Source organism: Pithys albifrons, chromosome 2 (assembly GCF_047495875.1).
Source record: "Pithys albifrons albifrons isolate INPA30051 chromosome 2, PitAlb_v1, whole genome shotgun sequence".
Lineage (NCBI taxonomy): Eukaryota > Metazoa > Chordata > Aves > Passeriformes > Thamnophilidae > Pithys > Pithys albifrons.
The window spans coordinates 110,875,778-111,017,639 of NC_092459.1; the positions used below are offsets into that span (position 1 = coordinate 110,875,778).

Genomic DNA, 141,862 nt, shown 5'->3' on the forward strand with positions numbered 1-141,862 from the left:
CAAGGGAAGGAATAGCAAGGAAAGGCAGGAGGGATGTGATTTCCAGTAGCTGGGGAGAGGTCAGTGAAATCTCTTCTTCGGGGCTGCCCCTCCACCATGAACTGGTTCCCCACCTGGTCCCAACCTCTGCTTTGCCACGCTGCAGCACGGTTTGGGAATAGAGGGCTGGAAGGGCTTCTTCCGCCAGGGAAAACCGCGGGGAAGGAGGGAGAAAAGGAGCCGGGCTTGAAAAATCTCCCGGAGAAGGTGGGGAGGGAGAGGGAAGGAAGCGGCTCCCAAACGTGGCGTCCCTCCAGGAGGAGCGCCGGGAACAGCTGGCCGGGGACGCAGAAACGGGGCCACCAAAGCAAAAGGGCGGGCAGCGAGAAATCACGGAAACCTCGCGCTGTCAGCCTGCCAGGAAAAAACATTAAACCTCTAAAAATAAAGCAGAGGAGAGGCAGGACAGGGCAGGGCCGAGGGAGCCGCCCCGGGCAGGGCGGCCGCACTTACGTGGCCTGGACAGTGCCGGGCCGGAGGGACACCTCGATCTTGTACTTGGCCCCGGTCAGCAGCTTGATGGTGCGGTTCTGGCCGAAGCGCTGCCCGTCCACCTTGAAATACACGGCCCCGTCGTTAGGCTGGATTTTGAGGGAGACGCTGATTTTCACGAGGCCGGGGATGTCGCCCATCGCTTGCGGCCGGGGGGGGCTGCGGGCTCTGCGCGCGTCTCGCCCCCTCCGCGGAAAGGCGGCTGGCCGGGAGCGGGGGAGAGGAAGAGGAGGAGGGAGGAGGAAGAGGAGGGGCTGCCAGATCCCAGCCAGCCCAGCCCTTCCCAAAAGCAGCGGATGAGATACTTGATTTTTTTTCCCCGTCCACTAATCGCTGCGCAGCATCTGGGCAGTGGATGCCTACCCCTCCCCTCCGTCCTCCGCCCCATGTCCCGCTTTGGGGGACATTTGCAGCTGCTCAGATTGCAGCCGGTTTCCAGGGAGTTAATCCGGTCCCGATTACCGCTGCCTTAATCCCGGAGGGAACAGGAGGGCCTGGGCGCCGCCGTTCAGCACCATGGGCGCGGACAGCGGCGAGGAAGGGGAGCGCCCCGAGGGCTCCTCCCAGGGGAGCCCTCCCGGAGCATCCTGCAATGCCCTCAGCCGGGTGGGCACCCCCGAACCACCCAGGGGAACGGCTCCCGAGGCTCAGCGAGCCCTCTGGGGTGGGCTGAAGCATCTGCGTAGCGACACGCAGGAGTCGGAGCAGCCCGAGAAGGAGGGGAGGACGGAGAGCAGAGAGACTCTTCCCTCCGTCTGTGCGGCAAAAGGTTTTGTTGAGTCACCGTGCCCGGACTAAGGGTCGCTTTCTTGGCTGTCGGAGTTACCACGCCCGGGCTCAGGTTCACTTTCTTGCTCGCTGAGGTCAGCAATCAACATCAGCATGTCAGGGCTTCTGCTGGGAATTTTTTAATCACTTCATTTCAATCTTCTTATTCAAATAGAAATTAAAAAATAGAAAAATCCTGCTCTGTGTCAGATCAGAATGTCTTATCTTTAATACCACTCTTTGCTTATGGCTGGCGCCGTTTGTTCAAGGACAAAGATCTCTGAAGCTGAAAGTCTCTGCCTGTCTCATTCCCATTTAACACTTAGACAATGTTTTTAACCCAGGAGCAGGTTTGGGCATCTTTTCTATTCTTTCACATTTATTCTTGTTTACTGTTAAAACTGCAGCATCCTCATGGCTGCCACAATGTCCCAGCAAAATTTACATTCGTGGCCCCAAGTCCTGTGTAAGAGCTAATGATTTTGTGAGGAGAATTTCACAGCTACGTGTTACACTGTACTTGGCCTGTTCTTTATTTTTCCAAGGCTGGGATGTACACATGGTGATGAAATATATTGCTAAGCCAAATGGTAGATATAGCATTGCCCAGTTCCATTCCCTTGTGCATGCAAGTTACTTCATGAACTAATTTTATTAGGAATGTTAACCAAAATAATACATTCTGTTGAAAACCTCTGGAAAAAAAATTCTACTGCATTTGCCTTGTTTAGGTATTTAGCTAAACATAATATGTTCAGCCAGACAGGTTTCCACACAAATCCTCTCCACACAATGCCTCTCAGAACTGTATATCATCACAAAAAAACCCCAAACCAACCAAACAAAAGCCTGAGAAAACACCCCACATGTACATTTCTCCTTATCCCATGAGAATTCTCATTTTTTGTTTCTTTCTGTGGAAACTACTGCACTTTGGAGCTTCTTGGAAGTTATGCTTGCAGCAATTCCAGCTTCTGTAAGTTTAAGTGTAATTCAGTACAAAATCACAGGGGCTTCACGTGTGGGGAATCTGATAGTACCACTGGAACTGGTGTGTGAAGGGTAATGGCCATTGCCAGGGATCAGTTTTACTCCCTTCATGGGCCAGACGTATCATGTTGTAGTAAATTGTGTGTAGCTGAAAACATTGATTGCAATTAGTTTCCCAAGTACATGAGAGGTCAGATCTATACTCAGGGGTTTTTGTCCTTATTATTTCTGCCTGAATGATCATCTCTCTATGGACACAGCTCAGGCTGTGACTTTATTCCGGACCACTACTGGGAAAAAGTGGCAAACATGAGGGAGAACTGAAAAAGCACCATATTATAGATTGTGTATGCATAGACTGAGTAACTGTTCTAACATGTGAAACATGGTGAGAGAACATTTATGAAGAAGGAAATTTAAATTTACGCAACGCCTTTCTTTTTATCAATCTAATAACTTCACATGTGTTACTGTATTTATTTATCTGATTCTACCAGATGCTCCAAGTCAGTGTAATTTTTTTCCAGGAACAAAGAAATAAATTTGTGTCTGTTCCTCTACTCTCTGTAGCTGCATTTGAGGAGTGGGGTTTGGACTATTAATGTCTGTAAACTGCAAAACTGTTTTTTCTGCTTTGTTGGCAGATTTTTTGCTTGTTTTGTTGTTGGTCTTTTTTTTTTTTTTTTTGTGGGGAGTTTTTTGTTTGGTTTTTTCAGTCCTTCAAATCTACTTTTTGTTTCCCTGGCACCTGAGGTTTTCCAGCCTCTTGTGTGGTGTCAGCAAGGTACATTAAGCTCAATCCACAAAAAGGGCTGCAAGCAGGACCCTGGCAACTACAGGCCTGTCAGCCTGACCTCCGTGCCTGGCAGGGTTATGGAGCAGTTCATCCTGAGTGCAATCACAGAGCACCTTCAGGGTGGACAAGGGGTTAGACCAAGCCAGCATGGGTTTAGGAGGGGCAGGTCCTGTCAGACCAACCTGATCTCTTTTTACGATCAGGTGACCCACCTGGTGGATGAGGGGAAGGCTGTAGATGTGGTCTATCTGGACTTCAGCAAGGCCTTTGACACTGTCTCCCATAATATACTCCTGGAAAAGCTGGTAGCCCATGGATTGGACAAGTGTACCCTCTCCTGGATTAGGAGCTGGCTGGAGGGCTGGGCCCAGAGAGTGCTGGTGAATGGAGCTGCATCCAGCTGGTGGCCAGTCACCAGTGGTGTTCCCCAGGGGTCAGTGTTGGGTCCAGTCCTGTTTAACATCTTTATTGATGATTTAGATGAGGGGATTGAGTCCATCATCACCAAATTTGCTGATGACACCAAGTTGGGAGGGAGTGTCGACCTGCTGGAGGGCAGGAGGGCTCTGCAGAGGGATCTGGATAGACTTGAGAGATTTGCTGATTCCAATGGGATGAAGTTCAATAAGGCCAAGTGCCGGGTCCTGCACTTTGGCCACAACAACCCCATGCAGCGCTACAGGCTGGGCACAGAGTGGCTGGAGAGCAGCCAGACAGAAAGGGACCTTGGGGTACTAATTGACAGGAAGCTCAACATGAGCCAACAGTGTGCCCAGGTGGCCAAGAAGGCCAATGGCATCCTGCCCTGGATCAAAAATAGCATGGCCAGCAGGCCCAGGGCAGTGATCCTTCCCCTGTACTCTGCGTTGGTGAGGCCACACCTTGAGTACTGTGTTCAGTTCTGGGCCTCTCAGTTCAGAAAGAATATTGAGGGGCTGGAGCAGGTCCAGAGAAGAGCAACAAGGCTGGTGTAGGGACTGGAGCACAAGTGCTGTGGGGAGAGGCTGAGGGAGCTGGGGTTGTTTAGCCTGGAGAAGAGGAGGCTCAGAGGTGACCTCAGCACTGTCTAGAACTACCTGAAGGGAAGTTCTGGCCAGGTGGGGGTTGGTCTCTTCTCCCAGGCACTCAGCAATAGGACAAGGGGGCACGGGCTTATGCTCTGCCAGGGGAAATTTAAGTTGGATATCAGAAAAAAAATTCTTTGCAGAGAGAGTAATCAGGCATTGGAATGGCCTGCCCAGAGAGGTGGTGGATTCACCATCCCTAGAGGTTTTTAAACGCAGATTGGATGTGGCACTGAGTGCCATGATCTGGTAAAGGGACTGGAGTTGGACCAAGGGTTGGACTCGATGATCTCGGAGGTCTTTTCCAATCTAATTGATTCTATGATTCTATGATTCCTTTCCCTGGGGCAGGAAGATTGCAGCACTCACCTGTGCCCTGGCAAACCCCTGAGTGCTTTTGCAGGCAGTGCTGAGTGAGCTGCAGCCAGAAGTTCTCATGTCCCTTTGTCTTCCTAAAAATAGGATAACCTTCTAATGCTGCAGCTACATTCTCCAAGATCTCTTTCTTGTGCTTGCATCTTCCCTGCTGTGTTAAATACATAAAATGTGCCTTGAGGTCAGATGAAGATGGTTCATTTAAGACAGCCAAACCACAGCATTTAGGTTGTAAGGTGACATGGGCTATACCTTGAATAACCTTTTCATTCTTGCCCCGCCTTGATTCATTTGTTAACACAGCGCTAAATTTGGAAATGTTGCAGTTTGAGCTTTCTTTTCAAGAAGGGGATGCAAAGCCACAATATCTCATTCACTCAAAATAGCCATATGTGTGATTCCCTGTGGGGGGAATTGTGCTGACACTTCCACCTGCCAGATCTCCATTTAATACCACAATTCTTTAGAGTCCTCTGCCTCTCTGAAGAAGTGAGAAAGGGTTTTACTGGGCAGTCTTTATTTCCCTTGCAAATCACTTGTGTATATTATTTTTCCTGTACAGACAATAATTTTGAACACACAGCATTTTTTATAATTTTCTCTGGAAATGCAGCTTGATTTGCTCTATTGATGCATATTTGTGGAGAGCTCATGTGCTCTGTTACAGATGGAGTGGGCTTATGGCATTTACAGTACAGCAAACATGTTTGAACCAGCTCTGCAAGGTCTTGTGGAGAGAGCAGTGAGCCTGATGTAACAAACTGAAGGAACCACCTGTCTTCCTTGGAGCTGTCACATTTATTTGCAAGCATATGGTTCCCATGGTCTACATAAACACTCATTGGTCTCTCAGCTAGATCCCTTCCTCAGATAAATGTGTTTGATCACTTCTTTTCTAATGCTTGCAGGAGCTTGGATCCTAAAGTAGCAGAATAAAGCAGAATGTTCTGAAGAAATGCAGCAGCGAGATCTCCTGTACAAGAACAGACACCTCAGCAATAAACTGAGCTGAGATATTCAGCTCTGTTGCAGATTGTGCTTTTGTGACAAATGCTGCTCACACAACATCACACACCTTAACCTACCTCAGACAGAAATGGGGAGAGCAAGGTAAGGTACAGAAGGTTTTCACATTGCAGGTTACTTTGTCTTTCTGCCAGACAAAGCTCTTCCTCCCCTTTGTGGAGAGAGGGAAGAAATACAGCTCTTCCTTTCTCTTATGCCTGGTGCTGCTCTTTAGGAATGGCTGGACAAAGAAGATCTGCATCCGTCCTCCAGGCTGTCCCTTGTGCCTGCCACAGCCACTGTGTGGTTAAGCACCATTTTACCTCACAGGAATGATTTAGCCATCAGCATATTTCTGCCTGGGGAAGATGAAGTGCTGACTCCCCTGGGGTGATGTGTGACAAATGAAACCAAACCTCAGAGTCAAAGAAAAGGATTGTTCTGTAACATAGAAGGGCAAAAGGACAAAGCTTAACTTTGAAGATGAATAGAAACAATATAGAGAAAAAAAGTGTTATAAAAGTAGATGTTTTCAGCTAATATTGGATGGAGATGATTTTGAGCTTTGACACTGAGTTGTTTCAGTCATTTTTGATAAATTCTTGAGTTTTTGGCTTGGTGCTGCTGTTTAGAATTACATTTCACACCTCCAAGGGCTTTTCATGCAGGTAGATGAGAAACAGAGAGCTTTTGTGAAATTGTGGAGTCAGCAACCTTTTCTGTTTGCATTAAACTGCTTTTTAATATAAGGTCATATAGATGTTATATTGACGAAGATCTCTGGTCATTTCATATCATCAATTTATTGTGCAGGGACCTGTCATCCTGACTCAGCACAAACACTGAGTCAGCAGGAGCAAGTGAGCAGGAAAACCTGGGGAAAGGATGCCTGCAGGGATGAAAATTCCGGCAGATTCCTTTATCTTTGCTCCCCATAAGCCCTTCCAGCTGGGGCAGGGGTTTCCTTTTCTCAGGCCTAAGGGGGGAGAAGTGGAGACAGAAGGAAGAGTTAACTGTGATCCTGTTCTTGATCTCCAATCCTCATTCCAGGCTATGTAGCATTATGGCCTCAAGGCAGCTAATAAAGGGATAATTTGGCTTCCAACCACACAGTGAAAGGTATTTAATTTGAGTTGTTGTGACCTATATTTTTGGGTTATCTAATCCGAGAAAAAAAAAACCCAAACTTTTTCCCAAAGATGGAACCACTGGAATGAAAGGGAAGATGAAGGAAATAATTCACCTTCCTAAGCAAAATGAATTAGTGGCCTTATAGAAGAGGAGTCTACAATCTCCTCAGTCCATCAAACATCATTTTAAGGCTTGTGGGAAATGAAAGGAGCCTTCACATATAACTCAAAAATCCAGCTCGATCATCATCTCTCTGGGGATGCATCTTCAGTTCTTTCCAAGTTCTGGACCTGGTAGGCAAATTCTCTACTGTTAATGTGACACAAGTTTTTTGATCCTTTTTTTACTGGTAATTTTTTCTTTTAGTTCCAAAGAGCATGAAGCTTTTATTAGCTCTTCAAGAGTTTCTGTCTCTAATAATTTTAAAATCTGTTCATTGACTTCAAGTATACTTGACAGCCAGAGAACTGAAAAGCATATATGGAGTCTTTGATTTGCAAACTGCCTAATGGATGATTGGCTTGGTCAGGAACTAGGGCTGTCCTTACAGTAGCATGATTTACAGGAGCAAAGGAGCAATGTCCTGAGACCGCAGGCTTTAGAAATCCCAAACACTGTAGTTGTACATGAAATCATCACAAAAAGATGATGCACTCCAAAGTGTTTCATCTGAGATAGGTGGTTCTGCCTGCAGAGGGACTACAAGTGTCATTTGAGCAGCAACTAGTTGAGAAAGGTCTGGAAAGGAAAATCTCAATTCAGGCAGGGAGGAGAAACATTGAACAGTTGGGAAAGTGAAGCACTAATACAGATAATTAAAGAAGGAGTGGAGTCTCATCTGTGGGAGAAGCACTACACAGGCATCAGTGAGAAACGTCTAGAAAAAGTCTCTGCTAACCCTCTGATCCTCTATCACAGACCTTGTCAGACTTTTGTGTACTTCTGAGTAAAGGCAAATGGAAAGCAGGACTTTCTGTCTGAAAAAACTCCTATTTGGGGATGTTTACAGGTGGCAGAGGTGAGAGATGGAGTCACCCTGGGCTCAACCCTTACTTGAGTGGGCTTAGATGCAAAAGTGATTTGTAGTCTTGTGCTTGGGAGACCACAGCTCTTGACAATGGAGCAGCCTCCTTATTGACTCCTATATATCCCCAATTCCTTCTCTGTGGGGAAGAGGGGTTGTGACTCTGATATATATAAAAAAAAATATGGGTTTACCTTGTTTATTCCCAAATACAGCCAAACAAACTCTGCAGGCAAGTAAAATATGCCTGTAGAAAGTGACAATTTGCCGTCCGTGTTTTATGTAATGCACTGGTCTAATCCATTTATGCCTATTTGACAGCTGACCTCTTTGGGAGGCCTCAGCACTGAACTCCAAAACCTGATCAAGTATGATGAACAAATTTCCTGTGTCAGCAGAGGATGAATCCTCATTAACCAAGCAAGGACCCTCAACCTCGCTGTCAGACTACACATGCTCCCCTGCTGGGAATCAGATTTTGAAGAGAGCACAAAGTGAAAGCACTGGGGAGCTGGACACCTGTCTCTGAGATGCTTTTGGCATGCACTGAGCAGCAGCACAGTTCCCTGTTTGTTGTTGTATTTCCAGAGTGGGGCTGAGCACCACAGTGCTTATTTAATTGCCCAGGATTCTGTCATCAAGGCTGGCTGTAGTTGATACCATGGAGTGCTATGTGTGCTGTTAGGGGCAGGCTATAAATACACACGTGTTTCTGCATTTTCCTCTCTCTCTCATTCTGTAAGAGGAAATGGGCTTGTGATTAGCAGTCAGGAACTTGTGAAATGACACAGCTGTGCTGCAAAAGCACTGCCTCACAGACTTGGCTGCCAGAGGAACTTGAACTGCCAGTGCTGGCAGAGCAGAGAGAAGCAGTGCCCAAGACATGGAGCGAGAACCAAGGCGCATAAGGGAGGGCTACTTGGTTAAGAAGGTAAGTGGGTAGTTTTGGGCTGAGTGGAAGAGAAAACTAACTCTGAACAGGTTGGGGAGGTGTAGGCAAATGTACTGGGAAAGGTTGGCAAAACAAGTAACAGCTAGAAACAGCCACAGCTTACTCCAGTGCCCTTAAGTGAGTTAAACATCAAGGAAGAACAGTGAGATTAAAGAGGTCAGATCACCTTGGCCCCAGGCAGTGTGTGGCACATCCCTTCTTTAGAAAGGCAGTTGCTGCCCCATAGTAACCTCTGTCCTGGAGTTTTTTGTGGTACAGCCCATAGGATAAGGCTTTAACTTTTATTTAAATCTGCAGTGGCTTCCATTGGCAGAGCATGTTAAAGTCCAGTCATCAGGAAGTACTGGACTTGTCTATGAGCAGAAATATTGTAACAAACAATGGGAATTTGCAACAGTTCTTGTCTTATCATTTTCATTGATTTCATAGCAGAAAATCGACCCAGTGGGTAAATTTGGACATTTAAAAAATGGTAAATTTTTATTGCTTATTAAAAAAACCAGATGAGACTCATTTTTGTAGTTTGCCCCTTTAGCTGACTCTTGAGAGAACACCCAGAACAGCAACTTTCCTTTGAAAAGTAGCATTCACTTATGGGCCACCATCTTCTTCCAGTGAGGGCTGCAGAAGAAGGTCCAGGTCTTGCTCTTAATAAGATCTTGACTGATGGTTTTCCCTCCCTACCCTGTAATTGAATGTAAGGTCTGATTTGGAGTGCAAAAGCTTTTTCTTGGAGAAGGTAGGGCAGCAAAAAAGGATGTGACAGACAATAGGTTCTTTTGGAGAATAAATAAAAGACTTGGCATGTTTCTATCTTATTCCCTTCTGCAGAAATACAAAATGCAAATGTAAATAACTCTGCCAGATCTCAAGTTTAACAAATCACAACAAGCCATTTGCACAGCACAACAGTGCCTTGCTTGTACCTGCAGCTTTAGCACTGCTCAGACACCACAGTCTGAGAGGACAGGGATGATGTGAATGGAGATGTGGCAGGGGAGGATAAATTTAGGTCTCTCTTTGTAACAGAAAGAGGAAGGGAAGCTAATATTTCTGATGAACGACCTCTGATTTGGGGCCCACCAATGCTGGTTGTTCTTTGGTCACTATTCAGGGGAACTGTTGGTATTCAGCATATCTAAATGTTCATTTGGCTGAGCACTGAGTCACTTGGGTGTCTGGGATTGTGATCTCTGTTGAGGCTGCTTGCAGGCAGGACCAGAGAGTTCATGCAGCTGGAGCGCAAAAGTCATAGTAATTCTGGCAGTTAATTGTTTTTCTCAGAGTCTCTGAGAGTTTTGTTGTGAGTTTCACTATATGTGGAGTCCAACCCTGTATTTATCTCTGTGTTTCTTGCATTTAACAGCTGTGTTTCAGGAATAGGAAGCAAAAGCTTTAAAAGATGAAATGAAGTCCTTCAATTCCTCACCACAGCAGCTGGAGGTCTGCGTCTTCAGGCCCTTAAACTATTCATTACTCTCAGAGTTTGTTCTTATATGGCTAGAAATCCTCTGGGATGTGTGTTTTTTATCAGACAAGCCTGAAGCCTGACTGTGTTGTAGCATCAAGTCCTAAATACAGCCCAGGATACTGCAGTCCTAACGTGCCAGTCCACATTCAGAAATTTTGAGCATTATTCATAACATTGCCACTACATCCTCTTGAAGACAGTGTTTGGAGCTAATTGATACTCCTGAGAAACACCTCCTGTGGCAGGCAATGCAGTGTTTGCAAAACTCATGTCTAGGGTGACTGCAGGGGGAAATTAGTGGTGGTCAGAAGAATAACAACAATTATTAACTTCTTAGAAAGATGGGTGAGGCTGGGGTACCTTCCCCTTGAGATACTAACTGTGGTTACTTTAGCATCAGTCAGACACTCCCTGGAAGGGCATATCTTCATTGGATATCATGTGAAGAGTGATTCACTGGACATAACATGCACAGGGATTTATTTTTGCAGGGCAGCATGTTCAATACCTGGAAGCCAATGTGGGTCGTGCTTTTGGAAGATGGAATTGAATTCTACAAGAGGAAGGCTGACAGCAGTCCCAAAGGGATGATCCCACTAAAAGGGAGCTCTATAAACAGTCCATGCCAAGATTTTGGCAAAAGAATGGTAAGTAATTTTTTTATAGCAAGGTTTGACAGTATGCCTGTAATCCTGGAGGCACTGAGGGGGCAAAAGGCTGGTGGGTACAAATTCCTTGCACTCATCCTAGTGGTGACTCTCACTTGCCTTAGAAGGTCACAAGTAGGCTTAGCCTTTGTATTTGAATTCAGGATACTTCAAAAGGATTAATTAATGAAGTGGGTTTGTTTTGGTTTTCTTATTTATTTTGGCATTTTAAGGGGTTTTTTTAAGTCTCTGAGCCTGTCAGAGAGTGGAGCTGAATTTCATCAGTGTGAGGACACCTTGCAGCTGAAAGGCAACAACTCCTTTATTAAATATAAATCTAAGTGCCACAAAATGAAGCTATGGGAAACTAATTCATGACCAATGGAAGCATTTTGTTTTTGTCAAAGACCTTGCTCAGACAGGAAGGGATAAATGCTGTGCTGCATTATAGGCTTCCTGAAAAATAGTAGTCCAGATTTCTAGTATGACCAAAGAAACATATCTTTAACCAGTAATTTGTTATTTTGTCAACTTGTTTTCATCAAATAAGCATTATTATCCCCAGGAATCCCTCTGACAAAGGGATTCCCAAAAATCTGGAAGATTACCCAGTTTAAAGCAACTTACCATAGGGATGCCTGAACTTTTCTAAGAGTATTAGAAAATCAGAAAAAAAAGTGTGAGAGACTCCATGAGGCAGAAACGTTCACTTTCTTATATGGATAAAATGAGATATCTGTCTTTTGGTTTTGTAGTAAGTGGAGTCAGGGTCCCTCATGTTAGATTCGAATCTGCTGACTTTACTTTTTCCCCATTTTATTTCTTTTACTAATTAATTTTCTTCATGCAGAAAACAAAAAAACCCCTTCGTTCTTTCTGAGTTGTTTTAGACTTGTCTGTTAAGAGAAAGAGGCTCTATTTACAAGATCTCTTTGAGGCAGTAGAGAATAAAGATTGCTGTTAATCCTGTGCTAATTATCTAATTAACAAGCTTCAGCACAGCACTTCTAACTCTACACGAGGTATGATGCATGGGGAGAAGGGTGCTATGATCAAGAGTATCCCAGATCCTACATTATAATGGTAGAAAATGAGTTTTTCTCGCAAACCATTCCTTTCCAAACGGCACATTTTGAGATTATATTTCAAAATGGATTCACTGTTATTGATTTGATGTTTGATCATTGCTTAATGTAATGTTAATTCTGCTATGCTTCAGCTTTTTCTGTTTTCCCCGTGGCTTTTCTTTGGATAGAGTTATCCTGTATGGTCTAATTTTCTCAAAAGCACAAACAGGTATGTATCATCAGAGGGAGGTTTGGTCATTTCTAGGATTGGAGTGTCAACCTCTCCACCAATTTCACATGAGGTTTGGAAGCCTTGCTTTATAGAAGCTAAAGTTAAGAGAAAGGGCTTTCCCAGTCTCCTCAGTATATTGGAAATAAAAACTCTCTTCTAGCATTTCACTGTGCATTTTCTCTCAGGTTTTTGGAGAAGGCAGATTTTTTTCTTTTGGTAAAAAAGGTCTTAATGCTTTGGCATTTCATTTTGTTAATCTGCTGTGTTAGCACAACTTGGATATCGGGATTTAGAGGGATCTGTCTGTTTGCTTTTCTCATGCGCCGTATATTGATTTTCATTATGTTACTCTTTACTGCATAATAGAAAAGGTGGGTGTTGCTGGAAATCTGAGCAGTGACAGATAAAAAATGGTTACTTTTCTGTCTGAATTGGATTTTTGAGGACCCACTGTTTTGTAAGTTTGAAACCTCTCTTCCATGAAAGTCCATTTGATTTATGCACAGTTCCAGGGTGTCAGAATTTTTCCTGTTGGCCATAATCTGGATGGAAATTAGTTCAAACAGTGTGAAGTTTGTGGGGTGGGGTTTTTTCTGTTTGTTTGTTTTTTCAGGTTGGTGTTATTTTTTCTGTTCACAACTACCTATGAAAGATCATTTCTCATTTTTGGGAAATAGTCTTTTCATTGTTGCAGTGTGTTTAGACAGGTAGTGATCCTAAGGTCTAACCAAGGGTTGGGTGTATCATCTCCCTACAAAGCCCTTAAATGTCTTCTAGACTACAAATGTGTTCAGTTACTCTCGAGTGTGACTGTGACCTTTTCTCTCCTTGTGAGTCAGTAGCTGAGCAATATGATGGGGCGTGTTTTTCCTCCTTCAGACTGTTCACATGTCTCTAAACACTAAGACAAGTTTACACCCATTGTAAGTCTGCAGGGCCTGGGTGCTTCAACCTGTTAGCTGTGATGAACTTCCAGCAAAAATTAGGAGCAGCAGCTAGAGCAGTGCCACTCACCTTGGCTGTGGTGACAAGGTCAGGATCACTCACAGGGAAGTAACAAAAGGATTCAGTTCCCTGCAGTGCTTGTTCATATTTTCCTTCAGAGTTTTTGTAGATTAACTACCTGAAGGGAAGTTCTAGCCAAGTGGGGGTTGGTCTCTTCTCCCAGGCACTCAGCAATAGGACAAGGGGGCAGGGGCTTAAGCTCTGCCAGGGGAAATTGAAGTTGGAGATCAGAAAAAACTTCTTTCCATAGAGAGTAATCAGGTATTGGAATGGCCTGCCCAGAGAGGTGGTGGATTCCCCATCCCTGGAGGTTTTTCAACTGAGATTGGACGTGGCACTCAGTGCCATGATCTCGTAAATGGACTAGAGTTGGACCAAGGGTTGGATTTGATGATCTTGCAGGTCTTTTTCAACCCAATCAATTCTATGATTCTATGAGAACCGTGTCTCTAAAGCACTTCCCATAGTCCCTTAGGCACAGGCAGGCTGTGTTTTGTGGGGGTACTTGGTTAATCATGCACAACTGGCTACACCAAAGTAACTTTTTTTAAAGAAAACATAATTTATCATTTCAGTTTGTCTTCAAGCTCACTGCCACCAAGCAGCAGGAGCACTTCTTTCAAGCTGCCTACCTGGAGGAGAGAGATGCCTGGGTGAGGGATATCAAGAAAGCAATTCATTGCCTAGATGGAGGCCAAAGGTTTGCCCGAAAATCCACAAGGAAATCTATCAGACTGCCTGAAACAATCAACCTGAGGTTTGTTCTTGTAGCTCTGCTCTCCCATTTCCTTCCATCTGCAGGCAGTGTGTCAGACATGTAACCTTGCCCTGGGACAGCCATGTCTGTCCATGCTACCTCGTGGCCCAGAGTCTAAAGTGTTGCAGAAATGAGCTAAGAATCAAAACTGAGAAGCTAATTTTTAATATGTCATCCCTTACCAGTACATGCTTATTTATCAAAGAATTTTGCTGACAAGGAAATTTCTGGGTGCACTGCAGTGCAAGCACAGACCCCAGCCAAAGTGTCATTGTTCCAAAAGTGGAATTTTTATACAATATATAATTTATTGCAAAAATATTTTAGATCCTTTGTTTGCTCTCTGGAGAAATGCTGATGATAGCCTAGTTTTTGGATAGTAAGGGAAGAGGATGCCTGCCAGAGAACACGGAATTGTCAAAGGGAGAAGAGGAGAATAAAGGGCATGCACAGGAAGCTGTATGTTAGTACTTTAAAAAATGACAGACAAATTATTTTCTGCCTCTGAGAAGTAAACACTGAGATACAAATGAGCCTGCAGTGCTCCTTATAAGACAGTAAAATTGCACAGGGCCAGAATCCAACTAAATCTGCCTTCACAGGTTTTCTCAGAGGATCAGGTCAAAGGGCTTCACCTGTGACATTTAGTATTTTGTCCCGCTTGTAATTTCAGAGGTCTAAAGTTCATTGAGGTTACTTAGGGTCTCAGAGCATGCAAGTGTTGGGGACATCACAGTGACAGGTTTTCTTCTCAGCCCAGGACTTTTGGGGGAACTCAGAACAGCACAGCAGTGAATTGTGCTTGCACTAAGGCTGTGAACATGCCTCAGCAGTGGGTGTTTCTCTCTTCACGCTACAGTCACCACAAGTGGTTGCATTCTCAAAGCAGGGGGATGTGGTGAGCCATTTGTGCCCTCCACCCACTGCTCCTCCAGCTGCAACAGTGATGTAGTGAGACCTCCAGGCTTTTCAACTTGAATTTTTCAGGAGGTGAAACTAAGCCATTAGGGTCTCTGCAGAGAGCCATGTGCCAAGGAAACATAAAGACCCCATGAATGACAATGACATTTTTATTTCGTAACAGTCTGTGGTTCTTTCTACACACAGTGCTTTGTACATCTCAATGAAAGATCCTGAAACAGGAATAAAGGAGTTGAAGCTAGAAAAAGACAAAAAAGTGTTCAATCACTGCTTTACAGGTAAGGAGCTCTTGTCCCTTTTTTCCATACAATAAAGGGAGCACAGGGTTGAGAAGCTAAAAGACAGATAAAACAGCTCCAAGCTTTGTAGAGCACAGAGAAGTTTGAGAGGAAAATCTGGCAGGTATTTTCTTGACCAAGCCAGGAAGTGCTCAAAGGATGGATCTTGAAAAAGTTTTCAGTTATGACCATGGTAAGCAAGACAGGATGAAATTTAACCAGTTTCAGAAAGATTGAAGTAAATAATTTTTTTTTCTGCCTCTGAGAAGTGTGTAAAACACTAAACTCCAGAAGCATTATTCCATTCTGAAGTTTTCATCACCAAACAGTGTTGTGTTGTAATTCCTGTTCTGCTCCAAGTCACATCTGTGGGTGTTCAAAAAACCTGTAGAAGTAGCACTAAGGGACATGGCTTAGTGGTAGGAATAGCAGTGCTGGATTAGTGGTTGAGCTGATGATCTTGGAGGTCTTTTCCAACTTTAATGGTTCTATGAAAGTCTCCCTGTTTCAACAGCACTGTGTCAGTAACAGAGCAGCCTGGAAGGCTGTCTTTTCCAGGCTTGGCTGTCCTCCATGATTCCCCAGTCCCTGTCCATGAGGCTTCCCAGCCCAGCCCTGCATCCCCTCCCAGCTCCCTTCTCCCTCAGGCACAGTATTTCAGAGCGGATGGCCCGAAAGGCTGTACCTCATTCGATGACATCAGAACCTTTCCAGATTAGTTCCCTGTGGTTTTGCTAAGAACATCTTTCAGAAGATTGATGAACAGGTGGAGTGGGCTTGTTGCCTCTCTATTTTTAGAGTTCTTTCTGTCTGTCTTGGTTTTTGCCTGATATTTTGTTCCTTTCTAACCAGGCACCTGTGTGATTGACTGGTTGGTGTCCAGCAACTCCATCCGGAATCGCAGAGAAGGTCTCCTGCTTGCCTCTTCCCTCCTGAGTGAAGGCTATCTCCAGCCTGCTGGGGACACATCCAAGGCTGCTGCTGAGGGGCTCTCAGACACCCCCTTCTTAGATCTCAGTGATGCCTACTATTACTTTGTGAGCATTGTATTCTGGGGGCTTTCTTGTCTCAGACTTCTTAAATCCTGGAGGAAAGATTGGACAGAAATGGAGAGATCCATGTCAGTTGTGTTTCTCCCAGCCCAGAAGGAGCTGGCTCACTTTAATAGTTGTGACTAGGACTTTTTTTTTCTGACACCCTTCTAAGTGTGGATTGAGTCTTGAAACCAAGCTGGGTTCTTTTTAACTTAGACTTAGTTCCTGGTAATTGCACCCAGTGACCTGAATTTAACTATGGGTGTCTCTGATGATTCAGTGGAAGGGAAGAGTAATTTATTATCATGAGGCTTCACAGAGTGGCTCAAGCTGCAGATACATTTTTGTGCAGAGCCATCAAATCTGACTCAGTGTGAGTGTGCATACACACACACACAGTTTGTCTGCAAGTAAAGAAGTAAAAGGTTTTAATATTCCCCCACTAACACCTGTCCTGGGTATCCCACCCCATCTTTTCCACTTATTGCTTTATATTCTGTGGACTCATTTGAAGAAATTGCAATATCACAATCACAGTCAAATACCAATGTGGTGTGAGAAGGCCACAGCAGGTCAATGTCTGACTTGATATCATAGAAGTGCAGTCCTACTTCACACTGAAATGCTTCCATGGGGACTTGGAGAGCTCCTCAATTTCACCAGGAGATCTTTCCAGCAAAAGCATTGATTTTTATAGACATATATATAATTTTTTTTGGGGGGTGACAAAAACTTGAGTGAAGGGAAGCCAGAGAGAAGCCAGATTGGCACATGTACATAAGCACGCAGCAACTCTGTAACTTCTGAATTTTCTCTTGTGGTCTTACAGCCAGACAGTGGGTTTTTCTGTGAGGGATATTCCAGTGATGATGATGTGGTCCTGAAAGAGGAATTCAGAGGCACAATTGTCAAACAAGGTTGTTTGCTGAAACAGGTCAGTATTGCCCGCTCGGTCCCTCCTGCCTTTGCACAAAGAACATTTGCTGTAGCCTGGCAGCAGGACTCTTGCCCAACATTGCAAGGTTTATTGCTCTTACCACAAAATAAAACAGCTGATAGCTTTAATCAGGAAAGAGTGCTACTGCAGGAGATGTGACAAGTCCTTGGTACAATGCAAAATTGAACCCAGGTGGAAAGGATGCCACTCCTGTGTCCCTCTGGACACACAGCTGGATTCAGTTGCCAGTTTTCGCAGGCTTTTTCAGCATCCCTGAGCAAAGGAGTCCTTTCAGTCACTAATGTTTGATCTAAAAGACAGAAGATAACTATATACCTTCCTTTTTAGTAAAACTTTAAGCAATCAGTGAATGTCATGGTAAGTGCCTTGCTTCCCAAAGACAATGCAAGCAGATATGAGTGAAGGCAAAACCAGGATTCTTCAGTGAATAGAATAGTTCAGATGGAAGGGACCTACAACAATTATCTGACAGCTTCAGGACTGACCTGACTTGTTGCAGTGTTTGACCACCTACTCTCTAAAGAAATGTTTCCTAATATCAAGTCTGAACCTTTGCTGCTAAAATAGTCCTTGAGGACCTGTGAACTTTTTGGTGGTGTTCACGTGTATTTCTCTTGCTCAATCAGGTTACTCAAAAGCAATGGAAGAAATTAGATCCACGTCTTGCTGTTCTTTTACCCTTCCTAGTTAGTAAGAGCTTCCTTGCAAACAGTGTAGCTGATGGAGAAACTAGTATTTTGAAATGCTGAGAGGAAGTGATTCATGACAATCTTCCACCACTGTTAGTCTGCATTTTGTCACCCTCAGTGTGTTGTGGGTCACTGCTTGGGAGGCTCCCTGCTTCTGCCGAGGATAGTTTCAGCAGATCTAGACTTTCCACACCCATACTTTCAGTCTTGAAAACAGACAGTGAGGCTCCTACATCCATAGCAGAGGGTGGTGTTATTCTACTTGAGCTTCTCAGCCACGAGCCCTCCAGGGTGCTTAAGCTAGATAAGCATTTTTTGTTGTTATCTTTGCAGGGACAGAAGGACTTTCAGCTCATTCTTGCCAACAGTTCAAGGTACCTTCCTGCAAAGCACTTTGCAGATATTTTCAGGCAGGCATTTAAACCCAGTTCTCTTAGACCTCATGAGAATGTCAAAACTACCAGACTGCATGATGTGTTTAAGGGAATCTCCCATGTCGAAGCATTTCTGCTTTAAAAAAAAAAAAAAAAAGAGAGAGAGAGAGAAAACAATGTGATAGTCCCATTGTTGTGCAAAACAATGTAGAAAAGCCAGGTTCAAGTCCTACTCCAGTGAGTACTTTCCGTGCAAAATATTCAGCTTTTCTCCCCTTTGTATTTGCCTGTTCTCATGTGTGGGTAAGCTTTGCATGCAGGCAAAGCAGTTCATGACATTCCTGCTCTTGAATTTTCCTAGGGACATCGGAGGAAGAACTGGAAAGTGAGAAAGTTTGTTTTGAGAGATGATCCTGCATATCTTCACTACTATGATCCTGCTGGAGTAAGAGACATTTGGTTTATTTCCCTGATTGTTTTAAAGCCAGCACCTTGTAGAAATATCTGAATGTTGTATTGGAAATGGGAATGTGAGACAGGCAAGACCAGGCAGGACAAGTGGGACTGTTTGTGCTCACACAGCTTAGCCATCCTCTGGAAAAGCAGAGTGAAGGATGGTTTCTGGGGCTTCCAAATTCAGTGTGGCAAGGGCCACCCAGACCAAACAAGTAACATTGAACTGTACTCTCACCTCTTATTTGCAATTAATTAGAATTAATGTGTGCTCTCGCTTGATCAAAACAAAGTGCAAACGATCACAATATGGTATTTGTTCAGTTTATAATTTGAGTTATTTGCTCCATGATCCTAACAGGCCAAACCCTGCACTAAGAAAGGAAGGAGCTTTGCTGGCAAGGAGTGTCCCTCAAAAACTGGCATTTGGGTTGATTCAGCCCACAGGTTTTATCTCATCCTGCACTGCTGCAGCAGCAGTGCTGCTGTGGGTTATAAATGCTTTATGCTGTGATGTCCTCCTTGGCAGAGGCAGCCTAGACACTGGAGAATCAACACTGAGGAGTGTCTGACCTACCTGTTCCCTTGCAAAATACTCTGCAGATCCTGAATTCTAAATCCCAGAAGTGATTCCCTGTTTGTTTGCAAGTCTTCCCCCTACCACACCACTCACCCTTCACATCACACACAGACTGAGAATCTCGTTTTTCCCAGGCAACCTACTAATTAAAATGGTTTTGTTTCCATTCTGGAACTGTAGCCAGCTATTAACATGTGAACAGTTTCACAAGTGTTGCATTTCATTTTGATTTCAGGGAGAAGAACCACTGGGAGCAATTCACTTGAGAGGCTGTGTGGTGACTGCAGTGGAAGATATGCCAGACAGTAAGGAACCATATCATATGAGCTGTGTCATAAGTTTTTGGTACATTCTTACAATCTGCCTGAAATCATGAGTGTTTTTTTACTCAAAAGCAATATATGTACAATGACTTGGTAGTTCTAGTAACTGGTCTCTCTTCTGAGTTACTGGGGTAGGATATGGATATTATGTTAAAAGGAGCAACAGGGAATCCTGTGCTTTGTCGGTTCTTTAGGGAAGGCTGGTCAAAAAGAAGGCACTGATCAGGCTCAGCTGCAGAAAAGAAGGAGATCCCCTTACAATGTGTAAAGGAGGCAACTTTGTAAGTACAAGAACTTATTCTCTCATAGCTGACTTCTTGATTTCTTCCTTGTAGCCAAGAAGTATGATGTGGACAACATCCTCTTTGAAATCATCACAGCAAATGAAATCCACTATTACTTGCAAGCAGCCTCATCCACAGAGCGTACAGAGTGGATCAAAGCAATCCAGACAGTTGCTCGGACTGGAAAATAAAGATGATCTGCCAGGGAGAAGACAGAGAACTGAAATTAGTTACTCAGAACAGGAACTTCAGCATTTCACTGAGAGAAAGCAGTACCATCCAGAAAGGTGTCCTGAGGCTCATGGGTTAGGGTGAGGATGGGTAGGAATTTTGAATTCTATAGTGGGCACTAAAAAACTAACATTTTTACACTTGTGGTAATATTTTACTAAATTATAACATAGAACATGCCATATTAGTGTGTACTGCTTTGAGTAAACAGTCTATCTTCATGACTTTCTCTGCTGCCATAGCTGATACTGAGAATTTCACCATTAACAGGGACAGAGTCTTCACTGGCTGACTGTGAGGAGCTCAATCAGTCACCCTCCATTCAGCCTGTGTTGTGTTTCAGGATTTTCATATATTTCAGTCTTCCCCAGACAAGCTTTACACTTTCTTCCTTACCAGATCTTTTTATTGCTTGTTCATCTATACAAGTAATGCCATAGATTTAAGGAAAGAAATCAACTCGCTTGAACTCCTGATCCACTCCTTTATAATCTGTCAGCATTAAGGGAGGGAAGAATGCAGACAACTATGGAATCACCATGTGGAAAGCAAGTACAACTCTATGACAGTAGTATGAGGACAAAGTCTCTTCCCACAGTATGTCAAACATGAAACAATTTCACTTCAACTTTATAACCCAACTTTGAACTTACCTCAATTTCTCCACAAGAATCTGCACTAGGACCATTGCTTCCCTTTGTTTAGATCTCCAAATCAGTTGCTAAGGTGTCATATAGAGAACTGTATTTAAATTAAGAATCTTCCAGGAAAGGACCCATGGACTGGTTATGTAAACTACTGATTGAAATGGGTTTGATCAGGTTTTTGTTTTTTAACCTCCAGCAACATATTCAGCCCTTGATTCTGTGTCTTAGTAATATAAGAGAAACTTTGTGCTTGCTGTAACTGAAATAAATGTTATTATTCAATAGGATCAGTGTGCCTGATCAATCCTTGTATTTGTGTCTGACGTTATCAAACAAATTTCTACATCTTAAACTCGAGGCAGGAGTTGAAAGTCAAGTTAATGTCAGCTCTGCATGTAAACTGTTCCTGGTGCACATCAATGTTTCCAAGTGCTACTTCAAAACTTCTAAAACTCTGTTTGTAGACTAAGAAGGTACCTTATCCTTAAGAATTCTTATTCAGATCTCTTAGCCTAATAATAAACCTGGACCTAAAGCTTCTCTTCAATTCTGCTTAATTATACCTGTAACTCAGCTAATGAGCCTGAAGGTCTGTTGCCATGTGTTGTGTATCCCAAAGAAAACATAGCCTTGCAGGGACAGCTTGGAGACACTGGATCATCATGTCCATCTGAGGCTGTGGAAATCAGCTTCTGGCAGGCATTTCCTGTCTCTCCTGCACGCTGACAGTGTGGCTGAAGCCTGGTGTGTCATTCTGAGGAAGGAAGACTCATGGTAAAAAGATACACTGTTGGCCCAGCCTGCTTTCTTGATAATTGCTGCTTGTCACTGCTTACTTTTGCTTTCAGAGCCCACTAACCCAAAAATACCCAAGGGCACAGGAAAAGAGAAAAAATACCCTCCCCACACAAGCAAACACCAGAAACTTGTCCAGCTTCCCAAAGAAGGGATGTAACTGCCACTTTTTAATAAAACTAAAATGTTTTATCAGTCTATGGCCCTGTCATTTTAACTTGTGCCCTGTTAAGTGTATGGCTGCTCACCTATGAATGGTGTTTTCTCAGGCAGATGATGCTCATTTATGGAAGAGCTCTGTTATTTGTACCAGACTATATCAATAGGGTCTCTAACCTCATAGGCAGTGCTTCTGAACAAAGGTTTTCAGGTGTCTGCTTCTTGGCAGCAGTGGGAAGATCTTGGCCAAAGGAATTCAGTGTTGAAAAGCATCTGCAAGTCTGTCAGAGGTGATGAGGCCAGCCTAGTTATTGAGAAGGCAGGGAAGGACCTTCTGAATACCTGCATGAGAGAAGAGAGAGCAGGCCTAGTGCAAGGAGAAAAACAGAAAAGCAGACCCACATGTGTCATGCTTCCTTTAACTTTCACCCTCTAACTATTTAGATCACACTTTTATTGCACCCTCAGCCATTGCTACAACATCAGTTTCTTTTTTACTTATAACATGAATTTGGGGTTTTTTTCCCAGACTAAAGAACAGCAAAAGAAACTATTGTGGATAAGAACTATATTTATAATCTTCACTTATTGAAAGACTTGTGTGATGTAATCTACTATAAATATCTTCTTAAGTTGGTGTTTGACTTGCCACTTCTTGCACAGAGCTGCTTTCGCTTGCCTGGAACACCAGCAACAAGTTTCCTCCAGTCAGGCTCAGGTTTTTGGGAGCACTTATTAACCACACACCCATAAAAACACCCTCTAAGATAGAGTGTTGCTATTTCCATGGTTTGAAAGAAAACAGGACAAAGCAAACCCTGCATACACACACTGAAAAAACCCCACTGTGACAGCCCAACAACCTTTCAGCCCCTACAGGTGTTACTGTTTCTTATAATTCAACAAACACCACATATGGAGGTAGTTCTCCCTTAATATGTCTCTGGCAGAGCTTTCCAAGAGCTGTTTTCTTTCCTTGCCCTCCTGTTTTCTTCTGAAGGGTAAGGCTAAATATTTATTGATAAATAGAGTTACTTTGGTGCTGTTCTTTGCAGTGTCCTATCTTTGCTTTTTATTTGAAAGTTAAAGACCTTTAACAGAATGGTCTGCTAAAAATGTGGTTTAGTTATAGAACATTTTATTGAGTAATGTTTAATCAAAGTTTGTTCATAAAGAGGAAAAATCTAGTTAGGGCCTCCAAGGTATGATCTAATATTTCCTATCAAGCTTGTCTTTTAGACAAAGTTTTGGTTTCATTTCTTCTTGCAATATTGCAGATAACTCTTTAGTACAGTAGTGCTGCTTCTGTCTCTATGATAGAGATCACTTAATTACAAAGGTCAAACAGCAATTACTTCCTTTTTTCCCCCTAATTTGTTCTCAGATATTTGACAAGTTATTTTAACTTCAAACAACTTGTTCCACAGGGCTCTTGATAAGTGCTTTTCATTGTTTGCAATGTGCCTCCATTTGTACTGAGTTTGGGCTTGGGTAGCATTGTAAGATTACCTTACATAACCCTTTTGGTGGGGGCCAGAAAGGTTTTAGCAGGCTGTGAGTTTTTTGGGAGGGTGGTGCGGTGAGGATGAGCTAAGTTTTTTATTGTTGTTTTTCAGTTTGTAACTTTTAAAACTACAGGAGACAACAGGAGGAACAATAAGAAGGAAAATGAGTAGCTAACAGTCCTCTGTAGGTTGTTGGCATTTCTGGGGGTGCCTTCACTTTGTGTTTTGGAAAGTGCACATGTTTTTGCTTGTGAACTGTGGTCTTCTTGTTGCTGCATAGAGATTTTTCTGTGCTCAGTGTGAACTCTGACTGAAAACAAGGTTCTTCTTTTGTCGTTACTCATGAGACTTCTTGAAATAGAGCTTCTCGTTTGGCTTCAAAATAAGGTTGGGGTTTTTTTCTGGATTAGAACACAGGACTTCCTGCTTTGCATTTAGAACCCAAACTGTGGCTTTCCACTTTGTTTTTGGCTCTTTGTAGATTGCCTAATTTCTGCTTCTTCTCAGTTTGGTGAAAGGGAGAGTAAGACTGTATGAAAGTTGAGTAAAACGCTGCTTTTCTTATTTCATTGGATTCCTACTGTAAGTGTAACGAGCAGTAGTAAAATTCTTCAGTTCCCTGCATAGCCTCTGACTTTCTTTTAAGATGGCAATACATTTCCTTCTGTTTCTTCCACTGGTTAAAAGATGACTGAAGAGGAGGGAGGAAACGAAACAAAGGTAAATGCTGATAAAAACTGATGGAATTTTGCTTCCTGCAGTTGCAAGGGAGAGAGACTACGTTAGTATTTTTTAAAATTTGAATTCAGAGTGTCTGTCACCAAAATCTTGAATATTAATAAACCAGAGTGATCAAGGCAGAGGAGAAGAAACCAGGGATTTAATGGTTTAATTAAAAAACCCCAGACAACTAGACACACCAATCTCCCTATATCCTCAGGCTCAGACATCAAAAGGACATTGAAGAGTTTATAGAGTGTTGCCATTAGCCCCTTTCTTAAATATACTAGAACAACCTATTACAGATTAACAGTGCCAATTATATAAATCAATGTATAATCAGCCTTTTCATTTACCTGCTTCCACATAAGTAGTCTGAAAATCTTTTCTTAAGCATCAATGTATGTCAAAAGAAAACCAAGAAACCATCTTTGTCCTTCATTGCTTCTGCAATGTGTGTATGTAGGTGTCTTGCTTTTGAAGGCTTAAATTGCTGTATGTTTTCCAAGTATGTGAAAGTACAGTAAAAAAATCAACACGTGTGTAAGAGATATTTTGAATAATAGGAAGAGTTTTTTAAATCAAATTGTCAACACGCAGTTTTCTGACTAATAAAAGGAACTATTTAATCATTCTGGTATATAAGTGCTAAAGAAGGTTGGTTTGTGGGCTTGTTGTTTTTTTGGTTTTTTGGTTTTTTTTAATTAATATTTTTACCTTAAAGAAGGCTTTCATTCCCAAGTCACACCTTCCATTTCCCCTTTCTCCTCCTCCCCCACACCATATCTTCCTTCTTAAAACTATCTTGACCTAAACACCCTAACAGAGAGCTTATGTCTCTGCTTATCAGGCATAATAAAGCAGATCTCAGATAAGTAAACATAAATACCTAGTGATATTTTAGAATTGCTACAACGTGCCATGTGATCTTTAGTCACCCCCTTAAAACAGCAAAAACCTCATCTTCTCATTCTTACATGTGTGGTTGTTTTATGGGTATTGGGTGTTATAATTTCCCTGTTTGGGCAGTCCCCAGTTGTTATCTCTAAGTACATATGTTAATAAGTTGCATATTGGAAGGACTTTAAAGAGTAGTATAATTCAGTGATAAAATTGTCTACAGACCAGTGATGTTCAAAAATAAAGGTGCATTAGAAAAGCTGATTTAGTTTGGTCAGCCACGCTAAAGGACACTTGAGGCGCATTTCTGTTATTGGCTCTGCTATCAAAACCCAGGTGTTGGGATCTGCCAGGTCAATTTGTTCAGTGCTCTTGCTCTTTGGCACTGTGGTGAAAAAGCAGTGGAAGCTATAGAAAATATTCCCTCTGTTGAACAGAGGAGTAAAGTTCTCATGGGGTATTGTCATATCTCACTTATTGGATACTGCTGCAAAAAAAATATTTTGCCTTTCTCAACTTTTCTGTTTTTCTCCTATAAGGATTAAATGCTTAAGGTGGCTGGTTTGTTTGCTTTAAGTCTTCTCTCTGTTCCCAACTTGCTCAACCTGTATCTTCAATTCAGTCTTGGAGTTGAATCCTTCAATAGGCAGCTGACAGCATCTTATGGTCTTTTTTTCATTTCTGAGACCACCAAGATGTTTAAAAGCAGTATTTAGTGCTATGGCTGATACATTATCTCATGGCCACTGCTATTCTGTGGCATCTGGGGGGGCCTTTGTGTACAGCTTGGAGTGTCTGATGTCTCAGCCCCAAAACAGCCTGTGCAGTTACACTCCTGTATTGGCCCACAGCAGCTACTTTGCCTGTTACGGTGCTTAAGGATTGTGCATTAAAAATCAGCACATGCTGTTCTAACCACGTTTTTAAATGTGGGCCAAAAAGAGCTAATGTTGTATCCAATTTGCATGCTCTAGCAAGCTGGTTTTTATTCTCCTCTGGCTTTGTAAATCCTATGGTCGCTGGAAATGGATGGCAGCGCTGGGTAGGGTGATTCCAAGGAGTTAGGGGAGGCTGCAGCTCCATGTGGCCATACATGGAATTGTCCTCTTGGGTTTCATCCTGGCATCTCTGGGTTTGCTGACCATCACCTCTTTCCTTCCCTTTCTACCCACAGCTGTAGCTAGGGGTTTTTTGGTTTAGCAGTATAGCAGAAGTGGGTCTAGCCCTTAGCACTGAGGCCTGAACCCGCCTCTACCCCCAACCTTAGCGCTGATCAGAAGCTATTGCTGACTTGTGGTATTAAATGCCCCAGGTGATTTCTTCTGTGGTTTTGGAGACAGAATTTTCTGAACAAACAATACTGTGAAAAACGACTGCACAGTGTCAGCATGCTCTTGGGAATCTAACATGCCTCAAGCCAAATTCATTGGGAGAGAAAAATAAAACAAATCCATCACCACCCAAATCCTCCCAGCTGTGTGCTTTTATTGCCTTTCTGTGAGCTCTGGTGGGCTGAAGCAGCTGATCCCAGGCCTAAACCAAACTTCTCTGTCTTCAGTTGGGATAACTTTTTCACTTAGTACTGTACAAAGATGACCAGGATAGAGATGTGCCTATCTGCGTGTATCTGCCTATTGACAGAAACACTTGACAAAATTAGCCTTGAAATTTGAGTGGCCTAATGAAGAAAAGTCTGTGGTGATTAAATATCTCGTGCTTGCTTTTTCATTTAGTTTTTAATGGCAGTAGCCCAAAGCCACATCCTGGGCCCTGATGACATAAAGCCACACTGTCAGCTCGCTTCAGAAAGGGAGCACTGAAAACTGCTTAGTTGCAAGGCAGGTTTATAACATCACACGTGGTTTTGGAGATGCAGAAATAAAATACTGACCTCGTGTTGAACTTCAGTGTTGGTGTTTTTGATGTCCAGCTGTGTGCAGCCACTCAGGACATTTTGTACAGCAGGAAAACCTGCTTTCCCCACAGAAGCCTGATTGGTTTAAGCCTACATTGCATAGTTGGGGTGTGTGGGCAGAGGATATTTGTTATTTACTCTGCACCACGCAAGCTTCACATACTTTCACCAAAGTGTCTCTCTGTCCTAGGAAAGCTGGGTCAGCAGGAAAGAAAGGTGGCTAATGGGGGAAGCCTGGGCAGACCCACTGGTGCCAAGGAACGCTTGAAGCTTTGCACCAAGAGAAAAGGTGGCAGTCTTGAGCTCTCAGGTGCCAGTGATGCAGCACCATTAACACTCTAAAAGCAGCAATTCCTTTGTGTCCTGGCATCTTTTCCCTGGGAGGAATCTTCGTCCGGCTCAATTCTGGGCTGAAAAATGGCAATTTCCCAGACCCGCACGTACCAAGGAATGCTTGAGCTTTGCACCAAGATAAAAGGTGGCAGCCTTGGACTCTCAGGTGCCAATGATGTGCCTCCATTAACACTATAAAAGTAGCAATCCCTTTGTGTCCTGGCACCTTTTCCCTGGGAGGAATCTTCGTCTGTCTTCAATTCTTGTCTGAAAAATGGCAATTTCCCAGACTCACTGGTGCCAAGGAATGATTGAGCTTTGCGCTAAGACCAAAGGCGTCAGCCTTGGGCTCTCAGATGCCAATGATGCAGCACCATTAACACTATAAAAGCACTTTCCTGCAGCCAACAGCTTCTGAGTAGGAGGGTAGAAGTGGTGTGTGAATGCAGTGGGAAGGTCGTTGGGGTTTGCTAAAGTAGAACTTTCCACTTCCTCAAAAACTTACGTGTAAGAGGTGGGCACTGGAGTGGAAAAGGTGTTTCACCCAGCACCAAGGTGTGAGGGCAGCTGGAGCGTGCCCTGGAGGAGTAGGTGGGGTGAAGGTGCTCTCTAGGGAAGGATACTCACCTGTCAGTGCTAATTTAGGCACTGGTACAATCTTCCTGTTTGCTGGCATTTCAGTGGCTTGTGTTGGCAGGCAGAAGGGCAAAGAGATGAGACCAAGCCAGCTGGTGTAGGGAGTGCCACTGTCTGGAGCAATGGATGCTGCTGGAGTGTATTAAAAGGGAGGAGGATGCATCCATCCTGCAGCAGAGCAGAGGCTGAGTAGATGGTGTAGGGGCAAAGAGAAGTACAACAGAGAACCAGAATTGATATAATGACATTTCCAGGGGGAATTAAAAACCCTATAGTAGAGTCAGAGGGGAGGGAATCAAACTGTATTTTAGAACTTGAACTTAAATACTTGGGGTTTTTTTGCAGTAGTAGATTTTTCATAGGGAACTTACATCACTGTTACTCCAGGTGGAAACATCCAAGCCTTGTCCAGTCGCATAGCTGAGTGTTTAATTCCTTGTGTCTAAAGAGGCACAGCCAGCTGATTTGCACAGAGGTGGAGGCACAACAGATATTGGGGATTCCTACACTCGCATGAGAATGGGGAAAAGCTACAGCTGCTGAGTGCACAGTGGAGTAACTGTGTTAGGATTTAAACCAGAATAATTATTCCATTTAAAACCGGTGGCCTGGGGGATATATATGAGAAATGACAGCAGAGATGCATGAAAGGAGAAGGACCAAGGGATAAATGTCTGGAAGTGAGAGACTGGAGGAGCCTGGATGAGAAGGGTGAGGGACTAGATCCATTACTGTACACTTCCCTTATCCCATGATTAAAAAAAATGGGAACTTTTGAGATGGTGAAAATGCACTTTTTTCACTTCTAGCTTTCTTAAAGTCAGGGTAAAAAGTGCTGTGAGTAGGAAGCGAGGCAGCAGCTTTGGTGGAAAAACTGTTGTGCTTGGGTGTGGGTTTTGGTGTGTTGTTTTTTAATTTGAGCTAAGTATGTATGATCTTAGAGCCGGGTAGCTAATAATAGAGGAAGCAGTGCTTGCAATTGACTGAGCTTTGCACTACACCTACACTTAGCAATGGTCTTCACTCTGAGTTACACTGCAGTTCTGTTTGGTAGCAGGGAGAGTGGAAGCTTCAGTGAATTTTGGGTACTGCATCCATTTCAGCTAACGCAGCAATTGTCCCACAACAGCATCGACTCTTTTGGCAGTAAAGGGAGATATTTAAAGCTTGGTGCAGTGGGGTCTTGCTCCTAGAATTTACACTTATTTACAAAGAAAAAAATTGCTAAAGATTTGTTAAAAACATTATCCAGTCATTGCATCACGTCATGCAATGTTCTTGATGAGAAAGCTGTCTCAATTAGGTATGTTACTCATGATTCAGTTCTTATGGACTAAAACCCTGTTCTAATGGGGAACATGCAGGAGGCTGAGGGATGTGGATCAATTTTGAGGAAATCTGAACTAGAAGGATCAGGCAACATTCTGTTCTTGGAAGCATTTTAGATCTACCTGTTTCACCTGGCTGTTCTGTTTCTTCCCTGGTCTGTAAATATGGGCACCTACAAGAAAAAGCCTGTGAGCCCAGACACCTGTAATAAAGGGGAATAAAAAATATTAGCTATCTTCACCAGATATTCTGTAACAGTTACATAATTCTGAGAAAACGTGTACATTGGAAGCAAGTTTAAACTGTTTGTTTAAACACCAGCATCATTGAACAAAAAATGCTATTAGATTTTAGCCCAGAGAACCATAGTGTGCATTTTGGAGCCAAACTGCTCTACTGCTTCATCTAGTGTTACTGGACCCTGATAATGGAAAGGGCTGGACATAAATGGAGTAAACTCTGTATCTAGCAGAGTTTACTGATCCAGTGCCATTGAAGCTCATGCTCATGACAGGAGACTTCTGTCCTTAGATGGTCAGAATGTCCTTTGTCAAAGTTTGCAGTAGTTGTATGAAGTGATTTTAAATCTAACCAAGTTTCATAAGCATGGTAAAAGTCTCATTATGAAAATTGAAGCCAGATTAGTGACTGAATTTTGCAGGAATACCTTGAGCAACACAGACCTTTCTAGCATTTTCCTTACTTTACTCTTTAGTGCAAAGGCAGCAGGGAAAGATTCTGTGGTCACTTTTATGTTGAGTAAGTGATAGGCAACTCTTTTGCTAGTAGCAATTTTTCAAGTTAGTGCCAAAACCAAGGTGCAAGTTCACATATCCTTGTGAGGACTCTGTCCCTTAAGGTGGCACTGGGAATGTTCAGCTCATATTGAGGTGGCCACCTTGTCATCTTATTTTCTTTCCAGTGTCTGGATTTGTCCCTTCCCCAGACTTCTTCTGTGGGCTCTGATGTGCTGCTGGTATGATAGAATTCAAGTCAAACACACATTTTTGGTTGTTTTTTTTGTTTGTTTGTTTTTTTAAAATAAAGGTAATTTCTTCAAAAGTGCAAAATGAAAATACAATCAACATATTTTTGACAATACAGCAGAGCATTAATTTATAAATAGAAATTACAACTGAACATTTAGTCTTACTTAGAATTTTACATAAAATTAATGATAAAGTGCAAACAAAAAGAAGACACCCGTAACTTTTTTCAAGAAACTCTCATCATCAGTTCAAAATCAGTTACAAATCACTCAAAATCAGTTTGAAAACCACCAAACGTTCTGTTTGTTACTGAGTTGCAAGAATCACCACTGGTTTCTCATCTCTCAAGTTCTGCTTCCAAGATTTCTCCCCATGTGTCGACATCCATTGGATACATGCTTTTCTCTGGCAAGCTGTGCTGTGAAGGAATGTTGCTGTATTTCCCACTCAGCCATTCTTGCTTCACTTTGCTTTTCCAGTAGTTTCTCAACAATGTGATCTGGTGGAAAAACAGATAGCTCAGATCTTGGAAATGAAACAACTGAAGCTGAATTCAATACAAGTAAGTTTTGCATTGGAAGAGTAAGGGTAGAAAAAGGATTTGGAATGTCCCTTTGAATCTCTAGACACTAAACCCGGGAAGGTGCAGGGCTGTCAAGAGGCATACCTTGGTCTGCTTTCAACTTTTCTGTTCAAAGTTGGGTGGAAAATCACTTCCTGTCTCAGTTCTTTGGTGATTAAGATGAAAAACTTAAACCAGGAACTAATCTTGCACTTTAAAAGAAGCATCTTTCACTTTCTCTTGCTCTTTAGTTTATCAGTGACCTTTAACTCTTGTTGGGAGGCTGGATGGGTTTCTCTTCTGCCAGCCTTTCATTGCAAGAAAATGCTGACTTTGTGTGTTTGCTGCTTCTGTTTCAAATCCCATCCAGCTAAAACAATCAGTGCAGGGAGTTCTGGAAATTGCTGTGCAAGAGTATCAAAATCTGTACACAGAAAGGGCAATCACTGCCTCACGGTGAAGCAACTCTATTGAAATGTCAGAGCCCAGAACTGTGTTTTCTTTGGCTTCTTTTGCTGTTGCTTCTCTCTTTTCACCCCTTCACTGCCCCTTTGCTCTTAAACACACCAGCTCAGATGAGGGTGGGGGAATGACCTGGCCCAGAGCAATCTATGGAACCTGTCACCAGAAACTTTCCTGATCTACCTCTGCTTCCAGGCTGGATTCAACAGTGAGAGATCGTCCAGTGTGTTCTGGTGCTGAACTTGCTTCTAATTCTTTATACTGTGTTTGGGGAACTTGTCAAAACAGCTTTTAAAAGCTGATGCTTGTTTCCTTTTCTATACCCCAATTTTTTATCTCCTGGACCCGTGTCCCTCAAGGAGTGTTGAGTCAGAGCTATCCATGATGCTTTTCCAGGATGTCACTCCTAACCAGCATGCCTATTCCCATGAAATACAACCAGACAACATTCTCTAGCAGGGCTATGTTACCTTCTCCTTCCCAGCCTTGTCTACTGGGATGTTTGTGGGCTTTGTCCCATGGAAGGGCTTTGCTGGATGAAGGTCAGCAGGGAGGTGTGAGGAATAACTGGAATGTGCCGAGCCAGACACGTGTGGTCCTGGGCAGGGGAAAAAGGGCAGGGCAAAGGCCAGCCTTGCCTTCCCTCTCAGTGTATTTTAGCAGCGGGGGCGGTCCCGTGGTGTAAAGGAGAGCACTCTGGACTCCGAATCCCAAAGACCCGAGTTCGAGTCTCAGCGGGGACCGTCACCTGGCAGTTAAATGCCTCCCTGCCATCCGATCCCGTCAGATCTCGGATGCTCAGCAGGGTCAGACCTGGTTAGTACCGGGTGCTGTGACAGTCCCGAGGACTTCACTGTCATTGCCCAAGCTCGCTCGGCCGTGGGCAGATGGACCTTAGGACTTAAACGATGGGGCCAGTCATGCGCACGCTGTGCCTCACCTCAAAAATCCACTGCGCAGGCTGGAAGGGCACACCCACGTGGGGAGAGAGAACCCTGCCCAAATCTGCGTTCGCGAAGTTTGGCCATACATACATATGGGCACCACCGGGGCGCACCACCGAGCCGCGCTGTCCCCACAGCGCCTCGCCCATGACCCTGCGCTGGCTGAGACTGATGTCAGTCACTTCCTTGCCCGTTCCCCCGCCCATCCTGGGAGCAGGTCCCGGGTTTACCTTCCAGGAGTAGCCATTGCCGCGGTCGCAGTCGATCTCCCGCCGGCACACGGCCCGCACGGCCAGGCAGTGGTGCCGCCACAGCCGCTCGTTGCCCTCGATGGCGCGGTGCCAGCCCTTGCACGCCGCGGACGCGTGGCACAGGCTCTCCACATCCAAGCCGCTGAAAATCCGGGAGCTCACCTCGGGAGGGAGGGCGGACACCAAGTCGCCCTGTCTTTCTCCTCCTCCTCCTGCTGCGGCTCCAGCGCTGTCGCGGCCGTCCATCCCCGGGCCGGGGCGGCGTCACCGCGGCCGCTGACGCGGGGTGTGCGGGCGGGCAGCGCCCGGGGCTGGGCGTCCTCCTCCTGCCATGGCCCTGCCGCCGGCTGCGGGCACGCTGTTTTTGGGGCGAAACCCCGCAGTTTGGGGCCCGCGGAGGCGGCGCCTCTGGCGTCACGGGGTGGCCGCGCGTCATCAGGAGGCGGCGGCGGAGGCTCCTGCCGGGATCGGCCGTGGCCGTGGCCGTGTCTCTGTCCCTTTCCCGGCCGTGTCCCTGTCCCGGCAGAGGCCGGAGCGGCCCCTCAGGTAGCGACACCCCCGCCCGGGCACGGCGTGGGTCGTGTCCGCAGCCGCGGGGTTTGGAGGGACAGCACCGCCGGGGCCGTGGAGGGGGCAGCGAGGATGGTTGGGGATCTGGGGCATCTCCCTTCAGAGGAAAGGGTGAGGGAGCTGGGTCTGTTCGGCCTCGAGAAGAGACGGCTCAGAGGGCACCTCATTTTTGTGTATGAATATTTAAAGGGAGTCAGAGGATGGTCCAGGCTCTGCTCGGTGGTGCCGAGCAATAGGACAGCAGGGAACGGGCAGAAACTGATGCATGAGAAATTCCACCTGAATATGAGGAAGAACTTTATTGTGCGAGTGACTGCACAGTGGAACAGGTTGCTGAGAGAGGGTGTGGAGTCTCCAGCACCGGAGATACTCCAGGACTGTCTGGATACCATCCCGTGCGGTGTGCCCTGGGATGACCCTGCCTGAGCCAGGTGACCCGCTGTGATCCCTTCCAGCCTGAGACATTCTGTGGTTCTGTGGGCCCCTGGAGAGACAAAACCTCCCAAGCAAGACCTGGAGGGGCCTGTTTGGGGTAGAGCTTGGCCCCTCTGCTCTTGGCCTCTTACTCTTCCCTTCATGAGGCAATGAGGAGAAAACTCAGCGGGTCATCGTGTGCCTTCCCGAGAGTGCAGAGAGCTGTGGGAAGGGTGGCAGGGACTCTCCAAGGTGCAGGGAATACAGCAGCAGTTAGACTTGTTTTCTCTAATTCTTTGTGCTGATGAATGAGCAAAGCATTGAAGGAATAATAATTGTAGTTTGTTTGCACTTTCATGACTTAAAAAGCATCTTGGATGTGGTGGCTCTAAACTGGGCTTTTGAAACCAGCACCCGAGTAGCTGATGGCACCTCAGAGCTGCAGACCTGTAGCTTGTAGTGAGAACTTACCAGAAAGTGCTGAATTTGTCGAGCATCTGATCCTGAAAAGTGTACTTTATAATTGTTGTCTGACTCAGTATAGAATCATATTTTGGGGAATTGTGCACATTTGCAGTAAAGCAAATTCAAAGCTGTAATTTCAGCTTTCTCAAAGTTTTATCAAGGCAGTGACCAGAGTAAATTATGTACTTAAACTCTAAAACATGAGAGCAGTGGTCAGCAGTGATTAGAAAGTCTTTTGTTCAAAATACTTTAGGTGTGAGTTAAAAGAAAGATGTGTTTATTTCATCTGTAAGTTTATGTAAGAGGATGTTGATGGTCGGTTGCAAAGTGTATTTCATACTGACAAATATACTGATGGACTTTTTTGTTTGGGTTAAAAGTACATGTTTATATTTGTGATGTGTGAGTAGCTAAAATATATTTTGCTTTGTCAGAAAAAACCCAGGAAGCTGATGCAGAAGAAGCACAAACTGTTCATGCTGTTGAGATGTCCTGTGTTCCATTGTTCATGGAACCAGGACATTCAACCTCTGAGGTACAGGTTGCTGCAAAAATGAGAAATAACGATGCTGCCTCCAGACATTTGGTAGGTGCCTAATTTTTTAATGAAATTCAGTATTTGTGGGTGTTGAAATTAAGAAGGTGTCGTGCTTTCTATGCATTTTTTTCCCCTGAGAAGTAAATTACTGCAGTAAGAGTTGTGTGCTCAGAATTTCTTGCTTTATTGGTTGGGCCTGTGTGGCTGTGCAGGTACATAAATATGTTACAGCACCTGAGTTCAATACTGCAGAACAAAGTTCAGTTCTGTTCTGTGGTCCTTATCACTAACTGCCCCTTGGGTACCTGTGAAGGCCTGGGGGGGTGAATGACTGTTCCAACCAGCCCCAAAAGCCTCTGAAAATTATGTCTGAAGATCCTGGAAGTTGGTCTGTGGGTGTCTTGGGCTGGCTATAAGTAATATCTGTTTGTAGTGTCCTGACAGCCTGTTTGGTTGTCAGCTGGGATGGAGTTGTGTTGTCACGATCCATACAAACACATGGATAAAGAACTCCCAGTTTTTCCCTGGCAGCAGGATGCTGTCCAGTAAAATAGGGTTTTCAAAGTGAGCATCTTTTGCCTTTTTTAAAACATTGCCAAATCCAGTGGCTTTCAGACAACCTGATAGTGTGTGGAGCTGGTGGGATTTTTCTTAAACACATTCTGTTGTGTATCCAGTGCTAAAGCAGCACGTTGTTCAGTACTGTGGTACAGTAGGTAACAACTGCACACAACAAATGAAATGTCACCTTTTGCTGTAGCTGAGATCCCTGGGGTAGACACTTACCTGTCAGTAAGTGTAGATTCAAACTGGTAGTGCTTTCAGTAAATAATGAATGTGACTTTGGTGTATTTACATTGTTTTTGCAGACAAGATTTAGTCTGGTTACTTTTTGGAGAAAGAAATTGTGGGAATGCAGTTAGTATCCTACAATTCTTAGCAAGACTTTTGTGTTTGTGGGGGGTTTGTTTGTATTGTTTAGGGGTTTTTTGACAAAGAGGCATTTATTAAACACGCTCTTTCTTTTATGTCTGAGTGGAAACTCTAGAGCAAGCTAAAGAAACTCTAGAGTTGGTAAAGGTCTTTTATGAAAGTTTGTAGCCTTTTAGATACTTATTTCAAAAGTCCATGGAGTGGTGTTTTTTTTACTGCATGAGGGTTTCTATAGATTGTTGCAAACCACGACCTAGTGGACTGCGCACACCAATGTGATGTTCAAGCAAATCCCAAGTTTATTCAAAAACACAGGTAATATATGACCTCAAGTGACCCCGCCCCAGGTGCCGTGGTCTGACTCCAACTGGCTGAGGCTGGAAACATGTCCTTTTAAGGTGAAAACGAAACCTGTAAGGTGATCCTTCAGACCCACCTGAATCAGGGCTGCAACAATAGATGTTGTTTTTCTGAGTGAGTAGGAACTGTAAAACAAATAAAATAATTGAGACAGTGGTCCCCGTACAAAACCTTAAGTGGTCTCCCAGGCTGTATTTGAAGGACACAACTGTGTACAAACTGTGATCTACTTTCCTCCCCTCTTTTAAACTGGATAAAGGCACTAAACAGTAAATACTGTTTCAGGTTGCTCATTCTGACAATAACGAAAGTGAACAGTCAAAATCTATTCAAAGAAAGAGAGTGCTTCCATCTTGGATGCTGGAAGGAGATCCCCTGGTGCAGAGGGTGTCAGAGCCTGTAATGATAGCAGGTGGGTTTGCAGTGTGGTGCAATCATATTCCAATGTGCATTTCTGTGCTTTGATAAAATTTTCTTGCATTACAATGGTGGTGGTTGAAAGTATTAATTTGTTACTTGTCTTTCTATGCTCTGTACAGGGCAGCTGATGGAGACTGACTTCTGTTGTCTTTGTCATCAGTCCTATGGGTGTAATGGAACTCTTTCTCATCAGTTGGTTTTTCTTTCTGTTGGTTTTTTTTATGCCAGATAATAAGCTCTTTGGACAGCTAACCATCAGATGTTCTGGAGCTCTTTCTTATAAACTTGTCTTCTTTGTATGTAAATTCCAGGTAGTTTCCTCTAATTCCAAGCCTTAAGTCACTGATATTTTGCCCTTCTAAATTTAGATTATAATTTCACAGGTTTTTAAAGTAGGGGGGTTTTTTGAATGGTGCTGCATGTTAGTTTTTCAACCATGAATGAATTAAACTTGATCATTTAGTCCAAAGTTCCTTCCTAGGAAGAGCAGTTGTTCACAGTATTATAGTTTCTTACCAACATGAGGCTATAAAGGTGTTGCATTCCCTCCTGTCCTTTCAGGAAAAGGAAATTGCTGAACTGCTGCTGTGTTCAGTCACTGTCAGCAGGACAGACGATGATGCTATGTTGGCACAACCTCAAGAAAATTTTATAGCATGTCCAACTTTGGTCTTGTGAGCTTCTTAAACTGCCATTAGACAAACTTACTGCACGGCATTTATTGCCCTGATGAACTTTGTTGATGGAATTGGAGGACTAAAGAAGTGAGAGAAGAGGAAAATTACTTACTAATGTTCCCCTGGCATTTTGTTCTCTGTGCTGAAGGGGCAGCACACCCAACCCTGCTTGCCCTTCTGTCAGGTGGTGTGAGGTGGTTTGGGTGCAAACTACTGAGTTTCCTGTGTTAATCAGTCCAGATATGTGTACTGGGCTGGTGCGTGTCCACTCCTCTGCATGCAGCAGCTCTGCTTTAGTGCCTCTCTCCAGCTGCTGTGTCTGCTGAGATGCTGTGATGGATTTGACTCTTGATGTCCAGGAAGCCCCACTGGAGTATTTTGTGCAGCATCTGAGCAATGTTTTCTTTTCTCTAGTAAATTCAGGTGTCTGAGTGCATTGACCTGGGCAACTGTGGCTTCAAACACCTCAGTTACCTGCCTTTCACCACCCTGCCTATTCCTTTCTGCAAAAGCTAGTTTGGAGAAAATTGTAAGAAGCAGAAGAAAATTTATGTTTGGTGGGTTTTTTTCTTCCCCTTTTCAAGCCTAGACTGTTCCCTGCTGGCTTACTCCTTCAGATGTAAAAACTGAAGGTACCAGAGGCCGTCGGCTAGTTGAGTCCTGTACTGGTGTGATTGTTCTCTTATGTTTGTGCTTTTGTTTTGTATTTTTTGAGGAGTGGAGTTTGTTTGTTTATTTTTTCTCTACCCACAACATTTGTTATATGTGTGACTATGTCTGTTTCAAAGACTGGATACTTAGATTGTGTCAGTGTTGAGATTTGGAGCTCTGTGTGTGGGAGGTATCTGAAGGGCTGACCTTGAGCAAGCTGGAGGTACATATAACACTATTGGAGTTGTTTTAAAAGTCATTACTCAAGATCATTCCAGCTTAGAATGGAATTTTTACTAAATCTTACCCTAAATCTAAAATATTTCCTTAAAGCTGTGAAGTTGTTTACATCTTTTTAGTGTGGTGTTCAGGGGAAAGGTGGAAAGGTAGAGACAAAATCCAAAAAGCTGTACTTTTATGCTTTCTGTCTTCTTGCTGGAAAAGGTAACACTGATCTGGGGGTTTGAAATCAGACATTAAAATATGGGAAAATTCCTTGCTTCATACACATGACTCTGGCACATCAGTATATTTTGAAGTCTTTTAAAAGGGCATTAAGTATTTTCCTTCTGAGTGTATTTTGCAGCAGATCAAGCTGTAGCAAAACCAGGAGAGTGGCCCTGGCTCTGTCTCAGCTGTATATTCAAAAAATACTATTTCAGTACAGAGATCTTGAGGTTCCCTGAGATGTGAATGTTTTCAGAGAGACAGAACTTTTCACTGTCTTTTACTGTTGGTTACTGGCAAGCAAACACACTGATTTTTCCATGCCCTAATTGATATCTGCTTGTATAAACTGGTGGTCTGAAGGAACATTCACACCAAAGGTCTGTGGTAAATCATCCTTACACCTCGGTGGTGTAAATTGAACTATCACTCATATATTCAGTCCAGAATACCCTTTGCCATGTATTTATTGTTTTTCACCAAATTTCCCCTTCAAGTGTCTGTTTTATTCTCAAACATGCTTTTTACTCCTATAAACAGTAAGTGTAAAATGTGTTGTTGAAACAGCACAGGCACAACTGCTGCTGTTTCTTTTGCTGTTTACTCAGTGTCCTGCTTCAATGTGGCTGTAGATTTCTAATGTGGTCAGGATTTCACTGAAAAAGTTGCATTCCAAAAGTACCTTTTGATTGGTTTTGGTTTTTTTGAAGGTCGTAGAAAGAAAAAAGACCAAGGAAGGGGAGATAGTGACGTGGAGTCATTGGAATCAGAAGTAAATGTACAGCAGAAAAAAAGATTAGCTTCTGGAGAAACTATGGAGGATTTTGAAGGTGAAGAGCAAGATCAAGGGGAAAGGAGCTGCCTTTCCATGCATGTCCCTTCATCTCAGGTAAATTTTTGGCTTGGGGCAGAGCCATGGTATTGCAAAAAAAAAAGGAGAATGTAGTTGGCAATGTCATGTTGAAGGTTGGGTTTACAACATAACTATGTGTTCTGCTTGTGATTTGTTGCTTTGAAATACCAATCCATTGGGCAGTTCTGTAGAAAGGATCATGGAATCCCTCAGAAACTTGGTTTTCTGCATTTCTTCCTCAGAATCTGAGTCTTGGGCCCCAGCTGTTCCACAAAAATACCAGACTTTGAGCTTTGCAGCAGGAGGCAGGAAGACATGGGCCAAAGTACTGGCCAGAGGAGTGGTTTGGTGTTGTGTGTTTTCTTTTTCTGAGAACTTTTAGGGGATACATGATGGCATTGATGTAATGTGATGCTGGGCTTTGCCCAAGCTATTGCCATTGTAGTAGGTGAAGTTTTATGGTCAGGTAATGATGGTGTGTGGCTCAGCAGCTGCTGTGTTTCAGAGGAAGGGTAGCATGGAGTGTGCTCATGCCACCATCTCAAAATCTGAGTCAAAAAAGGAAGGGGGAGAAAAATAACCTGAAATCCCACGTGACTTGTGGCAATGAGTGTACAGATCCTGCAGTCCAGCTGGTCACTGTCTGTGTGACCTCACAGTAGTTTAGAGGCAGCAAAATCCTTACAACACTCTGCAAGTGAGAAAAAGAGAAGGATTACTGCCAAAATAAAACAAAACATATGCTGGTGAGAGCAAACTGAAGATTTCTCTGACTTTTCTAAGTGAACAACCTGGGGAGATGTTTTTAATGTCTAGCATTAGAATTGCCTGGGTCTGTTCCAGGATCTGATAAAATACTAAAAGTATTATTATTTGGTATGCTTTTAACACTGAAAAATATTGGGGGTTGGATTTTGTTTTTTAATTAAATCTTAAAGTTAATTGAAGTGAACGTCTCATGGAGAACAAACCCTTCAGAGCAGTTTTGGTGTAACATGGTGGTAAATCTGGAAAAGTGTTGCCAGTGGTGAGCTTGGCTATTCAGTAGGTGCATTAATAACAGCTGCTGTGCTTTTTGTCTTTGTCAGATCATAAGGTGAGTGACCACGTAATGAATTATTCCATTTTGCAATTTTTAAGTAGGAAGCCTTACTTATTTTCACCCAATAATTTCATAAATAATTTTAATCAGGACTTTGCAGGAAAAGGAATGGGTTAGGGCAAGCAAAAGTAATAATCACAGAGAGCTCTGAAAGACTGTAATTTTGACATCAAAGCCCAAATCACGGTCTTGCTGTCGTGTTTAAGGCTATTGAGAAAATGTTCTGTAGGGAAGGAAGCGAAAATAATCTGAGTTGCTGTAAGCGTGAGCAGCCGACAGAGAGCGCTGGCGGCCCGTCCGTGCTCTCCCGGCGCTGGAGTGCGGGTGGCTTGGGTTTCCCTGGATCGCAGCCTGGTGTGTAGCTGATCCTAATGAATGGGAGCGTTTAGTCTGGGAAAGTACAATACAGGCAATAGATTGGAGTATGTGGTAGAGAGTCACGAGTGGGAGCAGCCAATTAGACTGATTACGTCCTCCTTTTGCAAAGGAAGGCTGATTTCTTAAGCTGCAGTTGTTTGCTGAGCCTTATTTTGGGAGTTGTCTTTGTCCCCAGGTTGAATTACCAAATGTGCTGCTGTCAGGATCATCTGATATTAATGCTGACTTTGCCCTTTCTTAATCATGTTGCTGCTCCAATGTAACTGTCTCTGAGTTTGGAGAGCATTTTATGAGGCATCAAAATCAGATAGGAAACAACTGGCTGATTTTCAAGCTCTGCCAAACAGATCTGTGTAAACTAAGTATAAATGTACTGGAGGGGAGATGTAGATAATAACCTGTAGAGGGCAGAGACCTTGAAATAGTTCTGGGATGTATCATAGTAGCTCAGCCTTCAATGGATATGTGCTTCCAGGTAATGTCTCAGTTCTCAGGACAGTGTTCTTGTTTTGGTTGTGTATCTTGTATTCTTTTTCTAAACAACACATCCCTCATTTTAAATGTACAATTGTTCCAAACCTTAAAATTCAATATGTGTTAAAACTGAAATGTTTTCCTGATGGTATCTAAGACAGACTGTTTTGTGGTTTGGAGTCATGAGCTGAAGCATTTAAGATGTCTCAGGGTGGGATTAAGCTCAACAAGGTGTATATCGTGAATTCCCACATTTCTTCTATATACAGATAAATATTTATATTCCATATATTATGATACTTAACAGAATAAAATTGATTCCAGTATAGGAGTGTACATTCTTCCAGAGTCTGCTATATCGTCATCTGTAAAATGCCCATGATTTTTTTCAGGAGCAGTACTTCTAACTGGAAGTTAATTTAAATTAAAGTCCTTGGACTGTTTACAAACTGAGGTGGTGAGAGAGGATCTTGTATTGTGAGGGAGCTGAAGCTGAGAATGGGAGCTTTAGGATAGGTTTTTCTTTAAAGTGTGTGTTGTTTTCTTAACCCCAGCCTTTCACTCAGCAGCTGTATTTAGCAGTGAACCTGAGCTTGGAAAGTGGATTAGAAGATTTTAAAAGCTGGACCAGATGATCCTTCAAGGTCCTTTCTAACCTGGGCTGCTCTTTGATTCTCTGATTTTGAAAGCAGGAACGATGAGGAACAGTTTGACTTCTAAAACTTTGAATTCTGGAGTGTAAATGTTGAGGTCCTTCAAAATGTAACCTTGTTCCACAGAATACATCTGGATTTCCTCTTGAGAATACCACGAGAGATATGGAAGGAAATGGCAAGACTGGAGCAAAAAACCCTGGAAGTCCTCTGGAAAAAAATGATAGGCAGCTGCATAGCAAGCGTTCTAAAAGAGTAGGTCAGACCTCCAGTAAAGACAATAGAATTGAGGAAACAGAAACCAAAGAGCAGATTACTGGTTCTACAAGCCAACAAGCTCACTTGGGCAGGACTTCCCAATATTTTGGTGCCCAGGAAGGGATTCTTCAGCCTGATGCAAATCTGGATTGCGGGACTGAGATTTCTGATTCACCCAGAAGTGCAGATGCTTCAGAAAGCTCCAAACAGATCCAGCATAAGAGGACACCTTGCATGTATGGAAGTGCCTGTTACAGGTAAAGCAAAATTAAAACTAGCTTGGGCTAGCTTGTTATTTAGAAGTGATGTATTACCTATGGAAGAGAAAACTGTGAAGTCATTACAAGCTTTGATTTGGAAAAAAATCTTTTGGTGAACGGGGGACTGATGAGAAACAAATTGGCAGAACAGTAATTTTAGAAGGATAAAAAAAGGAGCCAGGATGTCTTGCTGAATGCTAATATAACCCAAACAAGGGATAAAGTACTTCAGCAAATTAAAAGATGAAGTCTTGTAGGAAATAAGAGACAAGGGTCTTTTTAAAAAAGAAATAAAAGATCTGTGTATGCTGTACCAGGAACCAGCAGGGAGAAGAGATGTCAGAGGTTGAAATGCCCAACAGAGACCCTGTAGGCTTGTTTTTATTAGCAAGTGAGATTTATATGAAAGATGATGGTATTTATTGAAGCTATTGCCTGCTTTGTGATCTGAATGTTTAAAATATTTATTATTTTTTCATCTGCAAATAATCAATTTCTTTTATTAAAACTTGGCTTTTTTGCACCTTTTTTTAAGCTTTTAAGGAAGAAGTCTTAGGATTTTTTGGTAAGAAGGGAAAATACATAGTTAATATTACCTATGCACTTCACAGCTTCCATTTATTTTGCTGAGTGTTGTTGCACTACACACTGAAGAGGAATAAGTATAAATTATCCAGGTAAAGGAAAATAAAATATGATGTTTCTACTAGTCCTGAGGTGGGACATATTCAAGGTGCTTCACAGGTAATGTGTAATTTGAGGAGCATCATCCACCGACCCAAAGACTCCTGAAACCTAGTGATGAGGACTTGTGCATCTCGACCCTTTCCTTGCTCTTCCCTTACTTCTTGTTTTTTTTTCTCTCCTCCAATAAGGGCTGTTTGGGTTTTGAAGCAAATTTTTGCAAGGACTTGGATATCTCCTAAAATACAATAAATTGTCTTATCAACAGCTACTAGGCCTTCTTTCCTTGGTGGCTATGATGGCACACATACCTTGTTGTAGGAACAAAGATTAAAATGTTTTCAAAGAACATTAGTTGCTGCTGCATCCTTTGGAGAAGATGGATTGTGTTTCAAATGACTGAGAATTCTTGCTATTTTTCCTAGTTCGTTAGCTCTGTGCATTGAGAAAACAAAAGCAAATGGCCTCTAAAATGACTTGGTTTCATCCCATTTATTTTTAAATGGGAGAAGAAGTAGGCAGCCAGTCTGAATTTGGCATAAAGAAGTGATGTTTCATGAGACCTTGTGGAATAAAAGACTGGTAAATGGTTTCTAGTGAAACATTATTCCCTTATCCTACAGTTTGCAGTAATAACAGAACATACCAGGACAAGAAGCCTGTCACCTGTGTAAGTAGATCCACAGGATACTGGGTCTTTGATAAGTGGCTCATTGAAGAGTTTATCTGTGGCTTGCTTGTGCAGTTTCCCGAGGGAAAGCTAAATACTAAATATCTGATCATTTTCAAATGCTAAAAGGAGGCCTGAATAGCCAGAAGAGCTCACAGTGCTTAAGTGATCATTTTGTAAAAGCTCTTTCCTTATGGTGGTAGAGTTGAAATGCTGAAATGAATATTGACCTTGAACTTCAGGAGAGGAAGTTGTGAATTCAAAGGAAGGAGTGCCTGTGATCAGTGAGGGAGCTGCTGTGTATGGATCTGGTTACACACATGTTCTTGACATGTTCCATACTTCTACTAAATGCAGCTGTAACAAGTGTAACTTAAAGCAGTAATTACTCTGTAGCTGAAAGTTGTCATTTCTTCCTGCTTGAAGCAGGCAGTTCACATTTGTAGTTTGCACAAACACACCAAAGGTTGTGTACTCTGGGAATAATTGTAATCACTGAAGTATTTTGTGGATGTCTTTTGGAAAAAAAATATTAAGGTCTCTCACAGTTCTTACTTTCAAATATTATGCTGGAAGAAAGCATCTCTAAAAGAAATCATAAAAGAAAAGGTAGATTTGCTTTTGAAACCATTATGTTCACTTTGATGTAATTTTCTTGCATTTCTCCTGTAGTCATGACATATTTTTCTGTATTCTTTTTAGCATTGCTTTCAGCAGTTCTATAAAGGAAACTCTTCTTTAAGTGATTTTGTTTATAGCTGCCTTGTCTTATGTGGTGTGTGTGAAACCTCTTGCCTGGAAGCAGTAGAAATGTTCTTTCAGTGATGCAGATGTATTTGTGTTCCTTACTTGCTCACCTGGGATTCAAGTGCTGTAGAGCAAGAAGTGGATGCTGGTCATGTGTTGCCACCACTAACATCGGTGTGACTCAACTACACGAAGTGTTGTAACATTTTACAGTACAATTTCATGTCAGGGTGGTAATTTATTGTTTCAAATAAAACCTGTTGTGTACCTGTTGGAGGTCTGAAACTTAAAGATGGTGGCAAATAGGAAAATTCTTATTTTAACCTCTGCTGCAGCTGAGACAAAACTTTTCTTCTGTTGTCCTGAAAACAGGTCTTATGTTCTGCATGAAATTAAACATTAACAGCTCCTCTTCATGTAATCTCAGAAAAATGAGATTCAGTAACACTTTTCTTATCTCTGCTTCTTGTGCTGAAACTGAACAATCAGGTTTTGGTATGTATTTGTCTTTTGCAGAAAGAATCCCGTTCACTTCCAGCAGTTCAGTCACCCTAATGATGACGACTATTGCGACATGGAGATGGTAGCTCAGGATAGCGATGACAACCGGCCTGAGTGTCCGTACGGAACAGCTTGTTACAGGTGAGCAACACTGTGCAAAGTGGCTCTTCATGTTTGCAGGTTAAGAATGTTCTCCCTTGGAGTTGCAAAATGACAACAGAATAATAAGAATCATTCTTCATGGTAAATCGAAGAAGGCCAGTGGGATCCTGTCCTTTATCAAAAATAGCATGGCCAGCAGGCCCAGGGCAGTGACCCTTCCCCTGTACTCTGCACTGGTGAGGCCACACCTTGAGTGTTGTGTTCAGTTCTGGGCCTCTCAGTTCAGAAAGGATATTGAGGGGCTGAAGTGGGTCCAGAGAAGAGCAACAAGGCTGGTGAAGGGACTGGAGCACAAGTGCTATGGGGAGAGGCTGAGGGAGCTGGGGGTGTTTAGCCTGGAGAAGAGGAGGCTCAGAGGTGACCTCATCACTGTTTGTAACTACCTGAAGGGAAGTTCTAGGTAGGTGGGGGCTGGTCTCTTCTTCCCGGCACTCAGCAATAGGACAAGGGGGCTTAAGCTCTGCCAGGGGAAATTGAAGTTGGAGATCAGAAAAAAAATTCTTTGCAGAGAGAGTAATCAGGCATTGGAATGGGATGCCCAGAGAGGGGGTGGATTCACCATCCTTGGAGGTTTTTCAGCTGAGACTGGCCGTAGCACTGAGTGCCATGATCTGGTAAATGGACTGGAGTTGGACCAAGGGTTGGACTTGATGATCTCGGAGGTCTTTTCCAACCCAATCAAATCTATGATTCTGTGATCTGGACTGTAGCCGTGCGAAATGTACTGTGGTCAGACTGCTACCTTTAAAGCACCCGAGTCTGTTATATTCAGCTAATGCAGAAAAAGTGTTTTTCTTAAGAACTTCTATGAGGTGAACTTCTCATCTCAGGTTGAGCAATGTAGGTTTGTATCTTTAATAAAATTGCCAGTGTGCTTTTCAGTAGTACAGTGGATGCTTTATCTAAACCCCAGGCTGCCTCTCCTTCCAGATAAAACAACCTCTGTGCTTCATTAGTTGATCATTTCTTAATCTGTGTTTCTTTCTTTGGGGGAAGAGTAAAGGAGGCACCCACAAAACAATGGTAGTTCTTTCAGTGAAGCAACAGATACAAGTTGAAGGGGTTTTGTGTTATTTTTGTTGTCCTTTTCTGTTGTCTACTAGTTGAAGGGAGCAAAATCAACTGATCTCAGTGCTATGCCTTGAAAATCATCCATAAAATACCAGGGAAATCTGGATTTGTTGAGTGTGGAATAAAGTGATGAATCAATCTTTTCCTATTTTCTTCTTTGCAGGAAGAACCCACAGCACAAGCTGGAATACAAGCACAGTGCACCTCCAGGTAAGCCAACTTGTTCAATATTGCTCAAAGTGTGAGGGAAAAAACAGTAGTGGATTCTAAAAACTTGGAATAAAACGCTTTAATCTACTTTAGGAGTAACACATTGCATTTACAGCTTACTATCTATTGGTATTTTTTTTCTGGGAGTTTTTTTTCTTTTGATAATAAATCCTCAGGGAATTTGCAATTTTAATGTCTTTTGATGCACTGAACTACACGTTGCAACCATGTTTGACATCTTTCTGTATTTTTTTTTGACCAGTGATTTTCTTACTGTGAGAACTAATTTTTGCATATATGTTCTCTTGAGTCTTGAAGGGAATAAAACTGAATTTGAGTTACTATTCTAACAGTTTGTAGTCTTTTTAAATTCTAGATATTTTATATATTATATATATTTTATAATATTTTATATTCTAGACTTGTTGAAAAACACGAGGGATTGTGCTGTTTACATTTTATCTGTTCTTAAAAAATTGAAAAAGAAACTTCATATTTTTTGTGCTTTTTCTTGATTATTGAATCTGGAGGGGTTTTTCCCCATGAAATCCCAATGCAATAAACAGTAATTTAGAGCAGAACACTTATGGATATGTAATGTATTTTACTGTAAAGGCTTGTGATTATCACATTAAGGAAGGAGTTGCAGTTATGGAAATGATAGTGTAAAACAGATAAATGCTTTTAAATGGACCAGTTTTCTTCTTAAACCCCCCCTACCATGCCCAGTGATGGCATTTGTTTACAGATGGCAGGGGTTATATTATTAAGAACAGTTCATCTGGATAATCTCTTGAGAGTGATTCAAGACAAAAATGGTATTTTGGGGCAGCAGAGTAGCTTTAGAACTTGTAACTGCAGCACAACCATTGCAACATTTGTTTAAAAGGTCAGTTTTCTATTGTGGCAGCCTCTAAAAATAAGGGCTCACTCTGTCCTGTCTGACAAACTTCCCTTTCTTTAGTAACTGGAAGAGGAACCCGACAAAGAACTTCAAGAAATGGTGAGTGTGTTCTAAAGTTATGAATGGGCCCATCAGCATGGGGCACAGCTGTTCTGCTGTGGGATTTGTGGCATTTAATAGTACTGTTATGCTTGATAATTCTTACCCGAGGAGAAAATAGTTCTTTTAGTAAAACCTTTCTTGTTTTTTAACAAGTAGTAGTTCTTCAATTGAATTCATGCCAGGCTTCCTGAATAATCATATCTGTACTTCCCTGGAAGTAGGCAAGAAAACAAATGTTTTAAGGAGAGATGCATGTGGCTAAATCAATTCTTCCTTCCTTACACAGGGGCCATAATAGGATAAAAGGAATCCAATATTTCATGCACAGTTAGTTAAGGTTGCCCCATAAAGATTGATTGCTCCTGAAATACGGAAATATTCCTTCTGTATTGCACTGACCTTGAAATAATTTTCAAGTAATAATCTGTGCTGTGCATGTGACCATTAACTTTTCTTACACTTACAATGACTTATTGATATTTCAGGGTAAATACTGGCTTGTTAGGACTAAAGTGTAGAAGTTTATATCTGTTATGGATGCACAGAATCTGGTTTTAAATGGCCTTTAGTTCTGTTTCCAGGCTTCTTTTGTGTCTCAGCTTCAAAATGTGAAGCTTCCTATTTTTTCTAAAATAATTCAAAAGTGAACTTTAAAGAGTGGTCTGGAAGTCTGATGCCACACAGTCTCCATTTTCACTGGCCTGAGCAAGGCCAGGAGGATGTGGAACTGTTTCATTTTGAGTGGGAGTGGGAACTGGCTTGTCTTCCTTGAAATCACCAAGGTGTGACTGGGCATTTCCTAAGGAAATCCTCAAAATGGAACTGCCTTCTAGAGAAAATAAATAAAAGTGCAAATAGCTGTAGTTAGTTTTCTAGACAAAATGTTTTGGCCTTCATTTCTGTTGCAGGTGGATGCAGGAGGTTGTTTTAAACTTCCTCCTGAGAAATACCTTTCCCATCCCATTTCGTTATCAAACATGTTTGCACTTTGGCTCTCACCAAATGCTTGCTGTGGTTGTATCTGTTCACCAGAATACTCTGAGGCATGTTTGTTACCTGTGTGCTTTGGTGCATCCTGTGATACAAGTACCAGCCCCCTCTTGATCAGAAACCCCTTGTAGAAACCTGTGTTCCAGAGTGGTGAGAGCTGTGGGCAGCACTGCAAGAGCAGCAAGTGGTGAAGATTTCAGAATGAAACAGGCTGGGCTGTGTGCATATCTAAAAGTGTAAATCTATCAAACTCAATTCTAGTTACTAAGTAAGAACCATGGTAGAACTGGTATTCCATACACAGGAGAAAGAGAATCAATTAATTCCAATGCTCAGTTTTTTTTTTATTTGCTCAGTTTTTTATTATTATTTTTAATATTTTGTTGACTGGCTTCCTCCTTCTTGTTGAATGGCTCTCATGAGGGCAAAGCTTGTAAAAGGGAGTGCTCAGCAGGTTCACACCTCAGGTAGTTGTACATGGTCACACAGACAGTCAGGGCTCCATTAACCTTTATTTTGTGTTGTTTGGCACAACTGCACAGTTAAGCACAGTAGCATTAACTTCCCTCCAGGTGTATTTAAACTCCCCCAGCCAAGAGGCTCTGTGTGACTTTTTACATGTTTAGTTTTTAACATTTTTAGTCTAATTGCTACCAAAGGGTTTAGGAATTGCCTGTAGAGAGTGTTCTGAGAAATAGTCTGAGGCAATTACTGAGGGAATACTTGTGAGGGAGGAAGGTAAATAAAAAACTCAGATTTATGCTGTCATTAAACTGTCACAACTGAATGACCTCACTTTGTTGTTGCTACTGAGGATGACCTGCTGTGACCATGGAATATGCAAGATTCTCCTACACACTTCATTATAGATTTTCTAGCAAGCTGATCAGCTCACTGCCAAATAGTCCTCTTGCCTTTGGAAGGAGTGATCAGCAAGCTTTTTCTCCCCACATGAAGGAGATACTCTCAGAGAAATTGTAAAGGTTATTATAAATACAGTACTGGGGAGAAAGTAGAACTGAGCTTCATGAGCAGCATTAGGGGGCTGCAGGGCTGAGTGAAACCACAATGGAAAGAGGTGGATGGGGAAGACATGAAAGGAAGTGCATAATTCCCTGCTGAAATGTAAAAGCATGGATGTACAGGGAGGGAAAACATAGTATGCTCATCCTACATCTGTTGGAAAAATGTGCAAGTCACCAGTATTTTGCAGAATTCCTGCTTCTATTGTGAAATGCCACCCACAGTGATGTGCAAGTGAAGAAGAGCTTTTCTTTGCTAAGCAGCTCCAGGGCTTATTATTCTCATAAGATTAGTTTGAGTAGTGGCATTTTGTTCTTATTGCATTCATCATCTTTGTTTTGGCCCCTCCCCTCCAAGCCATAAATCACTCTGCAGAACCACAGTCTGTGATTCGCATAAGAAATTCTGCTGGTATGGGCTTACGGGCATGATTGATTTGCACTGAGGTCTGTTAAACAATAAACTAGCAAGCATAAAAAGAATGATAATTCTGGATTCTGCATTCCCAGTAACAAAAAAATGTAACTGATAGAGGCTGTGGTCTGATTACTTAAGGTACCAGTGGTGGCGGTTGTTCACCATGCACAGCTTGAGTGCCTGGACCTCTGACTTTGAAGCTTTAAGAGTTTGCTGAGAAGTGCTTATAATTGATATAAACATGAGGATTTGATGGGTTCTGTAGCAGATAAAAAAGTACACATTTATCGTTTCATATGAAAGCTGATGATAACTGCCCAACAGATCTGTCCCAATATCATTGAAATATTATCTCCAGATGAGGTGAGAATGCAAAAATTGGAGGCTTAAACTTAGAGGTGTGACTTAAAGGCAGAATAAGACACAATTGGAATATCAACAGGCCATGGCTAAAAAGGAATTGTGGACATGTAAGGAAAAGGGAGATGTCAGGGGTTGTAGGGCAAGGCTTACACACCTTGGCCAAAGTGCAGTGAAAACGATCATGTTGAAGGCGCTCAGCTACTGATAAATAAAAGGAGAAGGCAATGCTGCCATGGCAGCAGCTTTGTATAGACACTACCAGGTCAGGTAGGTAAGACTTCTTCAAACAGAATTATCCTGCCTCTGGGAATTGGTTTAAATGTGCCAACATATTCAAGCAATTCAAAGAATGCTGAATAATAAACTATAAAAAAGTTTTGGAGCATGCTGTGAACAGCATCCATTTCTTGTAAGGAGACGTTTGCAAGTAGAATTCCTGCCAATACAAACGCTGTGAAGGCAGAAGGCAATTTGATGACAACATAGAAGTTGTGAAGAAGGTGGATGGGACAGCAGATTGGAAAGCAGCATGATAAAACAGGCTGAACTGGGACACAGGCAGGTTGCCCCCAGCTCATGAAAGTGTTCAACATTTGTTTCCTTAACCCACGTTCAGAAAGGAAGCATAGACTGTCCAGCATGGATCCAAATTCAGAATGTAGGAGGTGAGTGATGTAGAAGATTCCCTTCTCTCCTCTGAAGCTCAGGAAAGAACTGAGTAGGAGTTAAAAGGCATATCAGATTCCAAAGACTGAATATAAAATAACTCTCATTAAACATGGATGGATGGATGGATGGATGGATGGATGAATGAATGAATGAAGACAAAAAATCTAGGATGAAAGTAGCTGTGGAGGTAAATTGGAATATAGATGTGTCGTTAAGCTGATTCCTTCTCCTTTCGAGAAGAGAGATTTAACTTGGTGGGCTCTGGGAGGGCTTTTGAGTTCTGCATTTATGATTCATGAATACATGACATCTTTGTCCCTCAGGAAAAAGGGCTGTGGAGAAAGATGGTGCCAATGAGGATGAAGCCAATGAATATGACCTCAATGACAGCTTTATAGATGATGAGGAAGAGGAGTGCGAACCTACTGATGAGGACTCGGACTGGGAACCGAGTTCAGAAGAAAAGGATAATGAAGATGTTGAAACACTCGTGCAAGAAGCACATAGATTTGTTAAGACCAAAAAATAGCTGCTTGGAACAACAGTGTGAGTGTCCAGTGTGGTTCTGTTAACACATGGTTGCACAAAGGAGAGGAATTGTTGGAAAACTTTTTCTCAGTGATGTAGGCACTACAGGAAGATTTTAATGGGGCCAGAGGATTCAGCATTGCCTCACTTGTCCATATGTATTATTTTGGGGATGATGTAGTGGGTTTTTTTTAAATAGTGGACCCAGATGATAGAGCTCAGAAGGTTTTGGCTGTTTTTTCCTTTTTTTTCATCATGTATTTGTTTTTACAATGCCAGTGGTATCTCTTACTTTGAAATACAATTTTAAAGGTTGTTAAAACTTCATCTCCCTGTGTGTGAAAAAATCTTGGCAGGAAAGCCTAAACCATTTTTTCATGTTCTTTTGAGTTAGTGCAGTTGTAAACTTCATTGTTCTACTCCCAGCTTTCCTTTTAGGTATCCTTTTGTTGGTTCTCTTGAGGTACAGTAGTTAAATACAGGTTGTCTAAATCACTTGAGAGAACAATATCTGAGTGTGTTGAACCACTTGGTTGGCTCAACAACAGTTATGGTGTATTTGCTCCAGTTCAAACAGTACCTCTTTCCATGCCTGTATATCACTGGAATTGTCTTCAGTTCTCTGCAAAGCTGAAGTCTTGATGACTGAGTGTATTTTTGCACAATTAAACTTGTAACATACAGTGGGAAAAACGTGTAACTGTGTATCTGTGATTTCTGAAGATGTTATTGGAAGATCTTGCCTTCAGTGTGTTCATCACTTCCCTGAACTTCCTAGAAAGTAAGTTAAAAAGTTTTAGTATGTTTTGGGACAGGAGACTTGTGAATTTGGCACTTTCTTGGACACAGTCCTGAAATTCAGCAGGGAGAGCATTCTTGTGTGGCTGCAAATAGGCATCCAAATACAATCTAGCTGTTTTTATGGACTTTTCAGGAGGACTTTGTGGATGTGGTGCCCTCTACTACACCCATGCTGTGTTTTTTGACTGAGGCTCATATGCCTGTCTGTCTGTTGTGAAGAGGCTCCTCTCAGGGGGAAAAACTGCCCATGGGAACCAAATCCAGCATTGCCTGGGCTTTGCCGTTCCTGCACTGAGTTGTGTGTGTCCTCAGCCATCCCTGCAGCTCTGAGCCCTCCTGCTCCCAGCATTCTGGGGCTGTGTTGGGTGGGGAACCTGTTGCCCTCTGGCCAGGAGGCAGGAGAGCTGGTCTGGAGGCTGTGGGCTGGACCTGGCTGTACCACCCTCACCTCATAAATCCTCTGAGTCCCCTTGCAGTGATGTCCCACAGGAGCACCTTTACCATATGGACCCTCTGTTGCCCTTCACCTCATCCACCCTGAGGAGATGCCTCACAAAAACCTTTCACTGTGCTGCTGCTCGGGGGGTTGATCACTGTGCTGTGTGGAGTAGTTCATCACAGCCTCCCAGAGGAGTCCTTCCCTGCCTGTCTTTAGCACATTGCTTGCTGACTCTTCCATTTTCTTCCTCACATGGTGTTTTTTGGAGTATGTCACCACGTAGCCCAGGAGTCCTTCAGACCTGTGTTTTTTTCTTCTTTGACTTTTCAGAGGCTTCCACCTCTTTTTGAGGTGTTTCACCCTGTTGCTTTTCTCATAACTTTAGTGACTGGTGTATGTTGGAGCATTTTACAGAGCCTTTCTGGAGCAGTGCTTAACCCCTGACTTTTCTTTTGAGTGCTACATGCCCACATTTTATTGTTGTGCTTTCCTTCTCCCTGTGGTGTTTTCTGTGTGTTACCTTCCACATGTTTTTTCTTCTGGAACCAGCAGAGGAGCAGATGGAGGACTTTAGATGGGGTGTTGATGATCTTTTTTAGCTCCAGGATGCCTTTTTCCAGGGAATGTTACCATCTTAGCCTCTTCTCTTCTGTCACTTTTATGCAGTTTTGGTTCTGAGGAATGTGACTTTGTGCTTGAAGTCTCAGTGATGTTTCTTACTATCCATGATTATTGGTGGCTTTATGTCAGGGTTTGTCCCACGTTCTTTTGTTCTGGGTGGAGTTATGAAGGTCACTTTGGGAGCTGAAGAGATCCCTGCCTCATCAGGCTTTTGAGGAGCAGCTGGGGGAGGTGCCTGGAGAAGAGGAGGCTCAGGGGTGACCTTATCACTCTCTACAACTACCTGAAAGGAGGTCATAGCCAGGTGTGAGTTGGCCTCTTCTCCCAGGGAACAAGTGACAGGACACGAGGACATAGTTCTTAAGCTGTGCCTGGGGAGGTTTAAGTTGAACATAAGAAAGAATTTTTCCACAAAAAGGGTGATTAGACATTGGAATGGGCTGCTCAGGGATGTGGTAGAGTCACCATCCTTGGAGGCGTTTAAGAAATAATTGGACATGGCACTGAGTGCCATGATCTGGCACTCAGTTCCAGGGTGGTGTTTGGTCTAAGGTCAGACTCCATGATCTCAGAGGTTTTTTCCAGCCTAATTGATGCTGTGGTTCTGTGATTTGGAGCTTTTCCTGGAAACATATGTAAGGATGCAGTTTGTAGAACAGAATCCTAACAGCATGTGAGACAACTCTGTGAGTCTCAGGGAGTAGTCTCTCTCTTGCCTCAATTCTGCTTGCTTCTTTCTGCTCCATGGTGTGTGTTTTCCCACACAGATAATATGAAGTGATTAGGAGGGAGCAGCCCAAGCACCAATTCAGAGCCCTGTGGACACAGAAAGCCAGGGAGAGTGCAGACACAACAAGAATTGGGTAAGTGCCTGGGTGCCCGAGTGACGAAAGCTGAAGCATGTGTTGCCACTTGTTGGAGGCGTGGGAATCCTGAGAATATCTGCTTGGCCGCATTCCCAAGGTATTAGGTGTGAGCCGACACAGTTTTCAGTGACACTGTGCTGCAGAGGCAGCAGCTGGAGGGTGCTGTTGCCACAGGAAAGACTGCCTGGCTCCAAGAAGAAGGAGCGAGCAAAGTCTGAGCTCCTGAGTCAGTCAGTCAGCTCAGGAAAATTTTCTGTGCTGGCTGTTTTGACCTACCCTGGCCTGGGGTCTTGCAGGTCATCCCCCTTTGGTAGAGGGACAATTGCTTAAATGACATACAACCTTTGTTTTCTCAGTGCCTGTTTCTGAGAGTAAGTGCTTTTTCTTCTCTTAATCCTCTCTTAGCTGTTTGGGGTCACCATTTTAGTTTCCAGTTACACCTGGACTTTTGTTTTTCATCGTGAAGGAGCAGAGACTGGATTTAACCTTCAGTTATCCTTGGGGAAGCTGCTGTAGTAGGAGGTGAGCCAGTGGTTTTGGAGCTGTGCTACAGGAGGACAGCTGAGCAATGGTGTGGTTGCACCACAGTTTTGCATTTGGCAATGAAAGTTGAAGTTAGCTACAGCTGAGACACAGTGACATCTGTTCGAGTCACTGCATGGTTATCTAAGCCCTGTTAAAGGCTCTCAGGAAGATGCCTCACCCCCACCTGCTCCTCATCCATCCCACAGTTCCTGCATGATGAAGCTCTTATTGCAGCTGTGCCCCTGGAGCTAACCGTTGGCGCTGCTGGATGCAGAGGTCTTGCTGCCTTCCGGTGGGCAGGAGTTCTGGAAAGGCCTGCTTTACCTCTGCCTTCCTCCCACCTTGTCCTTGTCATTCTCCGAGTGTGGCTCTCGCAAGCAGAGCTCCAGGTAGGTGCAGTCCACATTCAGTTCCCTTTCTAAATGTCCCGCGGTGTAGGTGAGAAAGTGTTTCTGCAGGGAGGGGCCAGGCAGGAGGCAGTAGGGTGTCCCCCACCTGACAGGAAGCTGAGGTGTTGGCATTTATGGAGTTTTCACAGGAGTTTTTAAGTGACTTTCTATCCCCATGTGAAGCCCTGAGTCCCTGCTTGCTGGAGCTGTTTGGGAGCAAATGTCTCTGAAAGGGGAACTTGTTTGGGGCTGTTTGGAGTTAATGCAGACTCAGGCTAAGGGAGATATGAGTGCTTGGTGCTCAGGGAACAGGGAACTCTCGCCCTTCCTCAGTGGGAACCCTCCTCTCTCTGGGATTTCTGCTTGCAACAAATGCAGTTGAGAGCAAAGCACAGCTTATTGTCCTGCCCTGTCCAGAGGTTCAGGCTGAAACAGTGATGGGAGACCTCAAAATGTCAAAAATGCAGCAACATTACGGACCCCAAAAACTAAACCTGCAGTAGAGTCTGTGGCAGCCGCTGCTTTGCTGCCCTTGGTAAGGACAGGGGTGAGAACTGTGGGCAGGCTGGACTAGAAGAGCGCTCTTGGAGCTCTCAAAGTGATTTCCAGAGTTTTAAAGCATTTCTTTCCCCCAGTTTTTGGTTAGTACTAACTTGTATGGTGGGGGTTGGTGTGTTTTTTAAGTCAACCTGAGATGGATTTGCAGGTATGGAAAACTGTCAGTTGTTTGACTTTTGCACCAAAAATCTCTAGGGAAAACAGGTGAAAGGAGTATCAGGACACTCTACTAACAGGTGTTCCTGGCTAATCCCCAACAACTAGAGCAGATTTTAGGAGATACATATGGGAGCATAGTTTCAGAAGGAACCAGGGGATTTCAGGAGAGATTAAAAGATTAAAATCCTTTTGATGCTGAAATACAGCAATTTTCTGGTTCCTTAAATTTCTTTGGCAAGGTGGGAAATGAATGGGTTTAGTACTCACCCCTGTTTAAAACTGTCATTTTGAAGGATGACTTCAGTAATTGTTTTGCCTAACAGCAAATGATGACATTCTCTCTAATGTATATTTAGGAGCAGCTAATGATGAGAGGATCTGAGCACTTTAATGGATTCGAATATCCTTTTGCCCTTAAAATTTAATTGGTCAATTTTTCTTTAACAGAAAGGGGGTCATTCATATTAGTCAGTTGGATAGAAAAGTATCACCCAAGGGGAAAAACATTAAAAAAAACCCCAATTATGATATTGAGGCCATTTTTGCTGTTTTATTGGCAGGATTTGCGTCTCACTTTAAATTCACAAATAGACAAGTTATTTACAAAAGCTATTTACTCCAAAAGAAGGTGCAACTGCATACTTTAAACCAAGAAGCATTTGTCATCACAATAGAAAACTTTGATTTCAATACACAAAAGTCCACAATTTCTTATGTATAGTTGAAATGAGTAGGTATTACTGCTACTGCCACCTGCTTTGTGGTGATTATCAGTTATGAAACACCCAAACTGGAGTTCCACAAAATCAGAACAGTAAAAGGAGCATGGTGGAGAGGCAATGCAGAATTCATCTGGAGCTGTTGTCTCACATTTGAGCTGACAATAAGCTACTCAGCTCAACCAGAGACTGGCTTGCTGAAGCCTGTCTTACTTCCAGAAGAACAGATCATCTCAGTATCTCCTTGGTGTTTTGGTCTTGCTTGTACTTCTTTGTGAAGGAGCACACAGACTTGGTAAGATGTCTAGGCCTCGTTCAGCAAGCTGGATTTTCCCCATTAGCATGCAGTAGTTTTATTTAGGTCCCAGTGAGAGACAAGCTGAAACATGTGGAATTCCATCTGAACATAAGAAAGCACTTTTTCACTGTGGGGGCTGTTGAACACCAGCACTGGTGGTCCAGGGAGGCTGTGGAGTTCCCTTGCTTGGAGTCAGTCAAAGCTCAAATGGACACAGTCCTGAGCAACCTGTTCTAGCTGACCCTGTTTGAGCAGAGGGGTGGGCTAGACAGTGTGGAGATGTTATTCCCCACTTCTCTGATTTTGTGATTGATTCTGTGATGAACTCAGCATCTCAACGCAGCAGAAGCTGGTCTTAGGGTGCCTGGAGGTGAGGGAAGGGAACAAGTCCCTTCTGTATGTATCTGTGCCATTTCCAAATACGTAACAGAGCAACACTCTCCATAAAACTACAGAGTGGGTCATTGATAAAACATTCTTAAGCAAGGTGTCCCAGGAAGAGGCTCGAGGTTTTCACTAGACTGTCAAGCAGATTTTAGCTTTGTAAAGCATTTGCCTTTCATAAGAGCATGCTGCGCATTGAGCAATAGAAAGCCAGTGGTCTGTAGACTTCAAGGATCTTCATGATGAGGGGAATACTAAGACATTAAAGAGTGACAGAAAGCCAAATGGGCTTTTTTTGCCATCCTTCCTCTCCTGAGCTGAAGGAAAAGGACACCAAGTAGCTTAAAGGTATAGGTGATAAAATCAAAGGGGTTAAGAGTTTTCTCTTAAGAAACAAAGGCATCACTGCTAGTATCAACACTCAGCTCTTCCATTGTTGCAATATGCTCTAATGCATTCACAGAATTTTTTGTTCTTCTTAAACAACTCTAAAATGAGTGTCTACATCTCAAATTTACAGATGGGTGAATTGAAGCATCAGTCTGAGGGGATTATCCAGCAGTCCAGTGGGAATACAGACCAGGTTGCTTTTTGAGGGATCTCACCAATGGTGGCTATTCCCACAGACAAGGGAGAAGTTTCTGAGGAGACATTATTTCCTCTTTACCCCCCTCCAAAACAGGTGAGATTAGGATGCAGAAAATTTATTTCAGTTTTATGCAGTCTACCTCCTCTGTGACTGGCATTGCACTTGTTCTCAGGTCCAAATCTGTGCTAGATTTGCTTCCATTATATGTTGATCTCCATCTGAGCAACATGATCTTCTTGAAGTACTTCATGGTGTTATTTTTCACAGTCACAAAACACATGGTGTTTATCATGCTGTTACTCATGGCAATGCACTCAACTATGTAAAAGGCAGTGAGATAATGCTTCTCTTTCACAAAGATGGTGGGGAAGAAGTCCCTGACAATTGCAAAGCCATAGTAAGGTGCCCAGCAGAGTACATAGGCAGTCAGGATGCACATCAGGACCATAACAGTTTTCCTTCTGCATCGAAGCCTCTTTCTGATCTGTTCTGTCTGAAATCCTGGGACTGTTTTAAACCAAAGCTCCTGAGAGATCCTGGCATAACACAAGGTCATTGTGATCACAGGTGTCACAAATTCAATGCCAAAGATGAAGAGGAAGTATGATTTATAGTAGATCTGCTGGTCAACTGGCCAAATTTGACCACAGAAAATTTTGGGCTGGTTCTTCACTTTAAATAACACCGTTTCAGTAGCAAAGTATGCAGATGGGATAGCTACAAGTATGGAAACAATCCAGACCAAGGCAATGAGGAGGGTTGCTGTTTGGTAATTCATGCGTGGTTTCAGTGGGTGAACAATGGCCAGATACCTGGAACAGACAAAGACATTCAAAATGAAATCTGAAAATGCTGTTAGAACACACTTCAGAATACAAGGGGACAGAATTGGGCAGGAGGAAATTGCTGTCATTCCGTAGGGGAGAGCCTGAACATATTTGTCTCTAAGAAGAGCTTATGGTTCTGAAGTAGCAGCCTGGAGCTGAGTTACAATTTTATGTAACAACTTTTCCATTTTAACAGGCATGAGAGTTTGAAATACGAAGTAATATACACCTAGTCAGGTTCAGGGAAGAAAGGACAAACATGTAGAAGCAGGAAAATGTTTTTCCCTAGGCAGAGTGCTACTTAAATATGGTTTTTTTTTACAAATAGGTCAAATATACATCCCAGTGTTTTTCTTATATCCTTGGTTTTTCCATAGGGTTCAAAGAGCTGAAGGTGATGTTAATGAATGGTTACAGGTGAGCACGATTTCAAGCTGCCAACAAAGGATGGTGTATCTGTTTTCTGCCCAAGCAAATCTCTTTTGAGTGTGTTCTGAAGGTGACTATTGCTTATTAAACTTAAAGATACTGTGTTAAGTAATATGGCAAAGCAGAAAACTTAAGTGTTTGCACCCCTTATGGCTGTAAAGCTGCAAGGTTGAAGTATTCCTGCTAGAAGGAGATGTTTATCAGAGGCATACCAGAGCTCCCAGTACAACAGTATTTAACCCAAAGGATTGTTTCAAAAAGTGGAATTTCTCATTCCTCCAGAGTCTTTTCCATCTGTATTTATTCTATACAAAGATGGCATACACAGGATAAATTATTTCTAAAGTAAAATGGAAAGTCAGCACTGCTTTTCACCAGCCAGATCTTGGAAGCAGATGAATTGTTCATGGCTGTTAGTAGTGCAGGGTAGGTGTCAGGGGCCAGCAGAATTAGGCAGTCTCATTGTGGAGCTGATAAATGAACATTTTTAACTTGGGTTCTGTGTGAGCAGGTTCTGGGATAATGTATGTATTCATAAATATGCATATCTGCTCAGCAGAACATTTGGCTGGATGGGGTCAATCTGTCCAAGAGAGTCAGGAGGGAGCTTTTGTGGTGGATTTCCTGATTGTCATTGCTTATCACACTTGGGCTGTTACTGTAGAGTGGTCCTGCAGGACGTGAACTGACTTGAGATGAAACTGCCCTGGAAGATGTGCTCCAGAAGTGTGGGTAAAACACACCAAGTGCCATGGGTGTTCAGTCCAGGGCACCCAGGTAAAGCTACCCCCTACTCCCCAGATATTTCCCATGTGGACATTGGACTCTTAATCACATGCTCTTTATATCCTCTCCTTTCACGACGTATTCTTTTCTCGTGTAGGTGTGGGCTTAAATACATGAAATTCCTGCATTTCATGTGCATATGGATCAAGGAAGATGGAGAGCCTTACCCAAGGGAAATCCTGTGGGACAGACTTGCACAGGTAATTCCTTTTAAATGATCTAAACATGAGAAGACTTTTCTTGGAACCTGTTCTTTTTAGATTCTATGAGGCTGAAGTCGACAGCCCACATGACATAACAAACCAGGAATTGGTGATTGTTAAACAAATGAGATTTCTCTCTGTTTACCAAGTCAAAAGCTTTCAAAAAAACAAAACAAAAAAACCAACCAGGCAGTGAAACCAAAAACAGTGTGTTCTTACAACAAGCTTCAGTGATTAATCTTTTCCAGGGTTGTTTTTAAAGATGTGTGGGGAGATATGCTAGAAATCTGATTTCTTAGCAGATGTAAGGGCTCCATGACCCATGTTGCATCCCTGGTTGATGAAGTACTAGCAGAGCATTCCAAGAAAATTTTGTAGAAGTTGAAAAAGTGATAGAAAATGGTAATACGTACATGGTAGTATTTAGAAGCTTTACCCTGAGTCCTCAGGTGCTGTTGAAAGGATATTTTGTTAGATGCTTTTTAAGGATTTGTTTCATAGGAACTGATTGTCCCCTCGCCTACACCAGGCAAAACATCTTTGACTTCCCCGGAGTCTTTCCACAGAGCTCTGCTGACGTCAGGAACAGCTGAATCAGCCACACATGAGCTGTATCTGTGCAGCCATCAGCAGGGTTAACTGCTCCTGAGCTGTATTTTGGATCAGGTACCAAAAACCATGCAGCATTAGACAAGAGCATGAAATGGCACATGAGAGAAACTGGGGACAAAAGAGAAGGAAAGGTGGGAGTCATGCACTGGGTCTACAGAGATGTATATTGTGTTTGTACACAAAAGAGTCTTGTGGTGATGGCCTTTCTGTAGAGAGTTTACTGAGTGGATCTCATCTTTCTCTGAGTCAGTTGTATCAGGCTTGTGTCAGCATGAGGCTGATCCTTAGTGCCTGGGTCTGTCAGAGTCTGTAGTGCACCAGGCTCAAAGAGGAATCATAAGAAAGACTATAACTAAATTAATTACATTATTAAAATTCCGGGAGTAAGAGCCAGGCAGTCTCTTAGAACTGCAGAATACTTGGGGAAAAATTTCTTTGCTGAAGGGGTGGTCAGGTAGTGGAACAAGCTGCCCAGGGAGTAGTTAAAAAAACTTGTGTATGTGGCACTTGAGGACATGGTTTAGTGGTGTACATGGCTCAGAAGCTCTGGCCACCTCCTCAGGCAGTCACAGCACCCCACTTACCTGTCAATAGCTATAGCCAGGAGAGCATTGGTAGACACATAGAGGGAGACGGTCTGTAGGTAGTTGACCGAGGCGCAGAGGACATGGCCATGCTCCCAGGACAGCTGCCGCACCACATAATAGTCCATCTCGAAGGGGCAGCACACGACGGCCACGATGAAGTCTGAGATGGCCAGGTTGGCAATCAGCAGGTTGGTGAGGTTCCGCAGCTTCTTGTAGCGGGCGAGGGCGGCGATGAAAATGAAGTTGCCGATGCCACAGACCAGCATCATGCTAACCAGGACCACCCCGATCACAATCTTGGCCGTGAAGAAGGTGCGGGTTTTGGTCATGTCATCTTCGCTGTCCAGGGGCAGGTCATAGTCACTGTAGGTAAAGTTGAAAGGTAAGGAGAAGTTTCGCAAGAGGGTGAAATCCCCATCGTGGAGGTTGTAGATTGCAGCAAAGTTGAGATGGGCGGTAGTGTTTGGGTTATGCTGAGCCTGCTTCGTGGCCATGACTGTCTCCCTGTGGCACGTGTGGCTTGGCTGGCCCTCAGAGCTGTGTTAGAATTGCCCACCGTGGCAGGGCACGAGGGTGGCAGGCAGGAGACTTCATCCGAAGTTTCCTTCTGAGTGGTGAATCACCTTGTCTTTGTCCCCAGAAGACTATAGAGCAACAACCTCATTTATCTCCTTCTGTGGGAACAAAAAGAGAAAACGTTTCCTGAAAGGAAATGACAGCAGAAAGAGCTGAGCTTGAAGGAAAGCAATAGCCCCCTTATTGCCCCACAGCTCTATTGCTGCCTATGCACGGTGGGAAGAAATACCGTGCAAAGGGATGCTTTTGTTCTCATAAAGTAAATGCTTGGAGTTGCATCATACACTGGTTGTTACAGCAGCAGCTTTATTTACCAACAACGAAATTTTCAGCATGCAGTGAAATGAGAATATAGGGGGAGTGTAAAATCCAGTTTCAACCTGCACCAGCCTTCAAGCTTATGGTTCTGTCATCCCCGTGCAAGATAAAAGAAACTAAAATGACATCTCAATGTGCTGTAAAGCATCTGATGTGACTTTTGGACAAAGTTTGTGCTTTATGCTAGATGTCTCAGCAATGTGGTAGGTGAGAATGAAGAGAGAACTGATGTCCTGGCTTCTAAATGCATTCCTTAATTAAGTAAGGGTTGCGATGACCCAAGAAAATAGTAAAGCCAGCACTTCCCTTTTGGCAGCCACTAATTGAATGTGGGGACCAAATTTTCAGCCAGCATAATCCATTATTGCTTCTGTCAAACAGGTGAATCTCTGCCAATTTGCAGAGATAAGATTTTACAACCAGCTTGTAGGGCTTCACTGCCTTTCACAGGGAGAGTGCTTCCACAAACAGGCTTTTGAGGTGAAAGGGAAAATCTTCCACAAGCAAGACAGAGTGCCTTGAATTTTTGATGCTGGGGAGGAGCAGGCTCCCCTCCTTGTACTGCTGGTGGTATCAAATATAATAAAATTACTTATTTTTCCACACAGAGGGGGGGAAAAAACCCCTTATCTAACACCTAATTTTCCCTCTCTGCATCAAAATTCTGAGAGGGCTGTCTCCTTGCATCTTCCCATGCCCCATCTAGGAATCCTTGCACCTGCCTCCCAGCTGTCAGGACAGTCCCACCCCATCCCAGCAGAGGTTTGGGGAGCATTACTGCTTTTTCTGCACTCAGGCAGTTGGTCTTCAGGGTGTCAAATTCTATTGAACAATAGCGGTTGTGGCTACAAAGGACAGTCTCTGTAGTGAAGCTGCTTCTCCCTTCTTTCCCTGGTGGAACCACCCTCAGCCCCTGATGTACCGACACTTAAATTTCTGAGAGAAACTCTCTTGGACAACTTTGGTCTCCATGTTGCTCTTCAAACTGAGAGTTGCAGAAGAAGAGAATGATGGAAAACCAAAGCCTGAAACTAAATAAGCGTTCTGACAAGGGACTGCTTTAGGAAATGTGAACATTCATTTAAGAGAAGTACTAAACACACACTTGGGTGCAAAATCTCTCTTGGTCAAAGCAAGGAGCATTATCTGTTTCAGACAGGTTTCATTGCAAAATACCAAGAGAGCTATTAAATAAATACAGACAACACAACCATCCACAAACTGACACAACACTATCAGCAAAGTGTACCTGCAGTTGCTCTCATCCTCTTGGAGGTCTCAGTCACCCTGGGGAGAGCCTCCAGGTTTCTTCCCTGCACGTGTGTTGCTGTCACCGGAGCAGAGAAAGGGTCACTGGAAGCAGCCCGAGGACTCCACTGAGCGCTCATTTCTCTCCCGAGCAGGTTTGTCCTGTGCTCAGGGGAGGATGGCTCTGCTGCCTCTGTGCCTGCATCTAAAGCCTTTGCTCAGTGGGAGGCACCTTGAAGCTGTCCGTGCATTTCTGATTTTAAAGAGGCAGCGCTATCCGCAGACAATAGAGCACAGCCCTTTGGGGGTTTCACTCCCTTAAACCCCCCGAAAGCATAGAATTGGTATGGAGTTGCTTTGTTAGCCATCCTGAGCGTGGAAGGTGTAAACCCCTGTCTGCACTTGCTCTTTGGGTTTTGTCTGTGCTGGGCAGCAGCTGCCTGCACCTGATGTGACACAGAGGCAAAATACAAACCTCCCAGTGGAGAGGGGGGGGAGGAATGAGGGTGATCTGCTTTCCCAGGGACCTTCCTCTGTGGATCTTTCTCTGGCTATTGTCTTTAGGGCTGCAGCTGCAGCAGCTCCTGCAGAAGGAGGGTCAAACGGTGAATAGCTGTAAATCAGAGGACCCTTGACAGCTTTCCTTGCCCTCCCATGGAATTACTCAGAGCAGAGAAGTGGCAGTAAATCCTTAAGGACTTAGTGTCCTTTGCCAGTGCTGCCTCCTCACAGCTCTGAAGCACTCGCACCCTGGGGAGCAGGTTTTTTTGCTTCTCAGTTCTCCAGAAGAAAAGGAAACACACAGCAGATGCCCTGTCCTCCTCTTCACCTCCAGACTTATTCACATTAACTGACATTTTCCAAGATGCACGGTTGGGATACATTGTATTGTCCCCAGCAGATAATACCATCAGAGGCGTAGAGGGTCATGAAAAGTGTTTGCACAAAACTTAAACCTTGTTCCCCGAAATGCACACTCACAAGGCTGGGCTCTTGTGAACTAGTGGGCACCTGGCTCTGGAAGAAAGAGGTAAGGAAAGAAATCTGTTATTATGAAATGTGTTTGGGGTAAAAGGGAATATTCTGTGGCATTTCTTCCAGAAAACTTGAGGAAGGACAGAGTCCCCTCTGTCTGGAACCAGCAGACAGCATTAAGAATTTCACAGCAAATACTTTGCTCGGCTTTGTTTTGAACAGTCATTGTAATAGCTGAAAAGCTGTGAAGGGATTTTTAATGTCCCTGACAGGGTACAACCAGATGAAGAATGAGGAAATCAGATCCACTTTCTGAGTTCTGTCACAAAAAATGTAAATAGAGTAAGTATAGGGAGAGACAAAGTGAACTCAGAGTGTGCATCCCAACAACATCAAAAAGATCCCTAAAGTGGGCCACATAAACCTTAAATCCCTGAAGAAAAGCCAGTACTCTAAAGGGAGCTTTGCAGTCAGAATGTCCATGATCTCTTTAAGATTTTTCAGCTGTCTCACATGAAGTTATCAAGTGAGTTAATGAAGCAGCCTGATATCCAAATATTTATATTCCCTTAGGCCAAAACCTCATCTGCTGCAGAACTGTCTCTCTCCATTGACTCAAGGCAAGTTGGCATCAGAGCCCTGATAACTACAGTCCCTGCAGATGTGCTCAGTACGGAGCTTCAGTACAGGAGGAGTTCATCTCCTGTGCTCCAAGGAATTGTGCTGTGTGTGTCAAGCTGTTTCTCAGGAAACACCAGTAGTATTGTGAAATTACGTGATTTGCATGTGCTGTGCAAGGCAGTGCTTTGTAGGTGTTGACTGGGATTCGAATAGAGAATGAAACCAGTGGTGCTGGGACTGCTCTTATGGCCACATGGGCAGAGTGATCCAGAAGTGGGTCTGTGTGGCTCAGCTTGGCAAACGAAGATTTGGGAAGGGCTGTCCCCACGTGGGTGTGCCCTTCCAGCCTGCGCAGTGCATTTTAGGCGAGGCTCAGCGTGCGCAGAACTGGCCCCATCGTTTAAGTCCTGAGGTTCATCTGCCACGGCCGAGCGAGCTTGGACAGTGCCAGTGAAGTCCTCAGGACTAGAACCTACAGCACCTGGCATTTCCCAGGAGGTCTCCTATCCAAGTACTAATCCGGGGCTGACCCTGCTGAGCTTCCGAGATCTGACGGGATCGGATGTCAGGGAGACATTTAACTGCCTGGAAGTGGGTCTAGAGCTTCAACAACTGTACCAGGAACCTGCCTTGCTGCAAGGGTTGGAGAAGTAGTGGAAGGGCTCTAAAACTGTGGGCTATATGCAAGAGGTGTATGCACATGATTGTGGTGTAGGATTTCTACCTAGGACAAGGTTTCTCCTTACTAACATTTATTGGAGATTCCCCAATGGTGTCACAACATTTAACACAGTGTCACAAGGCTTTTCCTGAGACCAGTCTTACCAGTGTGACAAAGTCAGACTGAGAAAGAAAAATTGGGTCTAAAGACTATCGTGTAAACAATTTGCACGCCTGTTTATTTATTTTTGTCACTGGTGTGTTCACAGTTTGAACAGGGAAGTTATTTGGAGGCTAAATGTTGCAAAAACAATTGCAATGTGAGGTACGTATTTTGAGATTTTCAAATCATGAACTTCTAAACCCAGCATTTAGCCTGGGAACAGACCTAAGGACTCCAGGCCTTTGTTTCAAAACAGCCAACTCGCCAGCTACTGTCTAATTTTTCCTAATTGTTAAATAATTTGGACTCTGAGTGAGGTAATTAATCCTAGGGAGCTGAGCTAAGCCTTGCTTAAAGTATAGATGAGTTTTTACAAAGGTTGCTAATAGAAATCAGTTGGTGAATTGGGAGAAAGCACCAGACCTCCTGTGATTTTGTGGGAAAACAAACAAAAGGTGCCAGCATGCATGGGTTACAACCACATGTATTTCTGCTCAGAATTCCCACCAGACACTCATCTCAGGGCCTTTACTCAGTCTCAGAGCAGGTAGCTGATGTTAATGTTTGACAAAACACAACAATTACCTGCAGGAAGACTTAGATGCATATTTTTTAATATATGGAAATATGCCTTCTGGTACAAGAGGAAAGTGACTTTTGGATTGTTTGGCAAAAATGTGCACACAGGAATAATCCCACCCTACCCAGCTGTTCCAGTGGTGACTTGGGATGTAGAAAGGTCTTGGGAAGGAAGGAGCAGAGAAGTGTTTGACTTTATTACTGGATTACACCATCATGTTACTTTCTCTTGCCATCTTTTTCTGCTTCCTTACTGAGTGTATCACTTTGTGGCTTGGGAAAAGGGACAAAGCATCTGAAGGAGCAGCAGACAGGCTGTCAACAACCACAGTGATGCTGTGTCAAGATGGTTGTTAGCACTGTTGAAACAGCAGATGTGATGCTTTCATCCAAAAAGGTCTTTTCCTTTCACAACTGCACAGGTTTCTGTGGACAGGAGCATTCAGGTGTCTCTCTCAGCCAAAGGACACAAGGTTTAGCTGAGCTGCCCAGAGCTCACTTCATGTGCAAGGTTACTCAGAGGCAGTCAGCAACTCTGTTCCAAGTAGAAGCTGCTTTGGTTTTGCTTGTCTGTTTTTTCCCCCACTTTTTAATTCTCTGACAGTGTCTACTTCCTGTTTTCTTCATCCTTGTTCACCCTTTAGTGATTGTGTAAGAAAATGGTATTTTGTTCACTTTAGCTTAGTATGGCAGTCTTCTGTGAGAGGCACCCCCCTGCCCTCCACAACAGTCTATAAAATACGTACAAATATCTCTAAGAAGCTGATGTTCCTAACTGGTACTTGTCACTCTCACTAGAGAAGCAAAAGTGACAGTATTTGGGGCAGGGGAGGAAGCAAGGAGCAGTCCAGGGACTGTGGATGAGGTTTGATGCCACAGCATACAACAGGAATGACCACAAGAAGAACATTTCAGTCTTTAAACATTCAACATTTTGTTTAATTATTAACTATTCCTTTGATTTTCCTTTTCTTTTTGATGTATTTTTTGGGGTTTGTGTGGTTTTTTTTTAAATCTGCCTTCCTTAGAGCAAATATCTGTTAACACAAACCCATCTCTTGAGCACAAAGCCTCTGAAAGACAAGTGTTAAGAGATCTCAGGATTACCATCTAATCTGTAGTGTTGTTCCTGGGCTGTATTACATATACCCCAAATAATTTCTGACAAATGCTTTCCTGGCCTGTTGGTGAAGAAATTTTGTAATCTAGAGATCATGTCTTCTGTATGAGACTATCCAATGTTTCTTAGCTGCACCAGATAGAATTTTAATGGTCCTACTTTAAATTCCTCCTTTTACTATCTCTGATTGAGATCTGAAGTCTCTATTTGGCCTCTTCCTCAAGAACGGGTTTATTCATACCCCTCTTCATAAGCCTTCGAATTTAGAAACAAAAAGGAGCTTAATATGTCCTATGTCTCAGTCAGGCTTGTCACTCCTTTGGATTTTCAGAGACAGCCTTGATGATTTTGGATCTTACTCAGAGACACACTTAGTGCATCTTCTCTTTCAATGCGGGCTTTGAGCTGAAGAATGCTTTTGGAAATGAAGCAGCTTTTTAATGGAAGTGTTTCAGTAGGAGATATATCCTTCCAAAAACCTGCTGACTTCTTTGGAGGTCTAAATAGGAAAAGCTGGATGCTGCATTTTAAAAGAAAAAATTGTCATCCATTTCAGCTACAGTCTCAAATTTATGCTCAGTTATAAGCACTTTCCTTTGCTATTCTCTGTTGACAAAGCCCTTTGATTTGTGTTATCTTCACTTCAACATCTTCTTTTCTCTGCTCTTCATATTCAGTGGTCATTACTTCCTGTTCATTTGCCACAGACACAATCCTGCTTCTTCATTTCTCCACTTTGGAATTTTGTGGTGGATTTGCCATTGCCATTTGCCGTTGGTGATTTGATATTTCACCATGGGTCTGAGGATGGCCCTCTACAGTTCTTGTAGTCTCCTTCCTTTTCCATATTTTCTACCATCTCAGCATAAACAGACAGGCCAGGGCATGTCAGCCTGAACACATTCACATCCAGCAGTGACTCGTGGAGGTCTGGCTGGCTCAGGCACATTGGAGAGAGGGATCCTCTCTGTTCCAGGTCTGTGGCTTCTCCCTGTAGCAATACATGAAGTATTTAAAGCTCATGCCCCATTCTGCCACCTGGGATGGTTTCTGGTGCTTCATTAAAAGTTAATAGTTTTTTTATTTCTCACAAGTTATTTGAGATTTAAAGGGCTGCTGGAGTTCACTATCAATCTGAGAAAGAGATTAATATTCTGTGAAAGCCTTATTGCAGCTGTTAGATATATTGCTGGTTATTTCTGCACACGCTTGGATTCTAACTCAACAGAATAATGCCTAATGGTAGTTTCATTTGAAGCTACTCAGAGCATGAATCCTCAATCTTGGTGTCAGGATGAGTCATGAAAAGCTGCTGTCACACCTCATTTCTGACTTTAAAAAAGGCTTTGTGGTTTTTCTGATGTGGTGTCAAAAGTGTGGGCCCTGTCAGCCACCTTCTCATATTTTTGAAGTGTGAGAGAGGACTGTTGAAGGGACAGGAGATGACAAGCATGTCCATCCTCCCCAAACTAAGTGGGGAGGAAGCCAATCCATTCCAGAAGGTGCACATCCATGTTTTGGGATGATGGCTCTGCCCTGCCATGCACCCCAGGGCTGACTGCTGTCCCTGTGGCTGGCAGTGTGGTGGACAGGCTGCCTGTCCATGGCTCTGTGTGAATACAGGTGATTTAGGGTCAAAAGGAGACAGATGCTGATTTGTCTAACAGGGACAGCCCAGGAGTATGGATGTCAGAACCAAGAGCTCAGCATTTCCCTTCCTGGTGTGATGGAGTTAAACACCACAGAACAGGAATGATAAAGCTCCCATGCAGAGAAAGCAACCTCTTTGCCTTTTGGTGGTGTTGAGGAGGCAAACATTTCTGTCTCTCTGCTGGTGGTCACAGTGATCCTGACAGGAAGATCATTCTCATGGAGCAGTTAGGGATTCACAAGCTGGTTAACCTGTGTGGAATGTGCTGTGCTGCCCCATGCTGTGTTTCATGCCTGTGTGGTGCTGTGCATAATCCCTGCTGCAAGAGGATCTCAGCTGGCTCGTTGCAACCAGAGAGCCTGTGGGTACCCTCCCTCTCTACAAGCAACTACACCCCTGTGTGTCCTTGTCTTTAACTAAAAGTGCAGCAGCAAGTTCTCTTATAAACATCCTTTTGTTTGATAGTAGGATTGATAAGCAGAATTTTTTTATTTTCAGAAAATGTTGTTGAAGCTCAAAAGACCAAAGTGGGGTAGCTTTCTGTGGATGGTTCATCAGCATGGTGTGCTTGAACAGCCAAAGAATACAGCACAGCTCAAGGGTTCCACCTGAGAGAGGTAAGATTTATCTATACTCTCCTCTTTGTCATGTTAGCTGTAATGAATGGCTCTGGAGGTGATAATTCACAAAGGTTGAGTACCTTGCTCACTGGGATCACAACAAATTAGCACCTCCTGGTTTAAAATTGGGGTGATCTGCTTTTTCTGGAATGTATGTAGATGATGTAGACAAATTAGAGGCAATAGGAGAATGTGGCATGGCTACAGCTGTGTGGGAAAGGGCAGCCCTCACTTCCAGGATTGCAAGTCCTTGAGGAATAAAATGTAAGCTAAGTCCCAAGCCTGTTCTAAGGGACTTACTTAGAAATTGCTTCTATTTGGTAGAGCCCAAAATTTGCAGAGAGTTGCCCTTTTGAAATCAAACCCCATTAATCGTGAGCATCTTAAGAGACCCACTGTGCAGGAGCTGTGACATAGTCACAAATCTGGCTCAGGAGGAATGAGCTGTTTGGCCCAAACTGGCATCTCTGTGTCATGGATGTCATGGTTTCACCCTAGCTGGCCACAGAGCACCATGTGGACACTTGCTCACTGCCTGCCCCCTCCCAGTGCGATGGGGAGGAGAATCAGGAAAAAAGTGAAAAAATGCTCATGGGTTGAAATAACAACCATTGAATAATCGAGACAAAGAAAAATATGATAACAATAATAACAACAACAGCAAAAATAGATAAGTAAATCCCAAGAAAAACAATTGCTCACCAGCTGCTTCCCCAAGCCCAGCTAATCCCTGAGCAACAATCAGCCCCTCCCAGCCCACTCCTCCCAGTTTATATACTCGATATGATGTCCTGTGGTATGAGATCACCCCTTTCAGACTAGGAGTTAGCTCCTGGGCTGGGGGATGCAGCAGGATGGCCTTCTGGTGGACAGCCTGCTCTTTGCCACAGTGTTCTGAGCAAAATTTTATTTCAATGCGCTTGAAATTTTAAGCCCAAAGTTTTCCCAGATGAAATATTTAATCTAAGCCTAGCTGGCCTTTTCAAATGAAATTCTTTATTAACCAATTTGTTGTCATTAGCCACCAGGAAATGCACTTGCAAAGACAGTAGATAAAAAATTTGCAGTTTCCCTGTACCCCAATTTAGGTAATTTTGCTGCAGGGAGTTCATTTGGAAGAAAAAAGGATGACAGATTGGATATTTGAATACCATTCAGAAGGTTTTTTTAAGGCTCATTTCTCTTTCAGACTTGCTAACATTCTCTCAAATCATGTCAGGTTCTTTTCTATCCACTGCCTAATCCATTCTCATCACTGGAAGTTTCAACCTTACTGTTTTCTTACCTTTTGCTGCTTTTGGAACCAGCTGCATCTCCCAGATCTGTAGCTCCCTATTGAACCTGACACAGCCAAAGATAAATACAGTGAAAAGTCACCCCCTCCCTACTACACAGGGACCTTAGGCAGTGTCCTTTCCACCAGGGCAAATGGATTTTCCTGAGCTTTCTGCCTTGGTTTCCTGGGCAAAGTAACATTTTTTGCTTTTGTTTTTGTTCTGTTTGGCTGATTGAGTCAAGAGGTCATTTGCTAAAGCCTGCAGAAAACTAGCCCACATATAAATTTATTTCAGCTCTCTTGGTGAGAAAGGCACCCATGTGATGGTGTGAAACACTGTGTGAAGGAGACCTTTGAGAGGCAAAGAGCCTGCTTCTGTTCCCTGCTAAGGAAGGCCCATTCCAAAGCATGCCCTGATAATCAAAGGACTGGTGCTGCCCAGAAAACCTCAAGTATCTGTTGTCCTTAGGGTGTGCATTTTTTTTTCAGTGAGACTTGGCATCCTCCAGCCCCTGTACATCTGACTAAAGAGACTGAGTCAGGAAGTCTAACATCAGGCAGATGGAAGTGTGCCAATCTGCTCCCTGGAATAAAAGCTCCTCCTCAGCTGTGTTTGTACCAGCCATAGGAAAGTCTGCAGATGCAGCTGACAAGGCAGCAGGAGATGGACAAGGAAATACTGAGAACCCTCAGCTCTTCCAGTAACAGGTTGTAAAACCAGTGCCACTTCTTATACTCAGGGTCTGTTCAGAGCAAAGTTACCCTAAGATAATGTTGATCATTTTAAGGGTTGTTGCAGCAGTGCTTCAGACTTCATTCCTCTATATTGCTCCAGCAGTATTTTTTTCCTGAAAAATTATTAGTGTCAAGAGAAATACCAGACTGCTGATGAGCTCTAGTACCCAGATCCTCCTGCCTGAGGTTTCAGAATAAAGTCTCCTGGTTCTCCTGGATTGGTCTAAGGCTTGAGCCTTGATGCTGACAGGCCAGAGTCTGAAACAAATTCTGCACAACTTGCTGGCCGTTTAAAACAATGCTTTTTGCTGCGTAAAGGTGGGCTATTGGAACAGATCTAATCCAGAAAAGATTAAAAATTAATCACATTGATTGATTGGAGATGATAAACCTCTCCAGAAGTCACACAGGCACACAAGTTATGCTAAGCTGAGTGAGACAAAGGAAGGCGGGAAGGGCTCTTCTGTTCAAAGAGCCCTGTGGATGCTCCACCACCCTGATATCTGCTGTAGTTAACATTATATATTGTGGAGTGATATATTTGAAACCACATTGAAGCTCTCACTGTCTGTCAATGCCAGCTTCACACAGTGCCTGTCAAAGAAGTGACAAGATCTGTCTTTAAAACATTGACATGTTGCAGAATTCAAAGGAAATTTTTTTCTACTCTTGTCCAGCAAATATCATTCAGTGGATTTCAAGAGTGACTCGGATGTTCTGCATGGGATTATGTGAGCAAATGCATAAAGCAAGAACTCCAAAGCCTTGAATGTCCTGGAAATTTCTGCGAGTTGTCAGTCCTGGATCAAAGATTTCAGTTTATCCCTGAAGGTTAAATTTTACTTTTGTTGTGATGATAAATCTTAGTTCCTTACAGGTAATTTCTGTGAATTGGATAGAATTGGGGTTAATAGAGCCTATGGAACTGTATACAAATGGCTGAAAAATTCCAGCCCTCCAAAAATTTCCAGTCTTGCTTCAGGATCTCTCTCTTCGTTTTCTGGATGGACCTGAGTTTTTGTCTGGAAAACCACTCTTGCTGAAACATTTGCTTTGAGAACTGTGCTTTGGAAAGGATTCCATTGTTTGCAGGCTCAAGAAAATTTCAGGCATTTCTTGGCTTCAAAGTAATTTCTTATCCTCTCTAGTCTGATGTCTGCAATATCTAGGCAAATGTGAAGTCACATAAGTGTGCTGGGTTTAGGAATGGTAATACAATAGGCAGGTAACAAAACTCTTTTACATAAGAATTGTGATGCTTGGAAATGAAGAGTTACTTTTGAGATAGATACAAGTAAAAACCATGACTAAATCCTAAAGGAAACTCAGTAAAGCACATTTACTTGATGCTGTTGTAATCCGGCATGTAATTTTGCTGTGAGGCAAAAATTCCTCCCAAATCAATTCCAAAGTCTGTACAACAAGGAGAGAAAGTTTACAAAAAACTACCACTATATGTCTTGATGTATGAATCCAATATGTAGCCAAGGGCAGGGAACAGAGGCTCAGATGGCCATGCTGTTCTGCTGTTAGTATTGGAATTTAGAGGTCACAGAAATTGTATTTCCAATAATCGTTGAGTTCTTATATGTAAAGTTTGGGACTGGAATTTAAGGAAGGAATCTTTTTTTAGTTTTTGACTTGACTGTTGACTTAGTGGGTAATTGTGGTTAAACTCACACTTCCTTGCTTTCTCCCTGTAAAATGCAAGGATCATTCTGGTGCCTTCTGAATAGCATTTGAATATCTGAAGATGTCAAGCACCACAGAAGGCAGGGCTGTTATCACTGGGGTCATGAAGAATTGCTGATTGCACCTTCACAGCTAACAGGTCCCAACACCTGGAAAATCTTGAGCATTCATTTAAGTGCACAATTCTCTCCTAGCAGCGCTGGAGGAGTTGGTTGGTTTGTGCTCACTCTTGTTTCACAGCTCTGTTGAAAGGAGCTCTGAGGATGCACAGCTGTTTGCAGCTGTGAAGCTGCCAGGCTATGTGTGTGGTTAAAGGAATGCCCCAGTAGTGTCCCTGGCAATACAATCATCCCTTTGGGATGTACAGAAATGAGCAGGAGTAGCCTCTCACTATGGATTTTAGGGGTGAAAAGTTTCAGTGGAAATTGCTAATTGGAATATAGAACAAATATTTCCAAGTGTCCAGTGTGGAGCTGTTGTTCTTACACGGCTTGGTGGAATGCTTACTGATTTTTTAATGTATTTATTAAATGTTACTGTGAAAGATGGGAGACCTCATCACAGTCTACAGCTTCAACATGCGAGAAAGAGGAGGGCAGACATTGATCTCTCCTCTGTAGTGACAGGACCCAAGGGGATGGCCTGAAGTTGTTTCAGGAGAGGTTTAGGTTGGATTTTAGACAGCCAGAGGGTGGTTGGGCACTAAACATGTTCCCCAGGGCAGTGGGCACAGCACCAAGCCTGCCAGAGCTCAAGAAGCATTTGGACAATGCTCAGGCACAATGGTCCTGTGCAGGGACAGGAGCTGGACTCAATGACCCTTGTGGGTCTCTTCCAACTCAGGATATTCTATGATTCTGTGATTCAAAATGTCTCACTACTTTTCCTTCTGAAATTATTTTGCCTGGGAAAATAACACACATTATTCTCTCTCTGAGATCGAAGTCGGTTCCCACAATATGCAGAAGCAACTGCTTTTTCTTTTGAAAGACTGTGAAAGGAAATTTGTAGAATCTGTTTTCTTTAATTTCTTCCTGGTCCTTCAAAGCTACAAATTATATTTTTCTATACAAATAGTCCTTGAAAGAGATTTCTTTATGAACATGATGACTGGCCTCTGCAATCAGTGTAAATATGTTACTCAGCAATGACAGGATACTTGGAGATTAAACTTTATTCAACCCATGGTGCCTTGGAGAGTTGCTGAGATGCTCTGATGTGCTTGCCAAGGATTTGACAATGTATTTCTTTAACAGTTATTGAAGAAAACAACAAATATGTGAATTAAGGGATGAAACTGTGGCAGAAGCACATACTGATCTAGCAGAATATTGTTCTACTGTGTTGTCCATACATAAGACAATCTGCCCCTACTCAACTCACAATTACTCTTTGTGAAAATAGTGTTCACCTGTTTTTGTAAATATTTTAAGACTTGAATTAATTAATTGTCTGCAAAAGATCTATATGAATTTGGCTGATAGAACAGGAGAACTGCAATCAGCCTCAGGAGAAAACTGAGAATAATAGAAGCTAGTGACTGAGGGCAGATTCTGTTCTAAATTTTACAGTTCATACTAATTTGCTCTCCATCAGAAACTGCCGTTCCAAAATGTGTTGCTGTGCTTTCACATTTCAGACCTCAATTCATTGTTGGGCTGTCTTTTCCTTTGGGCAAAGACTATTCACAGAGAATGATTTATGTTTAAGGGGGGGGAGATAAAAAAGCAAGCTGTGCACCTTGATATTTCATCTTAAATTCACAGAGCCTCATTTTCACCTGGAGAAGAAGGTAAGCTAAAAACTTTTTCAGGCAGCCATTCAATCAGTTGAAAAAAAACCCCAAAAGCAGAATGGCACCTACTGTCAGTTTGGGCCTTCAGGACTGAAGAACAAGCAAAATTATAGGTGACTGTGAAAGGCTTCATTGGAGCCAAGCAGCCAAACAACCTGAATGTATGGAAGAATATCAGTCGTTTGCTTTTGCTGGGAGCAGAGAGAAAGTTGTTTCATCATCACTAATATCAAAGGGTGATTTGTCAGCAGATGAATTCCATAGGAGACCAATGTGGAGAATTGAAACTTCTGTGTGTGAAGGAAATGGGACAGGCTACAGATTAGGCTGAAGACCCAGAACCCCACTGAGGCAGTGATCTGCAGCAGAAGTTTTCTTCAGTTAAAACTTCTGGTGACCTTGAAAGTAGCATCAGGAAAAGCATTTTGTCCTACTGTGCCAATAGCTCTGTTACAGGGATAGTGTTTGATGGTACCAAATGTAATGGCTGCATGGCCCAATGCCAAGCGCTGATTGTAACTTTTAGCCATATGGGGTTTTGCCAAGCTCCAAAATGTCAGTCAAACCATTTGGAGCACCTAGTAGAGTTTCCCTCTTCTCCATGAGTTATTCCTAAAACTAGAAATATCTGGAGGGAAAAAGCATTAAAGTATCTGGACCTGCCATCCCACTTGCAGTGCCCTCTCCAGCAGTTTTGAGGGGCTGTGTTAAAACAGCTGGATCCCATTTGTCCTGGCACCTGCAGTGCATTTACTCCTGCTCCCAGGGATTGTTGAACACTTCCCTGGCAGGAACAGCAGCATTCTGTCCTCAGCTGCTGCTGCTTTTCCTTGAGCGTAATTAAACAGAGTGCAGGCATAGGGAGAATCAGCCTCTAGAGCCGTATTTGCAGAATTAATTTGCAAGACAAGTCAGAAAATTTATAGGATCATTCCAATGTACTGAGGAAAGATTAAGAAAATCTCTGTGATGTTAAAAAAAGCTATAGTCCTTTCCAAGGGCAAAAGGGATTCTTACAGTGCCTTTGTGTGCACTCTAAGATAATGTTGATAGATAATGGTATTTTAAACCTCACCAGTATTTTAGTCTTTTGAATTACTTTACTTCTGTCCAACCTTTATTATCTTCAGTGCTGCAGATCCAGGGGTTAACACACTGTGACTCTGACCATGCAGCAGTGATTAGGAATGTTGTAGTTGGGCCTGGTTGATTGTAAGAGTTGGTGTAGAGCTATGGGAATAAGAGGAATATTCATTATGCTGAAGACCTGATCTCCCTTTGCCTCTTTCAGAAAGGAAGGTTAAAATTCTCTTAGTTTCTAAAAGAGATTAAAGTGTGCATAAATCACAACTCAGAAAGCCTTCATGCAGAAATGGGGATAAACAGCAAATATGACTTGGACTCTTCTGATAAAGTGTTTCTTTTCAGGAAATGCTTCCCATACTGTTTGGACATCTGGTTGGTCTCTGATGGCCATGTCACAGTTACCACTGTGGTTTTCTTACTGGCATGTGGCTGTGCAGCTGTGTCCTTTTTGCTGCTCTCCTCCCTGCCTCAGCTTCAGCAGTGCTGGGCAGTTATGCTGCAGGTCACTTCAGACTACACTTGGATCCTTTTAAAGGTGCATCTTGGCAGAGAATATGGCCATTCTTTACACTTTGTCAGACAGGCAGAAGCCTGTCATGTTGACTGACTTGATGCTGAGTAGTTCCAGACAGCTGCCTCTTGTTCCAGATGTCTGTATTTGCATTTAGACACTGTTCCCTTCCTGACTTGGGAGCCCAGTTTGAGTAGATCCTTCCTTAATTTACAAGAGAAATGCCTTTGGAAGGGAAAGCTCCATGAACCTCTTTTCAGTTTGGCATTTACTCCCGTAGTCTTTCTGTAGTTCCTGGCTGTGCCGAGGCCGTGAGTGCTGTCCTAGGTCAACGCTCCCCCTCCTTCAGCTCTCCTGGAGGTCCCTGCGTTCACCAGATCCTCATGAGGAAACTCTGGGTCGTTTGGCTGTGTAAGGTGAAGCATCATGTGGGATGTTTGAATATGTTTTTCGATGTGAATTTAAGAAGCTTAACCTTCATCCAGTTTAAAGTGCGTGGTGCCTACGCAGGTCTGCATAAAAAGCCTCAGTCATCTTTCTTTAGCAAAAATGTGTAATTTGCTGCCAGGTAATTACACCTTTGTAATATACTGAGGGTGGTGCTGCTTTAATCTGTGAAAATGCTGCTTTGGAAAGTGTATATCAATGGGTGAACTCATTGAACTTGTAATTCACTGAAATCTCTTTTACGACCTATTTTAAACCTGATTTAGGGGATTGTTTGTGAATGGCACATTGCAATTTCTGAGAGCCTGGTGCTGTTCCTTCTGCATCCACTGAGTGCTCCTAGGGAGTGTTCACATCATCGGTACAGCCATTTCACACAGAATGGAGCTTGGAGGATCTTGTGAATTTTGTTAAATGTAAGATAAACTACTCAGCCTCTGGCTTTGGCTTTCCATTCAGTAATGCACAGCATATGCTGAACGTGCCACTGCTTTGAGTTTAATCTTGGGCACTAACAATACCTCTGGTAACGTTAAAGCAGGACAATTAGTCTAAAATTTGTGTTTACTCCTACTGCAAAAATAGACAATGTCTCATCTCTCTTTTAGTCTGATCTGTATATTTGCTACCTCTCTATCTGTTTTCAAAAGTGTATGTCAAGGGGTTTTTTAGGAAACTTCATGAGAGGAAACATTTTGTGCTTTTTCCTTTTAAAGATAAATCTGTTCAGTGTTTTAGAGCAGCTGCCCTCATAGATTACTGCACAGTTAATCAAAGTTGAGGCTTTAACATTTCAAATCCAGCTGGTTTTTGGCAGCAAATGCTAGCGGGTCACTAAATGCACTTAGTCTGGATGCCTTAAAGCAATCCTCTTTGATTGAGGAGGAAACAGTTTTTAAGTTTGCATTTATCTTGTGTTTACCATAGCTTTTCCTTAGACTTTTGGAGCTTGCAGAGATTTGCAGTGCTCTCACAGACTGCCCAGCTGTTTGTGGTGTGCAAGGCAGCAGAAGAGGGGCAGGTCTTCAAGTGATATAAAACTGCTGTTGATTTGCTCACTTTGCAAAGCTACACAGGAGTGTGTCTATTCTTACCCAAACATATGGCTTTTACTCCTGCTAGGTTTTTGTAGGTGATTCCTGGAAATATGAACAGTGGAATAGGATTCCGATTTTCCTCTGTGGTTCAGGATTTCTCACAGAAAAACTTGGTATCTTTTAGATGGAGGTTTGTCACTTAGTGCAGCAAAATCTACTAAATGGAATAAAATTTTCAGCTTGTTAGCAGGGAGGATACAAACTGGGCTGCAGCATTCACTAATTTCTAACCTTTGGGAATGATAAGGCTTAGCTTGGTAACTTTTTACCCATGAGGAGCTAGGTTAGCACTTCTGTTGCTCTGCAGAAATATTCTCCATCATCTGCTGAGAAAAAAGCCAATAGTGTGCCAGAATGTCTTGTTTTCCCATGCATTTACAGCTTTGCCTTGCTATGTGTTGCTAACCAGTTCCTACTGATCTTGGTCCTGTATAATTAAAAGCATAGCCTGAAAGCCAGAGATAACAGTACAAATCCTTCCTGGCTTTTCCACATCTGTGATATGAAATGTCATGCTGCTCCCAGTTCAGCTGGTAGCATGTCAAATTATTGCAGTGAGAAGCTGTAAAAGAGATCCCTGATAATGCATGTGTGTGAATTTAATGGCTATGAGTAGATTAACCTTGATTCAAGATGGGTGACAACCTTGTCTTGATTTATAACAAGCAGTTATGTTACCAAAGAGATTTAATTTGCTTTGAACATTCTCCTTTTTAGATGTATTGTATTGCATTAGCTGCTGTACTCCTCATAGAAAAATGGTCAGGATTTCTTTGGGTAAACATTGAGTGACCTCCAAAACAGGTAGTTGACTCTATTTAAGTCTCAGCGTTTATCTCACATGGGAGCATCTGATATCTGTTTGATAACTGCTCATTGTTTATTTCCTTCAATAAGGGGGAGTAAGTTGCAGAGATTCAGAAGGCAGTTATTTATAATCAGAGCAATTAAGTTTTGTTAGAACTGTTCTGACCTTGCTCTGAAGAAATCTCACTTGTTGGAAATTCTAACTCCTTGATTACCTAAAATACTGTAGCCACACAAGCAGTATAAAGTTAGATTCTATTGTTTAATAATAAATACTGATGAAAGAGACCACTGACATCAGCACAGACATCAGCACTAGTCAGAGGTTCTGTTAACACTGAGCTTTGAAGGCACTTGACAGCACTACTGCTGCATGGCAACTTGGGTGCTCAGTGACCTCTAGTTTTAAGTAGATTTGCAATTTTAAAGGCCAAAATAATTTCACTGGACTGAGTAGGCTATGCTTTGAAACAAAATATTATTGCCTCTCTTGCCATATCTTTACAATTGGAAACTGCATACGGCTCCCACATTCTCGTGCCCTTTTCTTTAATTCTGCATGAAGAGTATGTGGAGAGCAATAGCAATAATGGGAGAACATCTTGGGCTCCTGGGATAAGAGATGAGAAGCTGTTATTAATCTCTCTTAATAGCTGTATTTTCAAAGCTCTCATTTGTTGAAGTTCAGCAAAGGGCCAATAGCTTTAAAATGGTATGAAACAATTAGGAATACAACCTTTATTTAAATAAATCACTGGTGATGGATTATTTTAGTGTTCTGTTCTTATACCAAAAAGTTATGATACAGATTTTAAAGCCTTATCCAAATTGAAAGGTCAAATTAGCATGTTTAGAGTTTAGCTTTGTATACTGTTACCTGAAAATAAAAATCAAGCCTGTAATGGGTATATTTCGTTTCATTTGAGTTACTGGCTGTGCTTCAGACAAGTTTTCATTGCAATTTCTATCCCTTCTGAACAGAAGTTTGCTTGGGAAGGGGAATTTGAAGTTGCTCCTGGCGTTTTAACTTGGCTTTCCACTACCAGACAGACACAGTAGGGCTGAAAATCTGGGCTTGCTGTCTTCTGTGAGATGTAGGGAGGAGCAGGAAAGGAGTTAACTGGGGCATTTTGCTGCCAAATTTCCAAAATGCTTGTAAGGATCAGCATGTCAGAGGCTTGTATTTGTGAGTCTGTTGTTGGAAGGTCACTAAGGACAAGTGCAACCCTCAGTTTCTTGCGTGACCACAGAACAGTCCCAGTAACACTCATTTCTAACTCCTAAGTTCGCTAAGCCAAAGTGCATCTGTCAGGAAGGCAAAGGGCTTCTGGTACACCAGAGTCATCTCAAACTCTGTACTGGAAACATAGCTGAGCTGCTTTTTAACTAGCTGGCTCTGATATAATGTCTTTGTGGCTGGGTTCTCCTTATCCACCCTCCAACACAGCTCCCTAAGGATGGGTGGCCAGTATTTGTATTTCCATAGTTTACTGCTCAACATTCCAGCTTTCTCTTACATGTACTCCCTTTCCCTATAAGTAGCTGACACATCCTTTTCCTTCTCTTTATTACCATCATATTGGGGTCTCTCTTTCTTCCTGATCTTACTGGTTATTAGTTGCAGATCTATAGATCATAGAATCATAGAATCATAGAATCGATTGGGTTGGAAAAGACCTCCAAGATCATCGAGTCCAACCCTTGGTCCAACTCTAGCTCATTTACTAGATCATGGCACCCAGCGCCACGTCCAATCTGCATTTAAAGATCTCTAGGGATGGTGAATCCACCACCTCTCCGGGCAGCCCATTCCAATGCCTGATTACTCTCTCTGTAAAAAATTTTTTTCTGATATCCAACTTAAATTTCCCCTGGCAGAGCTTAAGCCCGTGCCCCCTTGTTCTATTGCTGAGTGCCTGGGAGAAGAGACCAGCCCCCACCTGGCTATAACTTCCCTTCAGGTAGTTATAGACAGTGATGAGGTCACCTCTGAGCCTCCTCTTCTCCAGGCTAAACACCCCCAGCTCCCTCAGCCTCTCCCCATAGGGCTTGTGCTCCACTCCCTTCACCAGCCTTGCTGCTCTTCTCTGGACCCGCTCCAGCATCTCAATATCCTTTCTGAACTGAGGGGCCCAGAACTGAACACAGTACTCAAGGTGTGGCCTCACCAATGCAGAGTACAGGGGAAGGATCACTTCCCTGGTCCTGCTAGCCACGCTATTTTTGATACAGGACAGGATCCCATTGGCCTTCTTGGCCACCTGGGCACACTGTTGACTCATGTTGAGCTTCCTGTCAATTAGTACTCCAAGGTCCTTTTCTGCCTGGCTGCTCTCCAGCCACTCTGTGCCCAGCCTGTAGCGCTGCAGGGGGTTGTTGTGGCCAAAGTGCAGGACCCGGCACTTGGCCTTGTTGAACTTCATCCCATTGGAATCAGCCCATCTCTCAAGTCTATCCAGATCCCTCTGCAGAGCCCTCCTGCCTTCCAGCAGGTCGACACTCCCTCCCAACTTGGTGTCATCAGCAAATTTGCTGATGATGGACTCAATCCCCTCATCTAAATCATCAATAAAGATGTTGAACAGGACTGGACCCAATACAGACCCCTGGGGAACACCACTGGTGACTGGCCGCCAGCTGGATGCAGCTCCGTTCACCAGCACTCTCTGGGCCCGACCCTCCAGCCAGCTCTTAATCCAGGAGAGGCTACACTTGTCTAAGCCATGGGCTACCAGCTTTTTCAGGAGTATATTATGGGAGACAGTATCAAAGGCCTTGCTGAAGTCCAGATAGACCACATCCACAGCCTTCCCCTCATCCACCAGGTGGGTCACCTGATTGTAGAAAGAGATCAGGTTGGTCAGACAGGACCTGCCCCTCCTAAACCCATGCTGGCTGGGTCTAATCCCTTGTCCACCCTGAAGGTGCTGTGTGATTGCACTCAGGATGAACTGCTCCATAACCCTGCCAGGCACAGAGGTCAGGCTGACAGGCCTGTAGTTGCCAGGGTCCTGCTTGCAGCCCTTTTTGTGGATTGGGGTGACATTCGCCAACCTCCAATCATCTGGGACCTCCCCAGAGAGCCAGGACTGTTGGAAGATGATGGAGAGCGGTTTGGCAAGCTCTTCTGCCAGCTCCTTCATCACCCTGGGATGGATCCCATCTGGTCCCATAGACTTGTTAGGATCCAGCTGGCTCAGTAAGTCGGTCACTATTTCCTCCTGGAATACAGGAGGGGTATTCAGCTCCCTCTCCCTGTCCACCAGCTCCAGAGGCCAGTTGTCTTGAGGGCCACCTGTCTTACTGGTGAAAACTGAGGCAAAGTAGGTGTTAAGTACCTCAGCCTTCTCCTCATCTTCCTTAACTATATTTCCCTCCAAGTCCAACAGAGAATGGAGGTTTTCCTTGCCCCTCTTTTTGTTATTAATGTATTTATAAAAGGACTTTTTGTTATCCCTAACTGAAATAGCCAAATTTATTTCAAATTCCACTTTTCTTTCCCTAATTTTTTTCCTGCATGACCTAGCTCTATCTGTAAATTCTTCATAAGTAGCCAGCCCTTTTTTCCATAGTCTGTAAACTTTCTTTTTATCCCTGATTTCTGGCAGAATCTCCCTATTTAACCAAGCTGGCTGTCTTCCCCTCCGGCTGGCCTTTCGGCACACTGGGACAGCCTGTTGCTGTGCATTCAAAATCTCCCTCTTAAAACATGTCCATCCCTCCTGGACCCCCTTACCTTTAAGGGTTGTTTCCCAGGGTATGCTCTGAATCAGTTCTTTGAATAGGCCAAAATCTGCTCTCCGAAAGTCCAAGGTAGAGGTTTTAATGGTGACTCTCCTTACATCCCTGAGGACTGAAAATTCTATTATTTCATGATCTTCAGCTCTTTTGCTTTTCTCTATCTGCCTCACACTTGACACCATCTGTACAGAAGAAGAAGTCTCAGAGAGGGACGTGTGGTGCAGTGATGCAGTGCAGAAAGCTGAATTAGCTTCAACACTTCTCCCTCTGCAGCCCGGTGGCTGGGGACCTGCCTGGCAGGGGTTGCATTCAGCACAGGGGCATCAGGTGACACCACTGGGTATTGTGGTTGTTGGGCACCAGCACTCAGGGCAGGCCTGAGTATTCTGAGCCGCCTTCTTTTCTTTGGAAAACAGGCTTATCTGAAATACAAAAGAGAATACTGAAGCTTGTCTGGATCTTTAGACATGAAGGGCACAAGTCATTCTTACTCTTCAGTTATTTAAGAAGTTCCAGGATTTACTGGTAATGCAGGTGATTTACAGAACATCACTTTTCAATAGCACTTGTATTTCCAGTGACTGTCATACACCAGAACAGCAGGAAAGCAGTTCTGTGACTATGGTAATGCTTCAGCTACAAGCTAGAGGTGAAATAAAACTGCAGGCAGACTGCCTGTTAGAAGGGTTATTTATATGAACAGCTTTGATAGTACTTTAAAATCTGCTTTTCTTGTGATGTGGAAAATTGTGAAGGATGCACAGATGGGACCTTTTCACAGCTGGATGTAGGCACAGCACACTCTTAGCATTTCTGGCCCTGTGCAGAATGCAGGACAGCTCCTGTGCCTGGGGCAGGACACAGGTGCAGCTGTGCTGTCTCCTGGGGGCTGTGGCTGTGCCTGGCTGATGTGCCCTGTGGGAGGAACCTGGGAGGTCCCAGCACCCTGGCCAAGGAGGGACGTGGGGACTTGTGAGGTGATGCTTCTGCAGTGGCTCCCAGACAGGGCTCTGTGAGCCTCTCCTAAGCCTTTGCCACTTGGCTCAGCAGAGCATGCAAGCATCTCATGCTCCAGAGCACCAGTTTTGTGACAAAAGTCATGCAAATAGGAAGAACTTTCTTTGTTCTCTTGCCTTCTATGCATTTACCTGATTGCAAGCATATATTTTCACCATTCACCTGTTCTGCTGCCTTACAATCAAGATGTTGTTTGAAGCTGACTGGTCTGGATTGTGTGTGCCTTATGCATGGGAAGCCCAGCAAATTATTACCTGGATTTGAACCTGAAGGGGTAATAAATTTATGGAAAAGAGTTCTTGTGGTCTAAGATACTTAGTGCTGAAACATCTGTGACTCACCAGTATTCCCTGTTTTCTGCTAGGCTCTGAATTTGACTGGGTTGATGGGCTCTGGCTGTGAGAGATGGCTCAACCTGTAAATGACTTTCTTAATAACATCTTTTCCATGCTTGGCTTCTGTGACTGTATATTCACTAGTCCAGGTCTCTGTTTTGGCATTTTTGACCTCATGTGATTTCCAGCTGCTGCCAAGGGCATACTGTGCAAAACTAGTGAAAAATGGATTGCTGGTGTTAGTTTCCATGTAAAATAAATGGTCCTGTGCCTGTAGAAATGTGAGATGTTAGTCAGTGAGGAAAATATGTGTAACAGTGAAAACTGTGGTAACTGAGTACTCCTAAGTTTCAGAAACCATTTTGCCCTGATCAGACAATAGTAGTTCATTTATCCACTCACAAGTTTAAAATAAAATAAGATAAAAGCCATGCTAGTTGCAATGTCCAAATTGGACTTCTCAGATTATTATTCTGAAAATTGTCTAAAAAGTCTAAAAGCTGAAGTCTTCTGACTGAGATATACTTAATTATATGAAGATGCATTATTTAGTAGATAGTCTGAGAGTTTATTTGCCGCTCCTCTTGTCTCCAAAGAATTGTGCAGAAGAGACAAGCTCATATCTAATATGTACTCCTCTTTAATCCATATAGATGTTGTATATTGGTGGTAAATAATTTGTTTTCATACAGAAAACATCCAAAATGAATGGATCATCACACTAATGCATGATCATAATAAAGCAGTGACTGAGACACATTTTTTCATGGGCATCATCTAAGTGCTCCTCTGCTTTCACTTATCTGCTCCTGCAGCTGTAAGATAACTTTCCAAGCATTTGAGCTTATCTAGAGTGTGCATGGGCCAAGGGATGATATACAGTGCTTTTACTGTCTGCCAGACCCCAACAGCTCACACTTTGGCACACTTTTGGCAGGCAAGTCCCCTCTAACGTGCTCAGGAGCTGCTTTCCAGATAGTGAGTGGTCCTGGATGGCAACATGCACTCTGCATGTGCTCAGCTCTTGGCAATCACTGCAGCATTGCCAAGGACACGTTTATGACATTTTTTCCTTGCTGAAAACTTGATGAGAAACAAGGCGGGATTTCCAGTGTGTTCCATCAGTGCAGGGCCTGAGTCATGAGACTTGCCCCTGTGTGGGTTGAGAACTGGAGCCAGGGAGAGAGGCTGAGAGCACAGAGGCCATAAAACTGAGCAAAGACTCTTTAGAAATATCCTCAACCATCAGGCAATCAAAATGTAACATTTCTTATGCATATGGTAACGTGACTTGTTTTTCCCAGGGAGGCTGAATTTCAGCACTTCCCATTTCCCCAGCCCACTCCCCTGTAATGATCTGATTGCTGTTGTTACTTGTGATTGTGACAGAGGGCAGAGATATGAATAACTATAACCTGTGCATTTGGAAAAGATAATCTGTTTATCTTTGAGGTCAGAAGAGTAGCTGAAATTTTCACATAGTCTAATATACAGTACCAAAGAGCCTTAAAGTTACATCTGTGCCAGACTAATTGGGATTTGTGGTTTGGGATTTGTGTATTCTGTGCATGGGATGGAGAGCTGTTTAATGAGGGAGGCTGGGAGGAGTTGCTGAGGATTCTCTTTATTTAGGGGAAAGGAAAGAAAAATCAACTTTTCAAATATACCCTTTAAATCTTGAGCTTTCATATTTGTGTTTCATTCTTCTGTGGGTGTTTCAGTCGTCATATGAGTAGTTTTCCCTGAATAAATCCTGGAATGACACCTGCTGAAATGTTCCAGGTTACTGGGATGTCACTGTGCCCCCCAGAGTGTTGCCAGTCAGACCCTGTGCAGTGGGGAGGCTCTTCTGCAAAGCACAGAACACTCTCCACCACCCCTGGCTTTGTCTGACAGATGAGACATTTTGTCTCTTGCCCCTCAAAAGTTCAGACAGGAGGATTTTCCAAACAGCACAGGCTGCCCTGCTGCACATTTGGTCTTAAAAACTGTTTTCTTTTTTTCTTAGGTAGGATGAGAGTAAGGAACAAATTCTCAGCCCTGAGGAAAGTCTTCTTCCTAGGAATGCCTTTCCTGTGCTGGGAATGCTGGGAAAATTCAGTGGCACTACATAATTTTTGGTGACTTTCTAATCATTAGCAGAATTTTGATTTTAAAACTGAATGGTTTTGATGTTACAGGCAATTTTTTATTATTTTCTTTTATTCCCACAGTTGTTTTTCTTTTCAGTCCCTGCCTTTTGTTGTAACTGATGAGAATAGATTGGAAGGAGTATATCCCAAGCTTTTATCTGGATTTATAGGGTGCTTGCATGCAAGAAGCACCTTGATCTGAAACTCTTACAAAATGGAATGGTTAAGGTTGGAATGATGCATGTGCTTCACTGTAACTATCATGCTATTTCCAAGAATTTCCATCTTGATGCTCTTTTATTGGGAATGATATAATGCAGTTACTTTGAATGTGTAATTAGTGCCCTTTTATCATCATGACAAAGAGTTACCCCAGAATGACGTTGAGAGGATTTAAGGTTGTTTTATTGATTTTTTTTTTTGTCTACTCTGCACTTCATGACTTTGAGCACACACATCAGCCTAGTATTTTTTCTCCCATAAATTATCTATTTTTGCATTATCACTCCAGTACTCTACATGACCATCTAATTACCTAGTAAGATGCCAATTAGTAATAATGCTACAGCAGACCCTTTACAAGTCAATTTGATGTGCCTTTTTCCACTGTAAACATTAATTCTTGGCATTGTGTTTCTCAGTAACACTTCCACTGGCTGAGTGACAGCAGCACAACTCACCGGTTCGATGTTTCTATTGTGTCTGTACAGAAAAACCACGGGAAAAGACAACCTGTTATTTTAAAATCAGCACTGAGGAGTTCCTGCTGTGTGCATGTGGAGTTAGAGCAGAAGCACTGAAAGAACAGAAGGAAAGTCCATCCAATGCCCAGAAGCCACTCAGGAAACAGTGGGAATCACTGGAACAACAGACTTTGCAGGCAGGAATGTTGGCATATCCTTTGAAAAGAAGGTAAGACTGGTTGTTTTTCCCCATCTTTTAATTATAAGTAAATAATTCTATTCTAAAGTGTCTTTTTTACCAGTGAAAATGCAAGTGTGTTGTCTAATGAGTAGTGATGGGGTTCAATGATGTGTTCATGCTGTTCTAGAAAAAAATTGCAGAAATGTCAACAAAAAAAATTTATGATTTCCAGTTTTTTAGTCCAAAACACTTGTTACTTCTCATTTACTGGGGCTTTCTAAAAGTGTGTTCTTTATGCATAATACTGAACTGTACTGCAACAGGCGTGGTTTTTTCCCCTGTTACTTTGTAATTACTTCTAATTAAAGTAGCATTACTCTGCAATCTGTTTGCCATCAATCATGTCATTTTGAGGCTGAGAATATTGAAAGGGGGAAATCTGTGAGATGTTTATCAAAGGAACACAACCAAAGTTTTGATACAACCTCATTTCAGCCAACGTGAATCACTGCAAGTAATGCATATAGAGATATCAAAATGGATATGAGAAATGTTCTCAGGCTTTATTTGTACATCAAAAGAGTAAATAAATGCTGCTTCTGTGTGCTGGCTGCAGGGTGAATAGATTTTCTGCAAGAGCTTCTAAATTTGTACTTCTGACACAGGCTGTACCTTTTTTCTTTCCAAGACTTGGAATTTTATATTGTGAATTATCAGATAGCTCAATTGAATTTATTTCTACTTCTGAGTGAAAAAAATAATAGCTTTAGCAAAAGGTTTGAGAATATATTTGTAAATAGAGTACTTATATAGAAATCCTAATTGCACCTTTTAAATGAACATTTACGTGAACGAAATAATTCTCTCTGTAAATGTTTCTAGTGACAGTAGCAGCGCATGGATTGTGGCAAAGTGGATAGTTATGGAATGTTGTTAATCCTTTTAAAGTGTTTCTCCCAGGCCAGAACAGCTTCTATTGGTCTTCCTGTGGCTCTTCAACAATGAATCTAAGATAACTCTTGCAAATCAGGTTAAAGCAGCTTGCTTTGGGTGGTGGATTGGTCTGATGTCCCTTCTAACATAAATCATCCTGTGATTCCTTCATTTATGTGAAATCCCATCGTGTCTAAAGTGGGCCAGTTGCTCTCTCTGCCTTTTCTGTCTGCCACTTCAGTTCTATCCTGCAATTCTATTGTGATGTAATTTCTCAAATACTTGGATGGGATAAAATGGAAGCAAGAAAAGTCTCCCTGTAGTGCTCAGGTGTTGTAACATCCTACAGGCCTGTGTTGTCTTTGTGCTGGGTGTTCCACAAGGTGATGGTGCCTGTGTGATGGAGGAAGGTTTCCTTCAGGTTACCCAGTTGCTTTTGGCAGGCTGAGCTCACTGAAAATGTGCCCTTGTGGTCCTTGGTTCACGTCCTTATGGTTTCAATCCTTGCTTTGCAAACATGGAATGGAGAACCTGGAGACTTTGCTGCCTGTTAATGGAAGAATTGTACTGGATCCTTGTATGTCCAGGACATAAGCAGATAACCTCAGTTATGTTTTTGCTTTTATCCCTTTCTATTTTAGTTGGGGTATATGTGAGGCTTTTGCTCAAATACACTTAAGACTGTCAGCATGGGCTGCTGCTGTGGGATAAATTCTGTGTCGCTATCGGGATGAGCTCATGTGGACCTTTTATTCAACTTCTCCCAAGTGACCACTTTATTTCTGACATCTGCACTGGCTCCCATACCTCAACACTGCCTTGACATCAACACTTTAAACAAATCCTCATTGCTCTTGCTTTTGGTGACATCCCACACACGGGCCGTGGCCTCAGATGGAGCTTTTACATGGCCCTGTAAGACAAATCACGGTTGCTGAATAAAAGAGCTGTGGCTTTACTTTAAAAAGAACAAAAAAGAGATAAAAACCAGGTCAAAATGCAGATTGCCAGTGCTTTTTCACTTGCTTCTGAGGAGAAAACTTGCTCCCTCTGCCTGTTTAATCACTCTCCTTAATGCCAGCTAGACTCACTATTAGGATATTTAGAAGGCAGCTCTGTAATGACATTGAATTTATGAGGTCTCTCAGGGTTTCCTGGAGGGCACTATCATGCTACATTAAGAAACTTCCTGTGACCTCAGTAAGAACTCACTATACTGTTTATTTACTATGGCTTTCCCTTCATTACTCTGATTAAAAAGTATGATTTCATAGAAGAATATTCTTCATGTTCCTTCTCAGCCTTCTGCATTGGTGGTAAAAAAAAAAAAACCAAAGCAAAGCAAAACCCCCCAAACCACCAGCACAAGAGAAAACAGCAAAACCTTCCAAGACCCAAGAAAGCAACACTCAAACAAAACCAGAAAACCACCACCTACAACATAAATCAAAGGAGGATGTACTTCTTATTATGTTAGAGAAAAAGAAAAGAAAATAATTATAGAATTGTCTGCTCTGCTCTGCTTAGATCACTTGGGAGTAAATTCATTTATAAGATATGTGGTGTTTCCAACAGCTTTGCCAAAATCCAGATTTTCTCCAATTCTGCTCACAATACTCTAACATAGATCAAAGTTACACTGCAATTCTTAAAATATTCAGGCACCTCAGTTGCCTTCCTGATGAAAAAACATGAGCAGGATGGACAACTATAAGCTGACCGTGGGTTTATTTTTATTCAGCCTCACTCCTGTTATCTCTTTGTATACTTAGATGATAAAAATAGATGTGGGCACTTGAGGGGATTTTGTGTTAATTTGCTTGTGTGTGTATGACATCTGATTCTCATGCCTCAGGGACTCTCTGCTACTACAGTAGTATAAGGGACATTTAAATATTATTACCTCATTTTGATGGATTGCCATAAAAAGACTTGACTGCAAAGGAGAATAAATTTTGTTCTGCTGTTAAAGGAAATTAAATTACTGTAAATTCAAGATAATCTTGTCCTTAACTTCAAATTTGTGTAGTCATTAAGAAGGGGTTTGGTTTGTTTGTTTGTTTTTTAACTTCCTAGAATGGATTCTCACACTTGCTGGTCCTGGAAGCAGACTAAGGTTTGAAAGCTGGATTAGAAATAAGACCAAGAAAAAAAATATTAGCTGGCTGTTGGTTGTTACATGAACTTTCCAGTGTCTGTAGAAAGTGCTTCTCCCCCTGGGTAGAATCAGCCTTTATTTTCAGTGAAAGCAACTTACAGTGTAGTTAGATTTTCTTATTATCCTGTCAATGCTTTTCCCCAAGTATCACTTCCCTGTTTGTGCCTGTTGTTGGTTAAACCTGAGTTCCCACACTCAAAATTCGCAGGTTTTTTTCCATACACTGAGATAAATTTAATTGCAGAGAAATACAGAATGTTCATCACTGAACACCTCTCTGGAAAAAAAAAAGAAACTCAAAGCCCTGCAATGTTGTTTTGGTAATTTCTCACATACCTGCCCTGATACAGTAAAACATTTACTGAGATTCTTGTAAAGGGATTGAATTCCTCTTTTTGTCTTGAACTTGATGGCATGAACAGTCAACACTCAATATAGCAGGTAACAGAGAGTGAAGTAATACCAGGCAACAAAGTTCAGGCAATAATTGTTCTTTACTTTTCCAATATTTTTATGCATTCGATCTCTTTATTTTCTGAACACTTTCATGCTGATATTAAACATACTTCCTCTTCTGGTAGTTGCACCAACATGACTCTGTTAATATTTTCTAGGAATTAAAATGTCTGAACTTCCACATTTTCAAAATTGATCCAGCATTTTGCATGGATAAGACACAAACCAATTTACAAAACCTTTTTTTTAATCTAGTCATATAAAATGGCATTTTTAAAGAGAGTAGTATTTATTCACTTCTTTTTCTATGCTTCAGAGGACAGTGTTTTGAGCCTTGTGTTGACGTCAGGAAGCTCGTTATGATTTTGATTATAACAGTGATAACCACTTTATGTCTACCAACAACAGCTGGTTGCAATGTTTTATGAGTATACACAGTTTTTAAAAAGAACAAATTAAGTACAGAACAGTGATTTTCATAAACTTTGCCTTGGTTTTTGTTATATTCCAGCTCACTTCTTTCACATTTGTCAATCTTTAATTTTGAAGAAAGGAAATTAGTGACATTCTCTGTTCTGGATGTAATGAGCTGACTCCATTAAGAAAAGCAGCACGTCAGAGCTGCTCCTGGGGAGCTGATGCAAATCCTTCTGAGCATCACCATTCTTCAACAAAAACCAAAACAATCCTCCTGATTTCCCAGACGTTGTTTCTGTACTCCCTGATTTCACACACACAAACACACAGTAGTGCTTTAACTGCTGACTGTCCTCTCAGCTTTGGAGTTTATCAACAGTTAGGGAAAACTGCTGACTCCAGAATCAATCCACTTTGTGAAGGTGCTTAGCCACTTTGGGAAGAAAACGTTGTTTGGGTTGAATGTGTTTTTGCTTAAACAAACTGACAACTGGATTGGAAATGCAATTCCTCCAGAATCCAGAGTGCACTCCAGCAGGCAGGAGGTTTGCTCCTGCACAAATGCTGTTCTAATCTCCTTCAAACCAGCACTTGTTTGGTACAATACTCTGGATTCAGGCACTTTTAAATCACCTGCTTTTACAAGCCACTTAAGTGTTGCAGTATCAGCACCATCAAACATTAATAGTCACCTTTACTCCTGTTCTTTATTCTGCTTGTTTATATCCCCTGTGCTCCTTGAAGGATTCCCTCTTGCAAGGCTCTGCAGGAACCAAATGTCACCCAGTTCTGGGGAGCTGCCCTGGGCACACTGTGCTTGTGAGGAATGTTGTGTTGTCAGCATCATGTTGGAAAATACCCATGAAAGCTCAGGATAAGAACGTAAATACTCTCTGGCAAAATAACCCTGGAAGTTATAATGATCCTAATCATCCTGATTTTCTTCTGAAAAAAAAGTGCTTTGAAAAAAAGTTCATGGTCTAGAACTGAAACTTTCTTTAAAACACTGGTTTAGTGCCTTGGGGGGATTCTCAGAATATCTCTGGGGTCTGAGGATAGAACAGTTTTCCCTCATTTCATGGAAGAATGCAGGTTGAACTTGTGCTGACTTTCTGTAGTTCCTTGTGATAGGGCAGTGACAGGTCTCAGATCATTGCACTCTCACTGTCCATTCACCACTGATCTGACCTTCCCTTGAGGTGATGATCTTGCTATTAAATGTACTCATAAATTACTAGAGAAGAGTAAAGAAAGAGCAAAGGAATGGCAGAAGGGAAAGAAAAAGAAAAAAAATCCTCTGACAACATTTTATAGTGCTAAAAGTTTGAAAAAGAGTGGAATGGCCTTTCTTGGGAGCAGTGAGCTAGCAGCACAACAGCACGTGTCATTTCAAGTCTATGGTCAATAAATTCAAGAGATTACAGTTTAGAAGAAATAATGTCAGCTGCTTGGGCACCTTACTGAGTGTTCCATTAATGGCAATATTATGATATTTGCAGTATTAATGGCTCCCTAGCTGGGAAGCAGCTCCCTAGAGTTTGAGAAGCAGCAACACGAGAGGGTGCTTGCAGAGTGGAAGATACCAGAGATTTAATGATCTCGAAATGAAGTGTTTGAAATATAATTACAGGAAGAACCTTTGTTTTTCCTCTCGTGATTATGTTTGAATAACTAGGACTGCAGTACCTGCAAAGGAATTCGGAAGTAAATAATAGCTCAGAATTCGTTATCTTTAGTTTGAAGAAAGGTCATAATTTGAAATGGAGTATTTGATTTAAGTGGTCTATCTCTGAATTTGAAAAGTGAGGGAAATAAACTGAAATCTATTTAAGTCAGAGGGACCAGATCCCTTGTTACTGATGTACTTCCAGTTCATTTCAAGGCAGTTTTGATTTATACCAACTGTGCTATTTATTCCTACTTTTTCCATGGAAAAGCTGGGCTGCCTCAGGTACGTGTGATTGCCATTTGGGGTTGGTTTTTAGTAAACCCTGCTCACGCATCTCAGATGAGGGAATGTGGCCTTCAGGCCTGAGGCTGCATAGCTGGGAAGGGAAGAGGGTCCAGGTGGTTGGGAAAAGATCCATTTTATGATTTTCTATCTCTTCTCTGAGTCAAAGCACTCCTCCCACTCCTCCCAAGTGCAATCTAAGTGAAGGGAAGATATTGAATAAGGTGTGGATTGCCCAGGGACTGCTGTGCTGCACAGCCAGTCTGGAAATTGCTGTGAGATTGGTTTAATTATATAAAGTACACTGCTCTGATATACTAGAGTTGTTAAAAGACAATATTCCCAGAAATGTGGTTAGTCTTTAAAATCGAATGTCTGAAAACAGCAATTTAATTAAAGCTTTAGTACTTCTGGGAAGGGTTTTATGATGTAGCAGAAATACTGAGTTTGCTTTGTTGTGATGGTTTTCCCCAACCATTGGCTTGCTAGGACTGATGGAGGCTGACTAAAACTCTGCATCCCACAGGAATTTCCTTCAGGTGTCCTGTCATGTCCCAGCTGTGTGCTGGATGCTGTGCCAGCAGGGCACCCATCCTGCCAGTCCCTTTGGCTGCTGCTCTCCAGCCTGGCCTGCTCTGCTTTTCTCACATGTGTAACATGGGTGAAAGTACTTTCCCCTACACATCCACTGATTAGATGCCCAAACCTCTTGCAACTCTTCTCTGAAGGGGCTGCAGACTTGACAGCAAGGTGTGTATGAAGGGGACCTGCTGGACTCTTACATGCTGTATTTAGAGTTCACCCAGTTCCCTCAGAAATAAATGTATACATAGGTCCCTTTCATTTTAAGGAGGATGGTGCTTCTCCTAGGAAGCCATTAAGGCTGAATTAGGTTATTTCAGAACTAAAATATTTTCATCTTCAGCCTATTCTTAGGTGCCACTCAAACATAAAAGGCAGGAAATGTGACATACAGGCTGTCAAAAAATGCCACCTTTAAATCTCTTGATCTGTTTAATACCCAAGGCTCCTCTGCCATTTGGCTGTAGCACACAGTGCTACTTTAAGACTGAACACTGGAATGAAATTTTTTTTCAAATTCCAAGCTCTTTCCCAGCAGCCCAGGAAAGCTTTTGACCACTGTCACTGAGGCAAAATTGGTGACTACAATTTTCTGGCAACATGAACCTTCCTTAACTTTTTGTAAATCAGAAACTTTCACATATTTTTCTGTGCCAGTTCAGGGTCTTGGCATGTTCTGGCTTGTGCAAGAAAATGACTGTACTGTGGCTTAGTACAAAATAATGAGCTTTGCAGGTCTTATCCAGTCTTGCCACAGGTTTTTGTCCTTGCAGTTGGGTTAGACTGGAGTGAAAGGTTTTCTGCCTGAATGCACTGGGAATTAGAGCAGTCCAACAGGCCTGGGTAGAGGTGAAGCTCTCTGGGCACCCACTCCAACAGTTGCTCCCTCTGTCTTTTTCTGTCAACTCTGTTGTGTTATAATTTTGCTAAAATGCAAAGGGGCAAACTTGAGATCTAAAAGATTTTATCTGTAGGGATTTCAGTGTAGAAATGTTTGTAGCTAGAAATTATATATCTCAGATCCCAATGACTAAAAATAGGGAAATAAAAGGGATTTTTTGAGGCTGGACTCTGTGGTTTGTTGGAACTTCTTATTCTAGGTATAAGATTAATTGTAATAACAATACAAATAAAGTACAACAGCTAATGATAACATATAAAAATATCTAATGAAATTATAGTATTGATAATGGATTAGCCCAAATACACTTATAAGGGCTCTCTGGTGCCCTCCTCAGTTGCTCAGGGTGGTATCCCTGGACTCTGCAATCCTTCTGTTCCCCATGTTAAGATGGATTAGAACAAACCAAGCTGCTTTGCTTTAACAGCAAAGATGCTGAACATCTGTGTGTCTCTTTGAGGGATATCCAGCAGGGCTGGGAAGTGTTGGTTGGGTCCATTTTGACCTCAGTCCAGTCTGGCAGATCACAGAGGCCTCAGGACACATTGAGCTCTTGCAAGAAGGGCTGTACATCTCCTTATCTTTTGTTTAAGGCCCTTAAATCTCTCTTCACCATATAAATGCTACTACTCCACTCTTCACACTGATTTTCTCATGTAACAAAAAGCTTTGAGCATTGCTGGGGGAGCAGTCCCTTTGGCAGGGAGGAAACAGCATAGGACATTCCATGGTCTTTCATTCCCATTGAGAAAAGAGGTGTTTTTTTTAATTAAATATTTTCATTTAAAAACATATTCCTGACTAGTAAGCACATGAGGAGTATTTACTTATCAGATGTGTAAAGCCCTTTCATGGTTTTCCTTTATTATACCTTCCAAAATACAGAGAATATTCGGAGTTGATATTTTTCACTTCCCCACTTCAGCAGAAGACACACCAGCCCTGCTTGATATCTAGTTGCAGAGAAACAGGAAAAGAATAAAATGACTATTTATCCACTCAACAGATAGAGTATTACCTGAGCTCAGCACAAGTTGACCTTGGTTTCTAAAATTTTGGTTTTAGTGATGTATTTCTCTGTGTTCTTTGTAATGGCAGTACTGGGGAGATGGTCCTCTTGGTTTCCATCAATTAACAGGTCACAACTCTTAATACACACAAGAGCTGGTAAATGGACTCTGAAGAAGCCACTTACATCCTTTCATTCACTGATTATGCATTAAACTCTGGTGTATGGAGCAGGCCCTGATGTCCCAGAAGGCAGGAATACCATGGTACTGGACAGAACAGACTGAGAAATTACAGTATCAGGTACTTGGGAATGGAAAGATCAGAAAATGTCTTGCACTTGGGCTGCTGACAGCTGAATTACCTTTTAAATTTTGACCTCTGCTTGGGTGAAATACAAATTTTTCCATCAGCAGAACTGACAGCCCTTTGCCAGAGTGGAAAATGCCAGGGCTGCCCCAAATTCCAGTGCTGGGGTTCCACATCCTGTATGGATCAGGGCATTGGAGTCAGGCGCCAAAGCTGTGCAGAAGGAGAGGTGTTTTCTGATGCATCCCTAGAGCTGGCATTTCTTATGGATCACTGGTAGCCCTATAGCTCCTCACACTTTCCATGGATTGCAGACAGAGACTTCAAATTCCTGGTTCTCCATCAAAGCTATATGGCCCAGGAATGCTTCTCTCTCTGCATCTCTGCTCTGGGTTGTGTTGATACAGATTTAAACAGTGTTACAAGGGCTGAATGGTGGCAAAGAAAAATGGGTTTGCAAAAGTAACATCTCTGTTGGACTAAGCAGTTCTTCCTTCTGATTATGCCTGACATGGAGCAGGGAATGAGCAAGCTGTGCTTCATCAGGAACTGCCTTGGACAATGCCAGGGCATCTCTATGTGGCTCTAGTGTGAATCCTTCATATATTTATTGTTCTCCAAAGCATGTGCATTCTCAGGCACTTAATGCTATTGATTTAAAAATCAACAAAGACATTTAGAAGTCTCAGAAAGCACTGAAAATCAGCAGGATTCAGGGTATGCTGCTGGTTTTGAGGAGGAAGTCTGAGATCCTTGATAGCCAAGGCTGTCTTGATGATATATATCCATCTGGTTCCCACTGAAGGATTCCCTGGATATCTTGGCAGAGCTGAACAGCTGACTCCAATAATGTGAAACATGCCTGTGATTTTCATGAGAACTGAAGAAATAAGTAAACCCAGTGTAAACCAGCCACAAAAACTGGGAAGTGTCACACCTCCCACCCTGTGCTCCAACAGTCTGTTCCCTCTGGATAAAGCACCAGCTGAATCTATCTTTAACCATTAAAGGAGTTGACGAGCAAAGCATCTGTCAGCACTAGCTGGAACTTTTTGTGCCCTAAAGTGCTGCCTCTGACTCTTACAGCTGGTGGTGGTCTTCAGGAGACAGCAGCATTTTGAGACCAAAAGAGATGCTGGAATGTTGCAGCATGGTTGTTTTTGTCCATGGGATGTATGGAGAGCTAAAAGTCACAGCCTGCATGGATTGGGAATGTCCTCAGGTCTGCAGTGGTGCCAGGCTGCATAGAGGAGTTACCCAGCCTGGTTAATGCTCTCCAGAGTAATGGGAAAAGCCTGTGTTACACTTGCAAATTGTGTCTCTGAGGATCACTGCAAGGTAATAAATCATTCCCAACCTTCTGAGAGCAGCGGTCTGCAGGATGCCACCTCTGGGAATGGAGATGAGATGCTCTTTACAAAACTGGTGTTTTGGAAAGTGGGAATTATTCCTAGCTAACCTATCACTTGATTTCCAAACTGTCACTTCATAGCTAGTTGCTGAAAGTTTTAGCCAGTTTTTTAAAAGTCCTTTCTTTTAATTTCAAATGTATGTTTTTCATTAAATGCTTTCATCACTTTTTTTCCCCACAAATAGAAAGACAGATCTCTGTTTCTTTGGAGATAAAACACTCTTCAATTCATATTCCACAAAGTGCTTTTGCACATTTTTAATGGGCTAGGTAGAAACATTTTTCTTGGTTTTGTAATGTTTTAATTGAGATGAAAATTCAGTTCTGAGCATTTTCATAAAATGAAAATTTAAAAAAAAGTATGACTAGGCATGAAACATTTTAATTCTACTCTCCCTCATTTCTAAGATTTACTTTCCTTTTAAAAATTTGTTTTCAAAGGAGAAATGAAGCAGGGTGTCAGAAATATGAAGAGTAGCCTCATAGCTTAAAGTCCAAATGAGATACTCCTCAAAACTAATTTCTGGCAAGATTCATTTTGCTAAAAATAAATCAATGTCTTCCAGTAAAAACTCTCTATTAAAAAGATTCTGAGCAGCAAAAGTATCACAACTTGTGCCTGTGCATGGTTGCCTGTTTTCCAAAGGCTTCCACAAAACTTTCTGCTTTGTTTTTCCAGGGACTCATTCCATACATGTTTCAGATGCAGTTTTCTGTAGGTGTAAGATGGGAAAAGAGCACTTACCTTTGGCAGATGGCATTTGACTTTTCTAACATGTTGTAGGGTGTGTTGCTGCGAAGGGGCTTTGGTGCCAGCTCAGGTGGTGTGGGAGTGGCTGCCAGAGTGGCTCCTGGATGGTCCTACAGGAAAATTTCCTTAACATTGACATCCCCAACCCCTCCACACCCCTTTCCTTAGCCTCTCTCCTGTAAAGCTTACAGCCCTCAGTTCAGTGCTCCAGTTGGTGAAGTGTCCCACATTTCTGTGAGGGCAATTTGGACATAGTTAGGTTTGGAAGGGACCTGAAAGCTCATCTGGTTCCAGCTCTGCTGTGGGCAGGGACACCTTCCACTAGATCAGATTGCTCAGAACTTCATCCAGCCTGGCCTTGAACATCTCCAGGGGTGGGGCACTCCATAGCCTCTCTGGGCAATTTGTGCCAGTGCCTCACACCCTTCCAGTCTGGAATTTCTTCCATATGTCTCATCAAACCAGCTCAAGGCCATTCTCCCTATCCCTGCCTGCCTTGGGAAAAGTCCCTCTCCAGCCTCCTTGTAGGCCCCCTGAAGGGGCTGGAAGTGGTTCCAGAACTTCTGAGAGGTCAACAACAAGCAATGGTCAGTTGGTCATGACCGTTGGCAGTTGTGAGACCAGTGATCCAGAATCCAGGAGGGGGAGGGATGGACCAATCAGAAGGCTGCAGTCCAGGTGACACCATAAGGGCTTGGAACGCCTGTGGCAGTTGGAGGGGCAGAGCAGCACAAAGTTAGCACAGCACTTGTTCCTGTCATGCTCCCCTCTTGTTCCCTTTTTGGTATTAGCGTTGTGCTCTGGAATTCGCACAGGACCTTCCTGAATCAGAAGAGGAACACCTGAAGAAATGAGTGGAATTAGTCTTTTGATGGACCTTCCTACCTGCAAACTCCACAGACTAAGAGAGATTGCAAACCTCTTGACCTCTGTTCGCCGCTCTCGTGTCCATAAGGAGAAGGTAGCACTGGTCCTGAGACAGAAAGGCTATATCCCAAAACTCCTACAGCTTTTCCAGGTCTTGGAGCACTTCAAGGATACCGAAGGCCTGCATCTTCTGTTTGACATTGTGAGAGGAATTCTGTACCTGGATGAAGCCATTCTGTTTGAGGTGATGTTTTCTGACGAGTGTATCCTGGATGTTGTTGGATGCCTTGAATATGATCCTTGTTTGGCTCAGCCAGAGAGGCACAGGAAGTTCTTGACAGAAAGAGTAAAGCTTCAGGAGTTTATTCCTGTCAGAGACCCCCAGCTCAGGCACAGAATCCGCCAGATGTCCATAGCACACTACATTCATGCCATCATCTTGCCAAATCCATCTGCCTTTGAAGAGGGTTTTCTTTCTACCCTCTCTTCCTTCATCAGATGCAGCAAAGAGGAGATTTTAAGTGTGTTGCAGGTGAGTGATTTTAGTGTGGCATGGATGGGATCTGTATAGATCCCTCTGGCTGTAGTCTGGAAATGGGTTAAAGCTGCTGAACACTGTGTAAATTAATCCCAGGTGCTTTCATTTGCACAATGTTTTGATTACTACCCCTTTTTTCTGCTCCCTTGGATTCTGTATTTTCAAAACAGTGGATTTCAAGTGAGTATTTTAACACTTTTTAATGGCTTGTAAAGAGTTGAAAGTCCTTCTCTTTGATTGCCAAGCAACATACAACTTTGGAACCGGTTTTGGGAAGGTATTTAGGGAACAAGCCACATTTGGTATTCTGTATTGGGGATTTTTGTTACACTCTTTTCCATGTGAAGGGGTGCAAAGAAAGGGATGAACAGAGAGGGCAGGAAATGCCCAAACACTTGAGAGATGATGGTGTTTACCCTGGTTTTCTTGAGGCCTGAAGGAACAGGGTAACCAAAAGGCTTTACAAGTGAAAAGGTGTCCTGTATATCCTTAAATATCCCTTGGCAGTAGAGGATGTGAATCGGAAAAGCAAGTAACAGTCCCAAAACTTTATCATCTTGGCAAAGCAAAGCACCTGCAAGTGGGAAAGCTGGTTTTACTGAGTAAGGCTAAGGAGGACAGGACTGCAGCCAACCCATAACCTGTTGATGTTGTCTGCACTCGAAATGATCCTGCTGGATGTATACTCTGGCATTTGACTTGTTTGTGGCAAAAATAATGGCAGTGTGGAGAGTTTGACTTTGTGTAGTGTGGGATCCTGAAAGATCCATGTTTTCACTTTCCAGAGGCACTCTGTAAATTGCATTCTTTTTGTGTGTTCTGCAGAAAGATGAGACATTTTTGGCTGAAATTTTTGCAAAGTTAAAAGATAAAGCTACTGCTGATAAGCAACGATGTGAATTGGTGAGTGTTCTCAGTGGTTCCTCAAATGCTTTAAATGAGAGAGATGAAGCAGAAAGAGTGAAACTGTTGTGCTGGTTGTGCAGTCTTGGAGGTGTTTCTGGAGAATCAGCCATTACACCCACCCTCTGTTACAAATTATAACTGTTTCCTCCTTTGTGAGAGTTTTCTGACTCAAATAAACCTGATGTTATTTTTTTTCCTATGCACTAGATGAAGTTTTTAAGGGAATTCTGCGCCTTTTTTGTTGCGTTACATACAAAGAGAGATGAATTTCTCAACGCTTTGGCAAAGTTGGGAATTCTTCCAACTCTTGAAATGCTAATGGTAAGTGAAAACTTACAGCTGATTTTAATAAAACTAGAAAAGCTCACAGCCATTTAGCCAGGTTTGTTGGATGTGCTGAGCACCTTTTTGTAAGTCTGGAAAGAGTGGAAATTTCTTGGAATGTTCAGAATCTAAAAGCTGCCCACAGTCCTATTCTGGTTTATTTGCTCTTACTATTTTCACTTTGCATAATATAGAAGTCTGTGGGCAATGCAGTCCTTGTGACAAGGTAGAGTGAACATTGAAGGAGGTTCTCTTTCATGCAGAACTTGATTGGGTTCTTTTATCAGACAAAATCACATCAGAATTCTCGTTGCCTGTAAATGAGCACAGAAATTGTTGTACACCTTGATTTGTACAGCTGGTCCTTTGGTATGAAATGCATAAATTGTGGGTAACAGAGAATATCAGTGTTTTAGATATTCTAGCAAGGAGGGTGATGTGAATCTTTCCAGCCTAGATTAGGGCTCTCATGTTGACAGAAAGTCTTGTGTGCTTTCTGAAGGAGGGAAAGAGTGGCAAAAGATTTGGCGACTTTTTTGTCATTTTTCTGTAACTTTATTACCATGTTTCTCATATAAACTTTGTAATGAAACATTCTCCAGACTTTTAACTGCCTCTTCTTTGCAGGTTCACTTGATAATAAATGCCAGACTTGATATACTCTAACAAATTAAACCTCTTTTTTATTAGGGAATGAAAAATCTGCAGGTGAGATCTGCTGCTACAGATATATTGTCTTATCTGGTACACTTTAGTCCATCCATGGTCCAAGAATTTATAATGAAAGAGGCCCATCAGAGTAACAAGGTAAGTAAAAGTGATTTGGAGATTGTTGGATATACCAGTTTTAGGGCAAACAGGAAAATAACCAGCCAAAAAATTTCAATTTCTCTGTTTAATTTTTATTTAAAATATTTGCAGAAACTGGGGAACTAATTCCATTCCTGTTAGTAATTTTTTTTGTTTGGGTTTCATTTTGTTGATTTTGTTTTGTTTTTGCAGAATACCCAACTTCTCATTGTGACCATTAAGCAAATGATCTACAATCCTGACTGTGGACTTGGAGGAGAAAATCAGTTAATGGAGATTTTGTGTATTCTGATTAATCCAAAGAAGATGCAGGACAAAGCTACTGTAAGAGAACACAAAGGGCAGGAGAAATTACTGTCTCAACAAAGTTGAAATTCTGATACTCTCTATTGCTATTATTGTGGGCAGAGGATTAAAAATTTTAGGCGTTTTTAACTGAGTGGAGGGTGATTTGATAGTGACTTTAAATAAGCAAAATATAGGCTAATTTTGCTAACAAAAGGTATGTGTCTGGGGCACTGTGCAGGCATTAAAGCAAACAGTCCCTTGTGTCAGTGCCATATCTCTGTCTGACCACAGCTCCCTCTAGCTGGATACAAATCCTGAAAGAGGAGAGTCCAGTAGAGTGAAACCAAATCCATGTTTTAATACATAATATTGTACCAGAATACCTGTAAAAAAGGTTTGCAGGTTGTTCTGGGCAAAAATAACTGCGTTTCAGAGTGGTTTAAGGTCACTTAGTCAAGCACTTTGGGTCATGGGGGATTTTCAGGTGAATATTTGCATCCACACTGGGAATTCTTTTGGGTGATAGCTAGGTTGGTTGGATGCCTCACAGATTTTTTCCAGTTAGAGAATTCAGTCTTCACTGAGTGAAAACAGTGCTGCAGGCCCCACCAAAAAAATACAGGCAGACCTGAAGGAGTCACTAGAATTCTTGGTGGGCTGTTTCTTCTGTTACTACTCTTCCTTATTCAAAAGACTGTGTGTGAATGCCAGCATCTAATGAAGTTTTTGCTGTTTCAGAAACCAGAAATAAGAGAATTTCTCAAATTCTTCTACAACCGTTGCATTCACATTCTTACTGCGCCGCTTCTGGCTGGGACATCAGAAGAATCATCTGAAAAAGGTAATGACAATTCCCCCTCCTTTCATCCTGAAATGTTTTGAAGGCACTTACATTCCTGGGAACAGCAGTAGGCCTGTGATCCCAGGTGGGAATACTCTTGCTGCAGACTTCTGTTCCTCCAGGGCCACCAGGTCTGCTGCTGGCAGGAGGTTTCAGAGTCCTTTCTTGCAGCTGTGAATGCTGATGGAGCTTGATGCTGAGCTTTGTACAGCTGTCCTTCTTTGATGTCTGCTGCAAGTTATGTAGTAGTTTTACTAGTCTAATTTTAAAGAATATTTGCTGCAAAGGCAAAAAAGCCACACTTGTGTTTGTCATTTTGTTCTGACCCAATGTCCTTCTTCCTTAAGCAATCCAGTGAAATCAAAATCCACTAAAAACATGTCAGAAACTGGAATAGCAACTGAGCTCAGTGTACATGACAGCAGATTTTTTATTTCTTTGGTATAACTTAAGACATTCATTTTTCTTGTAGATAATTATCGAACGGCAGAAATACTCTCTTCAGTTTTGGAGCTGCTTTCATTTTGTGTGCAACAGCACAAATATCACATGAAGAAGTATGTTATAAGGAAAGATCTGCTAAGGAGAGTACTGGTATTGATGAAATCCCAACACAAATTTCTGGCCTTGTGTGAGTATGGAGCTGTTGTGATTTCCTTCTTCAAGGCTTTGTGTGTCCTGGGTGGAAGGTGCACCAGTACCACTTAAACTCAGAATTCCTGTGTTTTACTGGCTACCATTAAGCAATTTGGAAAAAAAGGTAGCAGCTGTCCGTAAGCACAGACCAGTGCAGTTTCTGGTGTGGGGGGGAGAATTGTTGTCTCTTTTGAAGTTCACAGGGATCCTTTCAACTCTTCATGACAGTAAGGATCCTTTGTGATCAGGTGTCTTCCTAATTAGCATGGAACTGTGTCCTTTTTTAATAAGGTCCTAAATCTAGTGTACCTTGTGGAGAGGGAATGAAATTCTGTGAACCAGGATATTTAAAGACTTGGGGTCAATTCTGGGAGGGGAACAGGAGAGAGTTAAAGTTTAACTTCACACATGCTTAAGTTTTGCTGCTGAACTTGAGAAAGAAATCAGTGGTCCCTGATGACCTTCAAATACCCAGGAAAGCCCAAGAAGAAGAAAGAAAGGTTACCTGTAAGCAAATGATGCTTCTGCACTTTCCCCAACTGTTTCTTGATGCTCTTGCTTTGGGGGTGCATCTTCCTCTTGGAACACCAGGTTTTTGAGTTCTTCCACAAAGAGCTGTGGTGTGTGTTTATTAAATGCTTGAATGTTTCTCTTCCCACAGCTGCTCTTCGTTTTATGAGGAGGATAATTGGCCTGAAAGATGACCTTTATAACTCCTACATCATTCAGGGAAACCTGTTGGAACCAGTTGTAAATGCTCTGCTGGATAACGGGACAAGGTGTAACTTGCTCAGCTCTGCTGTGGTGGAGCTGCTTGAATTCATCCGAGCGGTAAGTTCAGGTGCAGCTTCAGCACTGAAACATCCGTGGCCTCTGAGGTTGACAGGCATAAAGTAGTTCTCCCAGAGAGGAGACATCCCAGTTTAGTGGAAGGGTTAGAAGTAGAACTGGGGCACTGCTGAGTTTACTGTCCATTTCCATGGGAAGTTTAAGAATTCTTTCCAGATCTCAGCTTTTTTCTTAAGGATAAATCATTGCTTCCCATTTGTGCTTGACAAGAATGTTTTGGCTCTGGACAAGGGATTAGTTACTTTCCAAACAAAACTCAAAAGATTTCTGACCTTCTAAATGTGAACATTTGAGACTGAAACCCTGTTTTGTTCTCATGCAGGAAGATATTCAGTCTCTTATTGCACATATAGTTGAGAACTTCTCTGCTAAGTTGGAATCTGTCAAATACGTTCGCACATTCCAGGAAATGAAGACAAAATACAAGCAAGAGAAAAACTGGCATAACAAGACAATGAACAGGTATGGCCCAATTTCTGTCTTCTGAGACTGCCAGTGACTGCCATTCTGCAGGACTGCTAGTTGTTTTTTTCTTTTCCAGAGGGCAGCAGAAGAAGGTGGGTGGGATTGGGGTTGGGTTTCATTCTTGCTGGAAACCTTCTTGAACTTGAGTAAACCCCATCTGTCTTTTCTTGTGGCCTAGAGTAGTAGAGCTGATGTGGATCAGTAGATTAAGTGTTCCATTCAGAAAAATCTCAGTTTATGAAAAGCAGGATCTTGCTCTGTCTCTCCAAGTTAGGATTCCATCTGCCTCATTGTCAGCTGGGATGTTGGTGAAGCTTACAGTGAGGGTGGAATGGAGGATGGAAGTGAATTGCCTTCTCCAGCATGCTGAATTCCCTCAAAGCTCTGGAAGCCACTTCTGACCCTGGCTGAGTCTGAAACATCAGGCAAAGCTCCAATCCCTTGTCCTGTGTCTCTTGCAGTGTTCCCTCCATTATGCCTGGCAAGACATTTGTCAGGGGTGCAATACTCTCAAAGGCAGATGAAAAACAGCAGATCAGTGAAGTTGAAGAGCAGGCAGCTCCAGCATCACCAGAGGGCTCTAATGTCTTCTGTCCAGCATGCAACACCTCACCCACAGTGATGTCACCTGTCAAGGTGGGACAACTTGTGTGGAAGCTGCTGCCCTCACGTAGGACAGCAGAGCAGCCATGTGGGGTGTAACAGGGCACAGTCAGCAATGGCCTGTGTGCAGGGTATTTTAGATGGGGCTAAATTCAACCAAAGCCCTGTCTAATTTGGGAGAAGGCTTAAGAAAGGCTTAAGTGGGACTGGAATCTGTTGGTAACTGGTAGGTGCACTGGTAGGTGCAGTTCTCTTCTGAATAACTGAACTGTTGCCTCCCCTTTTCTGTTTTCCCTGACCAGTTGGGGCTCTCTTGTGTGTGTGATATATAGATGAGATTGTGGGTTTTGGGATGTATGTTAGTGTTGCCCCACTGAGCAATTAAAAAAATGTTTTTAAGCAGGTGAAAGTGGAGGCTTTGTTGTACCTTACAAGGCAGAGCATTATTTGACTCTTTAGCCCACGAGCTCCTGAGCAGCTACAGAAAGTGCAGCAAGAAATTTATTGCCCACTCCTAAGTCTTAGTAGCAAACCAGATGTGTGGTGGGCACGTTGGATTTGGGCCTGTCCAGCTGGGAGCTTGCAGAGTGATTTTAGAACAATTCTATGGCCAGATCCAGAGAGGCAAGAAGCTCCAGTTTGTTTTGCCCCTTGAGTTTCAAAACCACTCTCCAGACAGATGGAGCTTGGAATGCAAAAGGCATCACCAACAAATCTGCTGCTGCTGCAGAGTCATGTGTCCCCTGTGGGTTGGTTGGGGCTTGTGTACTAAAATTGCTCAGTTCTATTTTTTTTAATGTGAGAAATTCCTTTCTTTGTCTTTTCCCAACTGGCAGAGAGGCCTGTTTGAAATATTTGGTTTCCCGGATGAGGATGAGAAGGCACCTCCAAGGAAAAGAGCTCATCTGGATTGCTAAAGGAGACCAAAACCTTGGACTAAAAATGTTTATTGTGGGGTTGCAATGCTGCAACTGTGTAATAATAAAATATGTAATCAACTGCAACCCACCATGTAGGTCACTCTTTATGATATGTTATTATGTAATGATAATGTCATATAGTGGTAATACATCTTAGTAATATAATAATATAATATATTTCAATATTAATATAATATATTTCAATATTAATATATTTCAATATTAATACATAAATAATATATAGTTACTACCATTAGTATAAAGTCATAGAATAATATAATAATATAAATTAATATAATTTTTAGTTAATATAAAGTAATAGAGTAGCAATATTTAATAATATATATATTAAGTCAATTTGCCCTAGAGTAGTTTATTTTGAAGCCATTTCTCTGTTTTGAAGATTTTTGTAGTTGGTTTTAATTGTAGCTCGTTTGAAAAGAAAAAGTGCTGTCTGTATATATAAGTTATATAGTTTGTTCCATTAAACAGAAATTTATTTTGTATTAGAGATAAAGGAGTTAATTCATTTAGGACTCTGTAATTTCCTAAAATGTGTTATTTACAAATGCTATTTTAATAAAAAGTTTTCATGAAACTTGACTGGGTGGGATTGTTTCTTTTCTTGTGAGTTACTGTTGCAGTCAGTGATGTCCTGCCATGTGTAAAAGGTAACCCCTCTCTTGGCTTTGTTTTCAGCCTCTCAAGGCCTAACCAGCAGAGTTTTAAAAGATTTCTTCTCCTTTGAAAATTAATTACTGGTCACATCCCCAACCTTGCCATTAAAGCAATTTTTTTTGCTAGAAGTTGCATTATTTTAACAGATCTCAGTCCCTACTTCTGTACCATCCCAAAACTGATGGGAGCCCAAAGAGCAGGTCACAGATTAGGAGCAAAAAGGCATTTTAGCCATTCATTGGTTATGGGATGGTTAGCACAGATGTAGCACTTATTCTTATCAAGCTGCAGTAATTCCCATTAATGTGAAACTTCATCTTGCATAAGGAAAATGGGATTTTCCAAAACCACTCAGTGTCTGCCTAAGCTGCTTCTGTTGAAGTTCTGCTGATGCCATGTGCTTGAGACAACTTACTCGAGGGCTTTACACTTTGATCACCTCGTCTGGGTATGAAATGAGAAAAAACAATGAGCTGTACTGCCAACCCAAATAATTTCAGCAGAAATCTTTAGTATATTTGTCATAGCACTTTCTTTAGAAACCTGTAAGAGAGAGTCATTTTTTATTTAAGAGAACAGAAGAAACTTCTGGCTCCTAAACCTTATGACTCAGGGGGAAAGTTAATTATTATTTCTAGAATAGTTTGTTACACAATTTTTTTGTTGGCTCATTCATCATTCTTAAGGGTTCTGTGAGGAGTTGCCCTCTTGACTTCTCAGGGCTGATAATTATTGTGTATGGAGAGAGGGCATAAAGAAGTCGGGTAGGATCATCCCTGAAAAGAGGTGGAGTGCACAGGGTGAAGAGTGAGATGCAAAATTAGGAAAACTGAAAAATGGATCAAGTGTATTTAAGTGTAGACACTGGCATACTGAAAATAAAGCTATATTTAAAAAAATCCCAAACCACCAACCTAGAATAAATGTAACAACTGTATGACGACTCTTGATCAAGGCTGGCTTTTTAATTGTGGTCTAGACCTTAAAAGATTTGAGTTTTTTTCTTCAAATATGTGTGATATCCTGAGGGTTAATACACATCTTGAGGCAACCCTGGTGTTCTTTCTGTCTTTCTGGCAGTCACAGATTACAAATGCATGGAGTATCATTCTGTGCCATATCACCATGCTGCTTTTTGTTTGAGTTCTGGTTTCTGTGGTTACCATCCAGGGAAGAAAAACACACCAGGAAACATGAATAACATACAATGATGTTATAAAAGCTATTCATTGGGATTATACAATTCATGCTTTTTGTGACCTGAAAGTGCCCAAAGCATTAGTTTCCTCAAATATCCATACCAATTTTAGATTTTTTTAAATTGATTTGTTTCCTAATTTTCTGTTTATCTTAATGTTTGTCATCCTTTTTTTCCTGCAGTCTGAAAGAGGACCACAGCTGCCTACACCTTCCCTCATCTTCACACTGACTACCACATCCTGCTTCAGTGTCCCATAAAAGGAGGAGAATGACCCCAACCATAGAAAGTCATAGGAAAAAAAACAACTCGTGTGAACTGAGATGAGAGTTCCATTAAGATGATGATGGATGCTGCTCAGAAAAAGTAATAGCAGGGGAAGAAAAGGAAATAATTGAAGAGTGTCTTGTGGTAAGAGGGTTTTTTAGAGTGCCATGAAATGGGTGGAGGATGTCTGTGTGGTCTGCCTTTATTAATCTTGTGGGCTAAACAGTGCTGAGGAAAAGACATTGCCTGATAGATATTTGCCATGGCATGAGTGGGATATGGTGAGGAACAATTGAGCTCTTTTAACAAGACAAATATGAGAAATGAAGAAATAAAAATTACTAGAAATTGAACCCTTTTATTCCAAATAAGGAGGAACTCTACAGTGATTAATCTGTTTTAACTAAATTGGGCAAACTGATAGAAAGTTAAGTTAATAAACTTAAGTCACATACATGCTGTACTTTCATCCAGTGATTTCATTGTGTGAAAACTTTTTTCATGCCTGGTAGGAATGAAAAATGAGACTACATTTACCATCCTTTTAGGTGAACTGCTGTAATTCATTGATACTTATTTTTCAGTGCCTTGAATATTCATTTGACATGGAGATCCTTTAACTTGGCCTGGCTATTAACATTTTTTTTATAAATGAATCTTTATTGATTTTCTGTTTGGCTTATTATTATTTCCAATAATTTGTTCTAATAAATACTTGGCATTTATGCATAGCAGGAGGCAAAGAGTAAACAGCAGACTTTGTGCCAGTGAAACAGCACAAGACCTTGGGAATAGGACACAGGCTGATTCCACCTGTTTGCCTTGTGCACACTCCTTTCTTCCATTTCTTTTCCACCATATGGGGTTGTGTCCTCCGTCCCAACTTTGACCACTCACAGACAACTCAGAGGCTTCATTCAAATTCTGCTGCAAAGTAGACAAATGTCCATTTACCAGTTAGAGAGCTGCTGTATTTGTTGCAGTAAGCCCCATTTATCTGTGTGGTGGTGAAGAACTCCAAGGTTGGATCTGTGTAAATCAGCTGAAATCTCACAGCAGTCCTCAGAAGTGCTCAGACTTCCAGAGCAGAAGTGTGAGAAGCTGAAGTCCAATTGCCTTGAAACATGATAGAAGTTGGCACCTCAACTGTGTGCTGTTGTAGCTTAGAGCAAATCTTAGCCACAGAGGACCCCGTGTGTGTCTTTCCTTGGAAAACAGATGGGAGAAAGTCACAGAAAACAGAACAGTTGGTTATTTTTCTCCCCAGGAGCACTGTGGTAATTTGTGGTCACCATCTCCAGCAGAAAGAGCAGATCCACAAAAAGCAACGAAACTGAGGTTCTTGGGGGTTTATGAATGTGAATGGCATATTTTGTCAGTGAATAGCATACTTTGTCCTGGCTTCATGTAAGAGATGAGGCTTTTAAAGTTGGGCCCATCAAGTCACAGGGCAAGAGGACATTGGTGGTTTTTGAGCAAGTTCAGTGAGAGGCTGTGCAGAGCCACAGCACACAATGCAGTGCCAGCATGGGGTACAGGAGATGGAGGTAACACAGCCCCAGGCCTGTGCAGGTTTTCTGTGCCTCTTAGCAGGAAACACGTCATCATCAGAGCAGAACTAATAATATTAAAGAAACACCTGAAAGGTTTTCAGATTTACCTGTTGAATGAGAGCATCTCTTCATCTGTTTGGGGTCCCAAGCCCACTGCTGTGACCAGTGTCTTGCAGAGTCTGTTGTATATCATCTCTTGGGAGATGGTAATGCACATTTGCTTGCTGTGAGCACCTCCTTCTCCCAAGGCACCTGATTTTAGCTGCAGTTGGAGGCAGAGAAGTGAGCTAGATGGTCATCCTTTTGTCCTTGAGGCAGCATAAGTGGTTGCATGTGGCATTCAGCTTCTCATTCCTAGAGGACATGACTCAGATGACATTTTCTGAGGCTGAGGAGCACAAAGAGGATAGACTCCACAGCTCAGGGGACATGTGAGAGAGTAATTCCATTGTCTGACAGCCCCTGGAGGTATTGGCCGCAAAGCCTGGATTTTCTAAATTACTTCAGTCTGCCCAGCACAGAGCAGCCCAGGTTACTTCTTAGCAGATGTAATCCCATGTAAGTAGATTGAACAATGCTCCTGGGAGATCCCAGTCCATATAAAACCACATGGAGCCACTTTTATTATTCACAGCTATGCTTTTTTATGGATATGCTGGGACATAGCCCACTATGGAAGAAGTCTCCAATGTCTTACATCAGTAATTGCTTGGTTTGCATCTCTGTCTGCTGTCTAGAAAAGACATTGGGAAGAGGTGGCTACTCATTTAGGCACTTTTATTTTGCAATCTAAAAATTAATTTAAAAGCCTAAACCCTTATGATCCTGGAAAATATAATTTAGATTTAATTTTTTTTTTTCAGAACCAGCATATTTAGCATTGCTCTGCAGTATTTTGAGAGAGATATCCTTGATGAATCCCGGCCTTGTGGAAACCACAGCAAATACAAAATTCCTCCAAAAGAAACACCATAGAACATCTGACCTCTCATGTACTGAAATACTATAAAAATGCATTTCAGAAAGGTTTGAATGCCAGATTCTAGTTCTGCTATGCCAGTCTGAGCTATCCATCTCTAAGTAGTTACCCCGAGGAGGGAAGGAAAGGGCAAACATCTCCCATGTTCGAGGATTTTCAGGGTTATGCTTGTCTGAACCTTTGCAGTTCCTCCTGCTGGGAAATCTCAAGGGCACAATCAAGAAAATGCAAGCACTATAAATCGGTTTGATTGTTTTATTTTTTTGTTGAAACAGGGATATGTAAGCTGAAAAATTAGGCAGTAGATGATCTTATTGTATTGCTGCAGAGGAAACTTGGAGAAGAGAAACTGTGCAAAGGAAAGGCAGCAAAATGAGCTGCTGTTCGTGTTTCTTGCAGTGTCTTGCAGCACAGCCCTCTGCTTGATGGGCTGGGTTTGTACTGTCTTTACTCAGCCTCAAGCAATGCAAGGGGTGCACTGTTTTCAGTCTATCAATCATTATATTATTTAGTTCTGAGTGTTCTTAGGTTTACTACAATGAGGTGAAGGGAACCCGGAATAACAGTGCACCAAGCTCCCAGTGCCACTATAAGAACTTTGTAGTTGCCACTTGCACAGAATTAATGTTTATTATGGCTTTTAAAAGATCACATTAATCAGCCAAGAAGAATGATGGTATTTTTCAGTATCATGACTCTCACCATGTACAAATAGTTATTTTAGACATTTGAAGTAGGTTTTTTTCTTGACATACCAGGAAGAGAAAAGGCAACACATCAGCAATTAGTAGTTTTTCTCCCTCTCTCTTCTTCCTTACTAGTTTAGGAACCTACAGAAATATGTTGCTACAGATTTTTGTATTTACTGTGATTTCTTATCTTCCTGGTTTAGTCAGAATGTTGTGCTGAAAAGTATCAGTCACTTGGTCCACAATACTGCAGCCAGGTTCCTAACCTAGACAGCTTTCTGCTACTGCTGTTACTTCCCCAAATTGGTTTGTCTCCAATCTTGCTTTAGTTCTCAAGGAATCATTTCCTTTTGTATGTGTAGATTGCTAAATTCAGGAAATTACTCTTCATTCACATATTTTGATTCTTGCAGAGTTCTCTGATTCCCTTTTGCTGGCTGTTCCCTTCTGATTCATTCTTATTTAACACTAAATATTAAAAGAGGAAAAAGGAAGCTTCTGGCCCCACTGGAGTGTCACGTATGGAACAATGTTCTGAGGGTTCATTTGGTCATTGAATCTTCCCATCCTTAAATCACCATTTTGTCTAGGGGATCTCTCATGCAATGTTTAATTGTAGGCTGCTCACTGTGTTGAAATCTAATCAAGGAACGTTGTTGTGAAGAAGTGCTGTAATCATGTTTTAGAAATGGGGAAATAAAGCCCACACAAAGAGCAGCAGATGCAAACCCAGCTCTGCTCAGGAGTGATAAAACAGAAGCTGTTAAATACCTTGAGGTATTGAAAACTTCATAGGAGATGCATCTGCTTTTGTTTGGAGGCTCAACCCTGCCAATAAAAATGCTGGATACTTCAGGGAAAAGATCTTTGTCATCCTGCTAATGAGAAACTGTGCAGGGTTTACCAAGAGGAAAGAGTTTGCCATTAAGTAGCAAACCCTGTACTGAGAGGCAGGAATTTGTTATATTCCAGTGGTGCCAGAGCTGGTGAGCCTGTAGAGGAGTATCCGTGTGTAATCTCAGGTTTCTGAGTCACAGGATTAGCCCTCACACAGCACTCAGTCCTGGGTGTGCTGGTGCTGGTCCTTTGTTTCACAAATGTGACACTTGGGTGGGGCAGTTCCTGCCCGTGGGTCTGGTTCTGCAAGGTGTTTTTAGGGCTGGATTTGGAATTTTGTTTTTCAGGAAGGACATTTTTTCTATGTTTACCAAAAGTGGAATCTCTCCAAATTAGTCATGAAATTCAAGAGGGAAAATGAAATCCTTTCCAGTGGAGCAAATGGCTTCAAACTTCCCAAGATGACGTTCTCTGTTCCTTCAGTTTAGAACAACCAGGGCTCAGTGCTGTCTGCAAAATTTCCCCTGAAAGCTGTGTTAACTCCTGAGTTGATTAACTCAGAGTTAATTAACATGCCAAGCAACATGTTACTGTGGCTGTACAGTTACTGTGGTGCTACAATAACCTGAGTTTATTTACCTTCATGGTGGCACTGTGGAACACATCCAGTGAGTTTATCATGGTCTTAACTCTCTCTTTCAGATGCTGAATTGATTCTGTTTCCCATTCTCTGGAATCTGGAGACTTTTTTAAACTTTCTGTAACTTCTTCCCAAGGTTACAATGGCAGGAACACCAGAGCAGTTGCCTACACGCAGGTAATAACTCCCTACTGCAATCCATTTATACAAGGGGATTGATAATCAAAAGGGGTTAAGGAACAGAAAATCTGGAAAATATTGTCATAATATCTTTGTACATTATTGCATAAGTTGAAAACAAGTGGGAAAACACAGGGTTTTATTCTTTTTGATCTGAAAAAGCTATATTTAAGGAAAATGAGTATTTCTGTTAAGTTCTTGTTTATATGAAAAGTGCAATTATTCTTGAATGCCTTGATGGTAAGTCAGCTCTGCCTATTGATCCAATGGCTGAAAGCCAAGAGTTATTTACTCCCCAAGTATTACTTAGGCCATAGCCCACAATCAAGGGCATTATGCGAATTATACAGTGATTATTTGGGAAGAAGAATGTGCCATTTGAAGCCATAAATAATGAACTTCAGCATCTTAATGTTGGCAAGGGGGGCACTGGTGCTGGGGAACTGGAGGCTTCTGAGAAATGGCTCTGGGGAGGTTTGCAAAGATGCCATGGTGGAGGCAGTCGCCTGGAAGTCAGATGGCAAATGGGCACCATTTCGGAGTGCCGAGTGCCCATTTTCTTCTGGCTTGCTGCTTTTTGCCATGTATAAAAGAGGGACAGCTCTTGGGTTGGGATCCTTGGAGCTGCTACACTGAATGTATAAAATATTGAACAAAATTATATCTAATGTGAAAAATCAAATCTTCCCAATCTGATGCAGAGAAGTGTTATAGCAATGCATGGAGTGCTGTCACATGAAAGGGAGGAGGGCTACAGAAATGCAAAGATTTCTAGTCTTAACTGTATTAATAAAAGTTATTAGCTATAAGCGCTTCTAGACCATCAGAGTCTTATGTCCCCAACACTGTCTGCCAACTACCGGACAGCCCACAGGTTGGAAGGGTTTCTGACCTCTAATAAGAAGCCACACTTAATCCAGGGAGAAATTATTAGCAATAAGCGCTTCTAGACAATCAGAGCCTTATGTCCCCAACACTGTCTGTCAACTAACGGACAGCTCACAGGTTGGAAGGTTTTCTGACTTCTAATATGAAGCCACACTTAAGCCAAAAAAGAACTTTTCTCACAACGACTCCCGAAATAACATTTATTAATACAAATATGTGACAGTTACTGTGGGTTCCGCTTTGCCGGTGATAACGTTCAGCTGCAAGATTGTATTTAACTGATAATAAAAAACCCCAAAAGAAACCAGCACAAAACATATTCTACAGAGACAGACACACTAAACTCAAGTTACAATACAGCAATGTATCCCATTTTCACAACAGACAGAAACTAGCGACAAAGAACTACTAACTAAAAACACAGCCACCTAAAACACTTATCTAGACACTCTCTCAATAACATAGGACAATGAAATATCTTGCACACCACTCTCTCTGTAACACAAAACAAAAGGGAAGAGCAGGGCTCCTTCTTATCAACATACATGTTGAAAAAGAAACTGCACATTGAAAGTAAAGCAAGTTGCTGTAGTTGCAAAACAGAGCTGGTCTTATAAAGTAAGAATAGCAAAAAGCAATAACCAATATAAAGTAGCAAAGTGTGAAGCAAGTTACTGTAGTTAGTATTAAGGCAGCAAAACACAGTCAGGAAAGAAGATGCTTATAAAGCAAGAATCAAAGTAGCTGTTAGCATAAGATGTAAGATAGAATATATAAAGGAATAATCTTCGTAAGAAAGTAAAGTTAAGAAAGTGAAGTGTAGAAAATTAGAAAGCACATGGTCTTCTCACCCCTACATTATTCCAGGAGGTAGGAGTAGACAGGACAAGCTGCAGCAGTTACCCTCACAGAGTTGTAGCATTTCCCCCTCTCTGTTGGAGTTTAAACTCCACACTTTTTATACCTTTTTCTTTTCCTTCATGTGGTTTTGCGACTAATAGTCAAACTATTGGGGGGGTTGATGCAGATGCCTGAGGGGAGGTGGCTCTTCGAGTGGCTATAGAAGATATCGCAAAGGGGGGCCATGTCATGCCTCAAACAACACTCCACCCTATGTTAATCTTATCAGTTTGAAAGCCTTTGTCCTCGGCCAGGAGCACCCCTCCAGGGGGCTGAGACGTCTCCCTCAACGCATCAGGCCTTATCAGGGGCCATGACCCCACAAGTGCCCACAGGGAAATTTTTTGTGTTATGTTCAACTTAAGATCTGAAGTGATTCTAAGAAATTTAAGCTCTGTAGTCTATAGGTGTTTAGTGAGAAGGCAAAAGTACCCAGTACCAAAGCGTAAGGATACAGTGCCATATAAAAATATTTTTTGTAAGACATTGGCAACATAACCACTCAAATCCAAAGACAGAGAATGTATAAAAGTCAGAGGTTCACCCCAGTTAATTTTTTAGTGATTTTTCTGCATTAGGAACATGACTTCTCTCTTATATTCCTAATTGAAGACATTGTGTTTAATAACTTCTGTTGCTCATCAGCTCCTTAGCTCTAGTGTATTCTTTTCACTGGTTTGCCCAAAGCAGCATATACACATTTCTTGAATGCAAATATAGGATGCACATCCTACTTGGTTTCTCAGACACTCTTCCATAGTGATGTGCTGAAAATTCAGTGAAGTTTTGTTGCCCATGTTTCTCAATGCCAGTACTCACAGAAAACTATCAGATACCTGTACCAGTGATACTATGTAGGAATTAATATTGAAACTGTTCTGAGTGCTAGAAACAGTTTATATAGTTTGTAATTTCTCATCTGGTTTTGCTTTATATTGATAAAACAAATCTTGCCTTTGATAATATCCAAACAAAACTAAGAGAAAGTATAGCTTGTGAAGATGAAGATGAAGCTTTTCTTTATGGCTACTGAGAAAAAATTTCAAATACAAGAGCCCATGTAAGACCTGATTTCCTGAACACCCCCAACCCCACTGACATGAGTGGGAGTAGAGTCAAAACTGCTTTACCAGAGCGAAGACACTTTATTTTTCTATGCATTTCAAAGTTACAAAGAAGGTTTAGTCATTCTTTGGGAATACAGAGACAAATACTGTGTCAATTTACCATCCTACACCTGTTCATTGGCAACTGCATGTACATTGCATCTGTAAGGCTGAATTATTGCCTATTTCTGACTAAAATATTCATGGAGCATCTCTGAACAGTTTCAGATGTCATTCATTATGGATTCAGGTCGTGGTTTGCAGTCTGTAGTCACACTTTGTTTGATGCAGAGCAGCAAAACCTCTGCTTTGCAGCTCAAGGGAGAGTAAACCCAGATCCTGCAAACAACAAGGGGAGGAGGAGACTCCACTCCACATGGGGAGGATGTGATTCTGTCTCTGTTCCTGTGCTTTTCCCTCTGTTGCCTGCTTGATCCTCCTCACATGGGCAGGTATGAACCTAAGGAAACAGTGAAGTTTCCCACAGCAGGAAAGCATAAAAAAGTGGGAAAAATAAAATAAGGAGAAAAACAACTGATATCAAAGGACAACAAATGACAATAATTAAGAGGATACAGAACAGCCACATCCATATTCACAATTAGAGGGAGAACACTGTCCTCTGAAGATTGTTGGTTTGACACATTTTACCTACTTTCAAGTTATTACCTCCAATTCTGGAGGTGGGCAGAATGAAACTGTACATTTATGCAAATATCTCTGCTCTGAGAAAAGTCTCTTACTACCTTCTAGAGGTGAATATTGGGCTATGCCTTGAAGTGAGAGAATTTACATTTCTTTCTAAACAAAACACAGGATTTCACTGATCATCAAGATGCAACACCCAAACACAGCCCTCTTCATGCACAACTTTTTCTCCACTACTGATATTACCCTTCTCTACTCCTCCAAAGCCAGGATGCCTCTGCTCTTTGCATTATTGTCATGAGCTCTGTGTGTTCTGCATCCCTCTGACAGAAACAAAAACAAGTTTGTGGAAGATGACTGTGAAAAGAAACTTGGAAAATATTTTGTTGTATCCATTGAACTAAAGCAGCTCACAGCAGTATGTTTTCACCCTGAAGAAATTAATGCTATAAACAAATCATGAAAACATAATATAATCTGCAAAATAAGTGAGTTTTCTACCCAGCTGCACATTTGCAAGCTTAACAGATGTGCAAAACTTCTACCCAAATTTGGATGCTATTGGGTAGTGAGTTTTTTGGGAAGTAGGTCTGAGTGGGACTCAGAACAGCCTCTCCAGGGAGCACTTTATGGACCAAAGGGTATCCCTAAGGGTATTTTACAAGAGGCTTATCAGTTAGAAATCCTTAAAGCAATGAATGCTTTGTGTGATCCTCCACCAAATTCTCCACATTTGCTCTCTGTAGCATCAAGTGCACTGCTTATCTGTACCCACAGATGCTGCCAAGAGCTACCTTTTAAATTGCTCAGTGTATTGATTGAGTCAGTGGGTCAGAGAGAACAAGTGAAAGGTGCTTTCTGCCTGAGTTGCAGCAGAATTATTTTAGAGAAATTCTCTATAAACATTCCCAATTCCCTGGGTTTGCCTTCTGTTATGTTTAATTATCTCTTACTTGAACAAACCAAGAAAATGTTTCCCTGTGAGAGTTTGCAAAATGTAGCCAACAACAAAAGCTGGTGTTAAAATGGGTTTCAAACACCTGTTCCTTCAAATGAAAACCAGTCAATTTTGATTGCTTACCTTTGGGCACAGGTATTTTCACTTCATAAATAAACAAGAAACAAATAAACTTTAGCTGAGACATCTGAAACACTTATCTTGTAGACAGGTGCAGAGCATCTATTTGTAGTTATCTGTTCTCATTTATTTCACAGTAGCAGCTAAAAGTCTCCACTGAGATTGGAAGCAAAATCCTGTGCTCACCTCAGTGAGAGGCAGCTCCTGCCCCTGAAGATTTATTACTTCAACAGAGGTGAGTAAATAACTCAGCAAATGTGCAAGGAGCCTGTGGGAAACATGGAAATATCTCACATTTAGAAATGTGACCCTGTGCAGAGCTGAGAGCTCCATGGGCAGAGCTTTGGGCCCTCTGGTTTTGCAGAAGGAGTCAAGAGCAACCAGCATCTGTCATGGGCTGCCAAGGAGAAACATAACCCTGATTTTTTTCTGTAGAAAACAGGAGTTTGGGTGTTAACTCCATAGATACGCTGTGAAAACTGCAGTCTGCTGCTATTATGTCAATTTTTCACTTGTAGTCATGCTCATTTAAAACATATATAAAGAGATTTTTTTTCTGCTCAGGGGCTGTAATTAGCTTGTATGTGCTAACTCTTGAAAGATGACTGTAATATTTTTCAGATTCACATGGGATATCAGCTCTGTCACACAGCTGCTGGGAACAAATTATAATACAGGAGCAGGATAAACTCATTTTCATGTTTATCATACCAGAAAAATCCAAGATTTAGCAAACTGGGGGTGAGAGAAGCATAAGTGATTAATAGGGACTAAGAAAGGTTCACCATTTGAATCTCATTTATCAGCTATAAATGCCCAACAAAGGTGAGCATTACCAGCTATAAATGCTCACCTTTTAGCCTGTGCTTCCAAAAGGTTATAGCTCAAGCCAGAAAAAATAGATTCTCCTTGAGTTGGGACAGCACTACAAAAAGCTGTGAGCAAGGGGATGGACTTACAGTGCATGTGAGAAAACATCTTTGAGTAAAAGGTGACTTATTTCACAAAAATTGCAACTCAAAGAGTACAAGTGGTAATCACCACTGAGTGCTGGATGGCAAAAGCAATGTGAAAATGTAATAAGGCAGCTGGGACCAGATAAGGAAATGGTAAAGCTGGAATGAAAGGCATAAATCTAAAATGTCTATGAGGATAAATTTTTTTTCTTAATAGAGAAATATGTAGAAATGTGAGAAGCCATAGAAATGTCTAAAGCTTTCATGTTGAGTAAGAATTAATGTGACCAGGCTGACCCTGACCAGAATTGAAATTACTGTCTTTTACTAGATTTTATAAATGCTTTAAATTTGGTGGGGTTTTAGTATTGCTTTCATTAGCAAGCACAGCTAACTACAAGGCATTTATCTAAAGTCTGTTGCCATGAGATAACAAGTTTATTCATTCAGTTTCAAATTTGATGGAGTGTGGAAAAATATTTGTGCTCACTTTGTCATATTTTCTTGATGTGTATTCCTGAACTATCTTTCTCTATACACTGTTCTGTTCTGGATAGAGTTCAGCCCCTGCTGACCAACACATTCTGTTTTAAATAAGTTCTGACTACACATGGCAAACTTCTGCATCTTGTGGATCACACCTTGACTAGCAGAAACTTGAAGTTCATTGGTGTGTTTTGAAATCCAAATCTACCCAAATGCCTTGGTGCAAACAGTATGATCTGTTATACTAATCCCCAGTATAATCCGTTATATTAATGACTCTTGATGGACAGAAAACCTTCACCTTTTTAGCATGATGGTTTTCTGATGTGGCTCTTTGCATAGTTCCTGAGGTCCTGCTTTATCTGCAAGAGTATGAACTGTCACCAGGGTTTAGGTTTGTATCTCTTGACTTTGTCTCTCAAACTCACCTTGATCCCCTTTCCTTCAGCAGACTCCAAATAAGTTCATTGATCATCTGGCTTCTTTATTACGTGAAAAACTGCCTGCCTGTGTGAAGTGATCTATCATTTTGTTACCCTGTGGTGATCTGATGAGAGGACTAGAGTCAGACATTTCTCATCCATTTATATTTAATTAGAAATGGCCATTAGCAAGGTTGAGACTTTCAATAATTGTGTATTTCCTGCTTGCATTTATTTTCCCTTACCACTGCTTTCCTGTAACTCTTACATTAACCAGTAATGTTGCACTAATTGATTGTGAAGTTGTAAATAGACAGTCAGAACTTGTGAGTGCTTTGTATTCAGTACAGGAACAGCAAGAGTCCTGATAGCTGAGAAACACCTCATAATACCAGATTTTTATATGTTTACTCCTACCGAATAACACACATTCATTTAGGTCCTTCAAATGGCCTTGATGGACTTTAATAACTATCTTGGATCAAAATACTTCTCCTGAATGCCAGCTATGGTGTCAGAATCCCAGTCTAAGCAGCTTACTCAGGGCATTTGCACTTTCTGAAAGGTTCATTAAACCATTGAAAACAATGCTCATAAATTTTAGAATACTGCATTTTTATTTCAGTAAATGCTAAGCACCACAAAGAGGTAAGTTGCTGTCAGCAGTTACTCTAAATCAGATTGGCTTGGATCCCCTTCAAAAACCAATTTGCACCCATTTTAAAACAGTGTGATAATGAATTGCATTAATTGTTAATGTTCACTTTCAGTGTCATTACAGAACCCATCCTAAATCCTTCCCATAGGACAACCAATTGGCAGTATGTGCTGAGAAGAGAAATGCAAGAACCCCGAGCCTTATTATTAGTTTTTAATGGCTCAAGCCCCTTTACTTACTTAGGAGAGTGATTTTGTTGGTGTGTTCAAACTCCTGCAGCTCAGTGACAGAGGTCTCTGGCAGATCTATGTGAGCTGCTCCCTTTGCCATCAGCAGGATTTGTACAGACCAAGTATAGCAGGGCCAAAATGGCTTAAGAAATATCAGCCATCATGTACTGACACTTTTCAGATTAACCACTGCCTTTTTAAAAAACACAGTGTTTATCAAAATGTTATGGTATGAAACAAAGCAACAATTAAAATATAGCTCCCCAGATTGCACCCTGTAGGAAGTTTTAATTAGAAGTGGTGTTTCTTTTCATTCATGGCTGGTTTTATACTGTCTAGAGACTACTCTGTGTGTAATATTTTTATTCTTTCTCCTGTCTCTGTGCAATATCTGTGGGGGTCTGTAAGATTCACTGACTTCCTGAGATGAAAAACAACTTTCAAGCTTTAAAGGACCTTTCTTCTCTTGGTGGTCAAGTAGTCATTGATTGCTGATTGATTGATTGATTCATTCATTCATTCAATGCATATTGGCTCTAACCACATCCATGAAGATTGTCATGCACATAAGCAGTTGAGAAGCAGAAAAATGGGATTTGATGATTAAATCATAGAATCAGGATTTATATTCTTGCTGATATTACTGCTTTAATTTTTCACTTGAAGAATGACAGTGTGTCAGGAGTGGTTTATGAACACAAACCATGTTAATAACTGTTGCCAGGACCTGAAAAAACACAGCTTTCCATTATAAACCTTTTTGGAAGTGTTAGAATTCTCTAGATCAAAATCAAGAATATGAAAAAATATGTTTTGTTTTTACTAGGTATGTTCTAAAAATAATTCTGCTATTTTGATAAAATTTCTAAGGGAAAAAAAATCATTAGAACAGTCTATACCTATCAAAGTAATTTGCAGTGCTTCTGATAAGATCCTTGTAGTGGTTGACTTCACTTGTACCCTGACTGTTTGAATTTATGTGGTCACCCAGAGAAAAAGCCTGGGGAAATCAGTGAAATGTGAATGTGAGTGGTTTCTGAAAGCAACTCATCCCATGCAACTGCCAGAAAAAACTTACAGTTCTCTACAAATCAAAGGTCAGTCACTTGGGAGAATAAATAGGTAAGGGAAAAGGCTGAGTGACATTTAGAAAAGGAAACTGGAGCAGTGAAATAGAGAGAATGAAGGGTGAAAAGTTTAGGCTTCCATGAGAAAAATGAGAAGTGAGTGCCGAAGTAGCACAGAACTCTTATCTAGCCGGGAAGAATTTAAGTTCCTTTGATTAGATAGCAAGGGACAACCATAAAAAGTAAGTAAATAAGGAAGGAAGCATGCAGAAAGTATTGTAAAATCTCTTCATTGTGAGGGAAACATAAGGCAAATTCAGCTGCTGGTGAGTGCCAGCAGCCCTGATAGGAGATGGTAGATACAGTCAGCAGATGATGCACTGGGACACTACTGAGCTTGTGACTCATTTATGTTACTCAAAGGCATTTCTGTTTCATTTTGGAAACATGAGCACTGACTGAAGGAGGCAGACACAGCAATACACAGTGCAAACTCTTGCTCAGATGTGCACCATGATCAGATTTCAGACAGGCTGCAACTAACTGGATACTAGAAAGGCTTTTAGTGAAGCTGTGAGTGGCATGGGAGCACAACACCCTCAGAGGCACAGTCACATCAGCAAAGAGAAGGTCAGGGAGAGCCACAGGTGTTCAGCATCTCTTGGGGTCTGGCTCAGGTGCAGCTTTGGAACAATCAGTCCAGACTTACCTGCTCTTTTTCAACTGTCAGCAGCCATGTCTCATCTTGCCAAAATGCCCAGGTCTGCTGTTTGAAGATGCCAGCACATAATGCACAAGATACTTTGCTATTCAGAATGATCACAAACATGGCAAGAGAGGACTGGAGCTGATCATTATTCAAAGGCTGGCCTGGTAGAAAAGAGTTTATTTTCCACTTTGGTGAGTTCTATGGGAGCTCAATATGCCAGATCACTTTTTCTCTCATAATCTGAACAAATGTGAGCACATACCTATGCCTACACTGCAACAGCAGAGACAGACACTAACTCCTGAGTCTTAAGACTGTACCTCAGTTTACCATCCAAACGGATTTTATATCTCCTCATAAATTTAAGGACTTCTTAAGCAAGTTGCAAAGGACAGCCTTAGGGGATGCTCTGTTCTTAAATTTAGGAAGTTCCAGATCTTCAGCCAAGAGGCAGGAAATTACCTGTAAATGATCCCTGCCCACCTTGAAACAAAGGAGAGAGTCAGCTCTAACCACTTCCCTTGCCTCAGCTTTGGGAGGAGCAATGGACCTGCAAGGTGATAGTATTGCTTTTCAGCAATGTAATAGAAATCTCGTTTTCTTCAGGGGGCACTGGGAACTAGAGTATTTTACAAGGAAGTGGATGACACTGATGGAAGAGCTTTTTGGACCAAGGAATCCTTGATTCTTTCCCTGCAGAGTACAGGACTTGGGGGTGATCTCATCTTCCCTCATTGAATGGGTATCCCAAGCATGAGGAAACTGCCACTTCATTTGCAATCCCAGCACAAGGGGCAAGGCTAAGTCTGAAGGGACATCCTTACAGGACATATGTTGGAGGAGTGTTTGTCCTTTCATAAAACAGTGAGTTCAGTGGCAGATTATGAGGGTAAAGTGATAAAAGGAAGTTGTCCATGGGGAGAATGTAGTGGGCCTGCCTCACTGGCACAACCTTTCACTGAGCCATGCAGTCCCCATGTCTCCTCCATGCAAGCCATGCCAGGTCCCATCTCCAAATCTTTTACCTAAGCCAACCCCACAAAAGCAACCCTGGGAAGTAGGGCTTGGTGCTTTTAAGCTCAGCAGCATGCTGCTGTGTAGTCTGATTTTCAGGGTAAAATTTGCTACATCTAACAATATCAAGAGCTTGAAGGGCAGACTGCATCCAAGTATATTTCTCCAGAAGCCCATGTTTAAACATACAGACATATATGTGTGTGTGTGTGTGTGTCTACCGAAGATGACTATAAAAAGAGTTCAAACCATCATTACTCTCTCAGGAAAGGCCATAAAGGTTACACTCTGCAGTTCTGGCAAGGGCATATTGTATGAAAACAAATAAACCAGAACCAAACATTCAGCCACAAAACAGGCAAGATCCATTGCTCCAAAAATTAAATGAATGGTGAATGCTGTCCTCCAGGGTAGGAGAGAGGCCACATTTCCCTTTTCAGAGAAGTCTGAATATATTGATTTAAATTGCCTGGAAAAACCTCCAGGGCTTCAAGGATTGCTGGTAGTTATTTTAACATTTTCAACACTTTTAATTGGTGGCATGATACAACCAAGGTGTGACTCAGGCAAGAATTTACTGGAGGATGGGGGAAGTCTCACAAGATACCTGTTCTCCTGTTTTCTGTCAGCTCTTGGTCTTTGAGTTAGACAGAGTAGCAGACCATGGCCCAGTGAGCCCCTTTTTAGCCTAATTTGCTCTCATGGCCAAAGCACTCACAGCACTTGAGAACATCAGTAATGCTCTTTCTATTGACAGTGTCTGAGGGCAGGAGCAGAAGAAAACATGAAGCACATTCATTGAAGCACAGGACACATATGGATAATTTGGGCTGTATAATTCAGGGAAAGACTCCCATAGGAAGCTGATGCCCAGAGTCAAGCTCCAGCTTTGGGCTGGGTCTATTTGTGTTACACTGCATGGTGTTATAAATCTGATCAGTGTGACCCAACTTCCCTCTCCTCAGGGTTTGTTTGTTCCAGTTTGCCTGACTGGTCCTAATGGCACTGAGCCTGCAGCCCCACAATTCATGGTAAGGAACTCACTTGGAAAGAAGAAATCGCAACTTCATTTCCTTCCTCATTTTGAAAAATTGAGTTTCATTTGGCTTTCCTCCCTCTCTCTCCTTGGATGGCTGCGGCTACTGAAAATGTTCTGCCTTAAAAATAACATCTTCCAGCAGATCAGACAAATATGGCCAAGCAATTATTAAAAAAAAAAAAGAGCCCTGGGCAGAGATAAGAGAGCTTAACTTCCTGACTGGCAAGACAAGCTCCTGTGCCTTCAGGTCTCCCACATGTTTTGATCATGGCTTAGCCAATGCAGCTGTGGATTTAGAGTTGAAACAACACAACATGACTCTGGGACATCAGACCTGTTCATTCAGCACACAAATCCTTCTGAACACGATGAATTCCTTGTTGAAATCAATAAGCATTTTGACTTAAAAGGCACTAACAGAGCCTGTCCTGAAGGGTTCTCCTAATTTCCTCTCTGTACCTCTCTGCCCCCTATAAAAGCAAAATAGAACAGAAAATGACTCCTATGTATTTGTCATTAGCTGATGTTTCAACTGACATTTTATTTTTCTGCTGTCTTTTGAAAACAACAAACGTAATCTGTCCATGCTGTGCATCTTTACAGAAGCCATTCTAGTATAAGTTATGATATTTAGCCAAGGGCAGATGTGAAAATACTCCTGCTGACAGCTACCACCTTCTACAAACAACAGACCACAGATTCTGATCCTATTCCTTTGAAGTGGCTGAAAATTGGTCCAGTGTTCACTGAAATTAAGCCAATTCACAGGGAAAGGGAAAGAAAGAGGATTACATTATCCTCTTTCAGATCCCCATGTATACTTTATATCAAAGAAACATCAATATGGTTATTCAGCACCTACATTATCAAAATGCTTATTAGCTGTGTCTGTGGAATAGGACCTCTTGCACTGAATAAGGTGAGTCCTCACAAGGCTTTTAGAGAGTATAAAAACAGGCCAGTGGGTATAGATCTCTAGGAAGGAGTGGGATAATAAGGGGAGAAAAAGGCATAGAACAAACTTCAGACAACCAAAGCCAGACAAATAGAGCTCCTTTTAAACCACCTTGCAAATTAATTTCCCAAGGCTGTAATTTCAAGCCTTAGGACTGCTTCATGACTTCTCTGAAACACACATTTTGATGTGCCCCAATCAAATGGGAAGTTTTCATTCTTTTTATTTTGCACCTGCTTATTAAAATATGAAAGGCTCGCTCATGTAAGTGCTTTCAAAAACTACCTGTGTACCTCGTGATGAGCAACCAAGCTGTACCCAGACTATTGGAAGTGTTCCCTTCCAATCAGATAAAAATTTCCAGAGGGACTCCTTTGGCAGGGGCAGATATTTGAAGCCTGACAGTCACTTTTGTCTGTGCAGGATGGATCTATGAGAGGTGTGTTATGTGTTCTGAATGGGGACAGTAATCTTGTTGACAACAGTGAAGTGAAAGCTTCAAAGGAAAACATTAGTGACAAATGCTTTAGAAATACAAAAAGCAGCTGGCTGGTCCTCCCTGAAGGCAAACCTTTTTTAAATATAAATTAAAAAATCTTTCTCTTTAGATGGTCTGTTTATCTGTCGTAATTTGACAGTGTATGAAAATGATGCCTGAATTTATTTTTTGGAGGATAATTGCCCTGACATTTAATCTCTGTATCATCTTCTAAATCTTCCCAACACTTTGCTGTTCTGTTCTCAGGCAGATTCTACCTCTCCTAGATGAAGTAATATTTTCCCTCACACAGGCAGTCACTTTGTGGCTGTCACCAACACAGCTGCTTGCACGGGGTGGTAAGCACAGGAAGGAATAGATACATCAGACAGGCAACAGGGCTTGCAAAGCATGTTGGAAACTCTCCTCCTGGGACCTGGGGACTCCTTTCATCACACGCCACACACCAGGTAAAAACAAATAAAATCATCTTTCTTCCTGGCTTTTTTTGATGCCTGGGGAGGTGTTTCTGTGTGATGAATGGCACAGGGTCTGCCACAGAGGTCTCGGAGGGCACTGATGCCAACCCTGCCCATCTCTCCATGTCATTAACTGAGGGTCCAACCACACAATGTGCTCTCACTGACCTGTTCAGGATTTGTCACCTTTTTACACTTCATTATTTTGCCATCCCATGGGCAGTTAAATGCCTCTCTGACATCCGATCCCATCAGATCTCGGAAGCTAAGCAGGGTCAGCCCCGGATTAGTACTTGGATGGGAGACCTCCTGGGAAATGCCGGGTGCTGTAGGTTCTAGTCCTGAGGACTTCACTAGCACCGTCCAAGCTCGCTCAGCCGTGGCAGATGAACCTCAGGACTTAAACGGTGGGGCCAGTTCTGCGCACGCTGAGCCTCACCTAAAATCCACTGCGCAGGCTGGAAGGGCACACCCACATGGGGACAGCCCTTCCCAAATCTTCGTTCGCCAAGTCGAGCCACCCCCCCCCCCGCCCCCCACCCCCGACCCCTCACCCCACACACACACCTTGCCATCCCTTAAGTCAACACATTTCTCCTCTCACTGCCCTATCCCCTCCCAACTTTTATCACAAGGAAATTTTACTAAGATTGTTTTTGAGCCTTTTGCAATCAGTAGTAGTCTGGTTATTGTATTCAATACGTAATTTATTCAGGCCTCTAATTCTCACTATAGAAGCTCTGGGTGGTGTATTCAAGGACTTCAATTTCATTTGTTATCTTGCACTGGATTACATTTTGGAAAGTGTTTGGTGCTGGCAGTTGGGGTTTGACATTGAGAACTGCTCAGCTGGTGTGTCAGCTTTCTAGTAATGGACCAGAATTTATAACAGTGCTCAGTTTTGAGCATTTCCAAATATACTTTGGTTTTTTGTACTTTTTCAATCATGCTCTGATGCTTGACAATCTGGATTCTTTATGAAATCTCTGGGCTGGTGAAGCTGGATGATGATTCCCCCAAACGCTGGTCTGAAATATGCTGTTATTTCAGTTTTGCTTTTTAAATCAAGCAGAATTAGCAGGGTTGCTCCAGAAAATGCTGTTTTTCCAACAATGTAAGTATAATATGAATGATTAGGAAAGGTTTTCATAAAATACTGGTATCTGTTTATTTTGTTAGCTGTATAAACTCCCTTATAGTTCTGTAACTTCATAAACCTTGTATATTCTCAGATTGGTTTGGAATTAACACAAATGCACTTTTAAATCTTTACCCTGACGTCTCATTAAAAACTATGGGAATTTTTACTAAATGATTTTTGATGGAAGTCCTGAAAAATACTATTCCTGCAATTCTTTTAAATCCTTCTGCTTGTTACCAATTGCACATTTCCTTCTGTATTGACAGCCTTTCATTAATTTATTGAGAACTTTGTACCCTTTTTTGGTTTGGTTTTTTGTTTGTTTGTTTGGTTTTTGTTTTGTAGACTAGATCCATGGATATTGGATTCTGCATCTCGTTTGAGCCTGCTAGGAAATGGCTGCACACACTTTTCACAGCAGGATGGAGAGATCTTCACGTCTCATGGCTGTCTTGGTAGATTTACATCGTGAATTTTTTTGTAGGTAAGAGCAATATGAGCATATTTCATAATGATGGGCTCTTATTTCACAGCAAATGTACCCTGACTTATCTTTGCCATTCTTAAAAATTATAGGTTTTACAGGTTCTGTGCAACAGGTCTGGCTGAGGGCAGTTGGCTGCAGTGAGGAAGATGAGATGATTTAGGGGTGTGAGATGTTTTATGCATGTGATGTACAGAAGGGATCCAGGGATCTCCACAGCTCAGGCAGCATCTGCTGACTTTCTCATGCCAGGAAAGATGTGAGGATTGGGAAAGGAAACAAACAAAATGGGGATATGGGAAAGGAAGGAAAATTAATTGGAAGCCTCATCTCTCTCTCCCTCTCTCCTCTTTCTGCTGTTGTGGGAATAATTTTGTCCCATGTGTGATGGAGGATGTATACTCAGAAAGAGTTTATTCTGCTCATAGTTCTTATTCCATTTCATAGCAATTCTACCAGGAGCTGCCCTGCGTGCAAACACTGAGCTACTCATTTCCTGACAAAAAGCAAAAGGAGTATCAAAATTAATTTCATGTTGAGCAAGCCAGTTACTCACCTGCTGGTGGATTTTCCCTCCTGACTGGCTTCACTGCAACCTTTGGTCTCCCTTTGTTGATTTTCCCTGGCTTGTTTCACAGATAACTGCTCCCTGCCCACAATGCTGCACTGGAAAGTTCAGCTGCACTCTGTTGCACACTGATACATTCAATACAAGTATTGAGGAAATGTGTGTCTGCTCATTGCAAAAGATTAACAGCACAAATTATTCAAGAAAACATTGCTACTGAAACCTTATTTTATTTTGGTAATGTTTTGCTATCTCATCCCACTTGTTTTAAAAATACAAACTTTGACAAAATTTCCACCAAAATTCTAGTTTTCAGAAACATAATGTAGCTCATTAGAGATGTTGAACATTGCTTTCACTGAAAGAGAAACTTTGAAGGCTGAAAAATTAACAGTCAAAGCAAAAAAGTACAGTGGTAAGTTCAGAGTGCATGGCCATGCAGGATGAGAGCTTTTCATCCATCCATTTGGAGAATTTTAGTCTACCAGCAAGATCTTACAGAGGTTCATCACAAGCTGCTTCCTCTCTAAAATGCTCCCCAAAATACTCTTCCCTCCAAAAGCAAGGGTAGTCACAACAGAGGCTGAGGTTTGTGGATCAGCTTCTGAGGTAGAAGGATGATGTGTTCCTAGTGGAAACTCTTCTACTGCTCCTTTACTCTGTCAGTATTGCTATGCTTCTGAAAGGGCCTCAGCTCCTGACTAACAACACACTTTATCTGTCATACTCTGAAATTATGTTTCCTGCAAGGAGCAAGTGATGCTCCATTAGGGCCAGGATAGCAGTTTTCAGAGTGTGTTTGTTAATAAAAAGGCACACCCAAGCACTAATCCTGTACCTCCGAGGCCTCATGAGTATGTTAGTCTGCAGTGAGAGCCTTTTGGATCCCAACAGCCCTGGGAAAGAGGCTCAGACAGATCCAGAGACAGCCCAGGCAGTCAGACTTCTCCCAAGAGGTGCCTTGGGGAAAACAACCCCTAAAGCATATTATTCTGCACATTATGGATCAGCTGGAATAAAAAACGCTCAAGGGTAGTTGAAGGGTGGCTCATCTTCTGCAAACACCTGGTTGAACCCAGTACCAGCGGCGTGGGGACACTGAGTGACAGCAGCTTTAATGGGGAGCCAGTTCAATTAACGCTGCTGCAAGCAACGAAATCAGACAGCTCCTCAGCGTGGGAGGGGAGGGAGGAGTGAATTAGGCTAAGACGATGGTAATTAACAGCTGTCTGGCAGCGAGGCATTTTGTCTGCCCAGCAGTGCAGAGCTCTTTATTACAGATAAGCTCCCAGCAGAGGCCAGGCAGGGCAACCTGCCTCTCAGAGTGCTGGAAGTGGGGAAGAAGCTGCTGTTTCGCCTTGAGGAATGTGCTGCAGTATTGCTGGGTAAATAGTGTGTTCATTCTTCATTTTCACAAAAGATATCCTTCAGTATGCAGTTAGGGAAAATTCACTCTGGAGCTCTAACATTGAGTTTATTAGGAAAACAGTATACTTAGTCCTGGGCTAAAAGCAATAGAAATACCCTCATGAAACAATCTGGGAGAATGGCTTAGTGTTTGGGAAAACAGATAAAGTACTTTGCTTTCTAAACCAACATTTTGTTTGTGACATTTATTTAAAAACATTACTGAAATTATCCAGGTTTAGTTCCATCCTATGTGGCATTACAAATAAGAAGCTGATCAATAGAATCAAACTTACTTATCGTACCTGTTCAAATAACAGAGTTGCTTTACTTTTAATTTTAGTAAAAGAAGGATGAAGCCCTACTCCTAACCTCCCAAGATACTTTTGCAAAAATTCCAGTCATTGACTCCTGCTTATGAGCAGGTAAAGCATGAATGCTGCAGGGCAGAACAGTGCTGTGCTGTATCCAGGGCAAGTTATAGCACTGGAAATGTGGTGATGTCAGATTAACTCTGCAGCTGGATTTTTCTGGTCCTAAAAACTCCCTTGATTATCAGTTGCCTGAATTTGGACCAGACGAGACCATTTCTCACCTGAGTGATTTTAACCTGCATTCAGTGTTTGCTAAAAATACTATAAAAATCAAGACAGCACTGCATTCAAGAAGTGGCACATTTCTCTTACAAAACTCCAGACAATGCTCATTTCAATGGAAACATCCTGTAATTTGACCTAGTCTCATTCTAAGTTACTGTGTTTGCTCCTGCCAAACTCTCTCGCCACTTCAATTGCAAAAATTTATCAGTTGTGGTTTCATCCTCGTCTCACTGGTGAGAGAAACAGTGGTCATGGTGCAAAGCCACCCACCTGAGAGTGTAGGGAGAATACGAGTAATTTCTCCCCTTCAGCACTAACAGAAGCCTCTGACTTCTCTGTGGTCAGTGTTCCTTGTTCAATCAGCACAGCACGGTTAGAACCTGAACCTGCCAAGTATCACACCAACAGGCAGCAAAAGATGGCTTGTTCACCATTTTTGTTAGTGTAAGCTTTTTAAAGGCAGAAGATGTGTGTATTTTTTAATACATCATGGTATTAAAGTAATTTTTAGCAATCTGATGGCATGCATGCCAGAAATGAATGCTGCTGGGCTGCTTCCCTCCTGCCAACTGCAGGCAGGCCAGTAGTAGAGCAGGAGCTGCTAAGTGAGCAGAAGGTGACTCTGATGGCTTTCTGTTCCTTTTACCTTTGTTCTCTCAAAGCAGTAACAAGAAATTGCCATGAAAAAAGGCGTCTTGAGTCATTGTGCCTGCGGGTCAGGGTCAGTCCCTCTCCAAGGCTCACTGTCTGTGACAGTGCACACAGCATGTGTCACTTCTCAGGTGCTTAAGCACACAGTGCTCCAGGAAAAGTCACAAACACTACATGTGATCTTCAGGGTGTCAGGAACAGGGTATGTGGAGCCAGGGTTGAATACAGCAGCATTCAGAGTGAGCTGTTTGGCTCGGGTGGGTAAAAGGCAAAGCTTCGTTAATCAAGGAATCTGCCAGAAAGGAAACGATACTTTTGTGCTGCTGCCATTCATTTTGTTCAGCTCAAGAGCACTGGCAGTTTGACAATTGTTTCCCCTTCACCTATTTATATAAAACATGGCATAAAGCCCAGAGAAGTTTTCCCTTTGCTCTATTTCTCCCCACTCACAGCAAGGAACATTTAAAGACAAGTTTATATAAAACACCCACAGCAAAACAAAAAAAAAAGTGTAGTGGCACTACCCACACATCCTGTCATGGAACATCTTCCCTGCAAACATAACTTCTGCCTTTTAGGAACAAGATGCTGCAGTCACTGAGATAAAAGAATCAGCGAGGCTAAGGCACCACCTAAGGCTCAGAATTTCACAGTTGGGGAACTCAGTGGCAAATATGCTCTAAGAGTTACAGTACTTTGTAAATAGGAGTCCCATTTTCTTACAAAATAAAGCAGCTTCACTTCCCAGTATCTGGAGAACTCTGGGTGCCAGCAAGCAGCTGCCACTTTTAAACAGAGGCCTTTTAGGAGCAGGGAGATTGCCTGGGTCCATGCAGTCACTGATGCCACCTGGAGCTCTGGAGAGGTATTTTCCTTAGTTAGCCTGGCCAAACCAATAAAAATCACAACCCTGCATTCCAGGTTCAGTTTTAAACCCCCAAAACTCCCATTAGTAGAGCATAGCCTGCTTCCCCCTAGCGCCAGGGCCAGCTAACAGCTCCTCACCTCTAGTCTGAGCCACCTGTCCAATAATGGTACCTGCTGCCTCAAAGGCTTCCTGGAGCAGCAGCTGCAGGAGCCAGCCAGGGCCCCAGCTTCACCTGTGGCTTCTTTACCCTGAGCAGCTTCATCTGGGCCTTCTTTACCCTGAACAGCTTCACCTGGGGCACAGCCTTCATTAGTTCAGCCCATGACACCCAGAACCTTCTCTGAGCTGAGCTGTGCAGATTGCTCTAGTCCCGTCTCCTGGATGGATTACAGACCAGCTGATGGTGTAAGTTACTTTCTTCTTGTTCTGGGAACGGAACTGCTTTTTCTTCTGTTCAAGGTTCCTGGATCAGGATAAGGGTGATCTTTCTGTCTGGTAGTAATTTACTTGTGATGGCAGCAAAGTTTGGCTTGAGCTTGGCAGTGGGAAGAAAGGCTTATTTTTTCTGATAACTCTTCTTCCTGCCTTGTAAGTGTTTAATAATGTGCATCAAAAAGAACTGTATAAATTAGGGGCTTGTGCATTGTGAGCTGTTATCTTTTGGTAACATATCTGGAATCCCATGGTGATGCTCGTGGTATGTTATTACTCAGATAACTGTCTTGTGATCCAGCATGTTGGGCAACAGCAGCTCAGCTTCAACAGCACAGGGGCTTAGTATTGCTTCACTGATAAGCCCTGCTTAATCTTATTTCATTAAAGGAATCTGCACTAGGTTTAATTAAGGGAAATTGGCCAGCCTGTGTAATTTTCAGAAGTCCTTTTGTCTGTATGGTGGATTGTTGATGAGTTTTGGTTTTCATGTATGTGACAGAGCAGATATTTTTCTATGCTGTCTCAGTGTACCCAACACAGAGATCCTGGCCCCAGCTCACACTTACAGTGAAACTTAGAGGTCATTTGCAAATCACTTGTATGGGTGAATGTGCAGCTTGCAGTTATATATCAACTAAACACACTCTATTCTTCTAAAATAATAAATAAAATATATGTATGGTCTGACAGAACTGAAAGACACAGAACCTGTATACCTGAAAGTGTTGATCTGCAGTGTTTGGAGTGATATAAGGTATTTATAAATTAAAACTCATGGCTTTTTAGCAACCCTGAAAAGATGGGGCATGAGGAACAAAGAACAAATTCTGTCCTTCAAGAAGGAAAAGTTGTTTGTTTGTTGGATCTTGCATGACAATTATTTCTTAACACAAAACCTCCTGTGCTTTTTCTTGGTCAGTGTCCTTAATTGTGGAGTAACCTGCCTCGTTTTGACCTTCAACTCTGTTGTTCTCTCTGTCTGGCAGGGTCTGAGCATGAGAGAACAGTGGTTGTCCATACTGGGCTGAGCATAAGCAGAGTAGTGTTGAGTGCTGAGGTTATCCACTGTGGGTTAACCATCCTGTATCTCTGCTGTTACAAGGTTCTCAGGCAATGGATAAATTAGAGCAAACTAATTTAATAGTTAGTAGCTGGTTTATTGATAATGCAAATTCTGATGAGGTGGAGAATGTAATGACCATGCACTTCACTGCCCTCTCTTCTCTCACCCCCTTCCAGAGCTGATTTAAAGACAAAGCTATTGATGCAACAATGACTTTCTAGTTTGTTTCTTAGCACTGCAGGTTAAGACAGTTCACTATTTCCTCAGCTGCAGTTTCACGTCAGTAGGAAGACTCAGATTAACTAGTCTGCTTATGTCAACAAAACAGAGGCACAGAGGCTAATGGGAAAAGCACACCCCCGTTTTTATTTATTTTTTATGAAAATTTGCCAGTAGAGATGTGTTTTCCCCTCTGGCAGTGGAGCACAGGTTGTGTGTGGCTACTGTCCTAGCAGGAACAGCAGCACACCTACAAAACAAGGGTAGCACCTGATAGATGGCACCTGGGCAAGGAAAGGCAGGGAGGGAAGGTGACCTTCCCTCTGAGGTGCCCAACTATGAACATTGGTGCAGAATTTAAAAACAAACAAACAGATCTCCAAAAAACTCAAACCATCAAAAACCCCCAAAACAAAAAAAAACCACCAAAACCCCACAAACCACTTATGGAAGGCTTAGTGAAAGGGATTAAATTTTGGTTTTTTGCTTATCTTTACAAAAGACCTTGCAGTCACACTGTATGTGGTGGGCAGCACTTGAGGGATGTCTGAATGGTTCAAGATGATGCTGTAGGAACATTAATGAATAATATAAAAATTGGATTCGGCTAAAAGCAGACCTAAATGAGACTCTGCTCTCAAGCACTTAATGCAGAAACAAATACAAACCAGAACAGACGTCTGCAGGGGCCACACAAACTGTAATAGGAGCAGCGCTGTCAGGGGAAAGAAAAATCACAGACTCTGTCAATCACCTAGAACAAAGTGGCATCTGTTAAGTGAGGAGCCAGCCCCTTGCTGGTGCCAGCCAGCCATGCCACTGCAGAATTGCCTCTGCCAGCATCTCTGCTTTGCTGTCCCAGGGATGGGGCTTCTGTCCAGAAGCATTAAATCAAGGAACACAAATCTGCTCAGACAGCAGCAGTGAAGTCATCCTGAAACGTGGATAAGGCTGTATTGGTCCAGCACAAACCCAGAAATGCCTCATTGAGGAGTATTTTTGTTTGTCAGTGCCACTGCTGAGGTAAAGCTTTGTGTTGCATACCTTGGAGAGGAATACCAGTAGAAGAAATAGATAGTACACAAGGTAATTTGAAATATTGAGCTTTGGAAACTATTAGTGTCTGTAGTTCCTGTTGCAGCAGCACCTGTAGTTCTCACTCCTGTCCTTGAGAAACACTTAACTGTTACCTTGTAACAGTAATACCTATAACACTTAACACTTACCCTCTCCTGGATTAGGAGCTGGCTGGAGGGCCGGGCCCAGAGAGTGCTGGTGAACGGAGCTGCATCCAGCTGGCGGCCGGTCACCAGTGGTGTTCCCCAGGGGTCTGTGTTGGGTCCAGTCCTGTTTAACATCTTTATTGATGATTTAGATGAGGGGATTGAGTCCATCATCAGCAAATTTGCTGATGACACCAAGTTGGGAGGGAGTGTCAACCTGCTGGAGGGCAGGAGGGCTCTGCAGAGGGATCTGGATAGACTTGAGAGATTGGCTGATTCCAATGGGATGAAGTTCAATAAGGCCAAGTGCCGGGTCCTGCACTTTGGCCACAACAACCCCATGCAGCGCTACAGGCTGGGCACAGAGTGGCTGGAGAGCAGCCAGACAGAAAGGGACCTGGGGGTACTAATTGACAGGAAGCTCAGCATGAGCCAGCAGTGTGCCCAGGTGGCCAAGAAGGCCAATGGGATCCTGGCCTGTATCAAAAATAGCATGGCCAGCAGGACCAGGGCAGTGATCCTTCCCCTGTACTCTGCGTTGGTGAGGCCACACCTTGAGTGTTGTGTTCAGTTCTGGGCCCCTCAGTTCAGGAAAGATATTGAGGGGCTAGAGCGGGTCCAGAGAAGAGCAGCAAGGCTGGTGAAGGGACTGGAGCACAAGCCCTATGGGGAGAGGCTGAGGGAGCTGGGGGTGTTTAGCCTGGAGAAGAGGAGGCTCATAGTTGACCTCATCACTGTTTGTAACTACCTGAAGGGAAGTTCTAGCCAGGTTGTGGGCTGGTCTCTTCTCCCAGGCACTCAGCAATAGGACAAGGGGGCACGATGGGCTCAAGCTCTGCCAGGGGAAATTTAAGTTGGATATCAGAAAAAAATTCTTTGCAGAGAGAGTAATCAGGCATTGGAATGGCCTGTCCAGAGAGGTGGTGGATTCCCCATCCCTGGAGGTTTTTCAGCTGAGATTGGACATGGCACTGAGTGCCATGATCTGGTAAAGGGACCGGAGTTGAACTTAATGATCTTGGAGGTCTTTTCCAACCCAGTTGATTCTATGATAAATAAATAAACCTACCCCTGGCTGTTTATTCAAATCCTAAGACTTGGGACTGTTAATAAGGCAATAATAATGTAGAAGCAGAAATTAAACAGAGACTTTGCAAAGGAGGATAGGGAGCTGTGAAAGCAAATGCTTCTCACAACTCTTGTCCCCATTGTGGATTTGATGAACAAATAGAAATCTCAAAGACATTCTGAATGAAATGCATAAATAGTTTTGGACATGGGAAAGGGGCTTAGTAAGCACATGCTGTGAGTGTGGTGTTTTAGCTGAACACAGACTGGTGATGTGGAAATATGTAAAGCAGCAGCTTGGATGTTCATCAGTGGCTGGACATCTGCTGTTGTGCTCCTGACCTGGTAATTAGCAACTCGGGTTTTTGGAAGTGCTGAATGCCTGACAGCTCCAGCTGACTTCTGTTGTAGTTATTAGGAGTTCAATGTTCAATGCCTTGGAAATATTTTTTTTTTGTTTAGCACTGTGTTTAGAAATCAAAGTGTAGACAGCAGTTTGATAAGTACCACCCAACTGACTGAATCTTTGGGCTGATCCCAAAATCACAGAATCACTGTAGGGGCTGGAGGAAGGGATGGTGTGTTAAGTCATGAGTATGAATGTCCAGGCCAAGCATAAAGAAAAAGAAATGAGCAGTTGTTGGTTTTGGATAGATTGTTTTTGAGAGAGACTCCTTTTGGAGGAATGTTGCTGTCAAAGATACCTACCAATGCTTTGCAGAAGAGAAAGACAAGCCAGTGGCTGGTTCCACAGTTTTTGGTTGTTTATTGGTCTTTTTGTATTTAAGACAGAAGACAAATATGGGAAATATCTAAATGAGAAAGGGAAAGCACTGAAAGGAAGAGCTTGAAAATGTATACTTAATATAGTTATTATATTTTGATTGGTCCGATTCCTGTGTGAAATTTGAGACTGCTGGACTCAGTGATTCTTGTGGAGCCTTTCCAAATCAGAATATTCATTGATTCTATGAAAGTACTTTGAGGTATAAAACTCCACCAGTTTTATTTACTGTTTTGCTTGAAGTTTATTAGAATTTGGGGTGAAATTTTCAGTGTGGAGCTCTAAAATTTGAGCCCAAAAAAATTGTTTGAAGCCAATTCTTCCTTTCTCCCTCCTTCCTTTCTCCCTCCTTCCTTTCTCCCTCCTTCCTTTCTCCCTCCTTCCTTTCTCCCTCCTTCCTTTCTCCCTCCTTCCTTTCTCCCTCCTTCCTTTCTCCCTCCTTCCTTTCTCCCTCCTTCCTTTCTCCCTCCTTCCTTTCTCCCTCCTTCCTTTCTCCCTCCTTCCTTTCTCCCTCCTTCCTTTCTCCCTCCTTCCTTTCTCCCTCCTTCCTTTCTCCCTCCTTCCTTTCTCCCTCCTTCCTTTCTCCCTCCTTCCTTTCTCCCTCCTTCCTTTCTCCCTCCTTCCTTTCTCCCTCCTTCCTTTCTCCCTCCTTCCTTTCTCCCTCCTTCCTTTCTCCCTCCTTCCTTTCTCCCTCCTTCCTTTCTCCCTCCTTCCTTTCTCCCTCCTTCCTTTCTCCCTCCTTCCTTTCTCCCTCCTTCCTTTCTCCCTCCTTCCTTTCTCCCTCCTTCCTTTCTCCCTCCTTCCTTTCTCCCTCCTTCCTTTCTCCCTCCTTCCTTTCTCCCTCCTTCCTTTCTCCCTCCTTCCTTTCTCCCTCCTTCCTTTCTCCCTCCTTCCTTTCTCCCTCCTTCCTTTCTCCCTCCTTCCTTTCTCCCTCCTTCCTTTCTCCCTCCTTCCTTTCTCCCTCCTTCCTTTCTCCCTCCTTCCTTTCTCCCTCCTTCCTTTCTCCCTCCTTCCTTTCTCCCTCCTTCCTTTCTCCCTCCTTCCTTTCTCCCTCCTTCCTTTCTCCCTCCTTCCTTTCTCCCTCCTTCCTTTCTCCCTCCTTCCTTTCTCCCTCCTTCCTTTCTCCCTCCTTCCTTTCTCCCTCCTTCCTTTCTCCCTCCTTCCTTTCTCCCTCCTTCCTTTCTCCCTCCTTCCTTTCTCCCTCCTTCCTTTCTCCCTCCTTCCTTTCTCCCTCCTTCCTTTCTCCCTCCTTCCTTTCTCCCTCCTTCCTTTCTCCCTCCTTCCTTTCTCCCTCCTTCCTTTCTCCCTCCTTCCTTTCTCCCTCCTTCCTTTCTCCCTCCTTCCTTTCTCCCTCCTTCCTTTCTCCCTCCTTCCTTTCTCCCTCCTTCCTTTCTCCCTCCTTCCTTTCTCCCTCCTTCCTTTCTCCCTCCTTCCTTTCTCCCTCCTTCCTTTCTCCCTCCTTCCTTTCTCCCTCCTTCCTTTCTCCCTCCTTCCTTTCTCCCTCCTTCCTTTCTCCCTCCTTCCTTTCTCCCTCCTTCCTTTCTCCCTCCTTCCTTTCTCCCTCCTTCCTTTCTCCCTCCTTCCTTTCTCCCTCCTTCCTTTCTCCCTCCTTCCTTTCTCCCTCCTTCCTTTCTCCCTCCTTCCTTTCTCCCTCCTTCCTTTCTCCCTCCTTCCTTTCTCCCTCCTTCCTTTCTCCCTCCTTCCTTTCTCCCTCCTTCCTTTCTCCCTCCTTCCTTTCTCCCTCCTTCCTTTCTCCCTCCTTCCTTTCTCCCTCCTTCCTTTCTCCCTCCTTCCTTTCTCCCTCCTTCCTTTCTCCCTCCTTCCTTTCTCCCTCCTTCCTTTCTCCCTCCTTCCTTTCTCCCTCCTTCCTTTCTCCCTCCTTCCTTTCCCCTTTCCCCACTTTATATTTTGGAAGTTTACAGACCTTCTCTAGTTGGAAGACCCCAACTTTGTGTTGAGATAGGAAAGCTCCTGGAGTTCTTTAGCACTTCAAGATGTATTGATTAAAAGCTATGGCTTATTACTGAGAGTGTGAGATGGTGTCTGTCCAACTTAGCTTTTCCTCTGTGTGTAGAATTAAATCTATGATGAATTGTAATGCAGTTATGAATGGCTCTTGGGTCCCTGATTTGTGACACTGTTAATCAAATTGGAGGTGCAGAGCACTGGGCTGCCACCCAGAACTATTTGTTATGCAAGGCAGGGATTGAAACAACTCATCTTCTGGTGTCTCTGGTGGTTGTGTCTCATCTAATGCTCAGTGAGGAATGGAATCCTTAATGGCAACTCACAAAGTTTGGAAACAAAAGTCTGGGTTTTCTGCACCTCTGTGGAAAGATGTGAAACTGCAGATTTATTTCTATATCAAGTATTCCCTCATAACCTCTTGGCATTGTTTCCTTGGTCTGGGCAGTGAAATAAACTTGTTGTCTGGAGCCTTTCAGAGAGTTATATTAAGATACCAGACAGCAGTTATGTTTTTTCAGTGTGATTTAGGTCTTAAAACTACAATTCTGCTGTTCTAGTCTAGGCACTGTAGGTCTCATTAGTTTTGTATAAAGATGATTAAAGACAGTGAAAGCAATTAATGATGAAATGGCATTATGGAGCACACTTTCTAGTGAATTTTATCTCAGTAATCTTCTTGAGAAACCACAACTCTAATTATCAGTGTCATCAGAACTTGTAGGAGTAAGAAGTAAACTTGGAAACAAAAAGAACAAAAGTACCTAAACTTAGGAGAAAAGATGAAGGCACAAGCAGGGGAATATTCTGGATTATTTTGAGAGGGTTGAGGGGAAAACTTACCAATGCTGAAGGCTGGGGAGGAAAGAGGTGAGGGAGGTGGATGCTCCAGACCAGATCAAACCACCAGATCTGAGTCTGTTCTAGGTAGGAACATCTTTTTAAGAACCAGTCAGTATTTTCTTCACTGCATATTAATGTCAAATTACTTACAACTTTGAACCTCCTTCCTACTTGCTTTTCTGTCATTCCTGCAGCTATCTGAGAGTGTCTTGAAGTTATTTCCAGGAGGAATTCTTGTATGATTTTTCTCCAGCAATTCCTCCTTCTTTTCTGATATACTCATTGTCAGGAGAAAGATTTTTTTTTATTGTTTTGGTTTGGTTTTTTATATATACTACTCTTTTTATATTTAACTACTCTTTTTAATTTTTTTTATTTTTTTTATCTGATGTTTATCTTTCTGAAACACTGAAGGGTATTGCTGACTCCCTGTCATTATCATCAATCCATTCCTGCAGAACTGTCAGCCCCCTAATTATGCCTCATCTCAGACTTGGGTGGATGATTATTCCAAACTAAATGTGGGATCTTTATTTGCCCTTCTTTTTTTTCAATCTATTCCTGTAACTTCTCACAAGTATTCTGAATTTTGTCCTGAGTGGGCCTAGAAAAGTACATAGAAAATTCAGAAAGAAGACACTGAGGAGATTAATCCCTGCAGAACAATCCAGTGGAGTTGTTGTTAACAGGAAACAGAGGGCCCAACAGTGAAGCTGAGAATCTCTCAGCAAACCTAATTAACCCAGGGCATATTTGATGGAGTGACATTTCCGAGTAAATAGAATTAAATAAGTGAAATAAATCAAAAATAAATAATAATTTAAAAAGCCGTGACAAGAGGATACATCATCACAGGAGCAAAATCAAAGCTGCTTTAGTCATCTGCATTTTTAGATGGTGCCAATCATCTGGAAACAGAAATAAAGGTTCAGTTTCTGAAGAAATGTGTACTCAGAATGAATCAAGATAGGCATGAATATCGTGGACAGATAGAATTTCCGAGAAACCTAAATTTATTGACTTTGTTAATGAAGTTTGGAGTCATGGTAACACTTTTCTGCTTCAGAAGTCTTTGCTTACTTTTCTAATTGCAGTATGTTCAGCCTTTTCCCCAAACAGACATGGGAGGGAAAATGAAACCCCTGTGATGTCTGTTCACTGATGGCAGTGGGGATCTGAACTGTGCTAGTCTAAGAGAAACAAGCCATGTCTTTATGAAACCTTGGACCAAGTAGCAGAGTGGTTTATTCTGAAAGAATAAAATACATTTGAATTTTTTACCCCTAAAAATAAACATAAGTGATTTCACTTGTGTCTACTGAACCACTGATAATGGTGTAACTACTGCACACAGTTAGGATGTTTAATGCAATCAGTGTCCTTTTTCCCTTTAGCTGAAAGAGGAGAGAGGAAAACTTCTGACTTATGAAAGAAATCATCCTATGAGGTCCCCACTGATACTTATATGAGAAAAGGAAGGACTATCTGAGGTGTTTATTGCCTTGCAATTCCAAATTTATGGGGCCAAAGGCTTTTTATTGTTGGTAGTTATTACTTGTTTTCAATCCCTTTAATTTGTTGTGATTTGGGGTTTGTGCCTGGCAAAGAAAGCCATTGTTATATGAGTCATAGAGTTCTCTGCTGCCAAACATAAGATGTCAACAGAGATACCTGTGAGATCAGAGATGCTGCCAAAAGAGGGAGGGCTTAAATACAGGTATAGTTTTCGTTTCACAGAAAGCAACAAGAAGTATTTTCTCAACAGGGAGTGGAACAGAAAAATCAGCTCAAGTAATTTCTGCCTCAAGCCTTGGGGGCAGTGTAGTGGCAGCCAAAAATTGATTACAAGCAAACAAAATTTGGTAGCTTGCAGGGCTGTTTATCACTAGGACCAAGTGTTTGTTGTCCTGAAACTGCCAAAACTGAGAAAGACTGAAAAGTAGAAGAGGATGCACGTTGAGCACTGCAAGTCTCTCTGACTTTTGAAGAGGTGCTTTTCCTTCTCTCTGCTCCAAGATCTTTCCCCCCTCCCTTTTTCAAGGGTATGTAGAAAGATGTGAGTGCACCTGCTCCATTTAGCCTATCTGGTCCTGGATATTGTAAGTTCAAAGGGAATAATAAGCAATAGGAAAAGTAATAAACAAGCACAATAACATAAACCAGGAAAACAAGGTATAAAGGACACAGTATCCAAGACTCGAATTCTTCAGCCACTACTTGATGGGCATACAGGGATATATATTGGATACTCTGATCAGGAAAAACATTATAAATGACTTCTGATGGCATTCACGGGCAATTTTAGGCTACAGAATAACAGAAAGGGCAGCAGCTCTTCCACAGAGTGCAGGAAAGCAGCTGTAAGATATGAAAGATTCCTCATATTGATTTTTTTTGAGCACAAGGACAGTATTTTCTTTTACAGAAAACCATGAGCTAAACCTTGGCATGCCTTGGCATTGCCTTGTTTTGTGGTGGAGAACAGGAAACCTTGCTCCTGAGAAAGGCAGTGGTAAATTTTGCATGTATTGTGTTTTATTTCTTATGTTTTTTCCTCTTTTCTGTGCTGGAATTGCTGCTGGTGTTCACAGAACTGCTCCGTGTTAACATTGCCTTAGGGAATTCTAGCAGGAAACAGCCCTGTGGCTTATCAGGTGACCTATAGAGGGTATTTATGCCCAATTTAAAGAGAAAGCAGGACTCTAAGCTGCCTGTGAGGGCTGGCCTGGGCAGGGTGAGCTGGGTGGTTGCTGCCCACGCTGTGATGCCCCAAGGAACATGCAGGGGCACAGCTTTGTGCAGTGTTCACATGGATGATTCCCTCCAGGAATCTGGGGGTACCAGCAGCAATGCTCTCACTGCCCAAACAAGAGGGCCCTGCTCTCTTTCCTTGTGTTATCCCTTCCAGGGTAAAATTCCATCACATATGAAATCTCTGTGCATGGTTCAGGCACACATTTGCCATCCTGGAGCTGATTAATTGATGTTATCTGACATCACCTTGTAGCAAGCAGGATGTAAGGAGAGAATTAAACATAGCTGTGGGC

General features: G+C 42.4%; 6 protein-coding genes and 1 long non-coding RNA gene across 8 annotated transcripts in view; 4 read left to right on the forward strand and 3 right to left on the reverse strand.

Annotated features, from left to right (window-relative positions):
* CNRIP1 (cannabinoid receptor interacting protein 1) overlaps nt 1-903 on the reverse strand; it is a 7,160-nt gene extending 6,257 nt beyond the window's left edge. Inside the window, exon 1 of the mRNA XM_071582092.1 lies at nt 493-903. Within this exon, the coding sequence (XP_071438193.1) occupies nt 493-671 (179 nt within the window). The 5' untranslated portion in view covers nt 672-903. The remainder of the gene's footprint in view (nt 1-492) is intronic.
* Nucleotides 904-8,432: 7,529 nt separating this feature from the next.
* PLEK (pleckstrin) lies at nt 8,433-20,874 on the forward strand. The gene is made up of 9 exons (XM_071582090.1): nt 8,433-8,615; nt 10,599-10,754; nt 13,634-13,815; nt 14,923-15,014; nt 15,867-16,051; nt 16,878-16,982; nt 18,431-18,514; nt 19,338-19,407; nt 19,761-20,874. The coding sequence occupies exons 1-9, from the start codon at nt 8,568-8,570 to the stop codon at nt 19,898-19,900; spliced, it is 1,062 nt and encodes a 353-aa protein (XP_071438191.1). The 5' UTR covers nt 8,433-8,567; the 3' UTR covers nt 19,901-20,874.
* Nucleotides 20,875-29,889: 9,015 nt separating this feature from the next.
* Nucleotides 29,890-32,505, reverse strand: FBXO48 (F-box protein 48). Its single transcript, XM_071582095.1, has 2 exons — nt 32,067-32,505; nt 29,890-30,367 (listed from the first exon to the last, which is right to left on the reverse strand). The coding sequence occupies exons 1-2, from the start codon at nt 32,331-32,333 to the stop codon at nt 30,206-30,208; spliced, it is 429 nt and encodes a 142-aa protein (XP_071438196.1). The 5' UTR covers nt 32,334-32,505; the 3' UTR covers nt 29,890-30,205.
* On the forward strand, nt 32,243-51,264 carry APLF (aprataxin and PNKP like factor). Of its 2 annotated transcripts, none has more exons than XM_071582094.1 (9): nt 32,243-32,633; nt 33,971-34,122; nt 35,653-35,779; nt 38,273-38,451; nt 41,149-41,537; nt 44,158-44,283; nt 45,539-45,585; nt 46,550-46,588; nt 50,377-51,264. In XM_071582094.1, the coding sequence occupies exons 2-9, from the start codon at nt 34,024-34,026 to the stop codon at nt 50,580-50,582; spliced, it is 1,212 nt and encodes a 403-aa protein (XP_071438195.1). In that variant the 5' UTR covers nt 32,243-32,633; nt 33,971-34,023; the 3' UTR covers nt 50,583-51,264. The 2 variants fall into 2 exon arrangements, with proteins under 2 accessions (XP_071438195.1, XP_071438194.1); XM_071582093.1 differs by lacking the exon at nt 32,243-32,633 and adding an exon at nt 32,722-32,768.
* Nucleotides 51,265-55,496: 4,232 nt separating this feature from the next.
* On the reverse strand, nt 55,497-62,687 carry PROKR1 (prokineticin receptor 1). The gene is made up of 3 exons (XM_071548094.1): nt 62,517-62,687; nt 60,371-61,047; nt 55,497-57,741 (listed from the first exon to the last, which is right to left on the reverse strand). The coding sequence occupies exons 2-3, from the start codon at nt 60,865-60,867 to the stop codon at nt 57,045-57,047; spliced, it is 1,194 nt and encodes a 397-aa protein (XP_071404195.1). The 5' UTR covers nt 60,868-61,047; nt 62,517-62,687; the 3' UTR covers nt 55,497-57,044.
* Nucleotides 58,581-68,831, forward strand: LOC139668495 (uncharacterized). The gene is made up of 3 exons (XR_011697076.1): nt 58,581-58,962; nt 59,069-59,171; nt 68,783-68,831. It is a non-coding gene; the product is annotated as an uncharacterized lncRNA (long non-coding RNA).
* A 17,462-nt stretch (nt 68,832-86,293) lies between these two features.
* On the forward strand, nt 86,294-105,502 carry LOC139668496 (serine/threonine-protein phosphatase 4 regulatory subunit 3B-like). Its single transcript, XM_071548095.1, has 12 exons — nt 86,294-86,487; nt 98,132-98,715; nt 99,547-99,624; nt 99,835-99,948; nt 100,642-100,758; nt 100,954-101,085; nt 101,788-101,890; nt 102,363-102,521; nt 103,188-103,357; nt 103,698-103,837; nt 104,302-104,476; nt 105,280-105,502. The coding sequence occupies exons 2-12, from the start codon at nt 98,167-98,169 to the stop codon at nt 105,358-105,360; spliced, it is 1,818 nt and encodes a 605-aa protein (XP_071404196.1). The 5' UTR covers nt 86,294-86,487; nt 98,132-98,166; the 3' UTR covers nt 105,361-105,502.
* Nucleotides 105,503-141,862: the final 36,360 nt, after the last annotated feature.

Excerpts from the sequence above, each read along its gene's own strand:
- APLF (XM_071582094.1), top strand. The coding sequence starts at position 34,024 with ATGTCCTGTGTTCCATTGTTCATGGAACCAGGACATTCAACCTCTGAG. Across the intron at positions 41,538-44,157 it reads TATGGAAGTGCCTGTTACAG|AAAGAATCCCGTTCACTTCC; the intron begins GTAAAGCAAAAT and ends TGTCTTTTGCAG. Across the intron at positions 44,284-45,538 it reads TACGGAACAGCTTGTTACAG|GAAGAACCCACAGCACAAGC; the intron begins GTGAGCAACACT and ends TCTTCTTTGCAG.
- PROKR1 (XM_071548094.1), bottom strand. The coding sequence starts at position 60,867 with ATGGCCACGAAGCAGGCTCAGCATAACCCAAACACTACCGCCCATCTC. Across the intron at positions 57,742-60,370 it reads CTGGCTATAGCTATTGACAG|GTATCTGGCCATTGTTCACC; the intron begins GTAAGTGGGGTG and ends TGTCTGTTCCAG.
- FBXO48 (XM_071582095.1), bottom strand. The coding sequence starts at position 32,333 with ATGGACGGCCGCGACAGCGCTGGAGCCGCAGCAGGAGGAGGAGGAGAA. Across the intron at positions 30,368-32,066 it reads GCAATGGCTACTCCTGGAAG|ATCACATTGTTGAGAAACTA; the intron begins GTAAACCCGGGA and ends TTTTTCCACCAG.
- LOC139668496 (XM_071548095.1), top strand. The coding sequence starts at position 98,167 with ATGAGTGGAATTAGTCTTTTGATGGACCTTCCTACCTGCAAACTCCAC. Across the intron at positions 99,625-99,834 it reads ATAAGCAACGATGTGAATTG|ATGAAGTTTTTAAGGGAATT; the intron begins GTGAGTGTTCTC and ends CCTATGCACTAG. Across the intron at positions 103,358-103,697 it reads TGCTTGAATTCATCCGAGCG|GAAGATATTCAGTCTCTTAT; the intron begins GTAAGTTCAGGT and ends GTTCTCATGCAG.
- PLEK (XM_071582090.1), top strand. The coding sequence starts at position 8,568 with ATGGAGCGAGAACCAAGGCGCATAAGGGAGGGCTACTTGGTTAAGAAG. Across the intron at positions 8,616-10,598 it reads AGGGCTACTTGGTTAAGAAG|GGCAGCATGTTCAATACCTG; the intron begins GTAAGTGGGTAG and ends TTATTTTTGCAG. Across the intron at positions 16,983-18,430 it reads AAGGTTGTTTGCTGAAACAG|GGACATCGGAGGAAGAACTG; the intron begins GTCAGTATTGCC and ends GAATTTTCCTAG.